The sequence below is a fragment of the Meriones unguiculatus genome, chromosome 3 (genome assembly GCF_030254825.1).
Source record: "Meriones unguiculatus strain TT.TT164.6M chromosome 3, Bangor_MerUng_6.1, whole genome shotgun sequence".
In the NCBI taxonomy this organism is placed as follows: domain Eukaryota; kingdom Metazoa; phylum Chordata; class Mammalia; order Rodentia; family Muridae; genus Meriones; species Meriones unguiculatus.
In genome coordinates this window covers 137,882,183-138,026,025 of record NC_083351.1, presented here as the reverse complement: position 1 = coordinate 138,026,025, position 143,843 = coordinate 137,882,183, and the positions used below count along the sequence as shown (strand labels likewise).

The following is a 143,843-nucleotide window of genomic DNA, read 5'->3' as shown; positions in this document are numbered from 1 at the left end:
GATTTCTATTCATCCAGCGAGAGCATGTGCTCTCAAAGGCGCAAACTGAAAGCATGTGAGGAAAACAACCAAACGTGAAAATTACAAGCTGAGGCTATTGCAGGACTCTTGGCCGTGGGTTATTTTCTGTCCTTTTTCTACCAACACGCAGACAATGAACAGGTTCCAGCTCCGGGCCAGAGTGAGAGAGGCGTCTCGGGCAGCTATTGGGAAGCTTTTTCCCATCGACACAGGGACGTGAAAGAGTGCACCTGCTTCTTGTGTTTTCTGGGGATGTTGGTGGCCCATAGAACAGAGCACCTTTTTGCTCTGTCTTCATCCCAGGACCTGTGTGACCTGGACATGGTCTGCTCTACGCCTCTAGCAAGTCCCACGGTCCCGGCTGGACTCAAATCATGATCGCCCTATATCTGCCTGCCAAGTTCTGGGATTACAGGTGTGCATACCTGTGCCAGGATTCATCAAGAGCCTATGGACTGTGCTGGCTACATCCTTGGTACCGCATGGCTGTGGGCCAGCAGCACTGTCATTACATGGGAGCTTGTGAGTGAGTGAAAACAGAAATACAAAAGAAGGGCTACGAGTCCTTCGAGGTATGGCGGAGGGGAAAGTTTATTTACATAAAAACAGCATGTAGCCAGAGTCAGGGATATCATATGGGGAGCGTCCAGAGTGGACAGGACCCTGAGCCTTGTGAGGCGATGGGGGAGGGAAGGGGAGAGAGGGAGCCATGTGCAGCAGCCAGAGGGCAAGGGTACAAAAACTCAGGTAACCAGTGGTTGAATTACATTGACTAGAGCAGCTCAGCCCCCAGGCAGGAGAGCTCAAGGTAGGGAGCTGGACACACCAGCCTAGAGGACCCTGTCATAGGTGGGGGCTGAGGGGTGCTGGGAGAACCTGGCCCTAGATTCACTTTGATATGTTAAATAGGAACTGCAGCCAACAGCCCCAGGGTCTGAGACTCAACTGTAAGGAAGGCAGAAAGGAAGCTCTCCAGGCCCAGCAGCTGGAGTCTGTTGGTGATCCCGGGGCATTCATTTTAAGCAGCCCCAGCTTAGCCAAGCAAGGAGACACACCTGAGCCGTGGAAGGAAGGCCTATATCCAGGCACCCAGCCTGGGCTCGACCAGACAGAGCCGCTTCCTGCGGGACGGGTCATTACCACGGCTTCTTACACAGAAAACCAGCTGCCTCTTCCAGCCAAAACCTAACACCCGCTTAAGTCTGGGCACCTGCTGCTGCCTTTGTCTTCCTCTCAACTCTCACAAAAAGAACGGAAATCGGAACCATTCATTGTCCTAGCGGCTTCGGGAGGGTTTTGATTCATTCATCTTCACAGGCAATCCAGCTGGTGGCTTCTGCTATTATTAACTGTCTTACAATTAGTCTTCTGAGATGCAAGAAGAGAAGTAATTTAAGGTCACAGTGCCAATGCCAAAGTCCCCCCCCCCTCAGGGGTGTCTGAGCTCCACAGGACCCAGGCTCATTCCAGGCTGGCAGTTCCTGGGAGACTGTAGTTTTGGAGGTTTCCAGTATTCTGAGCTCCAGAGCAAACTGTCCTTCCATTAAAATGTCAGGTTACAACTTTCTTACTTTGACTCCTTCAGCTCAATTCCAGTGCTCAACTCTTTCTCAAAAATCTCTAGGAAAACCCTAAGAAAGAGGCAGGAAAGGTGTAACGATTCGTTCCCACCAAGATGCTCCTGCTACTCATGCCCAGGGAATTCTGGACACTTCCCACCTGCCCCCACACCTCTGCACCCCTCTCCCACCCCACCCCTCCCCTCCCCCCACTCCACCTAGAGCACCAAGGGAGTCAGCTGTTTCCTGCCCAACCCAAGAGGCTGGGTGAGTCATCGCTTTCCCTGCTGGAGCCAAGGCGTGGCTCCTGGGGCTGCAGTGTCCCCACCCCAAATTCTCAGACTAGCCTGTGAGGGTTGGCGAGCCGGCGTACGCTTTCAATCTCATGAATTAAAAACGAGCCCACTGAAAGCCGGAAGGTGCCCACTAGCGGACTTGAAGCTAGCCGCTGCCTCTCAGGAGACCCGGCTCAGCCTGGAGGATGCCGGCTTTCCGGGCCTCGCCCTCCGGTGACCGGAAAGGCACGTGAGGGGAGCCAGATGTCAGCACCGGCCCTGCTTGCTACCGCCTGTGTGTGGCACCACCTTTTTCGGAGCCAATAGGAAGTGACCCCAAGGGCGTCTTCTGGCTCCTGCCCTCCGGCGCTCTGCCTGTTTGAAACGGCAGACACTAAAATCTGCAGCAGCTGCACTCCTAAATGTCTCATCCCCGTCCTGGGCACGGCCAGCAAAGGGCTCACGTGCACAGGTGCTCTATAGGTGCGCAGTCAGAACATAAAAGTGAGTGCGGCGGTAACTGTCGCTGAGCTCTCAGGGAGTTCCCTGGCACTTTGTAGCACCCCGCTCCTTCAGTCCGATTAGAGTTCAGGGAGTGACGGCTTCCGCCACTACGGTTTAGGAAGGCTGGGGACGGGCAGGGCCGGCTGGTCGCCTCCAGGCGCTGCAGGTGAAATTCGGTCTCCCTTAATGCACGCTAAGCTTTTCTGTCTGGACTGAGCAAAGATCAAAGAAGGAGCCTTGGCCGGCCAGGCTGATTTAGTCCATCTGGAGGAGAAACTTCCCAGAGTCGTCCCTGGGGAGGCCGGGCCTCTGGTCCACACGGGCTCCTGTGAGCCTCACAGAGAACCTGGGGAGGAAGGAGCCGGGGTGGAACCCAAAAACAGGAATCACAGCCGCTTTGGGGTGGACCCTGGCCAGGGCTGGCCTTCCTGGCATCCGCCCCGTCAGGGCCCAGCACAGGCAGAGGCACTTAACATAAACGTTTGCCAATGCCATCACCCTCGCGGAGGCGAAGGGAAGCATTTCAGGGAGGAGACCATTACATCATGCTCACATTCTCCTGGCTCCGGGTTGGGCCTTGCTCTTTATTATCAGGAGACATTCGGCACACACCCACGTTTAGCTTTTCCACCAAGCCAGTGAGGGGGAATAAATGGTTCTTTCTGTCTCCACAGGCCGCTCGCTGGTCCTTACATGGCCTCCCGAAAGAGAGGCTTTTGAGAGGCTTTGTGTTTATTGGAACACTGCACTCCCTCCTGAGCGTCACTGCCATCAGCTCAGAGCACGGATGAACGCCTGTAAGTGAGGTCCCAGTCAGGGTCAACCTGGAACGTCCAGTTCAGAAAGGAACCACGCTTGTTTATAGTGGCTTCTGGGGGAGTCCCTCCCATTTCCAAGATACTCTGCAGCCCAGGCTGCCTCAAACTGGCTGAGGGGGAGGATGACCTTAAACTTCTGATACCCACCCCTGCAGTGCTGAGTTTAGGCCACCGCGCAGTTTAGGTCTGGGCAGCGCTGAGGACTGAACCCGGATGTAGAGCATGCCAGGGAAGCTCGGCCAGTGGAGCTGGAGTTCAGCCTGGAGCTTCGGGGCGCCTCAGCCCAAGCACCCAGCTTTGCCTGTAAGGATGTAACAGCAGCACTTCCCGTGTGCTTCATGAGGCTCCGGCCGCGCCTCCAGGACCAACTCCGGAGCCACGAGGGAGCCCGTTCTGAGTTTCAGTTCCAAATCCATCGCCCGCTGGTGGGGTGGGATCGGCTGATGGGTTTGCTCAGAAGATTTGTCCTCACCTGGCATAGGGTGTACCCTGACGATCTCACGAGAAGGTGGAGACAAAAGGATTGTGAGCTCAAGGCTGAGCTGGGTTCCACAAAAAGACAATCAAAAACCAAACCAAGTACATAAATGTGTGTGTGAGTGTGTGTGTATATAGCTTGTATGTGAGTGAGTGTGTTCCTGGGGCCTCAGATTACTGATTTAGAAAATAAAGATGATCCTTGCATTTATTTCAAAAGCTGGGAGGATTGTAGGAGATCTTGGGCCAGAAGTGAGGCTCCCGATCAGTCGCTGATGGCAGCGGGAATTACAGCGTACAGTAACACCCTAAGCTTGCAAGCCTCCTGCCAGTGACAAGCAGGGCTCATTTATCTTTGCCTGGTCCCCACCCCCACCCCCGCTGCTGTCCAGAGCTTAATGAGGCTGAGGAGGTATCACTGAATGAATGAATGAATGAATGAATGAATGCATGGGCCTAGCAGTTCAAGACGCCGCTGGAGCTGCAGAGCTGGTCTGCAGATGCCAAGAGACGAAAGGCAAGACACAGGCTGCAGCATGGGTGCGACGGCAGAAGCAGAGGAAGCACAGTGCCTCCACTTCTGTGTCCTGCCATGGAATGGCTCCTGGGGGAGACCAGCCCCACCACCAGTGATGTGGTTGAGGCAGGAGAGTGAGATAGATAATACACATGTGTTGCCTTGAGTCACTGAGTTCCTGTTCTTTGTCAGGGTAGTAATAGACACAAACACACAGGCTCTAAACGGCAGAGCCAAGCCCCACCCTTTCCACGCCCCTCTCCTCTTGCCCACCACCTTAGGCAACTGTGCTGGTTTCTCCTGCTGCTTGAGGGCGGCTCAGAGTTCCCTGAGCTCCCAGAGAGGTGCTGGGCCCATCTCTGAGGTCAGGATGCCCAGCTGCTACATCGTTATCTTTCCGTCTGTCATACCCAGCGGGAAGCTTTGAGGCCAAGGCACTAGGGTTGCCAAGGGAAACAGAGATGCCCTTCAGTGAACCATGACTCTCAGCTTGGAAATACAGTTTCAGTATGTCCCAAATATTGCATGAGATGAAACGATTACAAATGTTGCCTTCCTTCCTTCCTTCCTTCCTTCCTTCCTTCCTTCCTTCTTTCCTTCCCTCTCTCTCTCTCTCTCTCTCTCTCTCTCTCTAGTCTGGCAGTCCTCTGAGGAAGAGACATTAAAACACAGAGTTTTCTAGGGCAAGTAAGACTTACAGGAACGCAGTAAGTGGTGACCTAGATCTGTCCCCCTCTCTGGGACCAGTGCCCTTTTGTTCCTGCCACAGTCAAATCTGATATCAAGAAAGGCTCTCGTGTCTGTCAGATGCTTGCACTTCAGCGGGAATTGCTCTCTGTAGGCTGTGGCCGCATCCTTAAAGCTATATCCCAGTATGGGATTAAAGCGTGCGTCCCTCCTCTAAAGAAAGGTTGGCACCGCCGAGCCGGCGGGCCATACGTCCTCTCTGTATTCCGTCACCTCTCAGGATCTACAGTGTGCATCTGAAAGCTTTCTTCCTAGTTGAGACGCGTGTGTTTGTGTGTGTGTGTGTGTGTGTGTGTGTGTGCACGCACACAGAGGCTGGAAAAGGGATCAGGTAGTCAGATATCTTGGAGATGGAATTACAGGCAGTTGTGAGCTGCTTGAGGCAGGTTTAGGGAACCAAACGGGGCTCCTCTGCTTTTTGCCGTGTTTTTACCATGATGTGCTGCGCTGTCACAGGCCCAAAGTAATAGCCAAGTGACTGTGCGCTGAAACCTTGAACCAAATGAACCTTTCCTCTTTTTAAGTTGATGTACTTCAGGAGTTCTGTCACAATAACAGAACATAGGACATAGGGGTTAGGCAAAGACGTGGGCTTTAGAGTGGCACAGCCTTGTCTTGAGCCTGGCTTTGCTGCTCTCTGCTCTGTGACCTGGAGTAAGTTACTATGTCTCCAAGCATTTCTTCTCACACTGTCTTCAGAACCATCACGAGGACTGAAATGAGGGTAGACGTGCAGAGTGCTGGTGCACAGGCGACGTTTGGAAGACGGTAGTTTTCATCTTCGTCTTGCTCAGATGCGGCAGCGAGGGTCCTCGACCTGGCGCCCTCTATGGGTAGCTGCCTGATCTGCAGGCAGAATGTGAGGCCGGAGGCTGTGCCCTGCTAAGAAGTCTGTAGCAGCCATCTATTAGACAAGCTCGGGAGCGCGACACTACAGAGACCACCCCCGCCGTGCCTCACACTAACTCCTCCGACAGTCAACAGCCCCGCGAGCTGACGCCACGCCACCTGCCCACGGCTCTTCCGTGGCGCTCGCCTAGCTATCCCATGCAGAGCAGATCTTTGACCTCCATCATTGGGTTGTAGAGACCTTCCTGTCACTGGCCTCACCTGACGGGAGCTGGTATATCTATCCCTTAAACAGACAAATAACGAAATCCTGTCTGGACTAGAGAGACGGCTCAGCAGGTTAGAGGTGTCCTGCATTCAGACCCCAGTTAGTTGGCTCACAACCACCTGTGACTCCAGCTCCAGGGGATCTGACACCCTCTCCTGGCTTCCACGTGTGTGGCCACATGGCACACACTCATACACATAAAGAAATAACAAATTAAATCTTAAAAAGAAAGAGACCATTGAGTTAGAATTCCTCTATTCCTCTGAGTCTTGCAGCTGACCCAGCAGCCAGCCAGCAGGGAGCCCAGCTCAGGGTAGACCAAAGACGACAGAACTCTGAACCCCCGTAAGGTGACTCTCCTGTCATTAAAGCATGCTTCGTGCAGTGAAGGTGAACCTCAGGACTAGCAGTTTGGAAGCTATGTGCTTAAGAACATTCTTTTTCTAGAACGTTCCCTTGGTGTCTCAGGGAAGTCCCATGCAAACCCTCATGCAGTTCTCTCTCTCTCTCTCTCTCTCTGTCTCTGTCTCTGTCTCTCTCTCTCTCACTCTATGTGTGTGTGTATCCGGTTTCCCTTGAAAACAGATGCCAAAGAGGAAAAGAAAGAAAGAAAAAGTCCTGGCATGACTTTGAGGGACGATTCTTTGTATTAATCCCGAAGGCCAAAGAGAAAAGCTGGCAGCTTGGCAGAAAGATGAGCATGTACTGGACGGTGTGTGATCAGAGAACCCTCAAAGTGGAGGCCGCCCCTCTCTTGAGGGGGAGGGGGCTGGGTGGAGATGCGGCCCCTGTACCAGGGGGCTGTAAAGCCGACAGGAGGCAAGCTTGGGCTGTTTGGATCCAGGCCTCTGCCTCCTGGGTGGGATCAGGCTGCTTCCTCAAGAAGACACCCATTCCCACGCCCATGGCCCACTTTTGAAATGACTTAGCCCTGGCAGCAGGAGCCAGATGTGCCATAAATTGCTCTGTGACTCATACTACTCATCTCTGTTTTGACGACACCAAGATCCTTGGAACTTAAACTTATGTTTTATAGAAAATGTCACCGTAAATGCAAGATCTCCTTCATTTATGGCCCCCACCCCCAAAGGCCATTTGTGGCCAGGGAAAGAAGCAAATCCATTTGTGCTCAGGAACAAAATCAAAGTTTCAAGGCTTCAGCCATCTGGTCAACCACGTGCCTCTGTCTCCTCTGCAAAAGGCAATCATGACCTCGCCCACTTCCCAGGTCTTGGGATGATTCGGTGTGTTGGAAAGTTCTAGAACTGCACTGTAGGCAGGGGGCTCTCAGGTTCCAGCCTGAGCTACACAGTGGGCTCATATCTTAGAGGTGGTGGGGTGGGAGTGGGTGAGCTGGAGATATAGCTCATTAGTTAAAAGTCCTTATTGGTTTTGCAGAGGACCAAATTTTGGTTCCCAGCATCCAATCTCCATCCCACTGTCTCCTCTGCAAGTGGCTATAATGACCTCAACCACTTCCTGGGTTCTTGGGATGAGCCAGTGAGTTGGAAAGTTCTGGTACCATGTCTTGTAACTCCAGCTCCAGGGAATCCAACACTTTCTCCTGGCCTCCTTGGGCACACACACACACACACACACACACACACACACACACACACACAGAGTGTTAGTTAGTTTTATATGGCCTAAACAAAAAAGCATGACCAAGGTAACATATAAAAGAAAACCTTTAATTTGGGGCTTGAAGTTGGGGAGTTGGAGCAGGTGACCACCGGGGCCAGGAGCATGGCAGCACTCACAGGCATGGCACTGGAGCAGTAGCTACAGCCTGAGCCACAGCATGAGTCAGAGAGAGCTACCTGGGCACGGCATGAGCTTCTGAAACCTCAAAGCCCACCCTCAGTGACACCCCTCCTTCAGCAAGGCTACACCTCCCAATCCTTCCCAAATTAGTTCCACTAACTAGGGACCATGCATTCAAATATTTGGGCCTAGGGGGGGGCATCCTCACTCAAATCGACATACATATACCCAAACAAAAATGAAAGAAAATAAAAGGAAATTCTACAATATTAAAATAGATGCCCTGGACTTACAGTAGTCCTGCTTAGAACTTTTGACTTTACAATGCTTTATCCATTATTTTCCACTTTACTATAGCACTGAGTAAATGACATCAGATTTGCCAATCCTTGACTGTAGAATTGGCCTTGTGCTAGGTGCTTTTGCTTCACTGTATCCTAATATAGGAACCATTCTGGGCAAATTGAGTAAGGCCAGGATGATTAGCTATGGCGTTTGCTAGGTTTTCTGTGTGTCATGAGTTTTTAATTTGTATTATTTGACTTAGTGAGATTATTAGGCTCAGCCTTTGGAGAATTAAGCCTGTCTGTTTAGTATGATTCCACTAAAGAGAGGTTTTTTTATCAATCTTATGCTTGAGTGACCCCAGGAGCTTGTGTGGTCCCAATGGGCAGTGAATGGACCTCCTGCCCAGAATTCATTTTCTATTAAGCTATTATGGGGTGGAGGGGGAGGGCTGTGGATCAGAGAACCTGACCTCTGAGACACAATTGTTGGCACAGTGTGGGCATGAGATGAAGCTAGGCATGTGGAGTTCTTCCTGGATGTTAGATTTGAGTGATAGAAAAGGCCCCTTTGAGTGGGAGAAATCTCTGACTATGTTGCCTGCTTTTTGATCACTTCCCCCTGACGGGACTTCCCTACCAGGCCATGGGGGAGGAAGATGAACTCAGTCCTCCTGTGAATAGAAGAGCTGGGGTGTCTGGGTAGGGGGGCTCCCCTATTCTGAGGACTAGGGGAGAGGAGATGGGAAAGGGCAGGTGGAACTGGGAGGAGAAGAAGGAGGGTCCAATGACTGAGATATAAAATGAATTCATTAGTAAGAAAAATAAAAAAAAAATAAAGGCCCCCTTATTCCTGGGACCATACGCTGACAAATTCACAACTAATTTAAATGGGTTGGACTCAGATTTTTATCACTGGCAACCAAAAATTCAAGTTAAGATGTTAATCCTTTCATTTCCTTGTACTCATATCTTCTTACAGCATACCAAATTCTCCTCTTAAGAAAACCATTTTGAAACAATTATAAATGCCTAGAAAGTTGCAAAGGCGTGATAAGAGAGTGAGCAAACCTTTGACCCAGTTCCCACAACGGATACGTATTTTGTAACTATAACACAATGCCCATCCCCAAAGATTAAGGTTGGACGATGTGTCCTTACATGCATGTGTTTCTATGTCATCCTACCCCATGTGTGTGGTAGTTGGCATCATCACAATCAAAATACAGAGCTACAGAGGCAGGTGTGGGGGTACACACCCATAAGCCCAGGAGGCTGAGGCAGGACCCTCTTTTTGAGGTTAGCCTGGGCTACATAGTAAGGAAACCCCCCCCATCTTTAGACAGAAACGATACAAATACTTAACAATCACGTTGCCACAAAGTGTCCCTGGCACTGCCTTTCACAGTGTGCAGCTAATAATCCAAGCATGCAAACTTTCTACAAGCCTCAACCCCTTCACAGCCCCCTGCATTTTCCATGACCAAATGACTATCTTAAATGCTTCCTTTCTACATCAGTCCTTGTTAATAATTTTGTTTCAGCTATTGAACAGTTTAAAAATTCTAAAAAAGAGCCAGGCACGGTGGTGGTGCATGCCTGTAATCCTAGCACCGGGGGAGGCAGAGGCAGAAGGATCTCTCTGAGTCTAAGGCCAGCCTGGTCTACAGAGTGAGTCCAGGACGGCCAGGGCCACACACAGAGAAACCCTGTCTCTAAAAACCAACATAGATAGATAGATAGATAGATAGATAGATAGATAGATAGATAGATAGACAAACCTGAGTTTTTAAAAATTAGAAAAGACAGAAAGTCTTTAACAATTTAAAGGTAGCAAAATGTTTTTGAAATTCCTTGAGCGAGCTGGTGATGCAGGTTAGGGGTAGGTACTTGCCCGCCACGTGCTGGGCCCAGGGTTCGATCCCTAGAACAGCAACAATGCTTCTAACATGAAATCATAGAGCAATACTTGAAAACTATGAATTCCATGACTCCTGATGAGAACACTACTGCTTTTCAAATTGACTTTCTCTTTTTTTGGATGAAGTATGCCTTTTCTCTTGTTGCTTTAGATTTTTTTCCTTCAGACTTAACCTTTAGAACTTTAAAATTTGGTCCAGATTTCTGTGAATTCTTCTATTTAAGATTTTCTCAGCTTCCTTAGTGTACAGATTTGTGTTGTTTGCCAAATGTCAATGATTCTTTTTTTTTTTAAAATACCTCCTGGTGTGTGTGTGTGTGTGTGTGTGTGTGTGTGTGTGTGTAGGCATGTGAGTGCCACAGCATGCGTGTGGAGATCAGAGACAACCGCAGGTGTCTGTTTGAGACAAGGTCTCTTGTTCACCACCATTTATAGCAGGCTGGCTTCCTCAGAGCTCCTGGCTGCCCTCCCGCCCCCTTCCATCTTCCCGTAAGAGCGCTGGGGTTGACAGGCATCCTATCTTCAGGGTCTTCCTGTCAGATCTGGAGGTTAACTAAGAACCTGGCAACAGCCTTCAGCGTCGGCCGGGCGATGAGACCTTTGTCCAACAACTCTAAATGAAGTGAACCAGTCCAGGCACTGAGCTTCTATTTGTTAGCTATGGTGTCTAGTGGGGGGGGGGTATCTTTGCCCTGTTACAGGGTAACTCCATTCTCTCTCCCTCCGTTCTCTTTCTCTCCCTTCCTCCCTTTCCCTCTCTCATCCTCCCTCTCCCTTCTTCCCTCTCCCTCTCTCTTTCTCCCTCTCTCTCTCTCTGCTTTGCCCATCAGGAGCTGGCTCGGCACGGCTCACCCCAGGATGCACACCACTGTGCTCCTGCCGTGAGAACAGACCAGGCCTCTGGAACTGTAGGCAAGCTTTTAAATTACATGAAAAGGTTTTTTTTTTTTTCTAAGTAAGAATCGCCTTGTTCATGGTGGGTGTCTCTTAGAAGTAGAACAGTGACTAAGACAGTTGCAGAGAGAGCTCTGCTAGCATTCACAACACTTCAGAAGTATATAACGCCATCTCTAAAGCACAGGCAGATTTTTAAATAGTCTAGACAGGAGATGAAACATTACCAGCTGCCATTGAAAGTGGTAGAGAGGGAAAGCAGTTACGGAACGGAAAGTTACTCATGATGTGTAGATGTTTCAGGTTGTTAGCGTGGCCATGCTTGGAGCATCTGGGCTGTGCTCAGTGCGATTGCAGAGACTTGACTGAACAGCCTTCCCTGAATGTAGGGGGCTCCCGAATGTTTGAAGGAGACTCTGAAGTCAGGCCCAGAGAGAGAACTTGGCAGGTAAAGGGCTCCTCTGCTGAGCCTGATAATCTCAGCCAGATCCACAGTACCCATGTGATGGGAGGGGGAGTAATCTCAGCCAGATCCACAGGACCCATGTGATGGGAGGGGGAGAGCTGACTCTCACAAGTTTCCTCTGACACGTGCAGATGACCCCCCACAATCTATGTCAATAACTCTGTTGATATATTGATATGCATCTGTATCGATCATTATAGATACTGACATGGAGGTCTAGAGAGATAGATATGAAAGGTGAACCTGTCTTAAGAACAGGAGAAAAGCTAGGGATGTTACCCTAAGCGGCAGTGGCAGAGCATGTGTGTGCTGGGCCCACAGCCCTGGGTAAGCAGGTTTTAAACATTAACAGTGATTCTCTGCAGAAAGAGCTGCAGGGCAGCCTGGACAGAGCTGGAGAGATGGAGATGCGCAGCCCTTAAGGGCCAGGCTGGCCACCAAAACTCCCATGGCAGTTCAGACTTCTGATGCTTGGTGGTTCGCTACACATTCACTAATGTTAAGGATACTTAGCTTGAGGAGGAGAGATATGTCTGTACGTTTTCCTCTTCCCTCCTGCAGTCAGGTCCTCTTCGTTCTTTCCCTTTCTGCCGCTCTCAGGCAAGGAGGGTGACGAGGCAGCGTGGCCTCCAGCGTGAGTATCAGCTCCTTCTACGGCAGGGGACTGCAGCCTCCACCTGTGAGCCGAGCGAACCCTTCGTCCCTCACACTGTTCCTTACAGAAACAGGAGAAGCGACTGAGCTAGGACCTGCGCTCAGGTGCCCAGAAGCCACAGGAAACTGGACATGGTGGTGCGCAGCCGTGATCTCTGCCCTCCTAGAGGAAGGGGGGGTGAAGATGGGAGAACCCCTCCAAACACACACTATTTCCCAGGAAGCTCTCCACCAGCCCAGGAGCAATGCAGACGAGAATACTGACCAGATTTTCCAAAAAAGTTATTCCTGGAGGGCCCTAGGGCACTTCTAGGGTTAGAGAGCATGAAATCACAGTGTTGCCAGCCTGGAGCGCAGTCTCAGTCTGGACTCAGCCCCGGCTGGACACTCCCAATCAGGTCTTTGAAATCCGTTAGTTCTCAGGGAAGCCTCCTGTCATCTGAAGAAGCGGCTGCTTCATTCCTCTGGCTGTTTTACTGTGTTGTTTTTACCGCGTTGTTTAAGCACCGGTCACTATCCCAGTGCCTCCCTGCTTCCTTGGTCGGTTAGGGGTGTCCTCACTGCGGTGGGGACACCACGAGAAGACACCTGCTCATCTGCTTGCCTGCTCCGAGCCTGTGCTCTCCACACTTGGGAACGTCACAGTGCCTGAACGCCTGCACTCCCTGGGCCTGTGCTGAGGGCCGCAGTGAGGGTGAGAGTAGACGAGCTGTTAAACTCAGGGCAAGGAGCAATGGGCCCAGTGTGAGAAGCTGGACCTAAGGAAAGGGAGAGTCTAGACATAAGCACTGCAATTCTGAAACTCCAATCCAGGTAGCTAAAGAGATCCATCTGCTCCAGTTTTGCGAGGTAGTGGAACACGCCAGCCTGTCCCCTCCAAATCCAGCCAGCGCAGATTCCTTCTCCATGGGCTTCTGCGCGCCCATGAGGACTCCCTGATAGACAAGAAGGATTGTTTCTGTTTGGTGTTTTGGCTCCTCCTGGAGTCTGATGCCCCTGCCCTGATCCTCATCGATTTATGAGACTGTCGCGCCACGCTCTCCCACACCGCATAGGCACACTTCCACAGTATGCCCAACGCCTCGGGGGAAGAATGCCATAACTTTATTTAACGCCTGAAACGGAAATCGCAATGCGGGAGCAAAGCAAACCTCAGCACTAGAGACCAGTTCTACAGCCTGAGGTGTCCAGCTGGCTACTTATGTCCTTAACCCTTAGGCTCCCTGGAATGAGGCCGTTCCTTTCCCTGAGCAGGGACCACAGTCCTTAACCTCCCCTTCAGCATGAGGGGCTACCTGCTTTTCTGCTACGGGGCAGAGAAAAGTGAGAAATAACAGGCCCAAACCAAAGGTTACTCTGTGCTTCTGCGCAGCAGGTAGACAGACATTTTCACCAATAACACACTTCCCTGAAATGGCTCACATGAGACATTTATTGACAACCACGCCGATTAAGCCAATTAAAATTTTAAGTCCTTTTTACTGATGGCCAGACCAAGAAGAGCGAGCTCACACCCCCGAAAAGCCTCTTGGTCCACAAGCTCAGGGGACCGAGCTGTAAAAGGCAGAGACCAGAATTTGTATCAGAGTTAGATGAGGGCAGAGAAACTTTGAAATGTTCGCCCCTGGCAAAGCGTGGAAACTGCTTTAGATACAATATGCCAATTATTTTTCACTTATGCCATTTCTCATTATTTTCTTTACTGTAATCATTTTGGTTCATACATCTGGACCGTGCACACATGCATGCGCCATTCCTTGTAAGAACTCCAATAGTTTCAGAGAAAGCCCAGTGCAAATATACACTCATAGCACTAAGCTCAGAAAGTGTTTCTATCCTGGACTTTGGTGGCCCCTCTCTTTCTGCAGTTTTCCAGCCCCGGCAACATCAGGATCACGTGGCACCCTCCGGTGAAGATGACAGGTTTCTAGAAAAGGCCTGAGCTGAACCCAGGAGAGGAAGGGCAGGTCCAGCCTGGGGGGACTGCAGGTGAGAGTAGGTGCACGCAGAAAGCACCCTACACACCATCACTCGGTGGCCGTCACACGGTGGCCGTCACAGGAGAGACATCACGCAGACATTCTCGAGGTGCTGACCCGGGGGATCTGGGCCATCAGTAGGAAATAACTTTGAGGGAGCGTGCTTTCTCACGCCCAGGGCACCCCCAGAACCACTGTTGCACAGACGGCAGTGTCAGCACTGTGGCTCTCAGCGGCCACACGTGGGTTTGGAGGTTCTGATGTGTAGACAGCGGCCAAGGTGGAGGCCCTGTCCACAGAGGCTGCCGAAGGGCCGGGGCGGAGCTTGAGTTGTGCAAGCCCTGGGGGTGAGTCGCTGCCACTCGGCACTCTCGGGAGCTCCGAGTGAGTAGATTAAGAAGCCGGGCAGGCTAAGCGACTCAAGCGAGAATACACAGGTTGGACCCCGAGTCTCTCACGGAAGGCTGGTGCCATGGCCTGCACTGACCTCGCAGGCTAGAGGGCGGGGTGAGTTCCCGGCCCCCACATGGTGGCTCACAACCATCTACAGTGGAATCTGCTGCCCTCTTCTGGTGCATAGGCACACACGCAGGCAGAATGCCGTATAAATAACAAATAAATAAATAGATAAATCTTTAAAAAAAAAAAACAAGGTGGGCACACACACACCCATTCTGCACACGGTGCACACCCTCGATACATGAGACCAAGGATGAAGGAAATTCCCCGAGACCTCCCAGGAGGAGGCACAGACACACATACACACATACACACACGCCCTGCCCACTCGAGGAGCAGGTGTGAGCAGGAACTCAGGGGTCTCCCTGGGAGCATTAGCAGGAGAAAGGGCAGCGGAGCAGATGGGGCCAGCTCTGCTCCCAGGCGTAAGTGTGCTTCTCGTCATGTGGTCGGGGCTAATCTTCTGGCAGGAAATAGCAAGCTCCTGTCCCCCGGGTCACCATTCCCGAGACGCTGGCTTCCTGTCAGACAGGCAGTGTGCCACAGGTAGATGTGGGAGAGGTTTGGAGAGATTTGCACATCTTCCTGTTTCTGCCGGGATCAGGTGCAAGGCCATGGCAGGTGACAGGGGTTCAGTGTCCAGCGTCCCTTCTCCAGACTTTCAGGGACTGTCTTGTGCTCACTATTTGTTATCTGATAGTTTCACACTACCTAGGGCTGTTTTCCCGAGACTTGATCTGTCTTCATTGAATTGTTTGATTCCTCTAGATAGCGTATGACGTGTCTCGGTCACAACTGTCCCCAGAGTCCCCCTCCCCCTTCCACGCGTGTCCCTCCCCCATCCCAGCTGGACGCACCAATTGGCTTGAGTGTGTGCAGCGACGGAGCTGCTGGGAGTCCCCGAAGGGCGGCTGCCACTGTTTCCTGGCACAGTCCCTCAGCTCTCACACCAGCTTACACCCCAGCCCTCACACCCCAGCCCCCACACCCCAGGCCTCACACCCCAGCCTCACACCCCAGCCTCACACCCCAGCCCCCACACCCCAGCCCTCACACCCAGCTCTCATACCCAGCTTACACCCCAGCCCTCACACCCCAGGCCTCACACCCCAGCCCCACACCCCAGGCCTCACACCTCAGCCTCACACCCCAGCCTCACACCCCAGCCCCCACACCCCAGCCTCACACCCCAGCCCCCACACCCCAGGCCTCACACCCCAGCCCTCACACCCAGCTCTCATACCCAGCTTACACCCCAGCCCTCACACCCCAGGCCTCACACCCAGCTCTCACACCCCAGCCCTCATACCCTAGCCCTCACACCCAGCTCTCATACCCAGCTTACACCCCAGCCTCACACCCCAGCTCTTACCCACACAGCTTACACCCCAGCCTCACACCCCCACCTCACACCCCAGCCCTCACACCCCAGGCCTCACACCCAGCTTACACCCCAGCTCTCACACCCCAGCCTCACACCTCAGCCCTCACACCCCAGCCTCACACCCCAGCCCTCATACCCCAACTCTTCCCTTCCCTCAGCTGTGTGCAGGCTGGTGTAAGCATCTCACTAAGGTCACCCCAGCTCAGTCCTCTGCCCGGCGTGAGTCTCCGCCGTGGCTGGAACCGTGGCGAAACGAAGCTTCTCCGGCCACAGGTGTGAGCAGCTGTAGTGTGCAGGTGTGAACTGCCTTTATGACGTCTGTTTACTTGTTGGGGGGGTGTGAGGGGGACAGAGGAGTGGCTGTTGAATTCGAGTCTCCTGGGAGATAGAACCACACTTAGGGACGGGTTAGACACAGGGACATGCACACCCCCTGGCACGGGCGGGCGGTGAGAACTTGGGGGGATGGAAGCCGACTCCTTTCTTTCTGACTCCCGTTTCCCTGCTTCCACACCCGTTCCCACCAGCGTCTCCACCACGCCGCCCCAGTCCGCTGCTCACTAGTGAGTGCCCTTCCGTGTGCTTTTCTGCACGCGTACACATACGGGTGACGTTTGACAAACATGGTGGTCCTAGGCTCGCTGCTGTGAGTGAGCTCTGCTCTACCCCCTAACTCCTCTAGCCACCCTCGCAAGAAGCCGCTGCTCTGGACAGGAGGGCGCCAACCCCTCTGCCCGGGGCCCTGGCTTCTCCGTGACCCAGGTCCTGACCTTGGGGGGGGGTGTCAGCCTGTGCCTCCGGCCTCCGTGGGAGGCCAGTGTGGACCCCGGGGGTTGTGCTCCGCACTGGCAGACCTGTGGCGCCTCCAGGCCTGCCGTCACCTGCCTGTCACACGGCACAGGCAGCAAGCCACTGTGCAGCCACCTGACCGGCCTCGGGCACAGACCTGGGCGCCTGAGCTGTGTCCCCACCGGCTCGCTCCGGGGTTGTGTGTCACTCTGTCTGCGTTGGCATGTCCCGCCACCAGTGGCCTTCTAGTACGAGACAGCGTAGTTCCAAAACCTGTGGTGGATGGAAACTCAGTGGAAAGGCATGTGGGAGGGGGAAACAGACAGGCAGGAGACGGGGGTGAAGGTCCTAGTCTGAGTGTGCCCGAAGCACCTGCTGCTGATGGAAAGGTCACAGATAGCTTCTGGCTCCGTACCGTTAATAGACACTAACAAAGTTATGAAGAGAGGAGCAAGCAGAAGCCCATGTTCCCGAGGAGGCGCTGAACCTTCCAGGTGGGTTTGGGGACTATCTGGTGGAGGAGCAGAAGGTTAAGCTGCATAGACGTGTTTCAGGCAGGTGAGCCTCCTGCTATGGCAATGCCCAAGCTGTAGCTGTAAGCGCCCGGCCTGCTGGGAGACAGACACCCTCCAGGGAAGCGGCTTCAGCTGTGAGCTGAGCGCCACCCTTTACGACTCCTCCAAATGCCTGTGTGTGAGGAGGAGGTGCTAGGGAGGAAGGAGAGGCCATTGTGGGTGTGTCCTTGAGGGACTGTGGAGGCTCCAGGCCGCTCTGCTGTCTCCTTTACGCTCTGGCCCTGGGGTGAAAGAGTTTGCCGTGTGCCACCATCTCGGTGTGCTGCCTTGCCACAGCACAGAGCAACAGGGGGCTGGCTACCCTCTCTCCTGCTTGGTTCTCCTTCCTCCCACCGCCCTCTCTTTCTTCCTGCTTTCCTCTTCTCTGTGTTTCTGTTTTAGAAAAAGCAGGTGCTCGCTCTGGAGGCCACCAGCTGTGGCAACCCTCCGCCTCTGCCTCCAGAGTGCTGGGATGGCAGTGTGTGCCGTTAGACACGGCCAGTTCTGTTAAGAGGCCCAGTAGCCACGAACAGCCAACCACACAAGCGTTCTGGAAATAGTTCCTAATGCTGCACGCCCTCCCGAGGAGGCCGGTCTGCTTGGGGGACCCTTTCTGGGAAAACAGCCTGTGGCAGGCGGCACCCGCCGGCCGTGAAGACGTGAGCCTATGACTTCCTGGCCCTTTGCTCGCTTGGAGACAATCTGAAGTTACATGTGTCTAGCAATCCTGGGGCCAGAAAAAGAACAACAAACAAACAAACAAACAAAAAATGGATGACAGATTTTCAAACTCTAAAGCAGGCCCCAGTTGGTGCAGTGAGCAGAGTCCCCACGCTTCGGCGGAGGAAGGGATGGTAGAAAATGAGGGGAGGAGAAAGGTATCAGTCCACTTAACTAATTAACCGGTTCTGCTTTTAATGTCCTGTGTAGGGGGGTGTTTTGCCTGCATGTGTGTTTGTGGGTGTACCACATGTGTGCCTGGCCTCATGGTGGCCACAAGAGGGCATCAGATCCTCTGGGACTACAGTAAGGGAGCCACCATGTGGGGGCTGGGGTTTGAACCTGGGACCCCTGGAAGAGCAGCCAGTGCTCTTAACCCCTGAGCCATCTCTCCAGCCCTATTGCTAAAATGTTTTACATGCTTATGAAGTGCTGGACGCTGCTGGACACTTACTCGAGGCATCCTGGACGTGAGGCGAGCCACCGGCTGCCCTCTCAGGCCTGTCCGGGTCCCTTAAATAGACCCTTCATTTCTTGCTCTCCAGAGGAAGGATGTGTGTGCTGCTCTCAGGAAGAGCAGCTGAGGTGGCAGGTCAGGGTCACTGCAGCTCACACCGAGAAGTCTATGACCCATGCAGAGCCCGGGCTGTGGATGAGCTGGAGAGATCAGCCTTAGCAGCTCGGGGGGCGGAGGAGGTCCGAACCATCTGAGCACGGGGCCTGGGCACGCCAGGAACTCACGGCTCACACAACGTCTGCCTTCTGGGTTCGTATGTGTGTCCGCATGTGCGGGATGGCCGGGGTGTCTCTGGACACTGGGGCGAGGGTGCTGGTGTGGTGCCCGGGGGTGTTGTCTGCTCATCTTGCCCAGGGCAGCAAGGCAGAGTAACTGGCTGACAGCCACTCCCCAGACAGGGCCCAGGAGGGTGACCCCGAGGGGAGAGGCCGGCACTGTAGAGCAGCTGAGCAGAATGCACGGGAGACGGGCAGTCTCGGCTGTACGCTCTCGCTGGTCCTGCACTAGTGTTTGGCAGTAGCAAAGCCCTTTCAAGCACGTCGTCAGGGAACTTCACTTTTTTATTTTTATTTTTTCGATTATTATTTATTTATTTTATTATTATTTGTTTGTTTAATAATTTCTTTAATTTTATTTTTAAGTGCTTTGGTGGGAAGGTGTCAGACCACCTGGAACTGGAGTTACAGATAGATGTGAGCTGCCATGTGGGTGCTGGGAATTGAACTTGGGTCCTTTGGAAGAGCAGACAGCGCTCTTAACCACTGAGCCATCTCTCCAGCTCCCTATTTATTTATTTATTTATTTATCTATTTTAATTTCTGTATTCTTAGTGAGTTTTTCTTTTTCTTTTTAGAAAGGTTCTCAGTAAGTTGTCCATACTTGCTTTAGACTTGCTATGTAGTCCAAGCTGGTCTCTGTTACTCTCCTGCCTCAGACACCCAGTGTTAACATTATAGGTGTGAACCCCCATACTCAGCACTGCACACTCTATCTTCTCCTCTGGAGAAAGTGGCCTTGTAGATCCTGCCAAGAGCTCTGCCGCTGAGCTCCACCCCAGACTCGTTCTAATTCCGTCGCTCACTTGCTAACTGACCATGAAACCAGACCACCACCGTGGAGTGATCTGGACAGCTGTGGTGAGGATCCGACCACATCCCCCAAATGCGCCTTCCTCATCTTCCCTCGGCACCGTCACGCTGGCTCAGTCTGGGCCTTCAACAGGTCTGCTGAGAGTCTGTGGTAAGCATCACCCTTAGGGAATGAAATGTCTTAGGAAGTTTTAGGTTTGCGGTGCGGACAGACAGGAGACACGGCGGAGATGGTGCGGGCGAGGAGGCAGGCTGGTGCTGGCTCAGGCTGTGTGAGGGGTGTGAGCAGCTATGTGGCTGGCTCCGGTGAGTGCGCATGAGCCAGAGAGGAGAGCTCCAAGCAGGCGGTGATAAAAACACTCAGAGGCCCCACTGCGGAGCAGCTGCACAGTCCTAGGCCCCGGGGCCTCCTGGTGACGTCAGTGCAGGGAGCAGTTGCCTAGCCACACCTCTCTGCGCGGCCCTTCCCTGGAGAGGGGCCAGACCTCAGGAGCCAAGAGCTAACCAGGGCTAAAAGCTATCTGCGCTTGTCAATAGAGCGGGAGCCTGACAGTCATAGCAGACGGAAGCGGGCGGGAGCAGGGAGCTCGTGTTCCTGTAGAAGCTCGTGGGCTGGAAAGAGGGGAAAAGGGGCCACAGGACCCGGACGCAGTGGCAGGTGGCTTCTGGTTCTGGGTTTAGCACTGTGATTATTTCAAGAGTAAACAAATATTTTGCTCTGGAGAAATTTCTTGAGTTTCTTTTCCTTTTTGTTTTTTTCAAGGCTTTGTAGCCCAGGCTGGCCTCTAACTCTGAGATCCACCTGCCTCTGCCTCCCAAGAGCTGGAACTTAAGGCACATACCACCACCTGGCTCAAGTTTCTCATTCACAGAAACGAGCACATGACACACAGAGCTGTAAACACCGGCACGACGCAGACAGGAGAGGAAAGGTGTGACTGTCCCAAAAGTCAAAGGGAAAGTCATTGGTTGGGCGCTTTCCGGAGCCAGAGGAAAATGTCACGTGGGGTGGTCGGCAGCGTCTCTGCTGAGCGAGGAAGCTGGTGTGCGCTTAACGGAATGGGGTGCCAGAAGAGAAAGCAGCCGGAAGCAAGGAGGGGCAGGGGTTTGCCCTCGCCTCCTTTCAGGAAGGCAGGAGACAGGCTTGAGGAGCTGGGACCAGGCATCCGCACGTGACCCGTGCTGTCTGTGTGAATCCCCCTCTGATAAATGGGTCAGAATGTGAAACAAGAGTGACCCAGGAAGGGCCCAGCGAGATGGTTCAGCGCTGCAGGTGCCAAGCCTGGCAGAACTGATTTGCTCTTCTCTCCTCACCCATGGGAACTGTGCCCCCCATCGCACCCCCAGGCCTCCCCTGGATAATTTCCGATTTCTACACCCAGTGCCAGCTTTGAGGGCTTCCAAGCTTACACAACTCTGCAACCAGACTTGGCCTCAGTATCCCTTAGATGACAGGTCCAAAACGAGATCTTTTAATTACTGCCAGCGAGCAGGTAAATGGAGGCTCCCTACATTCTAGTTTTTTCTCTTTTTTGCTTGACGCCTTCTGACCGTGCTCTCCCAAGAGTTTCAAATGTACACCTACAAGAAATTTTCTCCTCAACCCGCTTGACTTTGTCTTCTGCTCACGTGTTCCAGTGTCCTGCCAGGTGTTTCCTGCCTCCACGACATTGTCAAAGCAGCTACCCACAGTGCTCCAGTCTAACCTCACAGATCGTGCCAGGCTGGACCTGCACTTTCCCTCCCAGCCACGGATGTTCTCACAGACCCTGGACAGCGTCAGGACAGGCTGCTCCTCCTGGACCTGGTCAGCACTTCAGCCTTTTGGCCTCCCTATGGCTGCCCCAGGGCTTTATTGCTACATCTGAGGTTCAGGGAGCTTGGCTTCACAGTGGACATTCAGGAAACATTTATTTGAAAGGGGAAGCTAAAGAGGGAGAAGAACGTATCTGGCCGCTTGTCCCAGGATCGAACTGTCTGCGTTCTTCCTGAGCACAGCCCGTTAGCTGCCGCGGGAGCTTTTGCAGCCGATGATCCTGACGGTTTCGGTTGTCGAAGAGGCCAGCTGTGCAGCTGTGGAAAAGTGTAACAGGGAGTTCTAGCTCCGTCCTGGAGCGTCCATCCTCATCCTCACCCTCGATGCTCAGAGCGTCTGTCTGTCCTCATCCTCGATGCCCAGAGCGTCTGTCCATCCTCACCCTCGATGCCCAGAGCTTCTCATCCGCCCTCGAGGTCTCTTGGCATCCACTCCAGCAGGCCTTTGTCCTGTTGTGGATGGAATACTGATTTCCAAAGATGGCACAATCAACAGCCGCTGGATCTGGACACCAAATGGTTCCTGTCAGTTTGCACGACAGTGTCAGTGTGCAGCTGTGAAGATGGCTCTTCAGGATGGAGAGAGAGGGGGGATTCCGCAGAAGGCCGGCAGCCAGGGGCCTCTCCCCTCCTTGCCCCCTCGCATTGCTGTGCCTGCAGCTGCCATAGAGCCGTTACCGGTCCCTGTGTGACCCTCTCTCGGCTCTGCCCAGCTGACACACGACTGTGTCACACTGTGTCACAGCTGCGCTCTGTCTCCGGCTTTGTCACCCGAGCTCTCCCCACACGGCTTCCATCTGTGTGAACTGTTACTCGTTTCACTTCCCCGAGCAAAGTTTTGGCCAACGCCCACCTAACCACAGGGTATAACCTCAACAAAGCATCTTTCCCTTTACAGTTTGTGTGTGTGTGTGTGTGTGTGTGTGTGCGCGCGCTCGCTCACGTGCTCTGCGCTCAAGGGAAAAGTTGCAGAGGGTCCGTTCTCCCCTTCCACCGTGGGCAAACTTACATCATCGGCTGTGGCAGCCACAGTCTTTCCGAGCTGAGCCCTCCTTGAACGCCCCCGGGACTCCTGAGCTTGGCACACGAAGCCCCCAGACGGCTGTTGTCTTCCTGCGCCCTCGTGGTGTGGTTCCCTTCCTCATGCCTTTCCTCAATTGCTTTCCATCTGGGCCCTCTGCCCCCACAGTACGTGGACACAACTTCACTCGGGAACCTCCCGCTCCAGAGAGTGGGGAACCTCCCGCTCTGGAGAGGGTGCTGGCCGTCTCTTAAAGGTGTGAGCTACTTTGTTCATCCTGATTTGAAGTTCTTAGAGCCTGGCGTTTAGATGAGACAGTATTTAGTTGTTGGGCGAATTAAAAACTCTAAGTTAAGAATTTCACAATACTTTAACTTAAAAAATAAGTAACGCTTGTAAAAAGTGGCACCCAACCTTCCATACTGTTTTTTGCCGCTCGGCAGATCCCTACACAAATACTTAATGTTCCCTTCCTTCCTTCCTTCCTTCCTTCCTTCCTTCCTTCCTTCTCTCTCTCTCTTTCTCTCTGTGTAGCCCCGGCTGTCCTGAACTCGCTCTGTAGACCGGGCTGGCCTTGAACTCACAGAGATCTTCCTGCCTCTGCCTCCCGAGTGCTGGGATCACACTCGTGTGTCTCCTCATCTGGCTGATGTTCTCAAAATTTCAATGTACACCATTCTGTCACTTGACACATTTTATTGTTATAAAATATGTTCAGGGCTGGCGAGATGGCTCATATGTTAGGACATTGGCTGATCTCCCCGAGGATCAGGGTTTGATTCCCAGCAATTACTCCGTAGCTCACAACCGTTTATGACTCTAGTTCTAGGGCATCTGGTGCCCTCTTCTGGCCGGCGGGGGCATTGCACCCATGTGGTGCACAGACACTATATTCAGGTAAAACACCCCACACAAAACACAGTTTTAAAAAAATCTGTAAAACCCTAGTGTTTTAAAGTAAAATGTACCTCACTGCTGTTTGTGGACACTGACGGCACTTGCTATGAATAGAAATAAAATAAGTTAAGCAATATGAAAAGCTGCTTATTCCACACACTTACAACCCTGTTCTCCAGTGCGGAAGAGAAGTGATGGTCAGACCATAAAGCTTTCTCAGGGGCCGCAATGTGCCCCGAAGGCGGAGGGCTGGGCTTTGTAAACTCGGACCAATCGTTCTGATTTATGTTCTCACACAATTACACATAATTTGCTCTTGATATTTATTAACCAAAGGACTGCGAAGACTTTGCTCAATAAACTTCAGTTAAGAGAGAAGTCTGAACTGATTTGCTAGAACTTGTGCATCTGTCAAACTATCTAATAACAGCGAGATGATAGAGAAATATTCCTGACTTATTCCTGAGTCTTCCAGCGGGGTTGAAAACATGGCTTCTTTTTCTTCTCCTTCTCCTTCTTTAAGTAGGGTCTTTCTATGCGGCTTTGGCTAGTCTGCTATGTTACTAGGGCTGGCCTCAACCTCAGAGATCCCCCTACCTTTGCCTCTCTTGAGTGCTGGGATTTAAGGTGTGGCCCACCAGAGACACAGACCCGAAGTGTTTTTAAAATTAAGCTCTCTGCCATTAGTTTTCTTTTAACTTTAAATTTTCTCAGTGAGGCTTTCGGTGGAGACTTCCAGATCAGCTTGCTCATCTGACCACAGGAATCAAGCAAACGGCAGGTAAGAAGTGACCGCCTTCGCCTGTGTTAGGGATGTGTTAGTCTGTTATGAATGGCGTTCGCTTTGCCTCAGCTGGAAACGCCACTTTGTGGGAATGGGGTCAGGCAGCTGGCGAGCAGGTGTGTATTCGGGGGTGCTAATGTGGCTGTGGGAGAGTGAAGGCTCTGAGGAATGGCTGTCTCCTGATTTGGGTGAGCACCAGGAAAACCAACTGACCTCAGTGCCGGGAGATGAGGAACATCAGTTTTGCAAAAACCAACAGATTTGTTCACTTACACCATTTTACTAAATTTGCAAACGCCTCTTGGTGTCTCGGCCTCTGAGGCTTCCCCGTCCTGGCCCTGTGCCCTGGGCTGAAACTCGGACAGAACAAACCCTTGTGACAAGCCCTGGTCCTGGCTGTGCCTGGCTGTGACCGCTGGGCTACCCTACCAGTTCACTGGGACCTGGGTACGCCGTGTCACACACTCATGCTGGTGAAGGTTGACGGGGCAGAAAGGCTGGCTTGGCTCCGCCCCGGCCTGTCTGTCCGCTGTTGTGAGGATGTGAGCACTCGCTCTCACAGGACAGGGCTAGAGGCCACCGCTCGGAGCCAGCCCCGGCCGGGCACCTCGGAGGGCGAAGATGTCATGGCTGGAGAGCGGGCACCGACAGCTGCAGGGCCCACCCATGCCCTGCCAGGCGCCGGCACTGGACTCCTCCTCCGAGCATGCTCACCCTGATGACAGGCGGGCACCCTCCTGGAGAAGGGGCTGGGCGCTGGAGCTCAGCGGCCTTCGGCTCCTACTGACTCCAGGCTGAGGCTCTGGGCTCACTCAGCCGGCCCTGCCCTCTGTGGCCAGCGGCCTGTGCTCCCTGGGTCACACCCGGCCTTAGGGAGGCAGCGGGGGGCGCACGCCGTGGCGCCTCTCCGGATCCGAGGGTCTCCTCTCCCGCATGTGCTCTGAGTTATTCAGCAGGGTGTGGCGTTGTGATGAGCAGCGCTTGACACACGCGGGGCCATTTGAGAACTCACACCAGGGCACGCCTGGACAGGGCCAGGACCTGCCCTCTGGCGGATGTCTCCTTGAGCAGGGACAGATTGCACCCACCTCCCATCCCCCCCCCTTTGATTTTTACAAAGCAGAGTCCTGTCATGTAGCCCAGGCTGGCCAGGGTCACTGTGTAGCCCAGGCTGGCTCCTGCTCTTGCCCTCCTGCCGGAGGTCTCCAAGGGCTGGGCTGGCAGGGATCTGCGGGTGGCTTCCAGCCTCCAGGCCTTAAACACTGGGCCTAAAGCATCCCCTCACAAGGTAGCGTTCTGAGACAGTGTGCCTGTGCTGCGCTCGGGCCCGCCCCCTGCACTGTGCTCGCGGAAGCGGCCTGCAGAGCCCGGGTGCGCGTCCTGCACTCGGCAGCCCCGCATCGCACTCCCCGGCCGCCAGGGGGCAGCGCGGCGCCCCTGATGGTCCCGGTGACCGGCGTGATGGCTCACGGCGTGTCCCACCCCAGCCTCCGCCCCCGTGCTCACCCCGCTCACCCTGCTCACCCCCGCTGCTCTGCTTGCCTCTGGCTGGAGCGGAGCCCGGGGACTCTGACTTTAGGCTTCTCTGCGCTGCTGACAAGTGAAGAGGCGTGTTCGCTCCGATGTGGGGTGTCCAAGGACCAGAGGACTGCCCAGGGCCCAGAGGGTGCCCAGCCAGAGCACCGCCTTTCCACAGCTGAGCTACCGCATTTCCTTCCGATTCCATGATTTCACGGTGTGCATGAATGCTCTGCCTGAACGCGTGTACGTAACACGTGTGTGCGCTCTGCATGTGTGTAACACCTGTATGTGCTCTGTGCGTATGTAACACGTGTGCGTGCTCCGTATGTGTGCTCCTCGTGAGTGCCCGTTGGATCCCGTAGTTCCTGTGTGAGTGTGTGATTGTCAGGAACTGAACCTGAGTTTTCTGCAGCCTAAACACGTGCTCTTAATCGCTGAGCCATTTCTCCAGCTCTGAGTGTGTGTGTGTGTGTGTGTATTGCACAGAAGTGCATGTAGTGGGGGGGAGGCAGAGGCCTCAGATGTCCTGAAGGTGTGGTCAGGAGCGAGTGTGAGCGGGTGTGAGCACCAGACCACAGCCACGTCCCACGCGCAGCCCAGGCCCGCAGAGCCGCCCTGTGCCTGCGGAGGAGGCTCACGGGCTCGTCTCACGGGGGCCAGCGTGTGTGCTGGTGAGTGTGCTGGTGTATGCGGCTCCTCCTGGTTGTGCGTCTGTGGACACCCAGCCCAGGCAGCGGGACCCCAGCGAGCGGGAAGTCAGGGCAGAACCTTGACATCCGTGAGCTGAATCCGACGGGTGTGTCCTCGGGAGCACCGGATGGCTGGTGAGAGCAGGGAGAGGTCACTCTGCTCACAGCCACCGCGCCCATCAACCACGGCCAAACACGCGAAGTTCACCCTCGTCACCGTTTTTAATAGTGTCGCGGCCCTGCGCGTTGCTCTAGGACAGGAGCTCGGAGTACTGAACTCGAACCCGTGGCCTGGATTCTCCCCCACCGCCCCGGGCGCGGTCCACCTCCCTCTCCGGAGATGGCCGCTCTCGATAACGTGTGTGACTGTCCCTTTCACTCGCTGTGACACCTTCAGGGTTGCTCCGGGCGACAGTCCCGGGGCCGAGAGGCTGAGCGCGTGTGTCGACACTGCTCTTGCTCTGTGGGGGGCGCCCGCCTGCTCACACTAACAGGTGTGCACAGAGACCTTGGCAATTCCGCCCCTTCCAGCCGGGGGGCGATGGCGTGCCGGGGCGCCGCCGCTCCTCTATGGCTGGGGGACAAAGCGCCCGCGCCACCCCTCCAGGCCGGCCGCCCTCGGGTCTGTCTCCGTCCCCGCCCCCCTGGCCCCAGCCCGGAGCACCCTGCGGGCGCGCGGGACGGAGGCCTCCGCCCCCCAGGACCTGCCGGATCCACCGGGTCCTCCTGGGGAAAGACTCCATCCTGTGGACGCGGAAACTCCACCGTTAGGGTCCCTGTGGGGCGCACGCAGTGTGTGGGGCCGGGGCCAGCGCGCCGGGGCGGGGCGGGCCGCGAGGGTCCTCTCCACGCTCAGCTCCTGGTCCCGAACCAGGTCCCGGGTGGAGCTGGGAGCTGGCCGCGCCACCCAGCAGGCAGGCCGGCCTCCTCCAGGGCCGCCCGCCTCTCCAGCGCCGGGCTCAGCCCTGCGCGTGGCGCTGGGGACTCGAACTCGGGTCCTCGCACTTGCGGAGCAGGCGTCCTGCCGGGTCCCTTCGCGGCTACGCTGTTTCCGTAGAGAGAGAGAAGGGGGGCTCACGCCCGAGCGAGCCTCTGAGCAGCTCAGCCCCGGAGCCACACTCCCGCAGAGATGGGAAGGCCGTCTCCCGCGGAGCCCTCGCCGGTCACGGAGGCTGCTGTCCCGTTCGGCCTCGGGAAGGCGCCCACCGTGGTGGCGCAGCGCCCGGGGCCACGCGTGACTGTCCCCCTTGCCGGCCAGCTCCTCCCCACCCCGCCCGCAACGCGCTGAGAGGCTGCGGGAGCACGGCGCCGCCGGGATGGCCGCGGCCCCGGAGCGAAGCGCTGGAATTTCTCCGCTTGAAAGAACAAGGGGGACGCAGGGCCTACCCCGAGGCGGGCACGGCTGCAGGGGTGCAGCTGCAGTTCAGGCCGCTTCCTCCTGTGTGTGTGTGTGTGTGTGTGTGTGTGTGTGTGTGTCTGTGTGTCTGTGTGTGTGTGTGTGTGTCTGTGTGTGTCTGTGTCTGTGTGTCTGTGTGTGTTTGTGTGTGTGTGTCTGTGTGTGTGTGTGTGTCTGTGTGTGTGTGTGTGTCTGTGTGTGTGTCTGTGTCTGTGTGTGTCTGTGTCTGTGTGTGTCTGTGTGTGTGTGTGTGTCTGTGTGTGTGTGTGTGCGCGCGCGCGCATGTGCAGCCTCCTCAGCGTGGGTGGCTCTTCTTGAGAGGCAGGGCACAGCCAGCCAGGACTCCTTCTGCTCGTTGGTTCTCCATCACTTCCCTACTTGAAAGACCTGGCTAGCAGGCACTCTCTCAGCCGGTTTCTTCTGGTGCACAGTGCTGGGGACACACGAAAGCCTTGCCTTAGGCACTCAGCTTCTCAGGAGAAGCCGCCGCTAGTTTCTGTCTGGTTAGCTGTTGGCACAGACCGCTCTCGTGTAGTTTTCACTGACAGTTCTCAGCCGCCTGACCCAGAGCCCCACTGTGGCTGTTTTAAGGAGGTTCTGCTGGGTACCTGTGAACAATTATAGCTTTGGCCGCTGGTGACTGAAATCAGCCTCCAGGACGAGCAGCTTCCCTGCAGGGCTGGACATTCCAGCCACGCGGTTCGTAACTAGCCTTGTTTGTGCATGATGTTCCGGTTCGTCTGTTAAACTTTTTGTGTTCCTGTGTGCAAGCATGCGTGCCTGGGCGCAAACACAAGCGCTGATATTTGTTCTGTGATTTCTGCCTTTCTTTCTTCTCTGTTTGTTTGAGACAACATCTTTATTATGTAGACCAGGCTGGCCTCTGACTCACAGGTCCGGCCTCTGCCTCCTTAAAGGACTGCGCCCACACTCCTGTGCTTCTCTTTTTCTCGTTATCATTTTGTTACGCTTTCTTCTTATCAGTAGAGCATCGTGCTCTGCAGTCCAGACTGGCTTGCCTCCTGCTCTCAAGCGCTGGGATTACAAGCATACCCAGAACAGCCTGACTGGCCCTTCCTTCCCTCCCACCTTTCTTTCCTTCTCCTCTGTGGTTTGTGTGCACACTTCAGCCCGCACATGGGTGTCGGAGGGCAACCTTGAGTATCTGGCCTCACCTCACCCTCCACCTTGTTTGAGGCAGGTCTCTCTTTTGCACACACCATGCTAGATGGTCCAGAAGCCTCCTGGGTCGCCTCTGCCAGCAGGAGGTCACCACATCTGGCTCATGCTGGGATGAGGATCCCAGCCCAGGTGCTCACAGGTCCGTGCCAAGCACTTTGCCACACAGCAGTCTTGCTAGCTTGCATCTGGCATTAAAAAAAATTTTTTTTTGTGTGTGTGTGGTTTAAAACAAACAAACATTGATTTCTTCTGGAAACAGTTCTATTAAGTCGTGTCTTTGAAGGGAATCTTGTTTCCTTTAAGCTTTGACATTTATTGGAATGAGGTTTTAAAAATATTCTGTCATTTCATTTCAGTAGTATTTGCAGTCCTGTGTCCTCTACCGCCCCTAATGCCGCTAAACTGTGTTTTCTTTTTCGGTCTGGCCATCACTTTATCAACATTACCCATCTACTTAAGGAGGCGGCATCCAGTCTCTGTCTCTCCCGCTGCTGTGTCAGGCTCTCTTGCAGGCTCCTGCCTTGGGTTCTTGTCCTGATGACATGATGGCATCCAAGCTGGAAGATGGTTAGCTCTGTGTCAACTTGACGCAAGCTAGCGTCCTTTGAGAGGAGGAAGCCTCAACTAAGAAGATGTCTCCATAACAGGCTGTAGGCAAGCCTGGAGGGCATTTCCTCATTAGTGATTGGTGGGGGAGGGCCAGCTGGAATGGCCCACCTCCGCCCATGACAGGTGCTACCTCCCCTGGGCTGTGGTCCTGGGTGCTAGAAGAAAGCAGCTGAGCAAGCCATGAGGAGCAAGGCAGTGAGCAGCCCCCTCCATGGCCTCCGCACCAGCTCCTGCCTCCAGGCTCCTGCCCTGCCTGGGTTCCTGTCCTGACTCCTCCAGTGATGGGCTGTGAGGTGGAGGGCGAGTCTAATAAGCCCTTTCTCCACCATGTTGTCTACAGCAATAGAAAGAAAGGCCGTCTTCCTGATGGAAGTCTCCCTCTGATGGTGAAGGCTCCTCTCCCTCAGCTGTTCTTTCCTGACATCGATTCCGATCTTCATGCATCTGGTACTCTGGACTTCTCGACTTTAGCACCGTCCAGACAGAGGACACTGTGTCCTCATATCCCGGAAGGACAGAGGACAAGAGTAAGGGAGTGGACAAACTGTAAATTGTCCATTGCAAAGGTCTTCCTCAGTCCCATCGAGATCCGGGACGCAGGCCTTTCCAGCCTGGTTGCTTTTTGTTTGCCTGTTTTGTTTTTTTGAGACAGCTTCTCTGTGTAGCCCTGGCTGTCCTGGAACTCACTCTGTAGACCAGGCTGGCCTTGAACTCACAGAGATCCACCTGCCTCTGCCTCCCTAGTGCTGCAATCACAGACGTGTGCCACCACCGCTGGCCTGGCCTGGTCGTGCTAAAGGCCCCCCCTTAAAAGCCAACAGCGATGTGTTTTTTCCTTTTTGTATGACTGAGGATTTTGACTTTCTAACTGGATTACTTCAAAATATTTGTTTTTAGCTTCGTGTCTCTGTGCGGTGGGGCCGGATGTGGCTCCACACGTGAGGGTGGCTGCTCAGGTCCGGGTCCCCGGGAGCAGGGGTGATGGTGAGCCACCCGACATGGGTGCTGAGAACCACCCCGGCTTCTCGAGAGAGCAGCAAGCACTGCCGAAGCACCTCTCTACCTCTGCTTGCACTATTGAGATACACTTCTACGACAGGGAGAGCACTGACGTGAAGGAAGCAGAGCTACTTCATCTGCGTCACATCAGAGTTCTAGGCAGAAATTCCTCCAATTAAAGTTCTGCCATGTCGGGCCTGTGAGCCAGCCCTCAGGAGGAGGTGCCTGCTTCCACGGCTGAAGGGCCAGGGCCCATCACCCGCCTGCGGTAGTTGTTCTCACACTCATGATGTGGCTTGCGCTCAGGTACAGACAAAGACAAATTCACCACTAAAGAAGAAGTTCTACCGTCAGAAAGTCTGTAACAGGAGTGGACCGACGACGCATTCATGGAGCTATCGGGGAGGTGAGCAGGGTGGCGCCGCGGTTGGAGCCGCTTCACATTGGAGGAGGGACCGTGAGAACTCAGGGAGCAAACACCAGGATGGTTGGGGACATTTGTGAAGGCTGGGGTGGGATGGCAGAGTGTGCCAGGCCGTTGAGGCCACAGAGGGCAACGCGAAGACAGAATGGCAGCCAGCAGCAGCCGGAAGGCACAGTCTGTTGCTGTGAGACTGCAGTGACCTGGATTTCACCCCAGTGCAAGGAACGTGCCCTACACCTAGGGCTTCTTCCAGCGCTGACAGGATGCACTCTCGCCAGGGGGCCCAGCCTGGCATCCAGACATAACACTGCCAACCCAAAGCTCATACAGGTGGCACCAGCACGTCACCAACAATCTGCAAGCCACCACCATTCCGTGCTGCGCCCGCACGGTTCCCTGGGCTGGGCTGCGGTCTGGGAGCACTGCCCCCGTGTAAAGTCACGTGCCTGGAGCCTTGTCATGTATGTGGTCACAGTCACAGCTGCCAGTGTGCTGAACAGTCCGGTCAGCTCCTGCCACGCAAGCATGAGGACCTGTGATCGAGTCTCTGGCACCTACATACAACCTGGGGGAGCACCAGTGATACTCTAATGTCGGAGGGCCGCTCCAGTCCCTGAGCTTCGCTCCCAGCCAATCCGAGAGTTCTGGGTCAACCAGAGGCCCTGTCTGCAAGCTCTTCTCGGATCTGCACACACATGCTATGACACACACACGCAAATGTAATTAACAGCAGTAGGACGATGATAAAAATACTGGAGGACATTGAACTCTGGACCCCACATGCATGTGTACATCCCACATACATGTATACACCTCCACATACATGCACACCTCCACATACATGTATACACCTCCACATACATGCACACCCCACATACATGCAAACACCCCACATACATGCGCACACCCCACATCCATGCACACCCCACATACATGCGCACACCCCACATACATGCACACCCCCACATACATGCACACCTCCACATACATGTATACACCTCCACATACATGCACACCCCCACATACATGCAAACACCCCACATACATGCGCACACCCCACATACATGCACACCCCCACATACATGCGCACACCCCACATCCATGCGCACACCCCACATCCATGCGCACACCCCACATCCATGCACACACCCCACATCCATGTATCACCCCACATCCATGTACACAACTCCACATGTGTGCACAGACAGCTCCACATCCCCACTCCCACAAACGCACACATTACTATGGACACATGTACCCTCACCCCCCCCCCACATGCACACTCACACATGAAAAGCAGGGTTGCCTTCCCCGACACAAACGCTCCTACTCTTAGAGGCCAGGCTCTCCCCTAACTGAAAACCCTTGGGTACATGATTGTTGCCTCATTCCCACTTCCCGACTGTGTACACGGCCGTTCCTCAGCCTCCGCTGGTGCCCAGTGCAGGGCCCTCCAGGACGTAGGCGGCACAGAGCCTGCCTGTCCTTGCATCGACAGCAGCACCGACACAGAGGACACACTTGCGGACTGACGGGCTGTTTGTCCAGGCCTGTGATGCTGTTGTTTTCCAACTTAAAACCAACAACCAACTGAAAGCAGACCCCACAGGCCTCTCCCGACGGGGAGCTGGGAAGAAGGCTCCATCCTTCCCTCTGAAGTATAAGTGAAAAGCTAGTGTCTGTGAGGCAGCTGGGGTTTCTGTTTCTGTGCGTGAGCCGGACCATAGCTTAAATGGTGACCTCTATGGTTACCAAGGAAATTGCATCCGTCTAACCACACAGGTGTAGACCAACGCTGGCCCCTGGAGCGTGGCAGGCGTGAGCTCAGGCCTAGGCCTGCCAGCCGCTGTGACCTCTCCTCACTTTTTCTTCCTGTTTGAGCTGCTGTTTTGTGCTGTGTCCTTTATTTCACGCTATTACATCGTAGCAAAAGCGCTGCAAATATAGTTTAGGGGTTCCCCCAAACTACACTCCTGAAGGTCTTTTTAAAATGTGCATTTGCTTGTTCCCTGCACCTCTGCTGTACCGCCACAGAGAGGACACCGCACGGGCATTCATCTGCCAACTGCTGCCCCTCACCTCTCCAGCCAGGCCCCACTTCCTGCTCCAGAGCACGCAGGGACAGCAGGGACAGCGGGCCTGAGGACCTCAGCCTCGCCTGTCCTGTCCGCAGTGCAGGCTTGAGAAAGGCCAGGTTAAGTTCAGTGCCCTGACCAGATGCTGGGGACACAGCAGGCTGGTGGTCACAGACCTTCCCTCTCCTCAGAGGCTGGTGGACAGACCCTCCCTCTCCTCACAGATGCTGGTGGACAGACCTTCCCTCTCCGTACAAATGCTGGGAACCAGTTCTTCACGCCAGCGTCTACTCCTTTGAGGCAGGGGCTTCTCTTGGAGGTGAAATGGACTCAAAGCCAGCTTGGCACCCCGGCTCCCTTACACCCTCACGCCTTGCTGTCACTCTCCGCCTTTAACCACTAAGACTCAGTGTGTGACCCCAGCCCAGCCCTCCAACTCCCACCAGTCTGTACGTCTGCCAAGATTCCACCCTGACGCGGATGTGCAACAGCCCAATCCCCAGGACCCTCCTCCACCCACAGCGCTGTCCCCGCGCTCACCTGCTCAGGGACACATCTTGAACTGAGTCTGCGAGGGGGCCGGGGGGCCCTCGATGGTGTTCCTCGGAAAGGCCCACCCTGTCTTCACCGTCTCTGGTTGCCAGCCAGTGAGCTGGGAGCTCTGGTCTCTCCATCCCCCCACCAACCCCCAGCCCCCAATGAGTCATGTCACCACCTGGTCCTTCCTGCCCTCAGGTCACTCTTAACCCTTTCTTCTCATGTGTAGCTTTTTTTCTTTTTTTTGAGACAGGGTCCATCTACACAGCCCTGGCTGTCCTAGAACTCATTGTACACCAGGCTGTCCTTGCACTCAAGAGATCTACCTGCCTCTGCTGGGATCACAGCCCACTTTTAACAGGTCCCTCTGAAAATATAACAGACCTAGCCACTTCCCAATGCCCCTTGGATGGCTGTGGTTAGCACCAGCAGGAGCTCCCCTCAAGTCCAGCCTGGAAACCAAGGCAGGGCAGGGCTCTTCCACACAGGCTCTCTGCTCCATCACCAGCATCCTCTGCGGCACACAGGGCTTCAGCAATGCCCTGGCCCAGCCTTTTTCTTTCCTTTGCTTCCCGTTAGGCACACCACATTTTAGATCTTATTTATTCTCCCACCTCCATGAAATTAGAAATCAAGGCCAGGGATTTCTTCCGCTGTTGTAGGCACAATCATGTCAAAATAATCACTGAGAACATGAACTCGACGCTCCCTTCCCCGTGTCTAGGCAAGGGCCCCCTCCTCCAACTACAGAGAGTCACACCAAGTTGTAGGGTTGAAAATAAAAGGCAAAGACCACTGCGCGTTAGTTTGTCAACATGTAATGCCCTGGGTTTATTTTGTGAGATTCTATCACAATGTTTCCAGGCGGGATTAAAAACCTTAAGGATAGCGTATGCCATTGGACTGGGCACTCAGACTCGGTACTGGCAAAGCGCTGTAGTAGCCTGCTAAGTACCGTCCTCTTCACAGAAGAGAGGTCAAATATTTCCAAAGGAAGGCACCCGATATTTGTGGTTCTGGCCTCGCAGCCTTCTGGAGAAGCTTAAAAGGAAAAAGCTGGCTGGCTGTTTTACAAACTGGAATGACGATACACGGACAGCAATTACCGCATTCTTCCCCCATATCCTTTCTGTAAGAACAAGTAAAGAATGAAGTCTTTAAACGATTCCACAATAAAAAAGTACATCTCTTGTGCTAAAAAAAGGGCAAGACAACATAAACTCCAGTTGTAAGGACTCCGTTTGCGTACTTGATTTAACACTTTTTGGTGTGGAAGGAAATGGGGCTGTTTGCAGGGCAGCAACATGACATTAGTGCTTTAAGTACCAGGGCCGCCCAGGCTTGCAGGCGGGCGGGGACGGGAGGATTCAAGAGACTTCATTTTTAGCTTGTTGCGCGTCCTGATGCTAGTAGACCAGGAAGAGCCGCATTGAACAGTACATTCCCCGTTTTAAAAAACTGATGCCTTTTTTTTTTTTGTAAAATTCTGTATGTATGTCACCATTTTTTTTTTTTCACATGATACACAGAAAACTCAAGGACCCAGAGGGAACCAAGTTATGTTATACCATTTACAAAATACCAAGGAGTCCACAGCTACCTAACACATTTACTACAGCACAGGAACCATGGGGGTACAGTGTACAAACCTGTAAACACGGCACAATAAATAGACAGCAGGTTCCGCACCATGCACATGATGTGATGACACCAGCTACACAACCTCACAGCTCACACTCTGTTGCAGTTCCCCCCTCCCCCCGCCCAAGTGCAAAGCATCACAAATGAACAGTTCTGTATTCAAGTAACATATATACAAGGGTATTACAAATATGCAGTACTATACAGATAATTGCGGTAGTCTTAATTTACAGATGTTGATTTTTCCTATTAACAATAAGAAAGAGAAGTTGAAGCATGAGAGATGCGCAGTGCTGCCGAGTCCCCACAGCTGCCATGGAAACGCACGTGTGATTCCTTCCTCCCTGCGTTCCAACGCCTCTGCTGCATAGCACCTGACCGTGTCCCCAGGCCGCAGTCGGCTCCCGGAGCTACGTCACCTCCATTGCTACTGTGTTGTCTGCGATGTTGTTCAATGCTGGCTTTTCTGAGTCATGATTTTCCCTGTAGGGATACAGGCTCAGTTACTTAACCAATACAGACCATCCTTCCCGACATGCCTTAGCTCTCGTTAGCGACAGGAAGAAACCTGACGTATGGGGCAATGGAATAAAGAGGAGCATGAACTTCTGCAACCATGGAAAACAGCCAAGCAGTAATCAGGTGAACCGGGTGTCAAAAGTCAAGTCCATGCCAACTGTAGTGTCAAAATCCTGGACAGGAACTCAAGTGACCCAGAGACCCACACACTAAACACCAAAGCTTCTCAAGCTCTGAACAGCACAGCTGCAGCTGCCGTCCATACCCAACTTCTTGCATTTATTCACTTAGTGTGTACATGCACACACACACACGTATGCTCACGAGAGTATCTCACAGCATCTCCTGACTTCTGGGGAGTCGGTTCTTCCGTCACGTAGGTTCTGGGGATCAAACTTAGCTTGTCAGGCTTGGTGGCGGGCCCTCTACTCACCAAGCCATTTGGTGGCCCTGAGCCTTCCTTATCCTGTTTTGGTGTGTGCATGAGCTCACGGAGGCCCGAGGACATGATGGCACCTTTCCTGTCATTCGCCACATTATTTTGAGATATGGATTCTCACTAAACCTGAAGATCAGCGTCAGCTAGGCTGGCAGGGAACTTTAGGGATCTACGTGCCCCGTTCCCCTGACAATGGAGGGCTCACAAGCACTCACACTATATGTAGCTGCTGCTGCTTCTTTTTTGTCTGTTTTCAAAATAGGGTTTCTCTGTGGAGCCCTGGCTGTCCTGGAACTCACTCTGTAGACCAGGCTGGCCTCAAACTCAGAGCTCCACCTGCCTCTGCCTCCTGAGCGCTGGGTTTAGAGTGTGTGCCACGGCCACAGGCTCCAGGAGCTTCATAAAGAATGCGGGTGCTGGGCAGCTGAGCATGGCTGCTTGGGCTTGTCCTGGCAAGCACAGCATCGCCTTCCTCGGCCCAACTCCTTCCACAGCATTACGCAATCATGTGTGTCTGTCAGAGGATGTAGCTCTCCACCATGGGGAGAACAATGGATGGAACTCAGGATGTCAGGCTGGATGGCAAGGTCCTCCCCCCCCAATCCCAAAGCTGTCCTTAGAAATTTAACACAGAAACTAAAATTCATGTCAGGACTTTAAATCTGGGTCCCACTGAAATCACCAAGTGAGACAGACGCAGGACTGGCAATCAGAACAGCGGGTTCTAGAGGCCTGCTCTTAGGAGACAGGGACATGAGAAGCCCATAGACTGCAAATGTCCCCTCGTCTGTACAATTCTACAGCAATGAAAGCCATGACTGGTTTCAGGGGAGGAGGGAACTACGCCCACTGATCAACCATGAGCAGACCAACAGCACTGCTGGTTCCGAGCCGATGAATGCAGACAGGGGCCTGTGGCGTGCAAAGTCTAGGCTACAAAAGCACTCTTCCCCAAGCACTCAGCTGTGCACTGAAGATGCGCACAGCTGGCCTAACGAGCTGCGGGTGAGGCCTGCCCTCCTGGTGAGGCCTGCCCTCCTGTTTCTACGGAACTGCTAAGCCCCTCGGAAAACCGAGTTAGCAGTTAACCACAAACACTACCTCAACAACTGACATTTCTGCCTTGCCCACTCCAACTTCTGATGCCCCCTTCCTTCATCCAAGCGAACGTTACTCTGGGTGGGATCATATAAAACACAGAATTCCCTTGGTGTGAAAAGATTTCTCTGTTTTGAAATGACAGTGACTGTCCATACAATGAACGGGACTACATACACTGCTGTGATCTGTCCTGAATGTCTTTCAGCTAGTACCTGCACTGTTTGAACATTTGTGCTCGTAGTTTTCAGCTTATTTCTTGCTAATCTGAATAATGCAGGTCTTTGTTCCCCTTTTCCTAGTACTTTGTAGTAGGATTTTAATTATAGTTAACAGAGAGTTAAATTAACAGTTAATTAGAGTTAACATAGAGCTACAACCAAAAAAAAAAAAAAAAAAGCTAAACTATCTACTGAAATTCATGAAAGTGAGTAAACAGAGAAAGCAATGGCTTGATTAAATGTTACCAGGGCTGGGCATCATTTCTATTATCTATCTACCTACCTACCTATAATTTATACAGTATTCTGCCTGCATGTACACCTGCAGGCCAGAAGAGGGCATTGGATTTCACTATAGATGGCTGTGAGCCACCACACTGTGGCTGGGAATTGGACTCAGGACCTCTGGAGGAACAGCCAGCGCTCTTAATCTCTGAGCCAGCTCTCCAGCCCGTAAAGACTTTGTATGTATGTACGTATGTACGTATATATATATATGTAGATATGTATGCACACAATGTTCTGTATGCCTGCATAGCTGTATGCCAGAAGATCTCATTATAGACGGCTGTGAGCCACCATGTGGTTGCTGGGAATTGAACTCAGGACCTCTGGAAGAGCAGCCAGTGCTCTGAGCCATCTCTCCAGCCCATCATTTCCACTGTTAAGAGTAGCTAGCAGATAAGTGAGGGAAGGCTTACTACTCTGCTCCCACAGTAAGCCACAGATGAACTCATGCAAAAGAAAACTCCTACCCAAAGCTGGAGAGGAGCAAGAACATTCGAAGTTACTGCTTCACAGAAAGAGAAGCAACACTGACAAGCTCAGTGAGTGGCAGGCTCAGTCAAGACTGAATTCAACTCACAGTGACTTCCAATATCCACTTCTTCCCTCTTGACTAGACAACGGGTTCTTAGCCATGTATTTTCAAATGTAGAAGGAAGAGGAGACAAACTTGGACCACCCCAGACGGCCCAAGGCAGGCGCTTTCCATTTCAAACACGTTAAGGTCAGCGTGACTACTCCGTGACTACTCACCTTGGAACTGAGTCTACCGAGGATGAAGAGGGGACCTTGGAGACTTGACAGTTTGCTGCGGCAGCCAGCTTTAAGGCAGATGACGGAACAGCACTTAAAGTCCTAGGTATATGTCGTGCATTTATTGGGGCGATAGAGTTTACAGTGGGGACCGACGAGGGTACAGTTAGTCGAATGCTGTTCCCAAACAGAACCTGAGTAGTTGCGGAACTGGCAGCAGTGACTTGATGACTCAGCGCGCTGTGGGAACCTGCAGTCTGTGTGATATTGGAAGGCTGTAACAGAGGCGAGCCTGCTGTCGATGCACTCGTATGTACAAGCGCTGTCGGCGTCGTGCTACCGAGGTGTAAGCCCTTGTATACTCCTGGGGAGAGAAGGAGAGCACATAAACACTGCATGCCGTGGCCAGGTCACAGTGCGCAAACACGCAGGCACGGAAAATAACCGGGCCACGCAGATGTCCTTCTTCTCACCTGAGGCTGGAAGGACGCCGTTCACCCCGATCCCAAGCACCACGTCCTCCTTCATCTTGAATCCCATCAGCTGCTCTGACGTCATCAAAGCAGAAGCAGCAAACTGCGCACTAGCAGAATCCAAAGTTTTAGAAACAAAACCCTGAAAGAAAAAAAAAAAAAAGCCATCAGTGTAATGGCTTGAACAGTATTAGTCCAGGTATGCCAAAATCAGGTTCAATAGTTTGAAATGCAAACCACTGGAATCTTATTCTATCTCACAGGCCAAAATCTGAAGGTAAAACTTAAAGGTTTTTACATTTTGATCTTACTATGGTAATACAGAATATTTACAAAGCAATTCAGAATACGCCTGCCAGCACAGAATGCAACAACAGCAAAAACTCCCAATTGAAAGGTTAGAAATACATTTCTTGGGCTGTTCTGTGCTGGACACATTCATTTAACCTGTACCTACCTACTGTCTCTCTGTTAGTCACGCTCACTGCTCAACCCAGCCACCACCCACTCCAGGGCATATAGTAAGACAATCATCCCTCAGTAAAAGAGGAAGGAAGACATGGTGTCATAATTTAATTCAAAAGTTAAAAGGCCTCTTGAATCTTCAAAAACGAAAGTTCTCAGCCCTTTAGTCCCATATCTAAGTATACAGCAATCATTTCCCCGCTTTAAGAGTGGTCTTGCTTTGGTTTAATTCTGGGCCCTGAGTGTCAGCCGCACGGGGCTGTAGGCTGGGGACAGGGTGTCAGAGCGCCGTCAGGGTGCAGCAACTCGATAGCCAAGGGAACTGTGTCTGAGTTACTTGTCCACTGGGCAGCGGGGCACGGCGTCACACTCACTGGAGCGGTCTTTCTAAACCTGTACAGTCAGGCCGAAGCCGCTGTAGAGAGGCAAGTCTGCTGGTTAGGTACAAGGTTGTGACAACCCTGGCAGGTGAGCTCTGGCGGGAGACAGCAGGGTGAGCAGGAGACACCTAAGCCTCACCTGTGGCGCGGTGCTGCAGGAGTTGCTATCTGCTTGCTGCTGCTGCGTTTGCGCAAGCTGCTGCTGCTGCATGAGGGCCAGTTGCTGCTGGTGCTGCTGGTATTGCTCGGCTGTAAACGCTGGACATAAAACAAGGGGGTGGGCGGTTGACAATGGTGCATGGACACCAGGCACCACAACACAACAGTCCAGCCAAGAAAAAGACGTTTTTGTGCAAAATCAAAGCATCTGGGTAGACATGACTTTGCTAGAGGCCACCTCCAGAGGTCAACCCCAGCATCTCCCCTATATTTAACAGAAGTGGCTTCAACTTAAGAAAAAGGAAAACGGAGCACCCTGAATTAAACACAGGAGACTGACTTCTAAAGTGGTGGCACTGCTGGACAGCACAGAGAGTGCCCGCGGCCTCTCAGTCCGCAGCTTGCAGATGACCTTTGCTTGGAGCAGGAGGGAAACCCGTTACCAGCATTCCACTTTTATTCTTCCCACATCCATGCCAAGGCCTGGGCCTTCCCACAGCACCGTGCACAAACACTAATGTCTACACAGCTTCTTATTTTAGTTATTACAAACTTTCCTCTACACAAAGGTAAATCTGATAGTTTATAACTTAGACAAGAGAACTCATCCTTCAAGTTTAACAGGAAGAAAAGAAGCTCCAAGGTTACGGTTAATGAGTTTTCCCCACCCAGTTAACCCACCTGGACAAAATCCAGTCAATAAGAACGGAGTAATGCTGATTACTGTACACAGTCATGTCTGAGGAAAGACACTGTGCTATGCTACTTATGTGTGTCTATGGAGAGCTCAGTTCTAAAAAAGACAAACAAAAAAATGTTCATTTATTACCCCCAAAAGCGTGTGCAGCTTTAAAAAGGAAACCTGTTTCTTAATTCTTTTCTTTCTGTCAGTTTAAAAAAAAAAAAAAAAGGGAAGCGGGGAGAAAAAAGAAAAGCAAGGGCACCACAAACACCTGACTGAAAAGGCTTTTTAAAGAAACCTTTTCTGTCTCAGTAGGAGTTACCGTAAGTTACAAAAACAAAGCTCAGCACATAGCCCCAGGTACCAACCAGGGCACCGGCTGCTTACCCAGAGTCCCTTCAGCTCAAGCCTGCCGTTTTCAAAACACCCACCCATCTGTCATGAGGGGCTTTTTTAGTTGAACTATCACCACCCCATCACGTTTTCTGGTTTTCACCTGTAATTAGGATGGATCCCCAATACCTCCAGGATCCCATTCCTGCCTGGTACCAAGAGGCATGACAGGCAACACTTCTTCTTGGGCGCGGAAGCCCTGTTAGGCATCTACACACGTTCCTGGGGTCATGAGACACATGGGCAAGGAGTGCTTCTCCTCTCGAGCCCCTTATTTTGTGTTACAGCTCCACGTTACTGGCATCATGGTGCATTTTCCCACTCTGGGGATGTTCCCTAAACACCGACAGAAGTAACTTCCTGCCAGGAACACACTCACTCACATGTAACTGAACCGAGTTGGGTCAAAACCACGAAAAACCTACAGAAATGAATGCTACCTGGTATGAAGGGTCACAGTTAACATAACAATCATTTCCATAAAAACAACTGTTTACAAACCTTAACGTACTTATGTATCAGATTTTTTTAAACAAATGTGTTTGAAAGTTATTCTTTAATATCCTAGAAGTAAATTGCTGCCTCAGCCTTTAGTTTTTCAGTAGAGAATATTCAGTAATTTTTAAAAAAGAAAGAAACAAAGAAAAGAAAAAGGAGTATTTCTAGATGGGTCAGGCCATTACATACTCAGAAAAACAGTAATTCAGCACTCACTCAAGCCCTCCTCTACGAGTGAAAGCAAACAGGAACGTTCAGAAACAGCAATGCCTTTCCCTGAACAAATTCTTTGGTGTATCTTTGAGGACATTTATGTTTTAGTTAAACACTTAGTGGTGATTAGCTGGGAATGAGCTTTCAAATACTTTTGCCCTAGTTAAACCAACCCCCTCACTCGCGATGCTGCGGTGTGGCAGCCTCCTTTTTTACGTCTGCCTCCGGCCAGTGCGCAGAGATAAAGGTGCAGGCTTCAGTGCAGCCGGCCACTTGGCGCTGGAGCTCCTAGATGGTGCTGGGCTGTCTAGCTGTAACATCTGGTCTGGATGTTTCTGGTAAATGATCTGTGATTAACAGAGCAACAGAGAGGCCGGCAGTGGAGTGATAAGAGCCCATCATAAACCATGTCTTCAAAGAGCAGGCCACCTTCTGTGGTGCAGCATCTTCAGTTAAATGTGACAAGGATCAAATGAGGTGGCTGCCAAGGTCCTCTCGGCTCCTTCTCAGAAATAAAATTCCAAATAAAATGTGACTTTATATGAAGATAAGTAGTAAATGTGGATAATTAAAATGTGAACTGATTTTATATTCTTTTTTTCTCGGAGATTGCAGAAGCATTCAAGGTCACTGATCCAGTGTATCTCTAAGGTCTAACCAAGTCCTCCATGAGACCATACTTCCTAAAACTCTAGGACGGAACTGGGCATCCTGGTGGAAAGTTTCCAGCTACACATCTACTTCAGATCAAGTGTAGCAGTCAGATTTAATTCACAAATGGTGGGCAAAACCAAGCAAGCAAATGCAGAGGAAGAGCGGCTCTGTGGTCAGGTGAGGCCCTTGGCACCCACCTTCCTCCTGTGACCTCACACGGGGAGGAAGGCTGAGGTCCTGGAGATGCCCAGTGCAAGGAAAGCGAATACCACCAGTCAGTGACACGTCAAATTCCAAACACAAAAGAAAAGGAAACAAAAGAGAACAGCTCTGGATTTGATATTGTAAAGATACAAAAGCCAGGAGGGCCCCTGTGGGAGCTTGGACAAGGAAGTGGGCCTATCTTGGGAGGACAGGGGATGGTGTAGAGACAACACAGCACATTCCCACGAGAAAACAAGTCTGAACGGAGGAGGCTGCTCTGGCCATGTATGGATCAACTTTCGAGCAAGTGCCTTCAACGTAGAATAACTTGATCTGTTCTATCTCCTCTTTTCAGAAATACTAAGGCAGATGTCAGAAACCACCCCGTTTTCAGTAATCTCTATCTACTTCTCCGCCAACTTTAAGCTTGGTGAAACGCTGTGTTCCAGGACCTGAAACAGGCATAGCCCTGTACCGCAGCAAACTAACTGAGGTACTCAAAGGGGACGGGTGGGAAGGGACACAGCTATCAGCAAGAAATAACCATTTCAAAATACAGTCTGGATTACTTAAAGGCATTTACATGTCACTAAAAACAAAAGCCACAAATTTGTTTTAAAATATACGCTCAAATCAGAAGTTTCTAATTCTAACAGGCCGAACCAAAAAGGCAATTAAAACTAAAAGCTGGGGATATGGCTCAGTGGTAGAGTACTCTCCTAGTATGCAGAGCCAATCCCCAGCCCCATGAAACAGGAGAGAGAGAGAAAGAGAGAAAGAGAGAGAGAGAAGGAAGGAAGGGAGGGAGGGAGGGAGGAAGGACGGGAGGGAGGGAGGGAGGGAGGGAGGGAGGGAGGGAGGAAATGAAAGTGAAATGGTCTAGTTACTGAAGTAGGATCCTTGCACCAAGGAGATGAAATTAAAGGTGTCCCTAAGCCCTTCTCAGCCACCTAAAAAGCTCAACTTAAAAACCAAGGTGTGTTGCAATTCAAGCGAGGGTGAGCCGTGTCAGATCTGGGGTGCCCCTGGCTGTGACTTCAGTGTGGCCTTTTTGCTAGCCCAGGGCTCTTCTGGCCATGATGGCCCTTGCAACACCTACATACAGCTGCGGAGCTCACGGCGCACCTCACACAGGTGTTGCGGGGAAAGCCTACCTTCCAGAAGATTCTGGATTAGAAAACATTCTAATTCTATCCATATAAGTTCAGTCACAAAAATAAAGCAGACTGTTACCGATGGTGTGATTTTAGAAAAACGACTTACAATGATGCCGATTTCAACTTCAGTGGAAGTTACGCTCTTAAGTACTCGGCTCGTCACTGTTGCAGTTTAGTCTTTCTGTATCATCTACTCACTCATACGCATCCCCTTTTCCCATCTCTGTGTGTGTATGCTCGTGTCTCTCTTCTTTCTCTCTGAGAGATATAGAGAGTGTGCATGGGTGTACCAGGAAGACAAAGAACAACTTGTGGGAGTGGATGCTCTCTGTCATGTGGCTTCTGGAGACAGAATCAAGATGGCAAGTTTGGCAGTAAGTAGCCTTTCCCTACTGAGCTAGGCCCTGGAATAGTCTCACCTAATTATGGTACTTGGATAGCCATCCAATCTCAGATGCAAAAAATAGATGCCTAACTACTGAGCAATCACTGTAAATGAGCTAGTATAGATTAATAAAAGCCTAGAAAACGATTTGGCAACAGTTCAATTCATGAATTAACTAAGGATCATTAAAAAGAACCAATGTCTCCCTGAGTAGGCTGAGCCCTAGAAATGTTAAAGCCTGCTCCCAAGCTCCCCCTTCTGTCACACAGAACAAAGGGAATAGAGAAACCACAGACACCTCCTTGGAGGCTACCCAACACTCTACTCAGGATGCCTGTGGTTGCACAGACCAGGAAGCAAGCAGAAGGAACCTGGGCCGTGAGAGTAGCTGTACAACTGGGCATTCTTAAAAAAAAAAAAAAAAAAAAAAAAAAAAAAGACTAGACTCCCACACTCACTTAGAATTTTCTGTTAAAAACATGTAAGGAACTCACTGATAACTATTCAGAAAAGGAGCCTGGTGGGTGCGGTGCATGGCTTTAGGTACCGAGGCATCGTCTGAGTCAGCTGAACACCAGAAAGCATTAAATCTGAAGCCATGTGTATGGCCCATGCAGCAGCGAGCACTGGCTCCTCGGTGATGGAGGGCTGAGCCAGCACAGCTGAGATCTAGCTGCAGACACTTTTGGCTAGACACTCACAAGACCCTTCCATGTAACACGTCAGTAGGTGTATATTTTCTTTTCTGTCTTCGGGGCTGTTAACTGAACTCTCTTATGTTAAACACGCATGTGACATCATTTACAGAGCCACAGAGATCTTGTCAACATCCACAAATCTGAAAGCAAAGTGTGGCCTATGGTGGCGTGCGGACATTCACTCTCTGGGCACACACAAAAACAAATACAGCATTTAAAAAGCCCCATTGTCAAAAAAAGATCAAGCAGAAAGGTTACTCAGTTATCAAAGGTTTTACCAGCTAACTTTTGCTAATGTTTACCTTTTAATGATATCTGTAAGCCATGCCGACTGGCAGGCACAGCGTATGACATTAACAGGCTGCACCAGGATCTGGACGGAGGCCTGCTGTGCACATCAGTGTCTCCACTCTGGGAGTGAGTCGATGTGGGTGAGAGGACGTGACTATTTTCTCCATAAAGTGTCAACAACTTTACGCCTCTTAGAGACATTTTCGGGAACCTATTACAATTTCACACTCTTATATCCCCCACCCTCATGCTCATTTAAGCCGCCAACCCATCGGCTCTGCAGCCTGATGTTAAAGACCAGAAAGATAGAAAAAGTCACCGAAGGTAGTGGGATTATAATCAGTTAAGTTCCAGAAACTACACATTTTCCAATTGATTCTCAAGTTTGGTCAGCTCAAAGAATCACCTTTTTTCTTTTCTTTTTTTAGAACTAACAAGTAATTAGTTTATGTGGATTTTCTGAAGGCCTCTGAAGATGACAGCAAATTCTCACACTTACAATTACCCTTAGGTTACACTTTGTAACCTAAATAGGTAATTAGGGAAGTAATCCTCTTTTTACAAATCTGTATTAAAACCACCCTTAAAGCGCTTTAAGAACATAATTTAAAAACATTAAAGCCAGGCATGGTGGCTTTAACGTCAACACTCAGGAGGCAGAGCCAGGCAGATCTCTGTGAGGCTGAAGCCAGCCTGCCCTAAGAAGTCATTTCAAGATAGCCAGAACTAGACAGTGAGACCCTGTCTCCAAACAACCTCCCCAAAGCCCCCAAATGCCTTTATTCACAGGCGAGGACCAGAAGACAACCTGAATGGGTCGGCTTCTCCCTGTCTACCGTGAGGTCTTGGCATCTGAACTCAGATTGTCAGGGTTGGTACGGAGCATTTTTACCCGCTGAGCCACCTTGACAGTGAACTTTATAATTTATACAACTCAGAGAATGTGGACTTGAATGATTTAAAAAACAAAGTCAAGGGTACTGTATTATTTTCCACATTTTAGTCACACCACACAACGAAGTTAGTATTATCTTCGTTTTAAAACTTTTTTTTTTCCAAAATATTAAAATTCAGCTTCTCTCGTATTTATTCTGAATGGCTGTGTCATTTGTGTGTAACTACTGGCTACTGGCCTCTAAATGTAAGTAGACCAGATCAGGTGTTCAAGTACACACCACTGACAACTCAGGCTCCCTTTTCTTTTCTTATGACTTGAAAACTGAATTGCTGAGCCTTGTGTTCCTGGGCTGCCTCAAGGTAGCCAGAAGCACATACGTGGCAACACACTGCCTCTTGCTGGCCGTGGAAAGCTACAGACACAAACCCACACGGCACAAACACTACTGAGTGGGGTCCGGCATCTACCTGTGCGTGTAACCCCCCAGCAGGATGGAGCCCCCCACGTCCCGGTACGTACCACAGTGTGTCGAGCCACTGTTACTTTTACTCTGCGTGGAGGTACTGCACGTGTGGGTCCCCGGCTGTGCTGCTCCTGCCCGACTTATATTCCTATGTGACCTTCTACTGGAGAGTTCATCACTGTCACTGTCATGTAGGGGTGGTGTCCGAGGCCTAAAGTGGCGCCATCTACATGATTTGATGTCCACTAGAATCTGACTGAGGTCTTTAGAGCAGCATCTGTCCGAGGTACTGGTTTCTGAGGTATTGGCAAACTGACTGACTGGAGAAGGCTGTGGTGAGGAAAGCATGTCCAAGTCCAGGCGGTGAAGGACGCTGTCGTGCTCCGAGTGCGCTCTGTCCAGCAGGACCCTGCACAAGGAGCAGACACCAGACGTTACACCTCACGATTCCCCTTCTTCCCCGAACGCCCTACAGCCGAGGACACTATGCTGGGTATTTAAACGCTCGGAAGTTCACCGCTGCAGCACTTGGCTTTTACACCGTGTGTGCACGCCACAGGGCGCACCGCACAGCATGCATGCAGAGGTCAGAGGGCAATTCTCTAGAGTCGGTTCTCTGCTTCCACCACGTAATTCCTGGGGGCAGAACTCGGGCTGTCACCTTGGTGGCAAATGCCTCTTCCCACTGAGCTACCTTGCTGGTTGGCTCCGGTTCTTTTAGCCTCAAATCTCAAAGTTGGATAAAAGTTCTTTTTTTCAAACGGTCTTTCAACCAAAACATATTCTGGGCTCTGCAGCTCCTTCTCTCCATGCATGACGGTATTCTATGTCAGACCCAAGAACTGAGCCTGACAGAGGCCATGAGTAGAAAAGTTAAGCAGTCTTTGCAGAAGTTGATGTGAGGTTTTCCCAAAATTCAGTGACTTTTTTTTGTAGCTTCCTGAACCAATCCTGAATGTGTAAACACAATTTACACGTGTCCTTTCTTAGGAGTCTACCCTGTGATAACTCAGCTGAGGTGCTAAGAAGCTTGGGGAGACAAGAACCCACATAGGGACCATCGGAGCTACGCAGTGGGTGAGCCGGGGGAGGCTGCAGGGGGGCATGTGGAGACACCGCGTGAGCACAGCTGAGCCGCGAGCCTGTCCACTCTGGCTGATGCCACTGTCTAAGAGCATGCCGGTGCAAGGGGAGCGGAGGCCAGTTACCTTCCACCACGCCCAACCCGTCTCCGTGCAAATCCAAGACACCTCTGGGGCACAGTGAGAGTTGTTAAGCAGTATCTGTAGCGCACATCTCCCAGTCCTCCATCTTTAGCGCTAGTCCAGGGCCAGTTGCCAGTTTGGTCTAAATGAGGCTAAAAATAAGAAACAACAAAAAAATCCAAATTATTGTTTTTTGTCAGTCAGTCTGTTGCTTGTTGCTTACAAAGAAAGTCTGACACTTACAGCGTAGTACTGACAGCCCGCTTTCCTACGGAAAGCGAAAGGGCCATCAGGATCATTCTCTTCCTCAGCTTCCGAAGAGCCAGACAAAACCTTGAAGAAAGCAACGAGAGATCAGCCGCGTGGGCTCGTACAACCCCCCTGCGTGTGCAGAGCTGGGCCCTGCTTACCTGGGACAGGGGCTCTTCATCGGAGCTGGGGAAGTCGTACTGGTTTAAGTCTTTAGCACTGAAGACTGGCAGTGCGGCGGGGCCCGGCTGCTGGGGAGCCGCAGACGGTGGTAAGACTTTGGGCTTCTTTTCATACTTGCGCTTCGGCCGAATGAGGTCAGCCTTATCCTGCTGTAACGCAGACACAAATCAGTTACATACTGGAAGCCTCCCGGTATGTTCTCCCACTTACAGCTTCCATTAGTAACTTTAGTTCATTACTAATGGGGGAACCAAGGGCGCCAACTATTAAAAAAGTTCGGGTTTTCCTCCCTGGCACTCCTCCCACCCTCAGAGGGTCATTCTCCGCATTCTCAGTTTTCCCTAAGAAGCTACATTTGCTCTATTCAAAACAGAACACTTGTGTGTATGTGTGAATGTGCAGGTGCCTTCAAAAGCCAGATGCCTGCAACTGCAAGTCCAGGTAGTGGCAAGCCGTCAGATGTAGGTGCTGGCAACTCAACCCAGGTCCTCTGCAAGAACAGTGAGAGCTCTTCACCGCCCACGTTTCTCTCCAGTGGACAACAAGACAATTTAAATGAAAACCAATAAAAAATGTTTGAGATGACAAGACTATTCCACTGATTTGTTTTAACTTGGAGGAATGTAAGGTAAACCAGATTAAGTGCATGCCTTGTGTTAGAACATACAGAATGAAAAGCATGTTGTATAATTAGAATCAGAGCTAAATCCTGAAATACAAAAATCAAGGTAAGATTTCTGAAGTGATCTGTAAGGCCACGTACTTCACATTGGTGGACAACAGACTTCAATATTAAAACAACAGAAAAAATCCCGTTAAAATTTTTGTGCATATGCAGGACTAGAAATTGTGTGAATAAAGAAATATTTTGGAGCATGACCTTTAACCTTTTTTCTGGCAGGGGTGGATGGGTGGTGGTGTTTCACTGTGTAAACCAGACTGTCTAAGCTCAGAATCTGCTAGCCTTGGCCTCTGCCGGGTCATCAGCCACCGTCTGTGATTATCAAAGAGCGATTCTCTTCACCTGACTGAAACCCTGCACTCTTAAGTCAACATGTAAGATGGTCCGGGCAGCTCTCTAAATGACGGGGAGAGTCTAGGCTGCAGAAACCACCACTCCAGAGGATATGCTAAATTACACATTCGGGTCTGAAAGTGTGTCACCAAATTAAAACATGCAGAAACGTGATAGTCAACACAGCAGGTGAGATACCAAAACCAACAGCAGAGCAACCAACTTCCTGAACTGAAATAGAGTAGCAAGTGAGAGTTAATGATACATTAGGTCAGGTGGGTATGAGATACTTTTCCTCCTGAGGTGCATTTTCCAAAAGGCACACTGACTGCCCTTTTAATTCCCTGTACTCCTTCTCTTCATCACGAATTGTGGGTTATCTGGTGAAGACATTCCCACTTCTACAACTCCACTATGTCACCATTACCATGCTCCTTAGTCACCTGACATACCCATGCACAGATGTATCACAGAACACTACACCAGGAAGTCCAAGTTCTCTCCAACTTGGCCACACTACCGACCCCATCAACATTTCATAGCCCCTCTCAGCAACACCTTCACCACACAGAAGAAAAGCCTCCCTTGTAAGGAAGCAGGACGAAACACGACAAGCTGCTTTCTTTAGTGTCCACACGCCTTGGTTGTAGAGTGATGATCTTTCCTGTTTACCCCAGGCACGGTTACAAAGTTTTACTCACCTTACTGACCTTGAACTCCTTCACGTCCATGGTGTCCTGGTGCTTGAACTGACCGCTGTTAGTGGTGGGCATGATGGGGAAGGCATACGTGGGCTTTGAGGGCTGCCTCTGTGCCATGACCTCAGACATGACCTCCCCACTGTAGTCACCTAGGCTGTACCTGAGACGAGAGAGGAAACACTAAGCTGTGCACTGTGACAGGGCTCCAGCACCGCAGCTGTTAGCTGCGTGCCTGTTGTGGCGGGAGAACAGCATGAAGAGCCACCTCTTTTCTCAGACATGCAGCCTAGGCTGGCTTTCAATGTGCTAAGGACTCAATGGCGATCTTGAACACCTATGGGCGGTCTGCCTGCAAGCGCGCCTGTCACCATGTGTGTGCCTCTCCCTTGAGGCCAGAGAGGACACTGCACCTCCTGGAACTAGACTTACAGAGGTTGTGAGATGTCATGTCGGTGCTGGGAATCAAACCCAGACCTTTGCTGGAGCACCCTGTGAGCCATCTTTAAGTCCTCACTGTGAACTCTTGGTCCTCCTGTCTGCACCACTTCCTACAGGCATCAGCCACCCATGGGTCCTCTGGTGCTGCCTCACAACCAGATGGCCCACCGACAGGCAGGCTGACAGACCGAGCCTTGTAGCCTTATCTCGGCACAAAGTGACTGACGGGGGGGCTAACCCCAAGGCTGAAATGCCTCAAGTAGTGCCAAGGAGCATCTTGTCATTAGGACTGTCTGTGCTATAAACTTTTTTTTCTGAAAGAATCACAAAAAACTTAAGTAACTTCTTTGGGTGGGTGGGTGAGGCAGGAAAGTAGGAACCGAGAAGCAGGCCCCGAGACCCGAGCCTTTACTCTGTGCCTCACCCAGAGGTCAGCTGAGTGTTAACCATTCACGCACATCTGCTGCTGAGGTGCAGCTCAGTAAGATGCTTGCCTAGAGTGTGGGAGGCTCTGGTGTCGTCTCTAGTACACCCCCCACAGCCCCACAAAACAGCCCAAATAAACGAGTACCACACACACACACACTCTGCCTCACACAGCCACAAACACCTCAAAGAGAACAAAAGAGCACCTCAACAGAAAACCCATGTTGTTTCTACCCCTAATCACTTTTTGGAAAACAAGACAAAATTGTGTACAATGTTACAGCCTTTCATCACAGTCTCTATTACTTAAACTGTTCCTGTAGTTACAGGAGTTAGAACACTCTGTGAGCTTCACCTCTTCTCCATGATCTCCAGCGTCAGGTGCAGCAGCTCCCGTTTGCTCTTCTCTCGTCTCTTTATCATCTCCAGGATGGTCACAGCCCGACTGAGGTCCCGACGCAGCTTAAGCATCTTCTCATAGGAGGCCTCATCATTTTTGCGGTTCTGAAAATATAAAGTTGCTTGCTTAATGTCACAAAGCACTTCTACCCAGCTACTGTAAGGACGTGTGCATCTGCAGAGTTATGGCTAAGAGACACAGGAAGGGAACACAGACCACCGAGATAGCAATCCTGTACCTGATTTTTAGTGAATCAATATCAATACACATTAAGACCACCATGAAAACTCTAAAGGTCAACATACTTTAATGTTTTCCAGTGTAATTAAAAAAAATGTTATGTGTGGGTATGCACAGTGTCCATGGGCCAGAAGGGGCATTGGACCCTTAGGAGCAAGAGTGTCATCACAGGCATTTATGAGTTCTGTGACAGGGGTACAGGAGTTGCAGCACTGTGCCCTGGCGGAGAAAAAAGTGCTCTGGACCACTGGGCAACCGCTCTGCTATAATTATAAGAAATGCTATACAAAGTACAGAATTAAGTCGCAATATTAAGGTATTAACTATAATTTTTCTTAAAAATTAAAAACCCACTCACTTTCCGAGTCTGCATTTTTTCAGTTCGTCTTCTGAAAGCCACATAAGGGTCGTTTGTGCTGGAGCCGTCTCGCTTTTCCTGCTTCACTGACGGGATGAGTGACGGCCCTCGGCACGTCTTCCTCTTCTTAATCCAGTATTCATAGACTTCTCTAATTAACTCGTCATCTTCTTTCAGCAGGAGTTTGGCTTCCTGCAGACTGACTGGCTGAATGTAAAGCCATCATGTCACTTTCATCAAACACAGTGCAAGGACTCAACCATTCGTCACGCTTCAGTCAGTGCAGTCAAGCCAACCCCAGGATTGACAGTATGCTTCCTTACACAAGGTCTCCTTCCTCCCAGGCTAACCTTGGACTGGCTGCATAGCTGAGGATAACCTTCAACTTCTGATCCCTTCTAAGTACTGGGATCAAGACAGGTGCACACCAGCACCTGTTTACAGGGCGCTGGGGAGCAAGCCCAGCTAGGTAGGCACTGTGCTTACTGAGCCACACTTCCAGCCTTTGAGTGTGCAATCGTTACAGTAATCCCAAATCAAATGTCACAGGTCACATTGCTTGCGGTATCTCATGACTTTAGGACTTGATATTAGTCACCTCCTAATTACTCACCGATATACAAATGCAAGCTGAAGAGATTTTTTTGCTTGTTTTTGCTTAGAAGACAGGGTGTCTTATTATGTAGCCTGGGCTGGCCTTGAACACAGAGATCCACCCACCTGCCTCTGCCTTCCAAGTGCTGGGAAAAGGTGTGTCATCATGTCCCTCTAGTTTATTATTTTTATCTCTATACATGGCTGGGGTAACTGAGGCACAAAAAAATCCAAACATATTGCTCAAAATTATACAGGTTAATATTAGGCAGACGTGAACTCTCGTGTTTATTTAATGCTAGAGTCTGCTGCCTCTGCCCTCCTCACTACCGCACCGTTCCACACACTGCAGGAATTTACGCGCAGCACACAAACACACAGAAATGAAGTTACCTGCTGACCACTGCCTTTTTCTAGCCGGTCAATCATCTCCTCAAACTGCAACGGGCAGATGTCCATCTTCTTCTTTAGTTTGTTCACAAACACTTCATCTTCAGAGTCCAGGTCGTAGTCAGGCTGCTCGGCGTCCAAACTGAAAGCTGGCAGAGGAAGCACAGGCAATTGTTCACTGCGTGCTCCAGCAGCAGAGGCCCCCCCGAAGCCTGCACAAGCAAGGCCTGCTGTCCTAACAAACGAAAGTGTCAAGACCCCAGCCTCAGTCACACACACTCAAGGCTTACTACCGTGTTTTCTATACTGAAAGCCAAGACTGTAGAGAAAAGCTATAGAAAGACAGTAAACAGAATGCCCTACTCACTCCTTACGTAAGATTCTGCTAGATTATTTAAACTATTTTACAAATCAGTTAACTATTTTCCCAAAAGATTAAGGAAGACAGTAGCAGTAATGGTGACAGTTCCATGCATCGTTCACTGTCACTGTGCCAGAGACGTGGTTTGCTACTTATATATTCGGCAAGAACTGCCACTACAGCTTCAAAAGTCATGCAACGGCTTACAAAAACCAGGGAGGACAAAGTTAGAAAAAATTAAAGAACTTGATAGCAAAACTCTTCGATTTGTCTTTCCTTTGGTTTATTAGCTTCTGACTCTGGAAATCCAATGCCTACAATGGTGAGGCCTTCTTTCTCTTTTAACCCAGTCTCCCTAATGGTGGCGTTCCTATGACCCAGTAGTATACCAAGTTCCACATCACATGGCATGCTGTAGCTTATGGCTTGAGGCCTTTGTATTAAGCACCTTTTAGCTACTAAGCAGGTAAATGCCAACTTAGTCTTTTCAAAATCTGGCTTGACACCAGTCTTTTAAAGTCCTTTGCCTACCATTCATCCAGTAAGTGTTTCCTAAGCGTTTCTGTTTCAGAAACTAAATCCTCAACAGAAAAATGGGCTGTGAATATATGTGTGTGTGTGTGTGTGTGTGTGTACACATATAACATTCTGCATAAATTAGAGGCATTTCAAGCAATCCTAAAATCTTATGGTACACAGCTTTAGAAAAAAATCTGGACTGAATATTTCCCTCTCTTTGCACTGTTTTGGTGGTTTTTTTTTTTTTTTTTGTTTCTTTGTTTTGTTTTTTACATTTTAGTTGTTAAGCATGTGTGCCCCTACTAAGAAGAGATTGTCTGTGAAGGAAGGCCACTGTCTTGTCTTTGCACCTCCAAGTGTTCTGAGAGAGAGCAGCAGGTCCCTTCTGTGCAGCCGCTGTCTGCAGCACTCATCTGACAAAGATTTTATCACTATGCAAACTTACTTACGGGAGGAAAACCACCAACACAACGCCCAGTAATTTGTAAGGAACACTCACTGGGTGCCCAGGAGCTGCTATCCTTGTTTTAGAAGGCTCCGTAAGTATCTGCAGAATTAAATGCATTGTTCAACTGTCTGTCTTCACTGACTTGTTTTAATTAAAAGTGCGGTGGAAAGTGGTAAGTGGGTATTCAGACTTCAGTCTCTAGGTATTGGCACCTCTGTACCCCAGACTTTCCTGTCACTTCCCCATAAGCAAGCAGGCTTTGGAGACCCTTACATGACAAAGGCAGAATGCATCTGATTCTCTCCGCTTCTAACCAAATTAATCCAGACCTATGCTTCTTCCTTGCCATTTTGATTAAACTTATACTAATTGAGCAAAATTTAAACTTCAGGCTTTGCCATATTAGCTGCACACCAAGCGTTAACCACCCAAAGGTGCCTAATGATAAGGGCTGTTTTAGAAAGCACAAATTAGAAGACATATCTATCATTCCAGAAGGTTCTATTCAAGAGGGCTGACAGGATCACCCAGCAGGCCAAACTAACAGGCCAGTGCTGATGTTCTGCCTTCTGAGGCCTGAAGTGTATTAGGATCTCATCTGTCCAGCACTCACTAAAAAGCTCCACTGGGAAACACGGCTTTTCTTTGGTGTGAACCACATGAGAAGTCACCATCATGGGTCTAATCATAATCATCCCTGAGAATGAAAGCAGCTTGCCCGGCGCCACTGTGGGACCAGACAGGGTTCCTGCCAGGTCACCAGTGCCACTAGCAGGGCCTCTGACCTTCTGGTCTTCCTTCTGACAGTGCCAACACAGGTCACCCTGAACGGTCCAGCTGGCCTAGAGCCCGAGGGCCCCTCATCCGTGGGTGTGGGTTGGGATTACCACTGCATCCCTTCATGCCTTGCTCTAAAGAATTCTGTCAGCAGCACAGATTGGTGGCCCAGGACTCAGGAAGCTGAGCCAGCATGCTCTAAGTTTGAGGCCAGCCTGAGTGCTACAGTAAACCTTTCCAACAGCAACAAAGTTTTGTCAATTAAAACGAAATCCGGCTTGCTAACTGCAGCTAATTAACTACCACAGTGGATCTTAGCACCATTAAAAAAGCCAACACACACACACACACACACACACACACACACACACACACACAACTAAAAAAATGAGACAGCTCAGCAAGAGCCCAGAACCCCCTTTTGGCCTCTGTGGCCATCAGCCATGCATGCTATGCACAAACAAACGTATGAAACACACACAGACTAAAAATACATAAACTTTTCAAAAGAAAACAGAAACAAAATCACCACCACCACACTGCGGGTGTAGTTCACCGGTCCACACTTGCCTCACACATGTAAGGACCTGGGTTTGATCTTCAAAACCACAAGAACTAAAACACAGAAAAGGAAAGCTTTAATATTGTATGTTACACATAGAAACACTGTTACAACATGAAACTAAGAAGGAGGAGCACAGTCCCACAGAAACTCCGATCCTGATCAGTTACTTTAACAGAGACACGGACAGTCAGCAGTCCCTCCCTCATGTGGGCATATGGTCTCCAGTGATAATTTAATCCCTTCTCCATTCAACTTCACATATTGTTTTTATTGTATACTTCAGCAACTTGAGGCTCACAGACTGGTTTCTCAATGTCCCATTTAATTCCTTCAGAGATCAGCTGATTACAGGTGAGAGCAAAGATAAGAAGAATTTCTGTTCTCACTGTCCAGTAACAGGGATGAAACACAGATAGATGCTTGTGTTAACATCCACAACTCAAACCAACTGGGCACGAGCGGGTTGCCCAGGACTCCAGATGATGCTGTGTGAAGCGGGAACAGTAACCCTGGAGGAAAGGCACACTTTCCAGGGCTGAGGATCATCTTCTCAGTCTGGTTTTGACTTGAGTGTGCTATTTACTGTGGGTGCAAGCACTGACAACCTGGCCTTAGGTCTCAAAGTCAACATGAGCTGGTGGCGACATTACTGTCCTCTTTAACCTCTTTACTCTTTCAGAATGTACTCAACTAGAGTGAATGGAGACCCTGCACTGGAAACCCCGTGACATGTTCACACGCACAGCTCTGTGATGGATGTCCCGGGCTCTCTCAGTCACAGAGCCAGGCCCTGGACCATGCTGCAGGTAGATATGGAGACAGGGAGAGAAACCCTGTAGTGTGCATTCCTTCAGAATCTGGGCATAAAGACAGAGTTCTGGGAAACAATGAAACATGAGTTTGACTGTGGGTCCTGGGGCTCAAACATAGGTCATGAATCTTTGAAACAAGCACCTTAACTCAACGAGCCATCTTGCTGGTCTACCATTCCTTTTTTTTTTTTTTAAGACAAAGTTCATTCTATGCTATGCAGCCTAGGCTGATATCTTCCTACTTTGGCCTCCCAAATGCTGCTAGAGAGACATGGATCATGCCCAGGATAAAACCAAAACTCCTCCAAAAACCTCCTCCAAACCAAAAATCCCCTTTCCTTTGAAAGTCTAAACTACTGCACGTTGTAAAATAAAAACATTTGGGGAATACCTGATATAGAAATACAAACCTTTATTTATATTTGTAAAAATTTTAGGTTTTATCATCTATTTCCATGTGTACCTACAGCTGTGTAAGCCAGTGCCACACATGTACACACCTGTTTTTGTTTTTTTTTTTTTTTTTTTTCACTTTCTAAGTCACCAGAGAGTAAATGACTATAATGGCTCTGGCCAAGACAATGATTTTTTTTCTGCAGCCTGTACTCCAGTTTTGTCAACTCGCCTGATAGTTTTCAATGACTCTCTACAGGATCAGGTGTCAGTCTAGCTGTTGTATGTTGCAGTTCTTGCTGAGATTATGCTGAGATTCTGATAGGCTCTTAGAGCTGTCCGCCCTCCTAAGCTCATGCTCCCCCTCCTCTAGCACACTCCTCGCTGGACTGGGCAGGTGGCAGAAGCACTTGCTTCAGTGTACACATTGGATTCAGTCCCTGGTTGTAATAGACCAAACCAAACACTCTTCACTTTTAAAAATCTGATTTGTTCCTCTAGCTAAATAGATTATATGTGCTCCTGACTAGAATAGGATGACTGTTTTAGTTCTCAGAATATCATCACAATATTTATCCGTTCCTCATCACAGATAATCACATTTTATTACATTTTGTTGCACACACCCATGAATGCAGGTAACAATGCACACACGGAGGCCAGGAAACCTTAAAGGAGCTGGTTCTCTTTTCACAACTCAGGCCCAAGGAATGGACTCAGCATGGGCAGGTGATGCCTCTTGGGCTCCATCTGGTAATTCTGATTTATCATGTCAAGATGTTGCCCAAATGATTCCATAGATCTGATTTCTTTCCCTCTTCTTTGTGTAATAAGCAGCGTAGAGGGAAGGGCTTAAAATTCCTCAAGTACCCTACTCCTCACCAAACGTTCTTCAGGCCAACAGACACTAGTGATCCTTATGGTAGCGTCTTGACTGAGCATGGTGGCCACTCCTCGCCATGCCATAAGCTCTGGCATCTAACTGGAAGCATGGGCTGCTCGCCACCATGCTGAGTTCACAGTCCCACCGTCCCAATGCTGTATATTTACTACTCCACTTCAGATGCTCCTGGCCATCTTGTCCCTCTCCTGCTTAATTAAGCCTGGGGTCAGCCACTTTCCTGAGGACACAGGTATGTGGTATGCTTACTGCTATAGCCTATTATTGCTTTTTGATCCCTTGGATCAGGAAAAACAGGGCAATACTGAGTGAGACAGTTTAGAAGCGCGAGAGAAGGGAGCTGAAGACAGTAGGGTTTTGATGTTTGTTCTTGCAGAACTCTAAGTAGGACTAAGAGAAAATAATGACTTTTGTCCCCAAGCAATGTAAAGATAAAAATAGAGGTAGAATTTCCCAACCTAATGTTTGATGAAATAACACTCACTGACAGATTTATAAACTAACATAAGATTACCATCACCTACAATACACAGTAGTACCATTTAGGGGCTAGGGAGAGGCATACATTCTAAAACACAATTGATCACGCCTTTTCTTAAGGCATAGTTTACCCTAAAAAAACTATTAAAGAATCAGTCAGGGCAGCATCACTCCCACTCCCATGTCAAGCTGCACCCCAGCACCACAGAGCCAGGGCTGTACAAACACTGAGGTAGTGGTATAGAAACAGACTGTTAGAGCAACGCAGCAGAATGGAGCACAGAGAACAAACCACACTCCTCCAAACACAGGAGCTTAACATAAAAACTCCTAAGGTATACACTGATGAGAAGGCAGCCTCTTTATCAAGTCAGAGCATTCACCTTGCAAAAAATATTCTACATGAATTAAGGACTTAATTAGACCTGATACTCTGACGCCGTCAAAGAGAAATGTTCCGAGTTGCAGGCACAGGCCCAGAGCTTCTCAACTGGACTCCAGGTGTGGAGGCTGTTCTTAGCTGTTACTTGACTACATCTGGAATTAACTAAAACCCAAATGGCTGTGCACATCTGTAGGACATATTTTTCTTAACTGAATCACTTGAAGTGGGTCTTCCCACTTCTAATCTGCATCTCTACACTGGGACGAAGGGCAAGGAAGAATGAAACTCTCTGCTTGCTCTCGCTAGGAGGTCCCTTCGCTGGCTTTAGAGCTTACACTGCATACCCGTGTCTATGCTCCACTGCTGAGATAAACATTCAGCAGCAGAGGGACAACTAGGAAAACCGTGACCTGTCCACAGTGGAACCTTCCAGCCACAGAACAAAGCTGGGTCTTCTGTGAGAAAGTGGACGTGACTGCAGACGATCGTTTTAAGCAAATTCAGTCAGCTCAGATAGGCAAATGTTGCATTTGTGGGTCCTAAGCTTTACAGATACATAAAATCAGGGATTTACACATGACACGAAAGCAAAAGCAAGACTGTCTAGGGAACAAAGGGGACCAAAGCAGACGAAACCAGGATGATGCTTAATATGCTTAAAACACATTTACAGGAGAACAGTGTCATGTAAGCTTGTATGACAAAACGAGAACAGAAAGATTCCAAAATGACTAGGGTAGCTGCAGGCGCTTCCTCTAAAGCTGCCCTATGTATGCTTACGTTCATGTGTGCAATCTGTGCCATGGGCAGTGCGTGTAAGGACCATTTCTCAGAAGTCTTCTCTCTCTTCCCCGAGGGAGTGCAGTTACCCAACCCAGGCTGTCAGGCTTACGTGGCTTGTACAGCAAGCACTTTCACCCAGGGGGCGTGCACGCAGGCACACACACACGCTCACAGTTCCTAAAGAATCACATACACATTATGTATACATATAACTGTGTGTGCATGTATGTATAAGTACTAAGGGGGTTCCTAAGAATTCAAGGCAATGTGTTCTTCACAAACAAATTATGAAGTTGGCTACCAGAGTCAAGGGTTCATTTTCCATTTGAAAAAATTACACTGTATTTGACGGCTGTTTTTGGTTGCCAACTTTGATTACATCTGGAATTAACCAAAACCAAAGCAGCTGGGGACAGCTGTGACTGATTTTTCTTAATAAAAATCACCTGAAGCAAAGATCCATTTTTAATCTGGGCACCGTCTGCTTAGATGAAGGACATGGAAGAAGAAAGTCCTTTTTTGGCCCACTTGACCTCAACTCTTGCTGAGTCCATCCTCCACTGGCATTAGAGCCCACGTCTTCAGGATTTCGGCAGACTTTGAAGCCCGGCTGAGACACCCATCTGATGGACTGAACAACTATTTGATGCTTAAACACTAAACAATTACATTTTCTTCATTTATCATAGTCCACTAAAACTATTATTAACTGTTTTAAGAATTAATTATGAATGTTATTCAGTCTCTCCCACAAAACACAAAAAGACGCAACATTCCCCAGTGTTTTTTCACACCTATACTAATGATACCTAAATCGGTTAGAAAGATGATGAGTAACAAGATGTTACGTATACGTCTCAGGAACACAGATGCCAAGTCCTGCAAACACCCCACCCAACAATGTGCTGGGAGACACATCACAGGCAACTGAAGTGTGGTGAGGGTGGAAGGCCAGCTGAGTATTTGAAAATCAACCAGTTTAACCTACTACATTAGCAGGTTGTGTTGGCTAGAGTTTTGTCCACCTAACACAAGTTATACTTTATGGGAAAAGAAACCTTAACTGAGAAAAACTTTCACTGTACTGGCCAGATGGCAGCTTTGTGGTGCATTTTCTTGATTACTGACCAACGTGGGTGGTGGACCCTGAGCAGCTAGGACTGCGGCTGTCAGAAGGCAGGCTGCTCCTGGCCTGACCCCTGTGTTTTGCTCAGCCTGTTTCTTACCACTCAGGACTTATTCTCAGACTTAACCGAGACATTAAGGATTATAGTTAGCCATAACAACCAAGGCAGTGGTGCTGTACTGAGAGAAATATAAAGTCAACGGGACAGAATGGAGAACAGACCCAACAGGGCAATGTGGTACATGCTTGTAATCCCCGCACAAACGAGGCCAACTAGGAGGCCACACTTGGCCTCAATGTGAGAGCCCGAGGCTTGAGGGGTGGCTCAGGAGTTAAGAGCACTGGCTGTTCTTCCTGAGGACCCAAGTCCAATTCCCAGCATCCACATGGCAGCTCAACACTATCTGTAACTCCAGTTCCAAGGGATCTAACACCTTCACACAGACACATGTTGGCAAAACACCAATGCAAATAAAATAAAAAAAATAAATTCTTTAGCTGGGCTTGGTGGCACATTCCTGTAATCCCAGCACTTGGGGAGGCAGAGGCAGGAGGATCTCTGTGAGTTTGAGGTCAGCCTCGTCTACAAAAGGAGTCCAGGACAGCCAAAAACCAGAGAAACTCTGTCTCGAAAAACCAAAAAGAAAAATAAAAGAAAAAAGTGAGACCCTGCCATAAACACAGAAGCCCCGCAGAATATGCTCAATTAATTTTTGAACATTAAGTAAAGAGTAACTCAACTGGAGAGATCATTTGTAATAATGGTGCCAGACAGACTGGCATACAAAGAAAAACAAACAAACAAAAAAACAAACAAACAAAAAAACCAAACTTTTTTTAAACCTCAACTTCATGATTCCTATAAAAATTAACTCAAAATGGGTGGGTCATGGACTTACATGTAAAACTGCCCAGTTTCCAGGACAGAGCAGAGACTGATCTGAAGGCCAGGTTCAGATCAAGGCGTCTCAGAGCAGAAGCTACGTAGGAGCACTGGGAACTTGGACCTAATCCAAACTAGGAACTTCTGTGTGGAAAACACACGACAAAGTAGGAGGAAATACTCACACCATGTACCTCATATGTTCTTAAGCCTAGAAAATGTTTTTATTGCCTACCAGGAGTCAACAGTAAAACAATCCATTAGAAAATGGGTAAAAGATGTGTGATTAGTCCCTGAAAAAAAAAAAAAAAGGCAAATAAAGCACAAAATGATTGCTTGTCTCTCTGGGAAGTGCAAAGTAAGATGAGGTAATAGAGCTCTTACAGTAACTCCAACGCAGAACTACTGACCCATATGTTGCAGAGTAGGGAACTAGAGCCTGCACATCAGCTCATCTGGAAACATGGCACCTGTCGTCCCAACTACAAATGGATGACTCAGACACTAGCCAACTTGAATACTGAACCCAGAGAGATTTAACGTGTACACCAATGTTGTGGTGGACCTATTTGTACCAGCCTCAATCCAGAAGCTACCCAAATGTCCTCCAAAGGGTTAGTGACCAATGCATGTGGCACATATATACTGTGGGTGACTATTTGGCCAAGATGGCGAACAGCTTGACTTCTGAGCCATTCATCTATTCAGGTGTTGGCTTAACACCCTTTCTTGGCAAGAGGGCTTTTCTAATAAACATTCTTCAGATGTTAGTCAGCACAATCTAAACCCGACTTCTTCTTCACTCATCTTGTATGACGCTTACTGAGAAATTGGCTTTAATTGGTTCTTGAGTCACTACCTCGTTAATGGTTGGCTTACCTTTCCAACTGTTTGTTTTTAAAAGTTGCCAACAACCTGCGGCTAGGTAAGGAAAGTCACGGTAATAATGCAGGACATCCCATCGTAAACCTGTAAGCTCTCAGTTCATCAGCACCAAGTGGGTCTTTTGAGCAATCATTTCTAGTTCACCATCAAGTAAAATGACTCAATTTCAAAACAGAACACTGACACTTAAAACACTAGCAGCTTGTAGCACAGGTCCGAGGCTGGCTAACTACACGAAAGAGCTTGGGCTTGTTATCTGTTATCACCAGTAAAATGTAGCTGCCTTCACACCACAACACATCAAAGATAAAGGTATTTGTGACAGAGAATGCCTCACGTACCCCGTACCCTTCCCAGGAAAAGCCGACTCCTGACTCAAAAGTCACGTTCTTGAGGCTGTTCCAAACAGAGTGACATGTGTTTCCACTGTGAGGCCTATTAAGATCCTACTTGTCTGAATGAGCCTACGGTGGAACTACAGAACTGTTCAGACAAATGCCACCTGCTTAGAAGGCACTTATCTCAAATACCATTTTTTTTTGACACAGGATCCACGATGACCTCAGACTCACAGTGCAGCTGAGGATGACTGGAATTCCTGATCCTTCTATACATTAGACTGCATACGTTAGAGTGACAGGTGTGTACCGCTGTGCCCAGTTTATGCAACACAGGGCTTTGTGGCATACTCAGCAAGACTCACAAACACCATGCTGAAGTAGAAGACAGGCCCTGCTAACCCAGGCCACGGTGGCAAGTTGCCCCGGAAGAGGGAGCACCCACAGAGCACTCACCCTGCAGGTGGATGAGCTGCTTTGGCATCCGGAACTCCCCAGGGTACACGGACTCATAGTAAGCGATGTTACTCTCCGCCTCGGGGACTGGAATCACCATATTATCCCGCTTCTCGCCGTACACCTGCTGTGCAGAGATAGCCCGCTGGAGATGGTGCTCCTAAAAACACGAAAGCACAAAGTGTAAGCTTAGGATGCAGTCATCAGAATGTCCAGCCACACAGAAGTTTCTGCTCACTTTTTCAAATGGAGGAATTCTGGGAGACCCAACAGCACAGCCGGCCTAACATTTTTTTTGATACAGGGACTCATTATGTAGACCAAGGTGGTCTCAAATTCCCAAAGATCTATCTGATTCTGCCTCTGAGGGTCAGGACCAAAGAATATGTAAGAACACTTTAAGCAGAGATATCATTTCCTCAAAAGGTAATGTTTGCCAGAGACGAGAATCCGACTAACAGCGTAAAAGCTTAGTTTGCAGATGACACCTGAAGACAGTAATTTTTTTTAATTTAATTTTTATTTGTTTACATTTAGAAATATACAGGATAGGTATCAACTAGGAGGAAAATCACCATCAAAATGCCAATGCCATTTTGCCACAGGAGGAATGGGAAAATGGAACGAATGAGAATGAGAAGAAGCATTCAGCCCACCTCCCGGTGGCCGGGTTACACAATGCCAGCATTCAGATGTCTGATTGGTTATGCACTAACTTTCAACTGAAGAGAACCAAGACTTGTTTAGTGTAAGAACTTCTGCATTAAGCGATCGCAGCAACTTTAGTATTTTCTTTTAGGCACTGAGTGAAACTCTTGAATGCAACTAACCAACTATGTTTTACCAGTAAGCCATTCTGGGCTAGGGGGCATGAGTTTAACGCAGAACTGGCAAACGGGGCAGGGATAACTACGTTTCTGGCTTTTAGTCTACCTGCCACTGTTAAGGTGACAGCCGAGGGAGGCACAAAGAGCACAGGCGGTTACACTTCAGTGAGAATCTCGACGGTCTTTTGCGACCTACATGTAGAGTCTAATACTAATGTGAACGAGACTGTGCTGGTTGAGGCACTTACACGCGCATGTAAGTCACCAATACAGGCGGTCCTAGAGCAGTGCCATACTGCTGTTAGAACCCACACACTCTGGAACTGACAGCCAGCAACGTGCTTCACCTGGGAGACAGACCTGACTGGTTCTCACACACAGTCACGCCCACAGCAGCTGTCCCAATCACGTGCCGCCAGCATCAGGTTTCCAAAAGAGAACAGATTCTAGGAAAGTCGGTAAATCTTTGGAAAAGCGCCATCGCTTCTGTAGATCCAGGACAAAGCTTTCTCTCAGGCTGAGGACAGCAGACTGCAGGAGGCCAGTCCTGAAGAAGACAGCGCTGTCCCAGGCTCCAGGAAAGCACCGCGTGGCACCACGTGGGTGACAAAGTGCTGAAGGGACCGCAAGGGCTCCCCACACCGCACTGAGTGGAATCTAGAGCTCAGGTTAGAATGGCCCAGCAGGATGTCATCTGCTTGGTGACATTTTGGAAGGTGAAGGGAGGCAGGACTGCAGTGGTGACTCCAGTCCCAGATGTTGACTTTATCTGTGATTGGGGACAGTGTCCCACGGCTCTGCGCCGTCCTTCTCTACCCACGTCACCTCTCCACTCCTAAAGGCACAGCCGGAAGCCTGCCTGTGCACCTGGGGAGCTACCTCAGAGCCCCCAAAGCATGCTTTCACCACAGATTTGGAGCACTTGGTCCTTCTAGCTCAGACTAAGCGAGGAGGGTGGAGGAGGAGCCTGCACAGTGCCACGAATACCATTATTTACGGATGTAAGCCTGAGTCCAATTCCTCCACCTTACACACAAGGACTCCACGGACCCACTGCTCAGTTATGGCTGTCAACTGCAGCGTCAGAGGCTGTGACAGACAGCACCACACCACACCACTAACCCTTGGTGCTCCACAGACACCAGCACCCACTTCTCCATTTACACCCAGCCCCACATACTGAGAGCGCCGCACACAGTGTAGGCCAGAGATTTTCATCTGGAGCGAGCGACTGGAGCAGAAACCCCTGTGAAAACTGCTTGGCTGGCAGAAATGACAGAGTGAGCCTGAAGTACTTACTCTCCCTCCAAGTCTTCAAGCGCTGGACAGAGGCATGGCTGCAGGTGTCTTCTGGACTACAGGAATGCGCATTATTTCTGCCTGTGACTGGCACTACTTCAGAAACCAGGATGGAAACCAGAGCTCAACTTACCACACATAAACAGCAGACTATGCGTAAGAAACATTGTATGGTTCAAATTTCCTGTTCACATGGCTCTATGAACTTAAAGCCTCCTTCACGTGACCTATAAAGATCCTTCCACCGACAGGCAGGAATTATTATCTTCCTCATAAAGAACACACTCAAAAGCCCAATCCTTTGTTCCAAATACTCTGAATTTCCAAAGTCCTTTCTGGACATATAGTAAGAATGGGGATGGAAGCTCATGTCCTGGACTCAGGCTGCTTGGATTAGAGCCAACTCCAACATTCAACAGTTTGTGATTCCTGGCAAGTCTTCCAGGCAGTTGGAGCTGAGGGGTGGGGGAGGGGGAGCGGGAGCACAAGACAGTGCCTTTACAGAATTGGTTAGAATGTAAGTAAGATAAATGCGAGGCTGAAAGTCTTAGTGTTAACAGGTGTGCAAAATATGCTTTGGTTTAGTTATTTACCAGAGCTTACCAGAAAGCTCTCTCACACACACAAATTCCCACGTGAAAACCATTCTAGCTTCATGAAGAAGCTCATTAAGAATGCAAATATTCTCCCAGACACTTTCTACACAACAGAGTCTAACGACATGCTTTGGGTCACTTGATACATGCTGGAGAACATTCTACATGGACACTATTCGCTTCAATAGACACTCTAGGCTTCATTGTACAAGTCAAGTTCACGATCATTTTACAATACAAACTGATGGCAGATGACAAACGTGGGAACACTGTGAATGCACAAACTTTCTCCTTAAACGGTTCAAAACAAATCATCACCTTGTGCTATGCACAGGTATTTTTTGGACCTGGGACAGCAACTACAGACAACTGCAATGTGTTCAAGTGCTCTCCACATCTATCAACATTCCCTAGGGCAATGCGACTCAGGACCCCGGCCCTTCTGATCGGAGACAGAGTCTCACCATGTAGCCCAGGATGAACTCAAACTCAGAGGCTCTGCTCCTGCCTCAGCCTTCTAAGTACTAGTTTCAAACACATGCTGTCACCTGGCTCACTATCTCTTCAAACGCACATACACCACAAAACTTCAGTCATCTCATATTTATTATTTTCTTTACAAGTTATTGGAAAGCTCCCTTAACTGTTGCTTTGCTCAGCTCTGAAAGGGCTGCTTCCTTTTTTACATTAAAGAAATGAGTCTCGTGGAATAATCTTACAAACTTCTGCTATAGTTTTATCTCCCTTTTTATGTATAGAAAGTTCTAGAACTCAAACTTACAGGCCACTTTACAGTTTGTCACACTTGATCTCAGAGAAGGTGCACAGGTAAAAACTATGAGGCATAAACAAATACTTTCCTACCTGGCATTTGTGAGCCCTGAACAGGATTCCTAAGACTTCCAAACAGATAAGGTGGACGGGTGCCCAGAGAAGGAGAGATGGAAGACAAGCAAGCAAAACAAAATGGCCAGCGAGACATCATGAACGGGCAGTTGCCGGGAACGTCTTTCAGCTCACTCAGTGCTTGAAAATCTTCATAAATTCTCCTTTTAAACAACTGGGATGTAGCTCAGCGTGGAACACATGCCCAACACACACAATTCTCCAGGACCACAAAACAAACAGGATACCCCCCACCCCCGGGGCCTTAGAGACTGCAGTGCATTTGCTGTTGGTCTCCTCCAGCAGAGTATGGGGGCCATGAATGTAGGGGTGTTTTCTGCTTTGTCTGCCTCTAGGCAGAGAATCAGACCTAGCACACTATAAACACTCAGTAAACATTAAAAATTGCACTAGTTATTTAAGGTCCACAGATGACTCTGGTTTCAAACAGACTTCATAAAAAACCAAGATAATTTCATAAAAGCAAACAAACATATTTTGCTTTGAAAATTCAATGCTCAAGAGAATGGCTTAAAAAATTATTGAAGGATGGTGTTGCAGGATATGATAAAGCAATTTAACATTTAAATTTTTCCAAAAGAAATAAACAGAAGTTAAGATTTTCCACTAAACTCAAAATATAGTTCTGAAATTCTATTTCTAGATTTTAAAATTATAAAAGCAGTTTTCTTACTTTAAATTATGAAGTATTTGCTGCTGTAATACTAAAAGTGGGCACCAGGCATGTTCAGGTGGCCTGAGAGTCTGTGGCCAAGGAAGGATGTTTTACAGCATTGCTGGAAGACTCTAGCTCCCAACCCAATGGAGAAGCAGTTCTCATTCGACCAACAGGAAGTCTGGCCAGAATGAACAGCTCAGCAAGAGCACCTCCTGGTAGCCATCTCACCTCTTATCAACACTGTGTGGTCTGTGGCCAGGAACTCCCCTTTGTTTCTGAGACCTGCAGAAACTGGGAAGACACCTTACAGGCTAAGCCGCTGGAATATCCGAGCCCACCAACACAGCCATCTTCAGTCAGAGAATTCACTGCTTTCTCACTGCACTGGCTTTTGTTGTCCTTCTTCCCAAAACATCTTGTCTTTTGACTTAACTGCAGATGGTTTCTTTACAAAACAACCAGGGCTGAAATTCCTAACACGTTCAAAAGCAAAAAAGCTTCATCTCATCCCTTCCCCCCTTAGCCGTGGGCTGTTCACACTTCGCGTTTCAAGTCCTGCAGCTCAGGGTGAAGCTCAGCAGCAGGAGGACAAGAGTCAAACTTACTTTTCGGAAAGTCACGATCTAATCAGAACAAGTCCAAAGCCACTTTCCTTCCTTTTCTGGTTAGAAACTGTCCCCAACTCTTTCTATGATGGTGGCAAGCCTACATTTTGATTTCTGCTTACATTTCCAAAGAGGACCAGACCAACCTCTGTCTGGCCATGTACACTCGCCCTCCGTTCTCTCTTGACTTTATCCCATGATCCTGCCTCACGCAGGCAGGCCTGAGGCCACTGTCAGATGTCACTCCTCCCCACACCCTTCCCCCAGCTCCAAACTGGCCCAACTCTTAGAGGTTGTCTTGTCCGCTCTGTCCAGAAGCTGTTCAGTATTTCCCACCTCAAAGGTAGAGCTGTGAGCCAGCAGACACACTGTGCCCTCCTGTTGTGCAGTGGTTTTTCTGGGACAGCATGAAATGTGTCCACGCCTCTGTTGCTTGGGGTGTGTATGTTACCCGCCCTTCCAGCCCAGTCCAGCACTTCCCACCCAGATCTGGTCAGCATCGCACACAGGAGTTCTAGCAAGGCCAGATGTGAGACTCCCTGTCTTTAAGCCGCTCACACCCCTCCAGTTTACACTGCACCTGTTTTTTTGGAGGTCTGCCACCATTTTCATGCAGCACCATTACAGAGAAACAGGCAGAGGTAATTTTAACCTCCTGACAGAGCATCGGAGAGAAGTTTGAGGCCAGCCAGGGCAATACTAACTAGTCTAGCATCATATTCACCTCAGCGAGGCAGAATCAGAAGAGCTCCCAATAATGAACTGATGCCCCCAAACCTCCTATGCCACACGAGGCACGGCAGGGCAGGTGCGGGCCGCGCGACCCCTGTACCTGGGATGTGGAACAGGAAGAGCAAAAGTTTAAGGCCAGCCCTTGCCAGAGAGATCCTGCCTCTGCGACGGACACACACACACACACAGCCAATGCTAAACCTCCCCTCAAAAAACCAAACAAAACCCAAACAAACCAAACAAAGGACAGAAATACTTAAGAGTAAAGAGCCAGGATGTAATAAATGGTCTGTCAAGATAAAGGAGAAGGCTCAAGGAAAGAGGGTAGCAGAGAAAACAAGAGCGCAAATGGAACAAATGTAAAGCAGTTACATCTGGGTTCACGGTAGAGTTCTCTGTAGTATTCCTTGCGCGGTACACACGTGTGTGTGTAAGCATGTGTACCCACATGCGCTCCTGTGGCAGGTTTCCATGTTACTCCCACCTTGTTCATGTGAGACAAGGCTTCTCACTGAGCATGGATCCTATAGGCACGGCTACACTGGCTGGCCGGCAAGCTCTGGGATCCTCTTGCCTCTGCACTCTCAGCGCTGTGTTAAAATGTGGGCTGTAAGCCCCAGGTCTCCCTCCCCACCTCCTCAGCTGGGCTACAAGCACTCACACCCTGGTGGCCCTTCCCTTTTCATGTGGGCTCGCTGAAGGTAGCCCTCCAGCCACTTTACTGCTGAGCTATCTCCTCAGCCTCTGCACCAGTCCTCTTCTTACAACAGTCATTGTTAAAAGAGCAAAAAGCCAAAACCGAAACAAAGAAGCCAAGCAGACTCATAGTAGGAATGGCTCTCTCTCTCTCTCCTCTCCATTGGGCTCTGTGTCACACAGCTACACAGCTTACAAGGGCAGACAGCACTGGAGCACAAAGACAGGAGGCGGTTTTAAACAGGGTTGACAAGGTAAGTTGCTTAGTCATGGAACACATTTGTTGCACTGACCCACCTAGAATAAGTGGCCACCTGGAGTTCTGGAGGGGGTGATTCTAAACCTCTACACGGTCTCTGACTAGTTAGTTCTGAGGCACTGTCCAGGCAGGACCCTGCACACCAACAATCTCAGCAAATGCAGTCTGGGAGGAAGGATGGAGAGTCCTCACAGGTGCCACATTCTGCCCCTGACGCCCAGCCTGTAAGCACTTCCTATGTCTTCCTTATTTATGTGACCATTATTAGTGTTTCATGAGGCCCAACTCACAGGAGTAAATGTATAAGCTTCAAAACAACTATAATGCTAAGCTGTGGTATGATAAAATCATTCTCTTCCACAACAGAATCACCTATTTTGGGAAACTCTTACAGTTCCACGTACTGCTAAATTTAAAATGAGCAATTTTCTATGAAGTCCACCTCTTTATTTTTACCTTTTAAAGGGGGGGGGGGGCTCTATTTTGACTGTAGATACTCCAAGGTTGGCCCACATTCTATGGAAAAAGATAACAGGCTGGCAAACCACACCTGGGGTTTGCACACACCCCTGGAGCACAGCCTCAGCCTTGGTGGGTCACTGAGAACTGCCTATGGCTGCTTTTGCCCCACAGCAGAGCCGAGCAATTTCTGAAGAGTGGAAAGCCTGCCAAGGCAAGTATCCACTGTCCAATCCTTCACAAGCAATTTCCAGACCTTTGACACACGCCCGTGTAAATGTTGACATGCAGTGGTCAGTAACAGCAAGACCTCCTATTACTCGGAGAAATGACAGAAGAGCAAAACATAGCTTACTAGGTACAGGGTATGTCTTCAGAGGACACACCACATACTCCATCGTTGCTTCCAGGGCTGGTACCGCGCACAGCCACTTTACAGAAGGCACTGCTCAGGAAGCTTATGTCACCTGCCCACAGCGGGAGGGGGGGGACCTGGACTGTGGTCTTCTCTTTCTCCCTCATGGCTGAGTTCAGGTTGGCTGCCACTGTTACAGCTTTGAGCAGCTGAAGGTGTAACAGCCACAGGATCAGCAAAAGCTCCAGTGTCTTGGGAAAGCAGTGGATTCCCTCCTTCATTCACCTGCCGCCCATCAGCATGCACCTGTACTTCCTGCTGACTCCATTCTGCAAGCCCTGAACACAGGGAAGGTGACGTGACTTCAGCAAGCACTGTCAAATCTCACCGAGTCTAAAACCAAAATTAACGGCCACCAGTCCACGCAGCCTTCTCCCCACACTCAGCATCACCGTCACGTGCTGATAATGTGGCCGGTGTGCTGGGGTGGCACGTCAGCAGGAGTGGCTGCCCCCATGGCTGCTCACTCTTCCCTCTGAGGCAGTCTTTCACGGACAGCAGAGCGCAGACTGAGCTAGACTGGCTGTGAGGTCTGGAATCTGTCTCCAGCTCCCATGCACACCAGTGTCATCACGGTGGCTTTTACACGAGGGCCGGGGATGTGAGCTAACCCTCATGCGTGTACAGCGCGCCCTTTACCTACTGAGCTATCTCGAAGGCCATGATTTATTATTATGGAATGTACTCAGGAATAGGAATTTCCCTACAGGAAGAGAATTGGCTTTTAGTTAAAAGGAAATTGTGAAGGAGTTCACTTGCCTTTAGAATTAAGTAGAAAATCAATTTTTACTGTTATAAAAGAAACAAATTATTCACCATTCAGAGAGAAGACTTGTGTGAGGAACAAATTTGGTGGAAACAAAGGGTCAAATTTGATTACGTGTGACGTATAATGAGTAAGTTTATCGTGTGTTCTCTCCTGGTGAATGTTACAGACAGGACCGGCTACTGTCCCATCTGCTCTCTCCCGTGTGTGAGCCAGCTGAGAGTAAATGTGCACAGATGCCGGACGCGGCCACCTAAGGAAACCGGGGCAGTGTAACATGGCCTGGATGAAAAAGTGACAGTTCTGCAGAGTTACTATTTTTTTCAGACTGAAACTAAAAATAACTGTCCATAATTTTCTTCCTTAATGACACCCAGTTCCTTGGCTTCCGCAAAATCTTGTTCTTCCAGAGTCCCCCGGGATGCGTGAACAGCGGCATCTTCCCACGGCAGCTGGTTTAACAGGTCTGGCCATCTCAGAAATCCCGTGTTCTTCATTTGCTCAAAGTTACTGAACCTTTATTGACCCTAACTGAACACAGAAGAAATACGTGATGATTTCACATTGCTAGTTAGCTTAGTATGTGGCACAAGCAGCTGTCTGTTTTTAGTGGCATATGAAAATCAGTTCTGACTCTACTAGAGCTTTTCAACAGTCAAGAGGAAGGCATGTGAAAGGCAACATAAGAAAGTGGACTCAACTCCAGCGTGCCCTCTTCTAATTCTGAATTGTGTTCTTTAACCCTCGGCCTCTCACGTGTCTGTGTGTGCACGTGAACGTGTGAGCATGTGGGGCCAGAGCAAGGTGTCCAGTGTCTTCCAACACTTTCTGCCTTAGCCCTCAACAGAAGCTGCCAACTGGCTAGGCTAGCCGGCCAGCAGGTCCCAGCCTCGGCCCCTACAACATGGGTTACAGGCTGTGCAGTCATGCCGGCTTAACAATATAATCAGGTATTTCCCATTATAAGGGCAAAAGTGCACTGGAAGATAAGAGACCCAGCACTTCAAAATCAATTTAATGTCTGTTTTCTTACTGGGTAAGGGCTGAAAATACTACCTAACTCTAAGAATTCTAAGAAGCTGTGCCTACAAAGCCTTGCTGCTGCACATTATTCTAGTGGTCAAATTATAATACAGAATGAAGTATTTGTAGAAATGCTTACTGTAACTATAAATATAGCACACAAGGCCTTAGGTTCAATCCCCAAAACCCTCCCAAACAAACAATAAAACAAAACTCAGCAACATCTACATTTTTGAGGAAAGACTTATTCTCGTTCACTGTTCCCACTTAATTTTTACTGGCCCACTGTTACCTCTGACGAGCATCAGATCCACTGACACACTAAGAATGCTACACACACCGAAAAGCACACAGACTCTGGTTCTTCTCAAACAGTGAGGGCTCTACACACTTTGGAACACAAAAGGAAAAAGTCACATGGGATTTTGTTCTCATGGCTACCAATCAAAATCACCACTGCAATTAATTTCAAACACTACTTACGTCACACACAACGGAGGTGAAAACTTTCTAACTTTGCATGCAACCTGAAATAAATCGAGTCAACTCTTTCCACGAAAACAGACAAAAATGAATTAACAACCTTAATATGGGGAGGAAGGGAAAACTTTTTTTTTTTTAAGAATTTTAAACTTCAACATAACTGCAGCGACTCCAGGCCTGACCTAACTCATTACATCACCCCTTTATTTACACGCACAGCCACAGACAGCATATTTCTTCTTGTAAAAGTCTCTGGTTCGTATAGAAAGTAAATACAGCTCAGACAGCATTTAAGACAGACCTCTTCTTTCAAAGATGTTGAGTAAACCATGCTAAATTTTGGAACCTAGAAATTTCATTAAATTTGTTGAGAATGATAGGCTAGTTCTACTTTTTAAAACAACAGAAAAGTAGCCACAATCTCATTCCAGAGACACAAACTGTAACAGACAGTGCCAAACAGTTTTTTTTTTTACTTCTTAAAGTCTATAAATGGTAAGTTAACACATCAATAATAGATGCTGGCAGAGGGGTGGTGTTAAAACATCTGTTCAATTAGGGAGTTTGTTCAGTCTATAAATTTTAATCACAAAACAGCTTCTAAGCAAGAAAATGGTATTCTCTATTTTAAAACCTAATCAAACCATGGCCAGAATGCAAACCGTCTTTTCAACAGAAGGAAGGCTAGATTACTAATTGTGAAGAGCTATAAAACACAGCCATCTTAAGAGACACCTCTACTGCCAGGCATGGGGCACATGCCTTTAGTCCCAGCACTTGGGAGGCAGAGGCAGGCCAGTTCTAGAAATCCCAGTTCTAGTTCAAGGCCAGCCTGCTCTACAAAGCAAGTTCCAGAACAGCTAAGGCCCCTCAGAGGAACCCTGTGTTGAAAACCAAACCAAACCAAAACAAAAAAGATGCACCTCCAATCTGTTCACAAAGGTTCGCTGAGCTGGGCGTGGTGGTGTACACCGTTAAACCTCAGCGAGTGGAAGTCACCCTGGTTGACACAGAACTTCCAGAACAGATAAGGACACACAGAGAGACCCTGTCTCAAAATAAGATAAACAAAAGGCTCTCTGAGTACAGGAGGACAGTCAGCAGACTGCCCCAAATGCAAGGCACTGTCAGATACATTTTATCTTGTCCAGCCAGTAAAACAGGGACAGCCCAGCCGCTTCTAGGAGGACTAAACTTTCTCAGGAATTCTCAGTCAAAGCGACACCCCGTCTGGAACAGATTTTATAAAGCACTCTTTCCAGCGTGACCACACTTGAAATGACCATTACTGCAGCAGCCTGGGTCCCGGTTCAGCTGTGGTGATCCAAAATGGGACAAGAGCAAAGGTGCCCTTCTGAGATTATTGTAGCCCGGGATGTCGGGGCAGTTAGCACAGACATCCCAGGACTGACCTACACCTGTCCTAACAACAAATGGGGTGGGCGGGGTGCTGAAAACAAAATCTGAAGCAACGATTAAAACCAAAATAGACGCCATGGACTTGAAAGCCAGGAAGTGAGAAAACGACAATACATAACATGGTGAAAATTGCTTATAACAGCCAGGCAAAGGGAGGCAGAGACAGGCAAATCTTTTTGAGTTTGATCTACTTTTTGAGTCCAGGACAGCCGAGGCTACACAGAGAAACCCTGTCTCGAATAAAAAAGAAAAAAATAATCAAAAAACAAACAAAGAAAAAAAAATCACTTATAACAACTTGAAAAGACCAACACTGTACTTTAACTAAACCTGCAGATGCAGGGAATTTTAAAAAAAGTAAAAAAACAAGTGTATTGGTTGTTCTGTTTGCCATTACACAAAAAGGAAGACAGACAGACAGGCAGACACAGGCATGCACACGCGTGCGCGTGCACACACACAGGAGAGGTACAATGGCAGATAAACAAAGCCATCGGGAACAGTTTTTAGAAGACACATCTGGACAAGAACACTGGCTGGCACACTTAGCAGAAGGAAACACAGTGGAAGTCAACCATGAGGCAGCGAAGCACAAAGCTGAAGTGCCAACAAATAAGTGAACAGATGTCAAGAGGCCTGCTGTCTCTGCCTGGCCGAAGGAGGAGTTCTCTAAGCTAGAGCATCGTCAGCCCAGGCTGAGAAAAACGAAAGCAAAGGGGAACCTCTCCAGGTCAACACGAAGGGCATAGCGGGTACAGAGCAGGTGCCTCCCAGCACGGGTGGGCTGGAGCCCGAAGAACACGCATGGCCTGTGGATTTGTGCAGCACTCCCTCTCCTCATGTGGGGTGTTTATTGTCCTGCTTCTGTCATCCCGACTGACCTCTCAGGGAGAGAGGGAGGAGAGGAGAGGAAGGTAACAGTTTCCATTCCTACGGAGAGCAAGAGGCACCACATCCAGACCTTGGCAACCTACAGAAAGAATACATCTGTCATCTGGAAATCCAGACTCGGCGTCTTTTGTGGCCATAACTGGGACGTTCAGGTAAGTTATATGTTGTAGAGAAGTTCCTTCTCCAAAAGGGAGCTAAATCTTGGATTAGTCAAAGGGGAAGATCTGTTAGTAGTGCTATCTCCCAAATATTTACGCCTCTTTAAGACTTAACTATTGGCTGCTCTATGACCAGAGCATTTAACAGCTGACCATACACTCATCTTGCCAAGCTGTTCCTTTCACTAAGGTCACTTTTGGGATTGAGGCCACTCTGCTAGCCTGCACCCCAGAGTGAGGTTACAAAGAACAGATGCCACGTCAACCAAGCCAATGCAGTGATTTATAGAACTGTTGCAAAGGGAGCAGGATGGGGAAAGGTTCTCTTCTTCCAGCTTGGCCTTCCCTCTTCCTACGATTGAAGTCAGAGCCACACCCATGGACCTCTATTGTAAGTGACAAGCATGTGGTGATGCAGCCTAATGGTTAAGAAACTTGCCCCTTCACAGCAATCCCATGGTAAAACCACTGTCTTGCCATAATTCTAAAGTGCCTTCGGATAGACTGGCTAGAAGTGTGCAAATAAATTAACCAACCTAGCCACAAACATTAAAAGCCAATGCTAATGGTGCTTGGGGCTCAGAATCTTTCTGTAAAAGACTATTAACCAACTTCATAAAACAGAAGCTTCAGCAGCGATTGCTACAACTTCTCACAACAGACAACTAAGGAAGTGACCTCGCTGGGACCCGAAGGATCCTGCGGGATCAGTGAGTTTTCAGTAGGGGAGAGGAGAATGGGAATAAACAAGTGCTGATCTTGCTGCTGAAGGGAACTGAAGGCTCCAGAAGAAGTGAAAGCAACACACCAGGTGACACAGAGCCCACAGCATCTGTCCTGGTCCGCCTTTCTACTGTGAGGAAACACTAGAACCAAGAGCAAGCTGGGGAGGAAAGGGTCTCCACCTCACAGTCCCTCACCAGAGGAGTCAGTACAGGACCTCAGACAGGGCGGGAGCCTGGAGGCAGGAGCTGATGCAGAGGCATGAGGTTGCTGCTCATTGGCCTGCTCCTAGGACTTGTTCAGTCTGATTTTTTCTTTAACCCAGGACCACAGTCCAAGGATGGTCCCATGTACAGTGTGGTCTGGGCCCTCACCCATTAAGACAATGCTTTGTAGCTAGCTAGATATTATGGAGGCATTTTCTCAATTGAGGTTCCTCCTTTCAGAGATCTCTAGCTTTGTGTCAAGCTGACATAAAACTAGACAGCACAGCTCCACACACCCCTTCAAAAACAGTTTTTTTTTTCTTTTCCAACCTTCAAAGAACTGATTTATAAATACCAAAGAAGGAGCAACTGGAATTTTGGGAGGCTCAGCTAGGAACTAAATCTGCATGAGACACAGTCCCCTAAACTAGGAAAGGAACATAGCAATGCCAACAACATCATTAAAATAAAAAAAGTATTTGTATAATTTGTATGTTGTGTGCGTGTGCGCATGGTTGTGCATGTGGATGCCATAAGACAACTCTGTGAAGTCCAGTGTCTCCTTCCAATTTTGCATGGGTTCTGGGGATTGCCCTCAGGCCATCAGGCATTTGTGGCAAGTGCTTTTACTTGCTCTAACATTAAAACATTTACAAAATTACTTTAGACTCAGGGCATTCTCAGTGTTTGTCAGCCAGCTGCACTTATCCATTGAAATTCTTAATGTCTGCCCAGACTTCCCTCTCCCAGGGACTCAGCACATCTGAGCATGTAAACTGCATAAAGGGGCAACTAACACCAGTCCATTTAGCTGGATAAGAGAGAGACAGAATTCATGTAAAGACATCTCTAATAAGGCCTAGCAATTCTTTAATAAAATTGGGTATGGTGCCATGTGCCTGCAATTCTAGCACTTAGGAGGCCGAGACCAAAGACTTCACAGCCAGCCTGGGCTAGTCAGAGCCTGTTTACAAACAACAACAACAAGCTACAGGAAAAACACACCAAGAAACATGTATTTATGGACTTGATTCTTTAATGTTTCCTGGTACACAGAAGAAAAAAATTCTACTGTTCTATTTTATTGCAAATATATTACAAGGAAAACTTCACAAAAGGGAGAGCATTCTATGGAACCCTGAGGTGAGCATGTCACTGCCACAGGAGATGGGACTGCAGAGAGAAGGGAGAATCTGCCATCAACCTTCACTTTCTGACCTGAGATAGAAACTACTGCAGAAAAGTCTTAAGTCAAGACAAAGAATCAAATTTGAGAATACATGCTTTATTCTATTTCTCTTTGCTTCAAACGGTAAACAAGATGACCTTTCAGGAACTTTTGAGTCGGCTCATTTTCATTACACCTGAGTGGCGACCTAACTGCTGCAAACTTTTTTGGGAACTTAAACTTAATGGGAACTTAAAAAGTCTCCTCACACGGTCTAATTTATCAAATGAATTTTAAGCCTCACGAGGCTTAAAATGTTCGCAGATACCACAGTATTAAGCTGACACATAGCACGGAACTTCACAGAGCACACTTCAGCAAGGCTTACGACACTCTCAGGCTTACTGTTTTGGTTCACTGCAATTTCTAATGTCCTTTATTTAACCCGTATCTTCAACTCTACGTCTAAATTAGTCTTACTCCCAAAACACAAATGCTGAGTGTCATTTAAGATATGCCTAAGTTTTCCCAGAACTATTTTTCTCCCTTCTGAGACAGAATTTCTCTGTATTATAGCCTTCGGCTGACCCAGAACTCACATTGTAGACCAGGCTGGCCTCTGCCTGCCAAGTGCTGGGTTTAAAGGCGCGCACCACCATAACTGGCTACCAGAACTATTTAAACAGTTCAAGAAACATGTTACCTTATATTAAGTTTTATATATTAAGTTTTTATATTTGATGCTTTCTGCCATCAAAGGGTTTAGAAAGGTAAGCAACTATTTATGTGACTTTGCTCTCTAGTGTTCAGGAGCTATGACATTTAGAAACTGTGAGACAGTTTTCACTTAAGCTGAGAGCAAAAAGGGTTTAGTGAGATGACTGGGAAGGGGGACATTACTGTCCAGTGGGTAGAGGGCCTGTGGAGGCTAGCCTTCAAGACTAACCTGAGACACAACTGCTTCTTGTTGTTCAAAATCCTGGCTGATATGAGTAGCAAAGCAAAAGTGACCCTACGCCACTTACAGGATTAGGTAGCCAAAGACAGCTTTGGTGTGCTCTTAAGTCTCTCTCCTGGGTCCTATGCTGAGTTAGTTGTACAAGTAGCCAGTGGAGGCCTGGGTGATGATGAAGGGCCAGAACAGGAGTCTGGGAGCAGTCTGCAAATAATCAGTGTTGGCAACCCTGAAAGACTTTTGTGAACTGAGTCAGAACTGCCAGGAAAGTGACCCCCGAGCCCTCTCAAATGATGAGATTATAAATGTTTGATGTTTTAAGCTGCTAAATTTGGGGCAGTTGCATGGTAACAGATAAAAGTAAATGATTCTTGCTGCCCTAACAAATAACTAAATACCAACCAGGCGCACTATCGCTCGCCTGTGATCCTAGCACTCTGGGAGGCAGAGGCAGGAGGATTGCTGTGAGGTCAGCTTTGTCTAAAAAGTAAAAACAAAACCAACCAAAACAACCCTCCCCCTCCCCCCCAAAACAAAACAAAACAAAACAAAAAAAAAAAACAAACAAAAAAACCCAAAGCTCACTAAATCCCAGAATAGCTTTGGCACTGGCCCACTGATTAAGCTGTGCAGACGTGGGCACGAAACAAAGGCATACACCTCAAGCAAGGGCAGAGATCTTACTCTCTTGCCTTTACACATGGGAGAAGTAGAAGATTTACCTAGTGAACTGGGTTAGAACTAGGGAGACTTCCTGAACCAAAGCTAGAATTTTTTCTGTTATACGTAATAATAAACAGGAACATGTGAATCACGGGCTCTTAAAACAAGAACCAGGCTGATGGTTTTGAAAAAACTACAGCACCTCCTTATAAATAGAGCAAACATTTGGAAATGGATGCTAAGCTCCACCCCACCCCCAACAAACCAAAACCAAAACCAAAACCAAAACCAAAACCAAAACCAAAAAACCACCTCAGGTGCTGCCGGAAACCCTGGTCCAAATGGCCCACGGAGTTCCATCTTTCTTTGACAGGGCCTTAGTCGGGATTAGGCCCGATACCCTGGCACCACAGCTGCGGGCTGAGGCCACACAGGCAGGTCTCGCCTGGTTGTGTAAAATCTCAGCGCTCAGCAGCATCAGAAGGGTTGAGCGGTAGCAGCTCTCTAAAGGGAAGATGCAGAAGCTTACTCTTGGAAGGCAGGCGTTAGGTGCCGATGGCGCACACCTCGGCACCAGCGCTTGGCTGACAGAAGCACGGACAGGAGTCCAAGGCCATCCCAGACCACAGCCAGTTCATGGTGAGCCTACGCTAACGGACACCTTCTCAAGTCAAACCAAACAAGTAATCTATACAAATGGTTTCAACTAGTAAAACTCAATATAATTTGAAGAAGACTCAAAAAGTTTTTAAAAAAGTATCATACATGTAGAAACACTGTCTTTTGAACTGCAAGAGACAAGAGATAGTGGGAATCAGAGACCCTTAGAAGCTAAATGTTGGCAGAAAGCAAGCCATGGGACTTGGTTGAACACGTGGCTCACTAGTATATGTTGCAGGAGGCAGGTAACAATCGACTTCTTTATTTCCAGCTCTCTAGGTCAAGAGTTATGCTCACGAAACTGAAGCCGGGAGCTCTATCCGGCAACTGTCCGCCGTACTGGCACTGACTCTACTCACGCTGCAGTGGGGTGAGCCTTGGGCGCTTTGGGCGGGGACGCATCAGAATAATCTGCAGATGGAAGTTTGTGAAGCCCCCAGCGATGTCTCTCGGTCCCAGCCAAACCTTCTTACTTTCTGCCTAGGTAGCTCCATGACCACAAGCTTAGTAACAGTAGATACAGTCTGAAATCAGATCCTGAGAGTATGGCTGTTCTCCAACACTTTCACTTCGGGGGAAGCGAGGTGCCATGTTGAAAGGACAGCTACTCTAAGGCTCCAGGCCAGCAGCACGAAGACAAACCACTTCTAGATCTCCATCACTCGGTCTCAGAAAGTAGTGGTTTACGCTGCCAAACCCGGGAGCCGTCTGTTCTAGAAAGCGCTGGTACAGGTTCAAAGGGCTTCTTCCCTTAGGCCCTCCCTCTCTCGGAAGCTCTTTCTCTACCGGCAAACAAAGTGACAAACACACCAACAGAAAAGGACGGCAGCTATAGCAAAGGAGCAGAGTGAAGGTGACAAGCAGGGCACCAGTCAGAGGTTCTGAGATTTAATGCATCAAGCCACATACTTACGTCTAAGGCAAAGAGCCCCTCTCTCCTCAACCTTTCAGACAACTAGTAACTCTTTCATAATGCACTTATGCACCTAAGACACCCCAGGGGACACTGAGCACAGCAGGAAAACAATTTATCTGAATGGACTTTCTTGTCCAGTGAGCAGTGCTTCTGAACACACTATGTCACACTAAGTCATAAATACAACCAGACTTGTAAAAAACCAAAACCCAATATTAAAGCACTATACAAGCAATAATCCTCTTTGTGATTTAAAGCTGTGACATTTTAAACCTACTGAACAGTTCTGTACTTCAAGGATGAAAACCAAAAGAAGTGAACATGATCTTGAGACCTTACACAGAAGTACTACAATGAAGTGATGATAATGCCTGCAGAGGGTATGAGCAAATCCCAAACCTGTATACTAACAGCACTTTACATACTAGCTGCATTCCTGGAAAAGGCAGCTATCTTAAAACTAGACACACACACAGCAAAAAGGAGCTCACAGAGAATCACAGAACACAATAATTCACATGACATTTTGTCTGCTGGAGTGGTCTGTGGGGCTATTTCTGTACTGTGAGATGCATGAAGGCCACCTCCGAATAACTGCAACAATATCCCAGTAACTGTGACAGCTGAAAAGTAGCCTTCAGAACTTGTAGAAAGACCCCAAGTAGGAAAATAGTTAAATCCGCTAAGAAACAATGTAGAGCGTGAAGGAGAGGTCTCAAGACATTCCACCACCCATAAAGTCCGCTTCTGAGTACCGAAACAGCCACGCCACACAAAACCTCTCGTGCAAGATTTTATGAGACACGGTGGTGCACATCTGTAATCAACTCTCAGGAGGCAGTGGCAACAGGATCGCTGCACATCTGAGGCCAGACAGTCTACACAGCAAGACCCATGCCTCCTCTCAGAAGCACACTTGGCAACTGTGCATGAGGTGTGATGGCCACCTCTCCAGGTTCAAGGCTCTGAGAGCATATGCCCAGTGGAGCCACCCACCCTTCCTCAGGCTCCCAGCCCGACTGTAGCAGGCCACTTACAACTCTAGTGGGGCTGGATAAACCATTATTGCAGACTAGAGAGACAGGGTGACTCTGGTTCATCCTGTGTTCTAATCTCAACAGCAGCTGCTGTGACCGAGCCTTCCGCTTTCCCTGACGTCTCCAGCTGTCTCCAGTGTCCCCATCAGTGCTCATGTGGCTGTCCTTTTCCTGTCACACTCACCTTCATTTCCACAGCTAACCCACACCATGCTCTTTGGCCGTTGTCCTAGAGCTGCCATATGCTTTGGTCAGCCAGAGCTCACTGCCTTCCTAACGCCACGGCCTGCTATCGTTCTTAAAGAGTGTCCACTCCTACAATCACGCAACACCATGACTCTCACAGCATCTCTACCCCAGAGAGCCTGCTCTCACCAACAGTCGGATCTCTAGAGTCTAAACTCTGGCATCCTGTTCTTTACTCTCCTGACCTGGCTCCTTTCCCCTGGTTACGCACTCCTATGCTTGACACAGTCCGCTTCCATGCAGCCTTCATTCCAGAAGCCCCAGTTATTCTCTGCTATTCATTAGCTCCCTCTTCCTTTGCTTACGTGGTTAGAGCCCATGGCTCAGCATCACAACCTGCTTTACAAGCACTTGTGCTTTCATCATTCCTCACATCCTCTTCTGTACTTTCCAGGCAAACTTCAACCTCAGACAAACCCTACTGCCTACATTTTGTGCCAAAACCAACACTCACAAACTTTGCCTTCCAGCAGAGCCATCACTCTAGCACCTCTCCCGGAAGCCACCTTCCCTTACACCCAGGGCCCTCTTCACAAGTGACACCTCATTCCATGTCACGAGAAACAGATTAGGGTGGCCTCATCCTCATCACCAACTCTACTAACTAAGCTTCCAGAGCAGCAGCCTGCCTGCCTTCCATAAAAGAGGGGGTACTCCTTCTCTAAGTAGTAACCGTTGCCCCATCAAACACATCCTAGAGAGTTCGAGAAGACAGGCTCACCTCTTTAAATGAAGCCACTGTGACCTAACTGGAGTAATTGCTGTTATTCATACCTTTAAGTGCCTCTATCATGAGATGACTGAAAGAGCCACATTTTTCTGCTCTTTGAAAAAATTTTTTTCAAAATTTTTTTTCCTTTTTTCTGATTTTTTTATTTTTCTTTCTTAGGGCCTTGCTATGTAGCCTTTCCTGGCCTTGAACATGTTACATAGTCCATGCTGATCTCAAACTCAAAGTGATCCTCCTGCCTCAGCTTCAGTTGTTAAAAATTACAGGTGTGCCTCACCAAGCCGAGCCACATCCTGGTGATTTGAGCTGAATGGCAAATGGTGAGTTTTATGGTGCAGGATATCTGAGCTAGCTTCCAACAGTGTGGTCTGTTCCAGAACACAGCTGTTTTAACCTCAGGTTCACCTGAGCCTCGTGTTCATCTTTGCAAGCCCAGAACGTTCACTTAGAACAAGACTGGTGATCAGTCTCCAGAACACTTTTCTAGACTGGTGTCCTTTGTGCCCAGGTTGGGTAACACTCCTGCCCTGTGTTTTTAGAACTGTCCTTCCTCCCACAGAATTGAATGTTCCTCGTCAGCTTAGGCCAGCTTCAGGAAAGCTCAACAGTGATGTGCAGTCTTTGTACATCACTCAAACTCTGAATGAATTCTGTCTCTTCACACTGCAAACAGAATCCTCAAAGCAATCTGAGGCTTTCTTCATCTCCTTTGCCTCAGGAGTTAGGACTTTGTAACACATTTTTAGAAATCATCTGCAGAGCTGCCAGTTTCTACCCTGATTTTTTTCTGCCTTTCATAGCAAAGGTATTTATTATTCCAAAGCATCTCCTGTACTTGCTATGTTCCCCCTTACCTAACAATAAACATTCCTTTCTATCGCGTCAGTGGAACAAGCTGACAGCACAAAGCCAACCATGTAAACTTTCCCACAGTCTTGCTGGCCGCTCGAACAGTCCTTCCTGAGTCGCAGGCCATAACTTCAAATACCAACCATATGCTAAAGTCTATTAACGAAGTGGTGCTATTAGTTACAATTTCTGTTGCTTTCACAAAACGAGAGAAAGGCAACCCAAGAATGGAAAGGCTCATTTTTGCCTCACAGTTTAAGGGGACATAGACCATCATGGTGGGGGGTGGCTGGAGGGTCCTGTCACAGTTGCTGTTACAAGATGTAGAACAAGGAAGACAAGTCAACTGGAAGTGAGACACGGAGGGTTATTTCAAGACTGGATTCCCAGCAGCTCACTTCCTCAAGTTAGGTCCCACCTCACAAAGGTTCCATACACCCAACAGCTTCATCCACTGGAGTTCTAGAGTCTTAAATAAATAAGCCCACGGGGACATTCCCTTCCCAGCCTATAACAACTGTCTTCTCATGGCTTTCAAACCATTCACTTTCAATTGCTTCCTGCACTACCGTGCCATGTACCCAATTAAAGTTAGATTAAGAGGTTTTTCAGCCAGGCCTGCACTGTGCACACCTGTAATCCCAGTACTTAGGGAGGCAGAGGCAGGCGGATCTCTACGAGTTCGAGACCAGCCTGGTCTACAAAGCACGTCCAGGACAGCCGAGGCTACACAGAGAAAGCCGTCTCAAAAAAACAAAACAAACGAACAAACAACCACTAAAACAAAAAACACCACAAAAAAAAAAAAAAACCTGTCTTCCACCTGGAATTCTGCATTTTTAAAATCTCACTGCCACTTAAGAATCGGGTTAAAAGTTTACTTTTCTACCTTATCATCCAGTCATTTAATTAAATACTGACACTTACTACAATGCCAGACACAGTTCAGACTCTAGAAACACACCCATGTGCAAATGAAACAGATTTCCCAGTCTCGTAAGGCCCACGGGCTGGAATCTTAAGACACACAGAACACCCTTGTGAGGTCAGTGCTGCATCCACAGGACTCAGTAATTTTCCAGAGAATGCAACATTTGCTACTTAAACGGACTTAGCTGTGTTTTCTGTCTGCACAATGCCTTTCACCTCAAGTATCTCTAAGACAAACAAATTTTTGCTTTACACTTCAAAACTACAATAAACACATAGATATTAACCTCAGACATCCTTTACTGATAAAACACGATTAGAAACTGTGATTACAGAATTCTGGCTCTAACCCCAAATTCTCACAACAATCAACACACACTGGCAATTTCATCCATTTATTTCCTACACATCCTTCAGAACTTGGCTTTAAACCAGAGCCTAAACTTGAGCTAGGACTAAAACAGAACCAGTTACCCACGAAGCTGGACTACCTTCTTTGTAAACGATGAAGGACACCATTAAGTAATTCAAGACTTAATTCAGTAAGCTATGTGACCCTGCACACGTGAAGCTGAAGCAAGCTTTTAAAGCGAACCCTGCACTGTTCAAGAATCAGGTCTGTACTCATCAAGGCTGCAACCCAGACAGGCTGCCAGACCTCAAGGCCAGAGAGGCTGTCCTCTGTTTCAACACAGCAGCAGCCAAGCCACTGCTGGGTGAAGTTTCCCTACTGCAGCTCACGGTGCAGAGCTGGGCAGCCACTGCGTTTAAACAGCCTAACGGCCCAGTCACGCATCAGCGTGAGCTCTAGGAACGTTAGCAAAGACTTGAGACTGCGAACTTGCAGAACAGCAGCAACAGGACAGCACTGAAGGAAGCAGAGGCAGGCAGATCTGATTTCCAAGCCAGCCTGGTCTGCAGAAAGAAACTGTGTCCTAACATAAAAACAAACTTCAAAAGCTGGTCTCCGAAAGAGACAGCCAGAGCTGTTATTCAGAGAAATCAACAACCAACCAACCAACCAACCAACCAAAACCAAAACAAGCCTTACATAATCAAATAAAGGCCATTCTGTTTTTAATAGAACCCTGGTATAATATTTAATCCTTCCCGAGACAAGCTTTTACAAAGTCTTTTATCCCTTGTTTTTTTTTTCTTTCTATTTTTAAACAGTACTTTTAACTAAGTTCTAGTAATGAAAGGAAAATGTAATTTGGTAAAAAATTTTATTGCTCGTCACAAACAACCCACAGAATTCCTTTAGAAACATAAGCCATCCATTTTTACTGTAACTTCTTTAAAAAATGAAACTGAGATATAAACTAACCCCAATATCAAACAGCGTATCAAAATGGAAGCAGAACTTAATCCGAGCCGCACTCAGGGTTAGCAGCCTCACTGCCTCCGGGCTGATCTCAGTGGTGGAGAGCTGAGAGAGCACTCCTACCCAACATGGTCCCAAATAAACATACAAAAAGCTCACCGAGACAACCAGGCATGCAAGTTTTCCATGGGTCCCTTCTATAGTTTTTTCTTTGGTCTCTTTCTGGTTTGCCTACTCATGTTTTTCAATTATTTTCCCTTTTTTAGATTTATTTTAAAAATAACTACCGTATTGAGACAAAAGAAAGTTTCTACTGAAATTTCAAGAATGTATGAGCTTTCTCCCTCAAAAAACACTTCGAAATTTTTTATCCGCTTCTGGAGGGAATTCAGCAACTTCCAGAAGCTGTGTACTCTCTGACCCCGGCTCAGAAGCTGGCGCTCTCTTCAGGTGTGGGGTCGCACCCCTATCATCGAGGCATCGGGAAGCAGACTTGAGTATCAAAGGTCACAACAAGCCTCAGCCACCAGACAATTATCTCAAGCCAGTAGAACAACGATAAAAGAAACTTTTCCCGAAAATTAAACTTTATTTTCCCAAACATCTTTGTGAGTAGATCCTTTACTACCCGATATAATATGGCCAAATTTTCTCAATTCCTTCCTAATCCAACCATCTGTAGTTTTTAAATTCTGCTTCTGTGACAACATGTATTTTGCTTCACTTGCAAGGCTGTTGACAGAATAGAAAAATGGGCTGAATTTTGGAGTTTTAGACACAGGAGATAAACCTGGCTTAACGTATTAAGGGCAAAACAAAACACCCCCCAAAAGAGCTTTCTTTCAAAATCAGAGTTTCAAGCTGATCATTTAAACTGTCAAGTTTATTTTTATGAATCTGAAAAACTAGCTCTCATAAAGAATTTTAAGTGTAGAGCTTTTAAAATTAGGAATGTTTGCTACCTTAAACATCTTTTAGAAAAAAAAAAAAATAAAGCTGCCTATAAATCTTTTACTTGGGTGTGGTAACACTGTATCAGACCAGAATGAAGGCAAGCCAAGGCAGGATTTCTAACTTTCTAGTTAGACTCCTATAAATCCAGAGTTGGATTATGATAACTAGATTCTATTCTTTCAGTCTCAAGTGACCACATGGCTAATATCAATGTAGTGTCATTTTATCCCAATTACTTCAAATATCTCACCCAGCCCAATCTATCCAGGAAACAGGCTGTCTCCATGCCTTACCAATGATGGCCCATTCTCCTATTCCCTGCCCCCAAAAGTAAAAGTGGCTCGGATTTGCCAAACACCACTTTAAGAACTAGTTAAGATCTGCAAATGTTTCTGTACAAGAAGACTGTGAAGTTCCAATGTTGATCACTTTCCTCAACTGTAACAAACCCATCCAGTAGTTACTCCCTTTGGAAAGGTCCCTTTCAGTTGTAAGTAAAGCTGTCAAACTGTTAAGATCTCCTAGCTAATGAAATTACACAATCAAGAGGTGCTAAATGATGGGACACTCACCCCTCACTTGTTTTCCAAACTTGACTTTTTTTTTAATTACCCCCCCCCAACATTCACTTTTCTCACCAAGTGACTAGTCTTTTCCTTCTCCAGGCTTTGAAATTAAGGGTGACTCTAAAAACAAAATTCTTATCAACTGTTACTTTTTGACTTAGCAAGGTGCTACTTATTACACTGTACCAACTGAAACATTGAATCCCCAACACTTACATTTTAATCACTTCAAGCACTACAATCCTTATTTTTCAGTTCTACAATGAAAGCTTTTAAATGGAAAAGTAACAATTTGCTTTTTTTATCCCTAGGGAAAAAAAAAGGTGTATAGGTATATGTGTGTGTCTTCATTTACTTAAACTTGTTTCTCTCTCTCTCTCTTTTTTGTGAGAGGGGTTCTCTGTGTACCCTTAGCTGTTCTGTGCTCACTTTGTAGACCAAGCTGGCCTTGAACTTGCAGAGACCTGACTGCCTCTGCCTCCCAAGTGCTGGGATCACAGGGGTGCACCACCATGCCTGGCTTTAAACTTGTTTAAAAAAAAAATTAGGCCAACATATTCATCTTTTTTTTAAGGTATTAGGGATAGGGGCCCAGGGCCTTCCACTAGTCCTTTGCTTTTGTATTCATTTTGCTAGGGTCTTTGTAATTCCCCGGGCTGGCTTCAGCCTTCTGAGCGCAGATCTGCGCTTCCAGGCCTGGTCCAGTTTTATTACTGAGGCCAGCAAGCAGGAGTGCACTGAGAAGTCAGCCTCCCAGCGCTAACAGGTTTCTACGCTGGCTTTGGTGGCTTACACCTAATCCCAGCACCCACCAGGCTAAGGAAGGGGGACAGTGTATCTGAAGCAAGCCTGGGCTACACAGCTAGACTGAACCACAAGAAATACAATAAAGGAACAAGTACATCCTTGCATGCCACACTTCAGTTCCACAGATGTAATTTCTTCAATTCTGAAATGCTTTCATAGAAAGCAGTGGGTAAGAACTAGTCTATCTACATCTGTTGTCTAATTAGAATCCTATAAACCCATGAAGTTGGATTATGATAAGATCCTATTTCTAACAGTCTCAAGATGGGGACTAAATAAAGAAGATATCTTCCCTTTAAACTAGACAGTCAATTCAGGACCTGAGGCGGCATAGCCCGTGCCTGCAGACGAACTCCGCCTCAACTCTTTTTGTAAGTACGGAAGGTTAACTTCAAATTCCATCATGTTTAGTGCTTTCCAATACTTTACAACACACTACTTTCAATACTGTGACTCACAGAGCCTGTTACTAGCAGCTTGACATACAGGATTGTGGGGCAGTTTGTTTCCAGAGGATTTTAAGTTTCTTTACTAAGAAATCTATGACTCACTCATAGAACAATTTTGATTAGTTGGGACTTGAAAAATTCTAAACAGATGATGGAAAAACAAATCCCCATATCTAAAAAAGCTGGAACTTCACCCGCTAAAACCCAGTGACAGCCACTGCACACCACCAAAACTGCTACCGTGAAAAACAAACAAAAATCTGTGATTGTTAATATGCACGGACAGACCCGTCAGTTGCGCTCAGCTCTCAGATAAGCAAGACTTAACTCAGTTTCTAAACTGTACTGTTGTGGGTCTTGCTTAGTTAACGATTCCCACCTTAGGCACAACTAGAGCTATAAATTCATTCCTCAAGCAGGGTAACACCGGCACCCCAACTTCAAGGCAGTTATCTGTAAAACTTACACTGAGAAACAAAAAATAAAACAGAAAGACAAGATTCTGCAGTCACAAGTACTTTAATAATAAAAAAAAAACCAAACCACTGAGTTTAAAAATAAACAAATGTCACCATTCTACTCTAGGTTGATACAAGTCCAAATCACGAGCCCGGCTCAGACAACAAGGTGCTAAGGGTCGGCAGGCTAGCCCGCACATCTCAGCTACTCCACACACTTCGCACTCCGCTGTCAAGCGAGACAGACTCAAGACAGACTCTCCACTGCAGAGCAACGTTTGCCTGTCCAAACGATTCCACTTGACGAGGTTAAACAACCCAAGCAGTTTGAAGAGTTTTATTTTGAAAAACGTTACAGAGAATGGAAAATTCTTACAGCACCAACAGAAGTATTACAGAACAATTTTCCACAACAAAACTGGAGCACACCAGTCCACGGGAATCCTCGACTTCCTCCAACTGTCAACACTGCACCCTGTATGGCTGGCCCCGGAACCCAACGTCTGCAAGTCCTTAGAATCAGAGGTCATCAAGTTAGAGTGTTAACGATCTGGGGGAAACGAGAGGAAGATGCTATTACGTCTGTGTCTGCGGCCGACGACCCCAGCAAGGTACAGGCGTCGGCTAGAGTCAGTCACCTTACTGCCAGGACGTCTGCGGAAAGCGCTCAACTTTAGCTCGGCCCCTCGGCGCGGACTCGCGCGGCGGGCGGGCCTAACTTACAGACCGCCGCCAAGTTGCAGGCTTCCGGACGGCTACCCACTGCCAACCAATCTGCAACACCGTCTCAACGATCGGGAAGCAGGAGCCTGCTTTACGATCCGCCGGAGCAGCGGCCCTGCGCGGGGAGTCTCTCCTCTGCGAGCGGGGCGCCCCGGCTCTCCCTCCCTCCCCCGGCGGCTCCACGTGCGGCCCGCGCCGCGCCCGCCCGTCCGCCCGCCCGCGGGGAAGCGCGCCCCCGGCCGAGCCCGCAGCCGGCGCCTGGCCGCCGCGGCCCCGCAGCGCCACCCAGCGGCCCTCTGAGGGGCGCGCAGGCGCGGCCCGCTCCCGGCTCGCGCTCCCCCCCCCCCCCGCCCGCTTCCCTCTCCATCCGGATGCGCAAGGCCCAACCCAAGAGCGGAGAGCACAAAATGGCTGCCGGCGGCTCCGTCACGTGACCCCTTTGTGCCTTTCGGGCCCCCGAACTCCGCGGGCCCCGGGTACCGGCGGCCGCGGACGGCGGGAGGCCCTCGGGGGGGAGGGGGGGGCGGCGGCGGGCCGCGGCCGAGCGCCGGGGGAGGCGGGGGCCCGGGCCGGCCGGCCGCCGGGAGGCGGCGGCGCCGGGAAGATGGCGGCCATTTTGTGTGGGTCTGCTGCTCCGCCGCCGCCGCCGCCGCCGCCGCGGGCAGCCGAGGGCGCGGGCCCGGCGGCGGCTCGGCCGGGGAGTTAGCACGTACCGACTCCTCTTCCTTCTCCATCCCGGTGGGCATCTGCGGCACGGCCCGGTTGATCGAGGCGTACTCGTGCAGGTCGGGCAGGTCCTCGCAGCGGAAGACCGGCAGCGGCTTCGAGGCGTCCAGCGCCCGCGCCCGGAACGACAGTTTACTCATCTCAGGCGCAGCAGATCCCTCTCCGCTCTGGGGAAACGGCCCCGGCCAGCGGGATCATGGAGGACCGGCGCCCCGGCCTCCACTCGCCTGCCGCGGCCGGGGACTTGGGGGCGGAGCGCCGAGCCCGCCGTGCGGGCCCCGACAGCAGCCGGGAGGGTGGGAGGCCGTGCCGCGCCGCGCCTCGCTCACTCCTCTCCTCAGTACGCCATGGCCAACATGGCGGACATTAAAACTCCACGGTGCGCTCTTCAGCCAACCCCAGCCATTCCCCACACTGCATCGCGCAGCGGCGCGGGCGCGCGCGGGGGGAGCGCGGGCTCGAGCGGGCGCCGGCGCCGCGCCACGGAGCGCGCGTCCCGCCAACCCCCGGCCCGCCGGCTCCCCGCGCCCCGCCGCCGCGCCCCGAGGGCCCAGGGCGGCCGAGCGGGCGGCGGGGCGGGCAGCCGGCTCCCGGGCGGGCGGCGGCGGGGGAGCCGGGCCGGGCGCGGGCACCTGCCGCCGCGGGCCGGCGGGCGCGCAGACGGCGCCGCCGAACTCCGGCACGCCAAAGTTTGGACGCGGCTCTCAACAGGTTCAAGTCCCCGGGCAGGGGCCCACCGGGGCCCGCCGCAGAGCCTGCTCGCGCGTGCGGCCCCGGGGCGCGCTCCCCCGGCCCTCGGTCTCCCGCACCCTTGCAGCGTAATTGAAACAAGCGGAATAATTACCGCTAATTGTAACAATCTTCGCTGAAACATTTTAAACACAGTTTCCAAATCCCACAGACAGCCCTGCGCTGCCGGGCGGCTCCCGAATCTCTGCTGGGGGGTTGGGGGGGGGTGAGAAACGTCCCCCGGGCCACACTCGCGCCATCTGTTCCCCGGGAAACTTCGTGAGGCCGAAGACATGTGGCTGTCCAGCGGCCACACCAGAAGTGGGAGACTGGAAGTTAATTTATTAAGAAGGGGGCGTCGATAAGACCGCTGGCATCTGGTCTGCAGTTCGCACGAAGAGCAGTGCCCAGATAGCTCTTCCCGGGGAGGTCTTTTATAAACTGGAAAGACTGTTAGGATGGATTTTAAAAGTCTGGCGGCAAAATTTCAAATGTTCATCAAGATTTGAAAAACGTGTAATAAGTCTGCTTTCCTCCCCGAGGGCTGCGTAGTAAACATAATCGCTATTCTTAAATGCAGGGTTTGATATGAACTCTTAATTAGTTTAGAGTACACAGGCAAACTCTCTCTCACGTTAGTTTCTGTGTTACATTAATTACCCCCTTCGTCCCACAAGAGCACGCCTCGCCACACTGGCGCAGGGCGAGCGGGCTGCAGACGGCAGCTCCAGGCTACCCTAGAGCTCCACTGCGCGGCTCGTCGCCGGGGCGCCGCACTTCTCACCTGCCGCCCTCCACCCCAGCCTTCGCTGACGCCTCTCCCAAGGACTCGGGGTGAATGCCAGTGCACCCCAGGGCCAGGCTCTGCTGAAGTGTTCACAAAGTTTGGGAGATGATAGCCTGGTGAGATTATGCAGATAAGCGTGCGTTAGGGAAGGGGAGGAGGGAAGGAGAGGTCGCCAGAGCCCTGGGAGATTATATGACATTCCAGCAACCAGAACAACTGCCAGATGCCCCACGGAACATAGGCAGGCTCAAGAGTTTGGGAAACGTTGGCTGAACATTACAGCGGCAGTCCTCTGGCTGTGATGAGGTTACTGACAGCCCTGGTGGGAGGATTTAGAGTTGGGGGACTGAAGATTTTAGAGGACCAAATAGTGTTTGCGGCCAACGAAAAGATCTTTTGATCTTGGAACGACAGCCTCCCAGGTAGGGGGCGTGGCAGCATGCCCTAGGCCGGCTCCCTGCAGGGACAGGCATCACAGCCTAAGGACATGTTTCCACATCCTCCAGTGGCAGTAATGACACTGCAGAAATAAACTGTTTTAAATCTTCCTCCCCGACAGACTCAGATCTGCTTGTCAATCAGAGTGTTCTTGTTCAAACAGCACACCTGCTAAGCACCCATTTTGGAGTCAAGTTCTCCATTCACATCCTAGTACCCTGGAATCAACTCTCAGGCCCTTCTAGGCTTCTCAGGATGGGGCTCCACTCCTCTGAGGGGCAGGACAGAGTAATAAAGGCTCACATCTAATTTTTCTCAGTTTTATGAGGAAAACCCTTCACTGTCACTATCTCTTCCAGTTTTTCCTTAAACCTCTTTCTTTTTCTAAGTATCCCCAACAAAAGATACACGAAATTCTCAACGGTACAAAAATGTATAGTAGCACTATATGCTGAATACACTTACTTTTTCTCAAATGGAAACATGTTTGTAGTTGAAAATGGCTATAATTCATCACAAATACATACTGAACAAAGAGGTGATAACAGTCTCTCTCTGTAGGGGATACAATGAGGGAGCAGTGAACCAAGCAAGGGAGCACAGCAGGATGTGGGGGAGAGGACTCGGGTTCCAGCACCCAGGAGGCCAAAGGAGAGTAGGACTGCGACCAGCTTGGACTATATAGGAGACCCTGACCTAAAAACCAAGCAGGCGAGACACACACACACACACGACTTTATTTCACATGCATACAGACTTCCCCCCCCACACACGTGGGTATGGCAGCAGACAAGTTGGCCAAACATAAGATGACAGCATGGGTTCTGGTTCTGAGAAATGCCACGGGGGAATGAAATAGTGGAGGAAAGAAAGGTATTTGTGGAGGAGCTGAGCTGTATCAAGACGGAGGAGTGGCTGCCAGCACGAAGGAAAATGGAGAATTATTTAGCAGGGGGCTCCCACAACAATCCTGATACCAAACTAGCAAGGATGGCACATACCTTTGATCCCAGCCTCGTCTACAGAGTGATCCCTAGGATAGCCAGAACTGCTACCTGGAACCCTGTCTTAAAAACCAAAGAGAGGGAGGGGGAGAGAAAGAAAAGTACAGAGATGTAGCTCTGGAGTATAGGTGCCCTTGCTGTTTGTTCTGAGACAGGGTCTTGCTATGTAATCTAGGCTGGCCTGGAACTCAATCCTGCTTCTGCCTCTTGAGTGCCGGGATGCTGGTGCTGAGTTGACCCGTTGTGTTGTGTGTGTCCAACGCCTCCCCCCCCCCCCAAAGATGCAAGCAGGATGAGCAGCCATAAAAAGCAGAAGGAGGTATGGTAGGGGCAGAGAGCTAGCTGGGTCAAGGACTTTGTTCTTTCAGAAGGGGGAGAGAAATGGACATGTCTGTACTAAAAGCAAAGGCTGGCACAGTCGGATCAACCTCAGGAGAAGCTTACTCATACAACATGAAGGCAAGAACGAGGAGTAATACAGTTAAAGTCCTGGACAGAAGGACAGGATTAAATATCCTAACAGCAGCTTAGTGGAGTCCAGCTTCCCCATGCCTGCAATCACTTAGTAAACACTAAATCTTTTATTCAGAGCAAAACAGTGCTAGAGAAATGAGAAGACACAACAGGTATGACCCCTTAGACGAAGATGCTGCTGTTGTTCTTAATTGGGGAAAATTGTTTTCTTCTTCTTTAAAACACAGGGTTTCTCTCTGTGGCCCCTGGCTGTACTGAGACCTGCCTGCCTCTGCCACCAGAGTGCTGGGAGTAAAGGTGTGTGCCACCACTGCCTGGCTGGGAAATAGCATCTTCAGGTACGAGTGGATTAAATGAGAATGCTGGTACTGAGCAAGAGCAGCAGTGTGAATGAACATGTTTTTGCCTACGGCAATAATTGCCCTTAACATGTTGTATTTTATTTTCATAATAAGCCACGGAAGAAATGACAGGAAAAAATTCTTCCAACGTAACACTTAAAATATAGACTGGGTCCCTTTTATGATTTTTTTTTGCCTAGAAAATGCTAGAAAGGATATGTTACCATTTGTATTACAATGTATTTAATAGAGTATCCCAGAAATCATAGCTGATGCTGAATTCTCTATATTGTGATTTATACTTATAATTAAAAAAAAACCTCATATAGGATACTTTACTGTATAAAGTATATATTCTAAAGTTATAGAAAATCTACTTACCACCTAAAAGATTTTCCCAACATTTAGAATTTCCATCCTCTAAGGGGGGCTGGCTGAGTTTGAAGGTCTCCAGGCATGTCCCTCTAGCTCCTACAAGTCAGTTTGGGTTTTGTTTTGTTTTTGTTTTTTGCTTACCCTGTAGGCAGGTAATTGAGACTTCTGGGTGGTATTTTAATGGAGAGTCTACCCTTTATAGCTGGAGAAGTGGTGGAAAGCCCAAGTTGGAAACCACTGAAACTTGAGCTTGAATAGCAAAGACTTAGTGTTTAACAGAGAAACCAGATTTTTTTTTCTTTCTTTTTTTTTTTAAGTTTTGTATTATTTACTTTACATCCCAAGGGTGCCCCCTCCCTCCCCAGAATTCTTTTCTAAGTCGTGCTTAAGACTAAATCATAGTCTAAGTCATGAAGATCTAGGTGGCCAGAGGAATAAAATTCCATCTTGGAAAAAATATATAAAAGACATAATTAATCTGTCTGTGTTCAAAATACTTGGCAGAGTGTCTCCCAAATGAATTGTGTAGGGCTGGACAGATGGCTCAGGTTAGGAGCACTGGCTGTCCTTCCAAATGTCCTGAGTTCAACTTCCAGCAACCTCATGGTGGCTCAAACAAACCGTGTTAATTACTGCCGACACACTCAGCCCGCTCAGGTATGCTCATGAGACTTGGAGTCCAGGAAGGAAGAAGAGTCTGAGCAGGAGGCAGAGTGTGAGCGGCCTCGGGTGTGTGTGTGCCTTACAATTTTGAGTAGAGCGGACCCAGAACCTGTGCGCTGTTTCCAGGGCAGGCACTGTGGGCCAGCACGAGTGCCCAGGAGGGCAGGGGGGGAGACGGGAAGGAACAAAAGGCTCCCGGGGAAGCATCGACCAAAGCGAGTGCTCAGACAGGTGGGGGGAGTGAGGGCACAGGGACGCCCAGCTGCTGTCCTACCCATCCCGGTACTGTCTCCTCAGCAAACAAGCTGCCTTGGCCGGAATGCAGCGCTGCTCATCCCAGCGCCCGCTTTCACGGATGCTTTGAGCGACACATGCTCTCTGCGCCCAGTCCCTTCCGCAGGGAAGAGGATGTGGTGACTCCAAACCTGCCCAGTAAGGTTGCAGGTGCCAGAGCCCAGAGAAGGAGCCTAGCAGAGGTGCAGGAATGTCAAGGGCGCAGCCAGCAGAGGGAAAAGAGTGGGAGAGAACACAAGAGGGGGTGTTGGGAAACACTTGGAGACACGCTGAGCTCATCAGGAGAGCAAATGGGGAGGTCACGGGAGCATGGCATCGTTGTTTGTTTGTGGTTGTTTTGTTTTTAGGATGCTTAGTGCAGACAGGCTGATAAGTTGGTGCGCTGGAGCAACACGGCCTGTGGTAGCCGCATGTGGCAGTCATTCACATGGAGGGCCAACGCCACGCAAGATCTCAGGTCATTTCCAAGTGCCCTCCCGGGATGACTTTCTTACACGCTTATTTCTTTTTCTACCGTTGGAAGGGGGGCAGTGGCGAGGCCCACGTGTACGGTCAGAGGAACACTTGTGTCGGAACTCTGTCAGATGGCTCCCGGGCACTGAAATCAGGCTGTCAGGCTGGGCACCATCGCACTGGCCCTGCCCACAACTACACCTCTGTAGTGTCTTGCGGCTATGGTGTGAATGTGAAATGTTCCTCACAGGCTCATGTACTTGAACAAGGGGCCCGGCCACTGGTGCTACTTGGGGTACTGTAGAACCTTCAGCTGTGGGGTGTGGCTGGCCACACAGGCTTCAGGGCCAGGCCCTGAGGACTCTACCCTAGCCTTGCTCCCACTGTGGCTCCTGCTTCTCAACAGTTACCAAAGCTCCAGTACCAGAAATTCAGCTGCGTCTTCCCCAAGACTGACTTTTCCCTTTCAGCTGCTCCTTTCCTCGCTCTTTTGTCTAGTAACAGGGAAAGCTAACTAATTCATTCGCCGCCAAAGGAATCACCTTGAAGCTAAGTATCTGCTCTGGTGGAGGCCCTAGCCCAAGGCTCTCGGTGTTCGCCCTCTCGACACCCTGCATGAAAAGGATCCATTCCACACATGCTTTTCAGAATTTCCTCCCGTAGGGCTCAAAGACACAGCAGCTACTGCACCAAATACCTGTCTGTCTCCAGGGCTTATTGGCAGGGGCAGAACTCACATCCAGATCTGATTTCCTGAGAACCAAGTTTCCCAAACACAAGACACAAAAGCCCCAATCCAAACAAGACAAGCAGTGCTGTGCTGACAACCTAGTATGTTGAAAGGTGATTCTCCGATTGACTCTCTCACAAGGTTAACACTTCCATGTTTTCACTTCTGCCAGTCTTTTTGGGTTTGCTTTGTTAGTTTTTGGTTTTACTTTTTCCTTCGCTTGTTTTACACTGACACACTACCGTTTTGTTATTGGAAACAGATATTGCTACTATCTGTTTCATGGCCTTTGTATCTTTGTAATCTGAGGATGTTCCTTTATCACTAAATATCATTTTAAAAGTATCTTATGTTTCAGGCAGGGTCTCATGGTGTAGCCCAAGCTGACCTCAAACCTGCTCCCTTCAGCCTTCTATCCTATGTTCAGCCTGATAGTATGTGCCATAGTTTCTTAATTTTATTATGTTAAGCATTAGCCTCTCAACGGATCCTTCCTGTCCACTGACTCTTGTTGACTATAAAGAACACACATCAGACCAGGCATGGTGGTGCACCCCGTTAATCCCAGCACTCGGGAAGCAGAGGCAGGAGGATCTCTGTCAGTCTGAGGCAGCTTGGGCTACATAGCGAATTTTAAGACAGAATGACTGTACAGAGAGACCAAATCTCAACAAAAAAAATCAAACAGAAAGACATATGTAATCCTAATGGACCACTTATGATAAAAAAATGATTTTAAAAAGTCATGGTTTGAGACAGAAGAGAATGAATGTCTTTGGTTCTTTGAATAGTGATGATTCATGTCTATAAAAATTAAAGCGGACAAACTGAGCTTCATCTGAGCAGCCAGGGGAAAAAAACTTGACCTTAAATCCTATCGCTTCTTTCCAGGTATTATTTGGCATTTTCCAAAAGTATGTTTTTTAACACATGAGTTCAGATTCTGAGATAAGAGCTACACAGTGATATGGAAACAGTGGGGTCTGTGTGTAGCTCCACGGGAGAACACTTGCCAAGCATGCTAAAGTCCTTGCATTCCACTGAAAACATAAATAAATAAATGAGTCACAAACTAAGCCTGGATAATACTACAAATTATATCTTGCCTGTTAAAAAGTTGTGGGTTGGTGAGGTATAGGCTCAGAGGCACCCTGAAGAGGCACCGGGATGCTTAGTACAGCGCATCTCAAATGTATCTGAATACACCTATAGCACACTTTAGCAAATTCTAGTCATGACAACTCAAAGAAGCAAAATTTCCAACCATATCATGCACCTAATTCTGGATGCCTGACACCCAAACTTTGAAAAAGCTCGAAGATCTACATAGCCACAAAGTATTCTATTTATTATCATATTGGTTAAGAAGATTTTGTGTTTGTTTTTAACTATGTGGGTGTGTGTACATGAGCACAGCTGCCCTTGAGGCCGGAGGAACGTGTAGACCCCTGCAGCTGGGGTCAGAGGTGGCTATGAGGCACACACATAGAAGTGGGAGCGGAACTGAGGTCCCCCTCAGGAATGGCGGGTGTTCCTAACTGCAGAGCACCTCTCCTGTGCCATTAAGATTTTTATCCTGATAGAAAAAATACTAAGCAAGACATTTAAACAAAGACCTGGACAGAATTCCTATAGAAACTGGAGCAGAGCAGATTGCTACACTCCACAATATTTTTGGTGCCTAAAACTTTATATCTAAAGAAGTCCAGCTTTATTTAATCCTCAAAATTTCTCACAGTGATCCTGGAAATTGCTTTACTCTAAGCCCTTACAACTGTTCTTTCCCATTTAGAAAGCTAAGAATAATAAACCTATCAGTGAGGACACCTATTAGGAAGGGCGCTCTAAGAATTTGATGAAATACTTCATGCAAAAGGAGTGCCTGAAGCACTCACCCCTTCTGAGGCTCCTTCTGTTCACTGTGTTGAACAGGCTGGCTATATAGCTCTGGCTGGCTTCAAACCTGTGATCCTCCTACCTCAGCCTTCCCAACGCTGCGACTATGGGTGTGCGTCACCTCGCCCTCTTCCACAGGACCCGTTTGTAAAGAATATCTGTACTATAATTATTTGACTTTCCGAGTCCTTGTGGTTGCCAGGGAGCCGAACCTGGCAGGCACACACCCTATCCCCAGCTCACACCCACAACTCTGCAGTTTACTTTCTGCTTGCTCGGCAAGAAAGGTAACGCTGTCTGTGAGGGTCTCGACTCATCCTCAACCCAAACCCCTTGTGATGCTTCCAGAACCAGCAGAGAGCAGAGCATCTGCACAGTCGACAGGAGGCGATCTGTTCTGGTTTCTTCCCATTCGGCAGATGCGCACCGCTCAGGCGAGCGAGGCTTGGACGAGGAACAAGCCCTGCTCTGCTCACCTCACTGCCACAGGCTCAACCATCACCCAAAAGGTTCTCCACTGTCGGCTCCAGTGCCTACGGCCCAAAGCTGCCAAGGCAAGAGCTGAGCGGAGAAAACTCCCCAGGGTAGCAGGGCCTCTTGACACAGCCAGAGACCCTAGGTAGGTAATCACGGTCAGAACACCCCCGGGGACCGGGAGGAATGGCAGCCTCCTGGGTTGAAGCTCTGCACCCCCGCCCAGCATCTGCTCCTCCTTCAACACTAACTGTCCCCGAGAAGCTTCTGTGTAGAACCCGTGTCTCCAGGACAGCCCTGCTCAGAGGCCGGGGTTAGACTCGACCTCACCAATAACTGGTAAACACTCAGGTGTGTGAGGGGGATTTGTTGTAAAAGCAAGCTCTCTCTCTCCTCCCCTCTGCTTCCTGACACACATGAGAGAGCAAATGAGCTCCATCACAGGCTCACGACCACGGTGCACACGACACACGGCACCCGGGCCGACTGAGTCAAGTAACCATGGGCTGAAACCTCAAACCGTGAGCCAAACTAGGTCTTTCCTGTTGATCTTCTCGGCCACAAGCCTTGACCCTCAGCTGACTGACACAGTGGTAGCACAGAAACAATCAATTTCTCGGTGGTCTGACCTCACACGGACGGTGGGAGGAATGATCGCTCGGCCTCTCTCCTCTTAGGCAATTATCCAGAACAAGTGACAGAGTGCAGTGGGAACACTCCCCAAAAACTCCAAGTGCCTTATGGATGAGTAGATTCAGTGTCACCCCGGCCAGCTAGGAAGGAAGGCTGCGCCTGCTCAACGTGCAAACTTAACCCCAGATTTAGTCCCTAGGGAAGGCTCCTTTACCCGCTTTCACAGGAAATCCTCCAACTTTACTTATTTTAAGACCCCCCTCCTTTAATTTATCTTGCCATAGTTCATCACTGGGCATTGGAGAATGTCTAAATCAGGCTCAATTTTACATAAATGCTGGCCTGGATTTATATCAACCATTCAGCTATTCAGTCCCTTCCCTTGAAGAAAACTGTAAAGCCTAGATCATTGCAAATTAAGTCTGTCTGTCTGTCTCTCTGTCTGTCTCACTCTCTTTCTCTGGCTTACTCTCTCACTGTCTCTCTCACTCTCTCTCTGTCTCACTTTGTCTGACTCTCTCATTCTGTCTGTCTCACTCTCTCATTCTTTCTGTGTGTATGTCTCACTCTGTCTCTCTCTCTGTGTCTCACTCTGTCTCTCTCCTCCCTCCCTCCTTCTCCATCCCGTCCCTGAGGATGGAACCCAGGGCTCTGTGCTTGCTGGGCATTCTGGGTCTCCAGTAAGAGTTAACTCCTCTTATTCAAGGCAACATTAATGCACACACACACACTTTTCTGTGTGTGTGCATTTGGGGAAACACCATGCTTGCACCTCCCCTTTCTAGCTTCCCTTGTCTGAACACAACTCTTTGTTTCTTAAGTTGTTTCAACATCCATGCTTTTTCAGATAATTTAAAGTTCACAGTCTATTAGAAGAATCACGGTTCTTAAACATTAGTTGTGAACAGACTGTACAATTGTCTTTCCTAAAATTATTCTCGGTGGGAATAAAAATAATTTTATGTAAGTATACAAGAAGAGGGCTGGAGAAATGGCTGAGAGATTGAGCACACTGGCTGCTCTCCAGAGGACCAACGATTGGTACATTGATGGGCATGTGAGTGAAGGCTTCGCTGTAGAGGTGAACCCCCTCCTCCTCGCTGAGCTTCCTGGCAGAGGTAAGCGCTCAGCTCCAGCCTCCTCACCTGTCACGGTGTCATGCCTCGCCACAGCCTAGGGACAACTGGGTCAGCTTCCACTCCCAGCACCCATGAGGGGGAGCTGAAAACTGCCCAAAACGCCAACCGAGGGACCAGACGCCCTCTTCTGGCCTCTGCAGGCACTACATCAATGAGGTGTACAGGCAAAGTACCCACACAAAGAAAATCATGTAAAGAGCATGACTTCATAATACTTTCCCCTCCTGCTGTTTCCAGCCACGTGATACTTTTAGAATCGACACTTGAGAGTGAGCTAAGATTGAATCCATAACGATCTGGCTCACGGGCATCTTGTTTGAGAGGCTCCGCTCCTCCTCTGCCAGTCGTGAGATCTCCTCCCTCTCCCTGTGCGTGGGAGCCAAACCTCAAGCCTCATTCTTGCCACACTAATGCTCTCGCACTGAGCTACAATCACCCCTAGTCTGATTCTGACCTCCGTCTCCTGGGCCCCTCGATCCTCAGCTCTGAAAGGGGTGAGTTCTCAATGATGCTTCTTCACTTTTATGATTATCGCTGTTTTCCCACAGTTGATAGAAAAAATGATATGAGAAATTAAACACAGAGAAAGCTAAGCAGACGAATACCCCCTGAGAAGCCATGCTCGTGTGTTTTTCTTCTAACCTTTGTGTTTACACCTGATTCAAATATTTTTAATAAAACCTCCAACTCAAAAAGAGAGAGAAAAAGCTAACAAAGTTCAGAGGTCAGGTAGTGGCACACCCTTTAATTCCAGCACTTGGAGGCAGAGGCAGGAGCTTCACCCCGGAACTCACACAGGGGTGAAGAAGAGCCCCAGATCCACTGGGTGCTTGCTCTCTGACCTTGAGGGAGGAGGGCACAAACACCCACCCACCACACGATCACAATGAGTAAAAAAATTAAAAAGCTTTTGGGACGAGGTTGGTAATGACACTGTGCCTTCAGCATTTCCTGAGAGCATGTATATCAATGCGGTGCCCAAAGATTACTTAGAGCTGTAAGAGTAAGTAAGTAAAACTGGAAGAGATGCTCCTGAGCCGGGAATTCCAATGGACGGAATCAAGGGAGCGACGGTGTTCTAGGAGTTCCTAACCCTGACGGTAAGCAGGGGTTTTTATTTATTCTTGTCTCCAGCCCTGGGTATCAAAGGCAGGGTTCTCTTGCATGCTAAGTACCCATCCTGCCCCACAAAAAGGCTCACTGGATGCAGCTCTGTGCTAAGTGTGATCAAATGTGATCCAAGCAACTGGAAAACACTTCGTTAGAACAGGAAAGAAGGGTGACAGATTAACAGGAAGAGAAAGGCAGAGAAGTCATAACAAGGGCTTACACGGAAGGGACTTGGAAAATTGTCTGGGGAGGAAAAAAAATCTGCAACTAGTGTGTTATTCTTCCTGAAAGGGATAGAGGATCTTCTAGTAACAGGTTTAGAAATAATTAACACAATCGTGTCATTTAGGAACTAAACAACAGTGACAGTAAGACTTCATTGTTTAACAATCTCAAGTGCTATATGTACAAAGGATCAATTTCAGTCTGTGCAGAGAAGGTTGACTATGTTCTATAGAACTATGTTTTCATGATCTTATTTTGTTTAGCAAGCCTTACCCTGTGCCAGCTTTGTACTATAAATCATGGGAGAGAACAAAGAAAAGGATGTTTTTACCCTGGTCAGGGTATTTTCTCTTCACATAAACAGGGAGCATTATTTTATATCCTACTTGAAAGGTATAGTTTGTTATTTTTAAGCTTCCTGATTGCAAAATTACTTATTGAAATAAACTCAACGGGTAACAGTTCATAAATTTACAAAGCAATCTATTTATAGCTAGCTCAGCCCAAAAGTCTATTTGCTGTTTCCGGTTTTCCTCAGGAAAGTTGGAAGTCAATATTCAACAACCATAGAATAATTAATTTGGCCTTTTAAAGAGTTAAGTTTGAGGCACAGCAATACACACGGAGAGCAATCTATACAATAAATAGGCTCAAATACGGAAGCAAGGTGCTACCTGCGCCACACACAGGCAGGGTGCTGAGACTCACGGAGGACAGCAGAGGGAAGAAAGCTATGCCAGCAGAGGGGGCGGGCAGAGAGGGACTGAGAGCTCAGGTGGGGCTAACTCACTGCAGTGCAGACGGTGGTGAACTGCAGCCCACAAAGAAGGTGTCTGAGAGGAAGGGGAGGTGGCTCCGGTCTACAGGCCCCTGTTGGCCACGCCTGACAGACAGCCTGACTCCTGGAACCCACAGGGTGGGTGGAGACTCCCCTGCAGGCTGTCCTCTGACTTCCACAGGCACAATCCTGTGTGTGGCCAAACAGGTACACCCGCGTGTGCTCACATGTGCTCACACAAACAGGTGTCAAATGACCCTTCAGGCTGTGTGAGGCACTACCAGTCTTACGGGTGACAGAACTAACCATTCAGACATTTTAAAAGTTAGCCCAGGGTGAATTTCAGCAGCAGTATTCAAGGAAATCTACTGCAGACAATTTTAAATTTGAATAGTATGAAAAGTTTCATTAAAGTCCAAACAAACAAACAAACAAGGCAGGCATGACTGTGACTGTAGTCTAGGAGGACAGAGGACATCTGAGACTGAGGCCAGCCTGGGGTACTAAAGTGCTGGCTGCACAAAACAGACAAAAATAACCCCCAGACGTCGGCCAGTTACAAGTTTGAGATTTTAAATTCCATGTATTTGGTGCATAAAGTGCACACTAAAATTTAAAACTGAGTGATTTGTTTTGCGACAGGGTCTCAGGTAACTGAGGCCGGCGTTGTGCCTCTGCTGGGGTCAGCGCAACGGCCCACACCTGGCTCAATTCACGCTCAGCTACAGCTTTGCTCGCAGGAGCTGACAGTGGCGGCTGGGAAATGGAGGTGGCTGCTGGGAACCGGAAGGTCTGGGCCTGCAGTCCGCCACTCAGCAGCTGAGGGTGCAGCATCCTCCTGAGGGCCTGATGACGACCCGGCCCCGGCAGCAGGCGGCTCACAGGCACCTGTAGCTCCAGGGGTGCCCTCTTGTCGCCTCTAACACCTGCCCCCACACGTGCACACCCCCAACCACACACACGTACACACAAAAAGACAGTAAAATCCGTTTGAAAAGGCAAAATCTTAGATCACGTATGCGTGCTTCACATAAATGTGACGCTCTGCACACGCACTGAACCTCTTCTGTCCCCTACAGGAGGCCATTCCACCGTCAGCCCATCACATTCACGCTACTGTTTTTCTGCCTGTTAATTTCTGTTCATCCTGGGAAAAAGAATAGTGGGATTAACATCAGTGGCTAGACGTGTAAACCCACAGGGGCCAGAAGTGTGATGTCCTGTCAATTTTTTGATGCCCTCGAGCTGCCCCTGCTGCCCCAGGCCCATGTTTGCTAAAGCATGTCTCCTCCTCTCAGCCTTCCAGCCTCTTCCCTCTCCCCTCAAGCCCAGCACAGGCTGCGGCAGCTCTCCTTTCAACGGCAGTGGGGATGTGAGTGCACATGGGTGGGGGGGTTGCTCCCTGTGCCCACCATTCTGTGGTCAACATTTGGGTGGGTCCAGGGGCACCGAGTTGGACATGCCCAGCCTGAGGCTCCAAGCACCAACTCTGCCTCAGCTGTGTTCACGGTCTTCACTGGCACGCCTTGTCCCCTTGTCCCCTTGTCAACCTCTGCAGACACAAGCCCACCCCCTGCCAGGTGGAAGCCGCCTTCTCTCCAGAGAAAGCCACCCACCCATTCCCAAACCCTGCCCGCTGCTTCCTCCTTAATTCTCAGCAGGGCTTTTGTTTGGTTGAATGTGATGAAGTTCAGTAAATGTCTGCTTTATAGTGAAAAGGAGGTAATACAGCAACTCTTGCGAAGTCCGTTTCCCTCACCGGTGTGTGTTTATTTGTGTCTCTGTGTGTGTGGTGCTTGCACCTGAGTCTGTGCACATGAGTACCCACACACGCACATGCAGAGGCCAGAGCAGTGTGCTGGTGTGTCCCTCTGTCCCTCTGCACTTTACTGACAGGGTCTCTGAACAGCATGCTCTCAGGACCACGGTGCCCACCCCAACACTGTGGCCACAGAAGAGGCATGCGCAGCCTCTTCCATGAGTGTCGGGGATTCGAACCCAGGTGCCATGGTAACAGAGCACCTGTTCTCACACTGAACCCTCTCCCCGGCCCCTCCCCAACTTCTCCACCTTCATCCATGTGTGTGAGCGAGGCATGGTGGGGTGGGGGCCGGGCTCACAGGTAACCGAGCACTCCAGCCTGAGCCGAGCTCCCAGACACGTGCCCTTCGCACACCCACTCTCCTGGGGTCAGCTCTCATGCCCCCCTGTGGGGTTAAAGGCTGGCTGTCACGGTGGTGCTGTGGGGGTGCAGCCCAGGGGGGTTCTCACAAGGGGAGGTGGGGCCACCCAGTGAGCGGGTGTGCTGTGCCCCAGGATTCCGAGGCTAACGCCTGGCACCCCACAACAGAGCAGAACTCACGCCCAGCCAGTGACTATGCTAACCACCTCGGGGACCTTGTTTCAGGGGTCACAGCACGCAGGCCAGGGCCAGTCACGGGGCGCTCCAAACACACGGGCTCACCGTTCTCTCTGCCAGCGTGCGGTGGCAGCACAGCCATGTCAGGAAGCCCAGGTGGCAGGGGCGCAGGTCAGAGCCCAGGAGAGAACAGCGAGGGGCACGACTCATTTGCACACCAGCCTCGAGGGGGAATGGAGGGCCGAGTCGGCGGTTCTGCATTGCGCTGTTAAGACGGGCGCTCTGGGAACACTCGGACGAAGCCCGTGAGATGCCCTGAATGTGCCACACACGCAGGCTGGCTGCTCCACAGCGAGAAGGGGAAGCCGTGGCCTCCTGGCGTGTCTGATTGCCGAGGCGTAGGTGTAAAAGGCTACTCGCTCTGCATTTGTTTAAAGATTGGGAAATGTGTATTCCAAATATCTGCCAGCTGAGGGAGTCACTTGTGCAAGGACCATGAAATTCTAATCCACACCAAGCATGGTGGCTCACGGAGTCAGGAAGGTCACAGGCTCGAGGGCAGGCTGGGCAGCACAGTGAGGACGTGCCTCAAAATAAAATTTCAGAGCGACTGTAATCTTCTTTAAGAACAGGTAAGGGCAGGTCAATATGTAGGCGCCTGGACTAGCTTCTTCTAAGTTGAAACACTCAGCAGAGCCCAGAAAGCCCAGGATGAGAACCCAGCCGCCTGGTAACTAAAATCTGTTTCTCTAACTCCAGCAAGCCTGGAAGTCACGGGGAGGCAACAGGCAGGACTGTGGTGAGGGTGTAAGTGATCCTCTGACAGCTGGGCACACCGCAAGCCAGGACTCAGCGTGCACAGGACAAAGTGCAGAGCGCACTTTCTCAAACAGGGGCTTACGTGGCTGGCCTTGAACTCACTATGAAGCCCAGCTAGTTCTGTGTTCCACCTCCCGCCCCTGCTCTCTTTCTGAAAGGAACTGCTGGCCGAGAACTCTGGAGGGAGGGAGGGAGAGGCCAGCCCTCTACACTCGCCCTAAGTCAGTAAGTAGCACTGACACACTCAGGGTCCCCGGAGGCGGGCCATATTTATAGGTTACACGTCTTAAGTGTGGAAGGCCTTTGTAAGCTCTCCCTGAGAACGGAGGATGGCCGCTGGCTCTGCCAGCTGACGTCTGTGGAAGGTTTGTGGCCTCGGCGTCAGCTCCCGGTTTCCTCCGTGCAGCTGTCTCTCTTTGGCTCGCCCTGCCCTCCCAGGAGAAGCGCCAGCTTTGGGGAAGGAGATGAGGGCCGCACCACTGGCGCCTCACACACTGCCCCAGAGCGCTGGCCTCCCGGCCTGTTCCACTGGTGGTTTGCTCGTGTGTGTGTGTGTGTGTGTGTGTGTGTGTGTGTGTTTCAGTGTTTTGGGACAGGGCCTCTCTGTAGCTGCCCTAAAACCCGCTGTGTGGACCAAGCCAGCCTCGAACTCACAAAGCTCACAGCCACTGAAGGTAACCCCCACAAGCAAGTGTGCTCCAGGAATTGGTGACCCTACCTACCTCGTCCTCAGCACCCGGGGATCGGAAATCGGGGATCGGAAGCTGCTGAGGAGGCCACGCCCGGTTCCAGCCACGCCTGCCCGGCCTGGGGCGCAACCTGGGCATTTTGTTTGCACGTTTCTAGGCGAACCCGTGTCTGCCGAGGGCCGGGAATGTGGCCCAGATACAGTGAGCCTGCTGAGCACGCTCGGGGCTCTGGCTTCGGTCCTCAGCACCGCGGCGCACAGGTGGATGAGCACACGCGCATGCGCATGCAGCACCGAGCCGCACCAGGATGAGGGCCTCAGTCTGCGGGAGCTTCTGGGGCATCGGGAGTATCTTACAGTCTGTGCTGCCTGCTTGGCCTGCAGACGGTGTGATGGAGAAATCAGAACCTCCGCTTTTAAACTGACTCAAATGTGTACATAGGTGCCACGTGGCAAGTGGGTTAGTTCCCTGGAACACACAACCCTTGAGGTTTACGTCATTTTAAGGAGCCGAGTCTATGACTTAGCAGAGTCTATGACTTAATGGCTACTAAATGATTCTTTGTTTTAAAAGTCTCTATTACATCTATATGTTTAGTGTGCGCGTGCATGTGAGCTTGTGTGTATGTGTGTGTACCCATAGGCACCATGCCCTGCATGGGGAAGTCAGGGGACACTTCCAGGGAGTCGGCTTTCTCCTCCTGCTGCGGGAGTCCTGGGACCATTAGCCAGCCCCTTCAGCTGGCGAGGCAGCTCAGTGCCCCCAGGCTTCCAGACTCGAGGCCACAGCAGTCACTCCTCTGTGCATCTTCACCCCATTTTCCTGCCGTGTACTCCAGCTGAATGGAAGGACACACTGAAGGTCACGCTGGCTTCTGAGGACAGTGAGGACTGACTCAGCTTCTCCCACCTCACATCCAGGTAGGAAAAAACCAGCAAAGGTCTTCAGGAGTAAGTGTTCTTAAGTCTGGCAGAGTGCCAGTGGAGAAGCGGGGTGACTGGCCTCTAGGAAGTCCGCTTTATGCCTGGCGTTGCACAGAGCTTTCCAACCCGGCGCTGCGACCTCTGCCTCGGAGGATGAGTTTCCAGTGATCGTGGGCACAGCCCGAGTCCAGGGGCTAACAGGCCCTGGCAATGACAGCACCCCTTTCTCTCGTCCCATCAATGAATGGCTTGTTCACGGCGGGTGGGGCACAGAGGAACTGCCCCCTGCCACAACTTCCTGCTGAGTAAGACCAAACTGTGTTCCCCTGACTTCCAAACGGCTCGTGCACTGTGGGCCGTTCTGAGGTTCCAAAAGTCCATATTGTTTCACTCAACAGAGCTGGAGAGAGCAAGAATGGACGTCTCAAGCTTCGCTGCCATCTAGACCAGGGTGCTTCCTGCTGCCACCTTCAGAGCCGCCACAAGCATGCGAGTAGCCACCGACCCCACCCGAGCCCTGACCGCCTGTGTCCGTGAGGCCGTCCTGCCCACCCAGAGAGCCCCACCCGCTGTACCTGCCGCTTACTAAGTGATGTTATGTGACCCATCTTTGGAGGTCCAGTCAAATATCACGGCATATAGCCTGCTATGTTCTCCCAGGGTGAGCCCCAAAGAGCATTCAGGCCTCCTGGGACTGGCTAAAAGAGCATGTTCTCATAGGACGCCCCAGACTTCCTGAAGCCAGAACCACGGGGTGCACCCAGCACTCTGTTCTCAAGTCACTCGGACGGTTCTGGTGCTAAAGTCTGACACCACTGACCTAAAGGACTGTAAATCCTCCCCAAAAGGTCCCCCAAGGAAAGGCTTCCTTAGAACCTGACGTCGCAAGTGACTAAGCCATTTATTATTATTATTATTATATTGCTATGATGATGATGTCTGTGTACATGCCAGGTGTATGTGTGAGCAGAGGCCTGAGAACAGCTTTCAGGACCTGGTTTTCTTCCACCACTCGGGTTCTGGGCCTGGAACACAGGTCATTAAGCCTGTTTGCCAAGCATCTTTATCTGACGAAGCATTTTTAACCAAATCTGGCCTTGCATGTTGTATAATAGAACATTGTCATTGTCCTATCAGGACCTAATTTTATGAGTGGGGAAATGCACTACCTTAACAAGGCTTCTTCGCTTTTTGAATGCAAAGTTTAACATTCGTAGAAATCAGCTCCGGAAAGAACCTTGTCACACGTGCTCCGTGATGTTATGCGAGGGTGCCTCAAGCAAACTCAGCATGGACCACGACAAAAGCAGGGCCGGAGAGATTGCTCACAGCTAAGAGCCGTTGGCCCACAAGCCTGAACCGAATCAGGTTCCAAAACCCCAGGTGGGAAGGGAGAACCGGCTCCCAGAAGTTGCCTGACCTCCAGGAGCACACACCAGAAATCACAAACACACACAGTAATAGTAACAAACAAACAAATAAATAAAATGTGAAAGGAGATTTCAGGTGTATATGACTCTGAAATGAGGACCACTCCTCCCACAGTGACCATCTGTTATGAAATAATGAATGCATCCAGCAGGGAACGAATGCAGCTATACTAAACACTGTGCATGGAAATACGCCAGTTCACAAATCGCAAATGCACACGTAATCCACCGTGCAGCGGTGAAGAGGAGGTATTCTGTAAGCTCTGATCCCAGAACTCCAGTCCTAGCCGAGTGCTGCTGTTGTTACTGCCCTTTTAAAATGACTTCGTATTTGTCTGTGTGTGTCTGCACTTGTTTGCATACCCCTTGTATGTGGAGGTGACCATGGAAGCCAATAGAGGGTGCCGGACCTCCTGGAATGGGACTTACAGGTGGCTGTGAGCTGCCCGTGGGTGCTGGGAATCCAACCCAGGTCCTCTGGAAGAGCAGCCAGTGCTCTTCCCCACTGAGCCAGCTCTCCAGCCCTGGTTGTTCCCTTTTAAGATAGCTCACTAGTGATAGCTCTTCTGGTCCCTAGGAAGACATGACATTCACACTCCATCACACCAGAATGTACACACACAGAGACAAGCTAATGGTGCTGAATCCTGGACCTGCCGTGTGCATCCCCTGTTCCGAGCACTCATCTCTAACCCCCCCACCCCTGGGCCATTTCAACCCCTTGCCAGTGCCAGGGTGAAGTAAGGCGTGTGCAACGGCCTCCTCATTTTGAAAACTGTGTGCTTAGGCTCCGGTGTGCGCGTCTCAGCAGCCATCTTGGTATCACATCAAAAGAGAAAAGCCCCAAGGAAGGTTCATAAAACTGATTATCTAGCAAGTCAAACAAACAAACAAACAAACAAACAAACGATTAACATACCCAGCTAGTATGAGCTACGTGGTTCAAACAACAACAAAATAATTTTGTTACCTTAAAACATCTAAAGCAACTCCTTTCTTCAATTCGACTGTGTAGAAATAACATTAATTTGACTTTCCTGCTCTATCCTTCCTTAGTAGGTAAACATTAGTGTGATGTCTAATGTATTAACTTCATAAATATTTGTTTTTGTGAGTAAAATTTCTGCTACATATGTCATTAGAAATCGCTGCGGACGATTCTAAAACAAGAATGTATATTAAACAGAGCAGATGAGGCATGACCAGTTCAGCTGACGAGCTAGCACACATGTGGAAAGCCAGGCCTGGCGCCATGGGCTGTAATCTCAGTGGAAATGGGGCAGAGACAGATGGATTCCTGGGGCTTTCTTGCCAGCCTAGCATAACTGGTGAACGCCGGGACCCAGTGAGAGGCCTGACTCAAATATTTTATTTATTTACATATTTGTTTGTTTGTTTGTTTGGTTTTTTTGAGACAGGGTTCCTCTGTGTAGCCTTGGCTGTCCTGGACTTGCTCTGTAGACTAGGCTGACCTTGAACTCACAGAGATCTGCCTGCCTCTGCCTCCATGAGTGCTGGGATCACAGGTGTGCGCCACCACGCCCAGTGTGACTAAAAATTTTAAAATTGCTTCTAATATAGTCTTTGGTTACTCCTTTTATTTGTCTGTATTACTGTAAAGGTTGATAATGAACATGATGATGTTTAACTCAGAGCTATGTAAGTAAAATGTACAAAATATATTTATTATAAAAAATTATATATTATCTTTTTGTTGCTGCTGTCTTTTGTTTTGGGCTCTCTCCCGTCCCCCTTTCCCTCCCTCACCCCATTTCTTGAGAGACAATCTCCTGTAGCTCAGGGTAGCCTTGAAGTCCTGGGGCTTGTGCCACACGCCACAGCTTAACAATTTTTAAAAAGTCAACACGTAGGATGCTGGGTTGAATGCTGACCATCAATACAAACACGCAAGCAGGCAAACAAATGGGGCTCAGAGACCCACCCCAGCCTCAGCCCGCCAGGGGCCCCTCCCAAGCACTTTCTCATGTCTCTAAGTCAATGCTGGATTTCTTGCTTTGCAAGGGAAACATGAGTCAGGTGGCTACCTAGTTCTGTAGAATCTCTTTGTGCTACAGCTGAAACATGAAGGCCACCAACCCCTCCCCAACCTAGCTGTGAGTATCCGGTGCCCACACTGTTGGCAGATCCACATAAACAGTCAAAATTTAAACGTTTTCCCACCTCCAGAAATTACACATGGTCAGTGGCTCCAAACAGGAATACCCCACCCCGAGGCCTCAGATTTAAAACATTATTAGAGCATGAAGCCATGCTGGACTTTGAGGTACTCAAGAGAAGAACTCGGTACTTTCTTTCTCATTACTGTCATCCAGCATCTTGTCCTACAGATAGAGAGGAAAGCCCCAATCAACCCCCCTGTAAAATTAGTGCTGCACATAGCAAGCATAAGATAAACATGTGTTTATCTTTTCAAGAATGAAATATTTTGTTGTTTTTCTGTTTGTTGTTTTGTTTTTGTTTTTTTCTTTGAGACAGGGTTTCTCTGTGTAAAAACAGCCCTGTCTGTCCTGGACTGGACTTGTAGACCAAGCTGGCCTTGAACTTAGGAAGATCCACCTGCCTCTGCTCTCTGAGTGCTGGGATCACAGGTGTGCATCCCCATAGCCAGCAAAAATGAAATCTTTTTTCTGCCTTACTTTCTGTTTGGAGTCTTCGTTTGAGGGTCATTGCAGAAAGATGAAAAATAAGTCAGAACACGATACACCCATTTTCTGTATTGTTTTTCTTTCCTTGGCAAAAGCATGCCAGGAACAGCAGATCACCTTTGGAGAGTATCTGCAATGTGTCCAAGAAACAGCAGAGAAGTGGCAAATACGTGCAAGAAGGGCAAAGACTGTAGCATTCAAAACGTTCAGCTTCAGATCTTAGTGAAGCGGTAAATATTCTTCCCTTTAGGAGAGTTCCGCATGCTAAGGAAGCCTGGCCCTGAGTGTCAGCACAGCATCTTACCTCTAAGCCTCCAGATGCTTTTGCCCTTGATAGACTGGGCCTACCATTGCCTGGTCTGTTTGTTTGTTTTTTTTTGAGACAGGGTTTCTCTGTGTAGCCCTGGCTGTCCTGGACTTGTTTTGTAGACCAGGCTGGCCTTGAACTCACAATAGAGATCCTCCTGCCTCGGCCTCCCTGAGTGCTGGGGGTTAAAGGCGTGTGCCACCACACCCAGCTCTACCATTACCCATTACCTAATGGGTTTGGCTAATCTGAAATATCCTCAATACTTACAAATACCAACGACAACATAGTAATGAATTAGGAAGCGATATTGGTTCAGTACATGACGTCTGAATAAAAATTTCACTTTATTCTTATTATTGAGGATTCAAAATTCATTTTTTTTCCTGAGGTGTATTGTTTAGACTCTAGCTGAAAGACTGTCCCTATCTTCTGTAGCCTTCCTTCCTGCTGCAACCTGTTTCCTGACCATTTCACTGTTCATTAATCTCTCCCTCCACAAGAGGGATAGGACACACACACACACACACACACACACACACACAGTATTTTAATAGTCAATTTTGCTACTTGCTACTACTATCTCTGATAAAACGAGATGCAAAACAAGTATCAATTTGACTGAAAAGATAAAGCAGAATTTTGAAAAAAATAATTTTTGATTACCCATGACCAAGCAATTGCTGCCATGAAAAAAATGAATTAGTTCTCTACATGGTAAATTTTATAAAGGATTTTTTTAATGATCAAAAGAAAAATATGGTGTTATAATTCTAAGCATGACCACACCAAACTCATGGACTAAACGTCTATGAGATGTTATCAATTAAAGAATTAATTCCCAGGGAATCAAGAGCTAAAACGAAGCACCAGGTACATTTTAAAATGGAGACTAATAAAAAACAGGGAATCATTTTACCTCATAGATGTAAAGCCCTTCACTTACACAGTGATGGGAAGGTCACACACAGAACAGTTTGCAACAGAAACGTCTGCCAGTGATTTTCAAAAGTAACGACTGAACTCTAATGGTTACTTCATAATCAATGATGTAATAGTCAGGAGAACAAAGAGGATTGCATAGCTACGGATGGACTTCCCAGTGCAGTTTGCTCCAACAAGGGCGACAGTAGACAAACACCGAGATTCCAGAAATTAAAATGAAAAATTACTGCATTATGGAGGACAGAATATTTCAGCAATAAATGTGCTGGAAGGCATATTTTATTCAGCTGATCAACTTCAGAGAGCTAAAGCCTCCAGCACAAGCAGGTCAGACAATATTTATACCTGCAATATTTCATTCCATACATAATCTATACCTTCCCGACCACGCTGGAAGCCGCATTTACACTTTACAAAGAAAGAAAACGAAACGTGCCAGCGAGCACTTCCGAGCCTTCCGAGTGTGGTATAAACAAAATATCGGCGCTGGGCTTGATTATTCGGAAGTTCAAGGCAAGAGACAAACCGATTCTGGGAAATGCTATTTCTACTCATTTTCACACATTCTTGTACTCCAGACCGTTAAAGGATTAGTGAGAAGGGCATTTACGCCTCTCAGAGTAAATAAAGACACTGAACTCCTCACACTGTCACTCTCTGAAGACATAACCCATTAATCACATCATCCAGGCCCTGGTTCGCTTGTCTTAATTTTATTTGGCAAATACCACGTTTCAAGGTCTAATTACTGATCCCTCCGCTTTCTTTCTGAACTGAGAGCACCCCCATTACCTTCACAAACAACTAAGATGTTTACACAGACCAGTAAAACCGATGTCATAGTGTGACATATTTTTGTTCCTGGCAGGCTTTGGGCCTAAATCCCACAGTCTCTAATCAGATAACTCTCAAGAACAAAGATGTACCCGTCCTCAGATGTGTGCACATCAGTATTTTTAACTTAAAAAGTACGTGAGCAATATTCTTAAAAAACCATCTTGTTCCAAAAATGAAAATGAAAATGTTTGCTCCTGTTAAAACAAGGCTTCTATAAATTCAAGGGCCACTCAAAAGAAAGCAGACACGACAAGCTCCTAGAAATCCTCAAGACAGACTCAGAAGACGGATTTGAGAAATCCCTTGATTCAAAATAAAATTCAACTTTTACAGTGTCCAAGAAACTAATACTCAAATGTTCTGTTACACTGAAAGGGTACCAACAGGCATGGTTTTGTAAAATAAGAGAAATATACATATAGAATGCAGATGAAGAGAGACCCGGTAAACAAGAGCTAATATTAAAGAATCTGACAGACATAATAAATCAGCTCAGATCAAACACAACTGCCAACTGCATGCTTGTCCACAATGTCGCCTGGATTGGATGTGACGACATGCCTGCTCTCACCACGGTGCACAGGCCACATGAAAACGCTTAAATGACACAGCTGGCCAAACGGAACTTTCTTTATGAAAATTAAAGAATAATAGATAAAATCTTGCCCCACCTTTTTTCTTCCTTTTTTCTTTTAGTAAAACTGACAAATTGTGGAGGAGGACTACAGCGCCACCAACACAGATCAATGCAGAACAAAAAAAAAAAAAAAAAAAAAAATCTCCCACCGTGTGCAAAAAGAAGAAAACTAAAAAAAAAAAAAAAAGAAGAAGAAGAAGAAGCCAAAAATTCCAAAATGTCTCCCAAATGTACCTTTCTGGAGGAAACATAGGAAGGCTCTGCAGGGATGAATCGACAAAGAGCTTTAAAGAAATCTCATCTTAGCCACAAGTTAGAACCGCTCGGCAATGAAAGCCCCACTATTGAGCAACAGCCATAACTTAAACCAGGGTACGTCAATCTCCACCTTCCTCACGGCAGAGCCGCTCTCTAGTTTGTATTCAAGAACTCCATCAAGGGAGCCACAATGGGTCTGTTAAAAAGGACAAAAACCAAAATAACAAAAATCAAAAAACAAAACAAAACAAAAAACAACAACAACAACAAAAACTACAACGGTAGTTTGCGTGGTGGTAATTTACTCTGGGCAAATCAGGCAGCAGACAATCTTTATAAAGAGGATGTGTACATATTTGGCACCAGCAACATTGCTGGCACACACAAAAAAAGTCCATCTTGAGGCATCTGAGTTCCCCTGTAGTTCACAGCAATTGAAGTCTGATTTTCGTTATATACGTTTATCTTTAACAATGAAGAGGAAAACTCATTTTTTTTTCCCCTTTTGGTAAAAAAAAAAAAAAAAAAATAACCAGACTAAATTAGGTGGAACGTGCAGAGACCGAAGCCAGAGGAATACACACAGACTGGCTTCGTGAGGAGAAGCACAATGAAAAAAATCTCCCTGATCCGGTGCCCCTTTCAAAGATGCCATGCCAAGAATGTTTAAAATTATAAACTTACCATCCGCGGGGGCAAAGCAGCAGCCAGCTCTCGGGAGAAAATTGTCACAATACAGGCTGGGGACCGGGCTGTCCAGAAAAGGCAGCCCCCGGGCCGCGCACGGATCTCCAAACATCCTCAAAACCTCTGGTAAATCAAAAGTGAGACTTTCCTCCATGGAGGGCGGCGGAGCGGGGCGGGCAGCCGCAGGATCCGAGGGCGTTCGGGGACTGGAGCAGGCTGGAGGCTGCGGAGCGGGCGGCGGCGGGAGGCTGGGGGTTAACAACTCGGCGCTGGCGGGCGGGCGGCCGCGCGGGCGGGCGCGCCGATTGGCCGGCGGCCGGGCGGGAGGGCGCGCCGATTGGCCGGCGGCCGGGCGGCCGGGCGCGCCGATTGGCTGGCGGCCTCCCAGCTCGTCCCTCGCTCCCGCCTCCCGCAGCTCGGAAAGAATGCTCGGCTGTGCCATTTTCCAGCGGGCTCGGGAGAGCGCCGCCGCCCGGGCCGAGCTGGGGCTCGGGATGGAGGGCCGAGCACAACAATGGCAGCGGCCGCGTCCTGCCAGCGCCCGGGCACGCCCTTGCGCGGGGGGCTCCGCGCGAGACGGCGTCGGGGGTGGGGGGAGGCTGGGTGCGGACGCGGCCATTTGGAGAGGATGCTCGCGCGGGGGTGCCCTCGCCCCGGGGGCCTCCCGCAGCCCCGGGCAGCGCGGTGCCCGCCTCGGTGGCATCCCCGACGCCAGCCGAAACCGTAGGCGGCTCCCCCGCCCCTCCCCACGCGGCTCCCGAACCCCTTCGTGGCCGGCCCCGCCTCACACACAAAATGGCTGAGGTGCCCAGCATTTTGGATCCTTCCACCTCCAGGAAGCGGGAGGGGGCCGGGAGCGGCACAGCCCTGGGGGGGGGGTGACACCCTTGATGTGCGCCCCGGGCCGCCCTTTGCTGGGCCCCGCGGTGACATCGCTGGGGTGTTGTTGTTGTTGTTGTTTGTTGTTTTCTTTTAATCGGCTTGAAAAGAACATCCTCAGGGATTTCCTTGACTGTAACGTGAACTTGGGCTTTACATATTTATAAGGCCTTTCACCTGTCTTGGCAGGCTTTCAGATTGAGTGGGCTGGGAAACTTGATTCTAGTTGGGAGCTGAGTGGCCTCGTTGCCAACAGGCTCTTCTAATAGAGACAGTCTGGAAATGAGACGTAAAAATAATAATAATAAAAAAATGTTAGAGGAACCTAACGCTTGTGATTGCACACGCAAAGTCCCGGAAGTCGGCTAATATCAGTGTTTCAAATGCTTAGGTGTGTGAACTGAACGCATTCACCATACAGTTGATTCCCTGCCAGCCAAATTCTAATGAGCCGAGGATGGAAGAAGATACTAAAGGATGAAAAAGGGGATGGAGGATTGCCTGCGTTCTTCAAGACCCCCTCCCAACACACTCACACACACACACACACACACACACACACACAAGTCTGGTATACTTGCATAGTATTTAGTAGGTAGCGACCTTAGAAAAGGATACCTAGGGTTACTGTATCAGTCATTGTGGACAACAGGAGTGTGAGAACGGCAGGACAGTTAGAATGGAGGGCCTGCCTCAGTAAACCGGGGCAGGGCCGCCTTTAAATAGACGAGGCAGACTCCCTCTCCAGCCTCTGCATTTCCCACTGTTCCACAGTCGACTGAAGTAGGTGGCTGGGATAGGCCTAGATTCACAAATGTTTATCCGGCAGACAAGGTAAGAAAACGACAGAACAGGAACACGTATGGACCAATGCAGTTAGGTCCTTTTTTGCTCACATAGGCCTGAGCACTTTGTAAGGTATGCATCCTTTTTAAAGTATTTCATACTTTCCGATGAAGTAGTTTGCTTTCCAGTGTTGGAAGCCATATTCATGGGATACACAAATAGTTTTTTTCCCCCTGAGTGTGCAAAGGCAAAGTGTAGAAAAGTTCTAAGAGGAGAATAAGTTTGAGGCTGTTGGTTACAGTTCTTGAGAACGGAGCATTTGCAGTGCACAGCGATTGCTCACAGGTAATAGTGAATAAGCAGAGGCTTATCTCCCATTTCATGGAACTTACAACCCAGAGGCAAGACAGACAAGTAGCAAGCTAACAAGCACAGGACTGAAAATGGCACCTGCTCTCTACCAAGCAGAGCATGGCTAAGGCACGCCCAGAGGAAGGCAGATGGCATCCGATTTGGCCAGAGGTGCAGTTAAGATTGGTACTAGGATGACTAGGTGTGTAAGTAGTTGTACCCTGGAACTCTGTGTGTGAGCAGTGAGTGAGACAGTGACTGAGGCGGCACACACGGAGGTTTTGATGGCGGTAAACCCCACAGAAATGGGTGAAACAGTGAATAAAACCAGGATGCGGATTTCCAGTTCACACAGCTACATCACGGAGATTTGCTTTTCATCCACGTAGTGAGAGCCAGTGATGATGGCTTAGCTAATTATAAATATGAACAAGACACAAAGCATATCACACTAGTAACATTTTCAAAAAGTAGCAATACAGACAACTGACCGCCTTGATTTCCTGTGCCCATCTGTGCTTTGCTTGTCTCCTTAAGCAGCTCTGGCCTAGCTTGCTTTAGTGCTTTAAAATTCTTATTTTTTATTTTTTTTCTCTTAAAAATCAGGTGCAGGGGCACATGCCTTTTATCCCAGCTCTCAGGAGGCAGAGGCAGGCAGATCTCAAAGGCCAGCCTGGTCTACAGAGCAAGTTCTGTGACAGCCAGGGCTACAGAGAGAAACCTTGTCTGGAAAACAAAACAAAACAAAAAAATTCTTACTCAGTTGAAAAAAATCAATCTTCTGTTGTTATAACTGATGCTAAACATTGTTGAAGCTAGAATTTAGAATAGCTAATTAAAATAAATTTTTTTCAATTTGATATTTGGCTTTTAGCAAACCAAATTTCTGTCCATGAGCAGAAACAGCACGTTTAACTCCTTAAACCTACAACCTTCATTGTTCTATCAAATCAGTGACATGGTCCCTCAGTGCTCCGAGGAACCAGCATCTTCAGAGACTTCCAACTGTGAGCCAGTTGGTATGTTACCTCATAGAACTGAGGAATAAAGAAAGATAAGTTTGAATGCAATTTTTTTTTCATTCTTAAGAGATATAGCAATTGTTTTCTCCTAGTCGTTTCCTACTGTGTCTGCAGTCAGCTACACACGGCCCGCTGCAATGAGTGGGGTAAATAGGACAAGCAGCCCGCAGTAGTTCAGGTCAGTTTTCCCCACTACATCCGGGACTGTACCTTAAAGCTAGGCTTGTCAAGGATTTGGAGAGGGATCATGCATTTGTAGATCCTAGCCTCTCTCCGGTTATTCAGAAAAAGCTGTTCAGCAGCCATAGCCCTGAGGAGCCCGGACAGCTCCAGATTGGAAGTATCCAGATTTGTGGTCCCAGTGAACAGCAGTATTACTTTTTGTGTTATCACCCCCTGATGGTTCCCATGTTTCTGCCGTAAGAACAGCAAAGTCACACTTCCTGAAAACTTATTTTCAAGCAATACCTGATTTTTTTCCCCCAAGTGTTCTGCCGTCTTTAGCTGAGATTTAAGAGTGTTGACTTGAGAATGCATTGTCTCGTGGGATTTAGATGCATTTATTCACTGTTAAATTTGCTCATGGCAAGTTTAATCATTGGAGAGAAAGGGGCATATTCAAGAGACATCATTGGAGCAGTTTGTGAACCCTGGTGCAGTCAAGATCAGTCCCTGACTGATCAATGTCCCTCCTGTTCATAAAATTCAACTTTTTGTTGGGCTCATTAACCCAAACCAGTGTTGTATGACACAGTTTTCACCAAAGGAGCGTAGCTGAAATTGTCGGGTATGATTCACGAGTCAAGTAAAGAGCGCTGACTAGACGCTTAAGCTCCAGGATACATGACCTCCATCGTGGCTTCCCTCCATCGGTGACTGATACTCAATAGCCTTAAAAGTCCTCCGGCATGGTGGCTGGCTCCGTCTCTACTAAGCGCGTGCTGTGATTGCTTCAGACATGCCACTGGACAGGCATCCCTCAGGTGAAACAGTCAACCTGGAGCTCCATCAACAGCCTTGTTCGCCAGGGTGCTCGGAATGCAAGGGTTAAGCGTGGTCAGCAGGGACCTTGGATCCACAGCTCTGGTAAGCTTTGGGTGCCTGCCCAGCGTAACTCAGTCACAGTAGAAGCCAAAGCCATAAATCCACAATTGGAGCCCTCCCCCAACCAAACACACAGCCCTGTCAGAATTCTGGGTAAAGCTGCTCTACCACTTCAGCTTTGTCTTTTTTATTTTTCAGATGATTCGTAGCGCTTTTCTTCTTTTCCACACTGTTGGAGGTTGGTCTAATGCTAGATACTGGCCCTGAAGATCTGGTTACTGCCTGCCGAAATACCCATCCTTGTTTGTGTAAACCTAAGACATACCTGACTGGTTGATTAAACAGCCTATGGCTGGGCAGGGCAGAATGGGATAGGCGTGGCTAGGGTTCCCTGGGATTTGGAGGAGAATGACGGAGAAACAGATGGACAAGAAGAAAGGAAGAAGGAGGGCGCCACAATGAGTTAGCCTGGAGAAAAAACAAACAAACAAACAAACAAACAAACAAAAAACACGTGGGTCAGGAGGAAGGACTCCAATAATGGTGTGAAAAGCCCAAATGAAGTATACAAGCAAGTACCATGGGGTTATGGATGGAGGGTAGATCAGATGAGGAAGATTAAGGCGGATGGCATTGGATGGGGCTGGGAAATGGATGGTGAGGTTACTCAGACAGTGTAGGTGAAACACCTGCCCAGCCCAAGGTAAATAAGGCAGTTATAACTCTAACAGGTGTCTGTGTCTTATTATTTGTGATAGTGGGAGAGATGATACCGCCGTGGTAAAGATAGGGCATATAATAAAAATTATATAGCCCAACAGCCATTATTAATTTGCAGCAACATGACACGCGTAACCAAGTGTTTATTTTCTTGTATTTAAATTATTATTCTTTGTTTTTTAACACCCCCAACCCCGTCCTATACTCACCTAATTTTGTTCAAGCATTTTTTCTTTTTCCTTTTAGGACAATGTTTTCTCGTTTTCGTTTTTGCCTTTCTGTCTCCTCCCTGACACATAAACATGTTTAGCAGTATTTTGACTTTACTTTATTGGCTTACAAAATCCTCGCATGTTTTTATTTTATTCCCTTTCATAAATGTATTCAAGTTTATTCTGAACTTTGTCACTGTTGGCGCCTTTTGTCCCCTCGGAGTCCTCACTCTCTCTTTTCCTCTAAAGCATTCTTCTCTACCTGCTGCTTATTTCCTCTCTATTTAGCATCCCTCTTTCCTCTGCTAGCCTATCTCATTTCATTTTCCGTTTACACAATTACCCTAAAGAATTTGTAATGTCCTAGCGTATTCCATGCTGGTCTTGTGATTTTTAGTTCTGTGACTCTGGTGATAGAATCATGGGCTGTCATTGGTTTTAGGTACCTTTCTGTATCTTAGAGGCTCTGATGTTGCTGAGTGGTGTTGGGGATCGAGGCGTCAAGACTAGGTTGCGCAGTAAGAAGCCCCTCCCCCCATAACACGCTGTAGGAATGACTTCTCTGAGAAATGCTCATTGATTGTAGCTTGCCTTTCCAAATCAAACTTTCACCCAGGCTGCAACTAATTTAATAATGTTCTTTGAGATCATTTATAGCTATTTATTTATAATAATTATATAACAATTTATAACGTTATATATAATTATTTATAACATTATGCTTACATATTGTATAGATAGTCTGTTTAGAATTAACTGGCCTTATACCTGGAATGGTGATGCACACCTTTAATCCCAGTACGCAGAAGGCAGAAGCAGGAGCATCTCTTTTGAAATCAAGGCCAGACTAGTCTGCAAAGCAAGATCCAGGACAGCTAAGAGTAAATAAAGCAACCCTATATCAAAAAACAAAAACAAAAGCAAACAAAAAATAATTAGTCTTTAAGAAAAACAGTATAAATAATCTTACTCCCCAGTATACCAATATAGCATATTTCCTTTTCTTTTTCATAACCCATGATGACCCTGAATGCGGTCCAGGACCCAGGCTCATTTGCTGAAAGCAGCAAGGCACTGAAACCAAAATCCCCCACAAAGCAAATTGACGGCGGCATGTGGGCAAGTGCTGATAACATCTAATGCTTTGTGTACAGCCCTGAGTCAACAGGGTTAGAAAATTCCCGTGTGAGGCTCCTGCAAAAGACTGATTAAGACAAAAGTTCCTCACTCTTTTTTCAATGTCATATTTGCTGTGCTGTTCAATAAATATAGAGAATAGCCTTTGTTTGAACAATCAAATCAGAAATCTTCAGAACAAATCAGGCTCCCTCTTGGGTAAACAACATAACAAATCTATGCTGTTACAACGAGAGAGTCTTTCCAGGGAAATCTATAGCTCTGAGTGCTTCGATTAAGAAGTCAGAGAGGCCAGGCACAGCAGGGTATGCCTCAGTTCCAGCACCAGAGAGTCAAAGGCACGAGGATGTCTGTCAGCTGGAGGCCAGGAGGCCAGCAGGCCAGCGTGATCTACATACAGAGTTCCAGGATGGCCAGGGCTATATAGGCTTAGAAAGAGAGAGAGAGGAAAGAAAAAGAGGGAAAGAAAGAAAGAGAAAGAAAAAGAAGGAAGGAAGGAGGGAAGGAGGAAGGAAGGAAGGAAGGAAGGAAGGAAGGAAGGAAAAAAGGAAGGAAGGAAGGAAGGAAGGAAGGAAGGAAGGAAAGAAAGAAGGAAGAAGGAAGGAAATCAGAGAGGTCTCCAATAAATAACCTAATGATGGACCTCAAGGCCCTGAAAAATGAAGAACAAATCAAACCCCAAATCAAAAGACAGGAAGAGAAGTAAGTCATATCAGGACAGGAATTAATGAGATGGAAAGAAACAAATAAATAACAAAAACAATTAGAATAATCATTGAAACAAAGAATTGTCTTTGAAAAGATAAACAAGATTGGCAAATCATTAACTACACAGAAGAAAGAGAAGACCTAAACAAATAAAATTAACATTGAAAAAGAAGCCATTACAACAGATACTAATGGAATTCAGAAAAGTCTTTTTTAAGGTCTTACCTTAAAAATATTAACTAAGCTGAAAAATCTAAAAGGAATGAATGAATTTGAGATGTGCATGAGCTATCAAATTAAATCAAAATAAGACAAACATGAATTAAACAGAGCTATAACAAGTAGTGAAACTGAAGCAGTAATTTTTAAATCTCCCAATTAAAAAAGTCCAGGCCCAGATTATTTCACCAGTGGATTTTTGCCACACCTTCTTAAGCAATGGTTCCTAAATATTCCATAAAGGAGAAAATTAAGAAACATTACCAAACTCTTTTCATGAAACTAGCGTTAATCTGGTACCAAAAGCAGGAAAAAAATTGCCAAAAAAAAAAAAGAAAGAAAGGTAAAGAGGAAGACAATTACAAAATAATTTTTCTGATGAAGATAGATTCAAGTTATTTCAGCAAAATTCTTGCCAATTGAATTAATAATACACCAAAAAGATCATTCACTATGATGTAGCTCAATACACATAATCAAAAGTGTTATGAATTACATAAATGGTCACAAAGACAGCAATCACATGATCATTTTGATAGATCTAAAACACGATTTTGATAAAATTTTTATGCTAAAATTCTCGAGAAATTTGAAACAGAGCATACATCAACATGATAAAGTCTATATATGACAAACCTACATCCAACAGAATATTAAATGGGGAAACCAGCATTTTTTGCTAAACTCAGGAACAAGATGTGGGTGTTTACTTTCTTCATTTTTATTTATGATAGAACTGGAAGTCTTAGCAAGATCAATAAGACGAGAGAAAGGGTACAAATAGGATAGGAGCATGATACGATATTATTTTTATGTGAGACTCTAAATCCACCAGAAAAATCTCTATAGTTGGTAAACACTTTTAACAAAGTGGCAGGATATAAGATCAACAATCGGAAATCAGTAGCCTTTCATATGTACCAATGACAAACATATGTAAGAAGGAAACCAGGGAAAATAATTCCATGCACAATTGCCTCAAAAATAAAACCCTTGAAACAAAGTTAAGCAAGGCTGTGAAAGACTTCTGTAATGAAAACAAAACACTGAAGAAAGAAACAAACAGAGACAGTAACTGGAGGATGGAAAGACCTCCCACACCCATCACAAGAACCAAAAAAATGACAAAATTCAAAATATCTATCAAAAGCAATACCCAGGTTCAATGAAATCTTGATAAAAATTCCAGTGATACTTTTCATGAATACAAAAAAAATCTTAAAATTCAAATGGAATTGATAGCCAGAGAAATCTTGAACACAAACAATACTGTTGGAAGTATTATTACCAAGTTCAAATTATACTACAGAAGCATGGTAGAGAAACCTGCACAGGGTTGGCTAAAGTACAGAAACATAGACCAATGACAGACATAGAATTGAGGGCAATTGCATGCAATTGCAGCCCCCCCTCTTTTTTTCATAAAAACACACATTGGGGAAAGAGAGAGCATGTTCACCAACCCTGAGAAACTGGATAGCTACACATGGAAGAATGAAGTTCGAGCCTTATCCCCCACGCAGTACAAAACTCACCTCCACATGGATCAAAGGCAATGACTTAAGATCTGTAATTCTGAAAGTACAACGGCAAAAAGTAAAACACTTGAAGACGGAGGCATGGAAAAAGACTTGAGTTCAGCAATGAGGATTTGAGAGCGCATGGAATGAAAGAGGATTTTGTACAGCAATCAGGTGAAGAGGCAAACCTACAGAATAGTTGAAAACAGTTGCTAACTGTACATCTGACATAAGATTAGTAGAATTTACAAAGAACTCAGGAAACTAAATGTCAAGAAAACAAATGACTAAATCAAAAAGGACTACAGTGACGTGAACAGAGGGTTCTCAAAAGAAGAGCTATAAATGGCTAACACATATTTTTAAAGGTATTTGACGTCATTAGCCATCGGAGAAAGCCAAACTTAAGACTGCTTTGAGGTCCCATCTCACCCCAGTCAGAATGGGTATTATCAAGGACACAGACAACAAATGCTGACGTGCCTGTGGGGACAAGGACTCACATCTGGTGGGACCTTGAGTGAGCGTGGCCACTGAGAAAGTCGGCCTGCATGTTTCTCAAAAGTCTGAAACTGTACCCAGCTCTACCACCCTGGACACACAACCCGAGGACGTCATGGCCACCTCCAGAGACACCTGTGTGTCCGTGTTCACGGCTGCTCCACTCACAACAGCGAGGAGACGGCATCAGCTCTGAAGTGTACAACGAGGAACAATAAGAAAAGTGTGCTGCCTACATATAAGGGAATTCTATTAGGCTGAAAGAAAGTGTGAGGTCATAAAATTTTTAGGAAAATGGATGTATGTAGAAAGGATCACACTGTTTTGAGGTAGCCCAGTCCCAGAAAGACAAACACACACTCTCTCATCTGTAGAGCTTAGCTGCAAGTTTTCTCTTTGTGTTTGTAATTTGGAATGTCTGCAGGCATCAGGAAGCTGGAAGGGGATGGTAGGAGAGGATGGGGCGACTCATGGGATTGAAAGTGCAGGGAAGGAGTGCTGGGGTTAAAGCTTTAAGCTGGAGTGGAGAAGGGGTAGGTTACCCACATCTAAGAATGTGCAAAAACAACAACAAGCCTTACAGAGCTGTCCTGGTGTGGTAGTGCATACCTTTAGTCCCAGCACTTGGGAGGCAGAGGCAGGTAGATCTGTGAGTTCAAGTCAGCTCTACAGAGGGAGTTCCAGGCCAGGAACTTGTCCTGTTATGCCCAGATCTTAGGGCCCCCAAAGACCATGAGGAGCCGACCACACATGCAAGAGCAAAGGGCTTCATTTAGGCTTAAGGTTGGTCTCTCTGTTGTCACCAAGACAGTGGATCAGAAAAGAGAGCCCCGAGCAGCTGCATGCAGGGTTTTTATTTGGGGCTTGAACAAGAACCTGGAATTCCCAGCTTAGCAGTTACACGACTGGCTGGCATTCAGCAAGGCCAAGCTTGTTACAGAGTGATTGGCTAACTAACATAACTAGCATTGAGTGAGCTATCTCTAGACCTCAGGAATGCTAGGTCGGTGGCCTGCCCAGCACAGATGCTCTACCCTGAGATAAGATACCTTCCCATTCTTGTGGTTATTCTCAAGCTGCTCCTTGGGTAGGGAATTTTTTTATTTTCTTATTGCTGACATTGGTGACCTATGGCCTAGTTCCTGGGACTGATGACTTGAGGGAGGGGGGAGGGCCTGGTTCTTTCATTCCCTCCTTGAACAGAATACAATTGCAAATTTTTGAGATGGGTCCAAGGGCTGGTATTGAGACTTTTTTAAATGTTAGGCATAAACGTGAAGGGGGCACAAAGCCTGACTAGAAGAGACAGAACTAAGGGCCAATTTTCTGTTATGTCTATTGACATTATAGAAACCCATTCCTTAGGCCAGGGAGCCCCTTTTGATTTAGCATTTCAGCCTGTTAGGTAGGATAAAGGCCAACAAGTTTCTCTTCTGTAGTTTCTTCAAGCTGACATTGGAGCAGAGATACTGGGGACCCAGGAAGGCTGAAAGGCTAGTCAAAAGCTAGGCAACAGGGCACTATCTAATCAGCGATCCAGTTGAAGAGATAGGAAGCTATCACATCAGCTGGTCTGGTGTACTTCAGCTTTCAGCAAGTCCAGATTTTAGCTTGCAGTTCATAGTTGATCCCTGAATGGAGTCTGTCAGCCAGGTGAAAATCTGCTGAGACAAATTCAGACTAGAGATAGAAGTTAAAATTTGTCCAGTAAGGGAAAAACTCAACTCAGGTCCATTTGAGCTATGACATCCAGGTCTTCTGACCTTTTTGATTTCCTGAAACTTATATGAATTTTACAAAAAGAAGTATATTAGTATCACCATCATATTGAGATACATACTTTAGAAAAATCAGTTAACAGGTGTCTACAAGACAGCAGACTCACATCATTAAGACTTAGTAAAAGCTATGGCTTTTGGGTCAGAGATAAACATCTTAGACTGATGTTTTTAGCATGATGAGAAGCACCTTTAAGTCCATTTCCAGAAGACAACCAAAGGGAAATTAAAATCTCAAGCTTGTGACTGGATAATAGGCAGCCAGTGCTCCATCACCTTCTTAGAACTTTATTGATCAATGTCAAAAGTTTGAGCCTTTGAAATCTTGTAACAACATAAGCACAACAATAGCAGAGAGGGGGAGAAATATCAAATATCTCCCATTTTTAATATGTCTTAAATTACTTTCTTATATCATTATAACTTACATTCACATACCTTAAAAAATCATTTAGACCCACAAGTCCTTTACAACTTGCATTTACCAACTTTAAAATACGTATATAGACTCTCCAATCTTCCTTGCATTTACCAACTTTGAAACACCTTAGGCTTTCCTTCATAACTTTCATTTACCAACCTCGGCGCATCTTCCTAGATCCTCAGTTTTTTAGATCCTCACAACTTAAACTTTCATATCCTCAGACCTTACATAAACTTTACATCTTTCTATCCAGTTATTCACCGTAAGACACAGGCAGTTAACATGAAGCCTGTGAGCAAGGCAAACCTCTTTGCCTTTCTAAATAAGAGATCTAGTACCTAGTAGTTCTAACTAGTTAATGAATTAACCAATGAACTAACAGTGGATCTAACTGCTCTTCAGCTGCAGAGCTACCATTAGCTTAGCTTAGCCATCAGTGTGATCAGAGACCTGAGAAAGATAAATTATATGCTAAACACATGTACCAATCAAAATGACAGAGACAACTATTCAGTCCGTCATCTAGGCAGTTGTCCCTGGCTCCTGTGGTCTCATGGCATCATGAGCAGAGGCAGTCTGGCCATCAGGCACAGAAGATGAGAGACTGTTTCTGTAGAAAAGAGAACATGAGAGACTGACCTCACTGCGTCTTCAGCAATGTAAAACGACGACTCTCCAGGTATTCACAGTTTGTCCACAGTTTAAGCTGGCCCTTAGCAGTGGGCTAGTGGTCAGCATACCACAATCCAGGGTCAAAGTCATCTGACATTGTGCCCAAATCTTCTTGGAGACCTTGGGGAGCTACTGCCAGGATTTTGGGACTCTCTGTCATAAAAAGCTTACACATGTTAAAATGCCATATTCCACACATCTCTGACAAGCTTGAGGGCCAGCATATGAGTTACTCCGTGTCTATCTTTAGTTATCTGCCCTAAACTGCATGCTGTAAAACAGAATGCTATAATCTCTAATTTGGCATATTCCTTGGATAAGTATTTTAGGATCATATCTATGTCAAGTAGATCTACACAGGCAAACTTTGTAGTTACCCATCCTAGGCTTAACCTTGAAAACTTAAACAAGAGACTATGTAAAGCTCATTCTTATAACTAACTGCAGTCATTAGCACAACTTTAAATATATTTCTGAACTAAAATCAAAGCAAAACTTTTAATCAAACAGTTCATACAGGACTGGCAATTCTTGCTGATCCTACCATATCATATTAAGACTGAACAACAAAAAGCTTAAAGGACAGAAGTTGCACTTAGCACTAAACCGGGAACTGAACACAGTTAGCAGACCTCAACAAAGATGGAGGTAAAACCATGGCTCCACCCTCTTTATCCCTGAACCAACATGGCTGCCAGCCACGTGTTGTTACAGGCTGAGGCCGGCAACTTAAAACATCAGATGTTGCTGCCTCCCAGGGTATAGTGGAGCATTTCCAGTTTCTGTAGCCAAGTTCTAACATTGTAATCAAGTAGGTTACTACATAATAGAACAGTATAGAACAATTTCACAAGTACTTGAACTATTCTGGCCATACCAAACCCATCAGCCAGAAAGAAACAGCATTAATCTGTTCATTCAGGAACTGGCATCCAGGCACACACTTCACATCAGCCTGTTAATCTGAAGAGATGTTCACCAACCAGGGCTGACTCACACATACAGCATACCAAAAAAATAAAACCTTGAATTTCATTTATATATACATATATGTATATGTATAATCCATAAAACATTATAATACATTATAATTTATTCATAAATTTATAAACCACAAATTATAAATTTATAATCCATAAAGAAAATATAATATATTATAAAATACCTGATAAACTTTAAAATATTTCACACCCTTAAACACATTTTTAAAATAAATCCGTTTTTGCAATATCAAACTAAAGTACCCTTTTTAGGAGTGAAGTCATAAAGCATAACCATAATTTTAAAAGTCAAAACCAAATTTTACCAGTGTAAACAATTCAGTCTTTAAAATCAATACCAATTAAAAATGAGTCTTGTCTTCTTAGTCTAAAAGGAGATAGGATGATAAACAGAATTCATTATGACTAAGAGGTTCTGTAATTTTTTTCTGTCTTACCCCATATCATGTGGCAATTTCAAGATGGCGGAGTTGCATCATATGGCAAGTCACATGGTTGCTATTTAAAAACATCTGTGTTTCTATAGATGCTACAAACACATATGCTCACATATATATGTTCTAAGCAAGAGTTTTAATTTAAACTTTAAACATATCCAATAACTGTTAATCTAACCAAGACATACAGAGCATATTAACCACTTGAGATCAGTCAGACATAAACATGTAATGGCCATACTTAAAACAGACAAAACTTTCCTTACTTTCTCCAGCTGTAATTTCAAGCACTTTGTTACTTGGCAGCCATGTGGCTGGGAGGGGGCACACACTGCAGCCATCCCTTGGCGTGCCTCCTTGCCTTTGCCCTCTCATGCTGACCCTGGAAGAGAAGCAGCTGCTGTCACCATTTTTCCTCCCAGAGGCCAGTCTTGTACGCCTACGGCCATTGCTGCTGGCCTGCCTGCCTTCCCAGCAGGCTCTTTCCCACCCACAGATAAAAGCTAGAGGAGCAGAGCTTGTGGACCATGGCTCAAGCCACCCTGCCAGGGACCTGAGGCTTGTGCTTGAGCTGCCATGAACCTCGGCTTGGTTGGCCTAGAACTAAACTCAAGTTTTACCCATGGTTAAATCAATTTAATAAGACCCATCATAGAACCGACAAGGACAGGACATTCACGAACAGACACAAATGTTCCTGAGGAAGATGTGGTTGACCAGAGAATTGCAGTGGTACCATTTGCTGGATCCAGAACCAAAGAACCAATGTGAGAGCTTCCAGGATCTCCCCAAAACCAAAACCAATGAGAACAGGTTCTCCCAAAGAGATGGCAAGAATGACTTCCACACCTCGGGCAGAGGGATTCACAGCACATCCGCTAATCCCAAGGGCCAGTTCCAACTCTTTTTGTCAAAGGAAACCAAAATTAAGAAAGTAGACACCAGAAACAAGAACAGACACAAAGAAACACAAAACATAAACCAGTATCTCTGAGACACGGACAGACATGGACAGAGTGCTCCCTTACCAGCTGGTGTTCAGTTTAATGTGCCAGAGGTCCTAGGGGGTCCTGGGGATCCTGAATCAGTCCCTAAATGTTGTGCCCAGATCTTAAGGCTCCCAAAGACCACCAGGAGTCAGACCACACTTGCAAGAGCAAAGAGCTTTATTTTGGCTTAAGCTTGGTCTCTCCATCATCACCAACACAGTGGACCAGAGAGGAGAGGCCCAAGCAGCTACATGGCAGGATTTTTTTTTAATTATTGATTTTATTTCATTTTATGTGCATTAGTGTGAACGTGTTAGATCCCTTGGAATTAGGGTTACAGACAGTTATGAGCTGCTTTGTGGATGCTGGGAATTGAACCCAGGTCCTTTGGAAGAGTAGACAGTGCTCTTAACCACTGAGCCATCTCTCCAGCCTCATGGCAGGGTTTTTATTGGGGTTTGAGCAAGAACTTGGAATTCCCAGCTTAGCAGTTACACAATTGGCTGACATTCAGCAAGGGCAAGCTTGTTACAGAGGGATTGGCTAACTAACATAACTAACATTGAGCGAGCTATCTATAGACCTCATTAGGTCAGTGGGCTGCCCAGCACAGATGCCCCACTAAGATAAGATACCAGGTCAGGCCTGGTCCTTTCATTCCCATATGCAGTTCCTGGGGAGGGCTACACAGAGAAACTGTCTTAAAAACAAACAAACAAAACCAAAAACAACAAAGCAAAAACCACACAAGAAAACAAAGCCTTATGGAAACCTACTAGATTTGTGTGTGTGTGTGTGTGTGTGTGTGTGTGTGTGTGTGTATTTCAATGCAGGTACTCTGTACGTGTAGGCAATATCCTAGAAGACATGAGACATTTAATGAAAGTGCTAAGCTTTGGATACCTCCCCACCAGTTACTAGTCAGGGAGGCCTGAAGCACCACAGGGGCACAGGGGTGGGAGGGGAGACACCACACGCACTATTTTCTGCTCCTGCTCTTTGAGGAAGAAAGAGCCTGCTCTTTGAGGAAGAAAGACACAGCACGCTTTGACTGATTGCAGGACACTGGGAAATAGAGCAGAAACCTGGAAACTCCCTCCATGCTTCCCGGCTTTCAGAGTCCCAGAAAGTGCTAGCAGGTTGTCAGGGTAGAAAATGGTACAACTAACACTGACCTGCCAGACAAGATTCGCCTGTGGTACAGTAGTAGCGTGTCCCAAAGGAAACTGCTTTCCCCAGTTCCAAAAGCGATGAGTGGCTGTCTGTGGCCCTGTCAGCACGTGCTGGCCTCCAGGCTCCTCCGCATGGTAAGTGCCGCTTATACAAGCCTCCCTTCAGCCCGCAGGCTGCCCTCACCCAGCGACTCCTTTTCCTCATAACCTTGCTACTTCAGACACTCTTTCTCGGTTTGTCTCTCTGTGCTCTCTCTTTGTATTCCTCTCTCTGCGTTCCTCCCTCTCTCTTCTGCTCCTACTTTCCTCACGGCCAGCTTCAGTCTGCTTCTTTCTCTCTCTGCTCTGGACTCTTCCAGATGCCCCTGGCTGTGCCCTCTCTCCCTCATATCTACAATAGAAGTTTCCCCTCACATACCATGTAGTGGTCATGTTGTCAGTTCATACACCACACTTTGTAACTGGATTTGAGGCCTGCTTACTTGGAGCGATTGCATGTCCGGTACTGTAAACCTGCTCAAAATCCCATGACGTGGGAGGTCATAGGCCCCAGAGGAAAACCTCCCGCCATTGTTTTGCTAAGTGCACATACTGTAAAACTGTCTTCAAAATATTTTAAGTGCATAGATGAATGCCATTTTCAGCTTCAGGCAGAGAAGTTCTTTTTTGCAGAAGTCTCAGCTGATGCAGAGACTTGTAACAGGACACCATGTTGAAAATAGACTGTTGAGTGACTGGCTAAATAGAGCAGATAGGATGGAGATTTTTTGTTTGTTTGATTTTGTTTTTTCCCAAGATAGCAAAAATTTAATAAAAATAAACTTCAGTTTGGAAAATGCGAATTTAAAAAAAAGAACAGAATGTCACGGGGGCTTTAGCGCTTCACCTGGGCGTCAGGCAGAGGTCTCAGGAGCTGTGGTCTAGGGAGAGCTGCTGGGGAGGACTGCAGGCCTCAGGCATGAGCAGCTCAGGTCTTAGCTGGCTAAGGGGTTTGTTGTTGTTGTCGTTCTGTTTGTTTATTTGTTTTCACTTGAAATAGGGTTTCATATAGTCCATGCTGGATTCAAGCTTGCTAGGTAGTCAAGGGTGGCCTTGAACTTCTGTTCTTCCTGCTTCTACTTCCCCAGGGCCAGGTTTATTGTACACTGGAGTCTCAACTCCGCATCCCCACCACCAGGCTGTGGATGCACTTTAAGTTCTGCCTCCAGCCTTGTCAGGAGATATAAACATGGGGCTCTCTGATTTGGCTCATGGATGAGGGGACGGATGGAATATAAGAGTGAGAGGATAAAGAGGAGTGCTGAGAAATGCTATTTCTAGATGTGACGCAGCTGTACACTCAAAAACCCACAGCAGCCGTGGGTTACCTGTCACTCTAGTTAGGACAGTGCAATGGCAGGTAAAGGCACGCACTGCTCAGCCCGTGTCCCACGTGTGACCCCTAGAGCGAGGCACACAGGGAGGGGAGAACAGAATCCATATGTTTCTTACTTGGCTACCACACAAAGATATGGCGTGCAAACGTGCACACACACTGCATACATTCGTACATACACACATGCATACACACATGCCATGCACATTCACTTACATACATGTATACATACACACATGCCATCTGGAGCTTGAAAACAAGGCCAAGCTGGTCAGCATTCCAGCATGGATGGGGAAGAACACACAGGTTCCATTTCTAGCTGAAGAACTACTGCCAGCCGATAGCTGCTGCGGACAGCAAGGCCTTTCCCTGGAGCTATGGCCACAGGAAGATCACCAACTTTTGGTGGATGGCGCCACACCCATGCACATGTGGGCACCACCAATTAGACTGGGTGAGTTATAAAAAAGAAGGAAAAGAGAGAGAAAGATGGGGAGGGGATGGGAGAAGGTCCTGGGAGGGTGTAAGGACGGAGTTAAGGATGGGTATGACCAAGAACATTATATACATTATATATATACATAAAGTTTGAAATTATCAAAGAATAAATTTATAATATTACTTTTAGAAACTCCCAAAAATCAATTTGCAATGAAAAACAACAGAAACTATACAAATACATGGAAACTGAACACCACATGTGTGTAACCAATGAGTCACAGAAGAAATTGGGAGAAAAATTTTCAAAAGTCCCAGAATCCAATGAAAAAGAAAAGACAACTTGCCAGAATTGCTGGAACAAGAAGTTAATGGCTCAGAGCCTTTATGTTAAAAAGCAAATCAGGAAGACAATAAACAACCTAACAAAGCTCCTAGGAGACTGAGGATAGTTCAAACTCAGGAGCAGCAGCTCACAAGAAACAAGAAAGATTAAGGAAGTCAGTGAGGTGAAGACAGAAAGAAGAAGAACTCAATCAAAAAACAGGATTAAGCTGGACATGCCTTTAATCCCAGCCTGGCCTACAAAGGAAGTGCAGGAAAACCAGGGTTACACAGAGAAACCCTGTCTTGAAAAATAAAAACAAACAAACAAACAAACAAAAAGATTAATACCCCTTCCCCCAACCAACTAAGCAAAAGAAAAACAGACCCAAATGAATATAGTTAGGGATGAACTGCCAACCATAATGACCCATTAGGCAGCACTTTAAAAACTTAGGTTCCAAAAGACCAGAAGATGAAAAAATTCCTAGACGTATATGACCTACAAAAATTAAATCAAGAAAATATGAACAACATAGACAGCTCTATTACTGCCAATGAGAATGAAGTAACAGAGAAGTCTGGGGCCAGACAGGCTCATGGATCAATGCTACACAAACTTCCATGAACAGTCAGAGAAGAAACATGACTGAGCTCATTCATGAAGCCAGCCCCACCCTGGTTCCAAAACCAAAGATTCGCAGAGGGAAACAGACAAACAAACAAACAAACAAACAAAAACCCTATAGATTACCCTGAACAATAATACAAAATTTCTCAATAAAAGTCTTGCAAATCAAATTCAAGAATACATTTAGATCACACAGCATGACCAAGCTAGTTTTGTTCCAGAGATCTAGGCAGATCAATATATACTCATCACTAAGTGTGATTCTGAGCTTAGACAGACTTAAGGACAAAACCACAGAACCATCTCAATTGACTCAGAAAGGGCCCCTGACGAAGGTCAACATCTCTCATGATAAAAGCACCAAAGAAATTAGGAACAAAGAGAACATCCTTTAACATGGTAAAGGCTACGTGTGATAAGCCTATAGCAAGCATAGTATGTAATAGAGGAAGAGACAACATTTCCTCCACAGTCTGGAATTGCACTCTCCCAACTTTTACTCCATGTTGTCTCAGGTTGAAGAACAGGTAAGAGAGAATTAAAAAGTATAAGTAGGAAAATAATTCAAATTCTGTTTGTAGATTACACGTTCCTATGATTAAAAGACCCCAACAATTTTAGCCATGTGGTAGGACACAAAACCAACATATGTCAGTAGTTTTCTGTTTAATAATAACGAATTTGCTGTGGGAAAATGCTATTCACAATAGCTTCGTAAACAAAAGAAAGGCTGGGTGGTGGTGGCGCACGCCTTCAATCCCAGCACTTGGAAGAGGCAGGCAGATCTTGGAGTTCCAGCACAGCCAGGACTACACAGAGAAACCCTGTCTTGCAAAACCAAAAACCAACCAATCAACCAACCAACCAACCTAGAGAGAGAGGGAGAGAAGGAGGAAGGAAGGAAGGAAGGAAGGAAGGAAGGAAGGAAGGAAGGAAGGAAGGAAGGAAGGAAGACCTGCAAATTAGTCTAAATCAAAGATGTTAACGAAAGCTTTAGGATACTGAAGACACCAGAAGGAAAGGTTGTGTGCACACGAACAGGCAGAGCCAGTCCTGTGAGAGCGGCTAATGCTAGCAAGAGCTACAAAGGTGAAATGCAGTCCATATCAGGAGTCGATGGCATCCCGCAGAGCTAGAACAGTGCTGAGGAGCACAGGGGGCCAACAACGGAAAGCAATCCCTTAGTCGAGAGAGCAACACTGAAGGAAGGTGTCCCAGCACCCGACCTAAAGGCAATGATGAAGCCACGATGGAAACAGCATAGCAACGGCTCGAGCCCGGATGTGCAGAGCAATGGAGCAGGGAAGGACTCGTCAGTAAATCTATGTAGCTACAGCTGCCTAACTGCAGACAAAGCTGTCAAAAATCCATCGAATGAGAGGCAGCCTCTTTAACAGCCAGTGCTGGGGAAACGGGACACCCACACTTAGAAGAATGAAACTATTTCCTTTTCCTTTTTTTTTCCCTTCACTCTCCAGAATACTCAAAAATGGACCAGGGACTTTAATGCAGTACCTGAAACCTTAAAGTCGCTGGAGGAAAACAGAGGGGAAAGAGTTCAGAGGTCGGCGCTGGCAAGGATCTTCTTTCTCAACAGGACTCGACAGCCCAGGAAGCAAGCCCGGACACCGCTTTAGCTGCGGGCGAGGCCCGGGAGAAGGGAGCTGGCAGACGAGAGGAGTCAAGTCCCGGGCAGAAGCCACTCTGGGCAGAGCCTCTGAGGGTTCAAGGGGTCACGGGCGTCCGACCCTGGGGCAGGCTGCACGGGCCGGCATTTGGGGGCACAACCGAGTCTCCACAGAGGCGCATAAACAAACAACCAAGGTCAGGTGTAGTGAGCAGCCTGAGGTAAATCCGCGCCCACCCGCTGTGCAGCATGAAAACATGACTGAAACAGTTTCGTGTTTCTGAAGAAACTGAGGTCACGAGACCCTTGCTGAATCTCAACGGGAGGGTGCTTCAGGCGCGCGCAGGAGACGAACATCCGCAATGAGTGAAGCACTACAGACGCACAGATCTTCCAGCCCATACATGAAGTAAACGGTGTTCCATGACCAAGACACAAACGGCCCGTAAATGCTTGCAGAGAAAAAGTTCAGCATTCTTAGGAATCCGGAGAATGCAAATAGTCTTTTTTTTTTTTTTTTTTTTTTAAGATTCCGTCTAATACCGGTCAGAATGACTATGAAGGGAATAATGTTGGGAGGATGTGGGAAATGAAGAGCCTCGTCTACTACCCCTGGGAGTGTAATTGCAGCGGCCGCGTGCGGGTTCCTAAAAAAAAACCGAATGTGAAACGGCCACGTGACCCATGCACGCCGCTCTGCGCATGCCTGAGGCAACCTACGGGCCGGCACCGCAGAAATCTCAGTACGTCCGCAATTATAGCTGGGCTGTGCCCGCTAACCAGCCTAGGTATGTGGAAGAGGACCCGGGCGTAAGGCACGCCGGGAAACCTAAGTGCAGAGACAAGAAAGTCTCCCGGTCTCCAGGCGCTTGTTAGACCCGGTGGCGCCCAGACCCGTGCCCGCTGTCCCTGCAGAAGCGTGCGCTCCTCTGTGACACCCTTCCGGGTGTGTGGCTCACGTGTATGGCGGCGTGCGCTCACGCAGGCGTGCGTGGTGCAGGGGTGTGTGTCACGTTCCCTGGCATTCTTACTTCACAGCCACATAGATGCCGGCCTCTGCTGCGCGTGAGCTCCGAATCTACCACGACCTGGCTGTCACTGAAACTTCTCATGCCTGTGTCCTGTGGAATAGTGGATCTGGTTGGAGACGGGTGGACCCAAAGTGATTGAAACACTTTGTGTGTACGTGTGTGTGTGTGTGTGTGTGTGCGTGCGTGTCTTGTAGTGAGACACTGAGACGTGTTATGCCCAGATCGCAAAGACCCCAAAGACCACCAGAAGACCGACTGTGCATGCAAGAACCAAGAGCCTTTATTTTGGGCTCCCCACCATCCAACGCAGTGGATTAGGGAAGGAGCGCTGAGTGGCTGCAAAGCTGGGTTTTTGTTATGGTCTGAGCAAGGCACAGGACTTTCAGTTACATGACTGGTTCCCATTTAGGAGAAGCAAGCTTTTCCTAAACTGACTGGTTGGTGCTGATCTGGGGATGTGGGGACTTCACGGAGTGTCCAAGTAACAGCTGTGCCCAGGTAACAGTGCTAACAGAAAGTGCCCAGGTAACAAGATCATTCTGAGTAGCTAAGCAAAGGTTTCTCACTAACCTTTAATTTGATTGGTCAAGCATGTGGGGACTTTTCAAGGCGGTTACTAGATTATTGTTTCTGATTTTCAGGGAGGTTATTGAGTCATTGTATCTTACTTCCATGGACTATAGTTTCATATCCTGAGGAACAGAAACAGGATCTAAGCAACTGTGGGAACATTACCAGGAAACAGAAAGTCAGGCCTACAGTGTCTTATGAGGCCTGTCATGGCAGCACACCTGCCCTTCATGACACAGGAAGTAGCAGTAACAGGGCCGCGAGGGGAGGTGTTCCAGCTAGGATACACAGAAAAACTCTGTTATTAAGAAAAGAGCGCAGCATAGACTCCCGGCCCTGGCTCCCGCCTGCTTGCCACACTCCTGTGCGGATGAGATGGTGATGAGGAAACCCACACACGGGCCTCACTGCTTCTGTTTCAGCCATGAGTCAAAGAAGAGGTAGAAATGCTGCAGCAACGGAAACGCCGTGCAAAGTGTGACCCTTGGGCAAGGGCAGGAAGGAGCGGAGAAGTCCTGCAAGTTATGAGGCCGTTTCTCTTCATGGAATATGCCTGGTGATGGAGGGTCAGCAGGTACGTCAGGTCTTGGGGGAAAAGAAAGAGTTTACCGTGTTCAGGTCATAACGCGGCTTGGGGTTCTTGCTCCGGTGACAGTGGACACAGGCTGTCTGTCTACTGACGACATTTAGACAGCTGCTTTAAGCCAACTCTATTTTTTTGTCTTGGAGAATAAACTGATGGCGTTAGGTGCTGGTTAGCTGTTGTGCTGGCTGGTTTTGTGTGTCAACTTGACACAAGCTAGAGTTGTCAGAGAGGAAGGAGCCTCAGCTGAGGAAACGCCTCCAGGAGATCCAGCTGCAAGGCACTGTCTCAGTTAGTGATCAGTGCGGGAGGGCCCCGGGTGGGTGGTGCCATTTCTGGGGCTGGTAAACCTTTGAAATCAGGCTGAGCGAGCCGCACACACATCACACACATACACGCATGCATACACATAATGCCACACCCACCCACCCACCCACCCACCCACACACACACACAGATGCACACTCGCCATCAGGAGGCGGTGATCACAGCCCTGGAGCAGAGAAGAGGAGCAGCGCAGCGCCCTTACTCACAGCGAGCATTTCCGCCAGGCTCCCCATGTGCAGGAAAACTGACAGCGCTGCATCCGGGGAGCACGGAGCCCACAGATTACCTGCAGGGAGGCTGCAGCGAAGCAGCATCCGGAACAGCTGCCTGGCCCGGGGGATGACGCACTTTAGATGTAATCACCGAGGGAAGCACTGAGGAGGGGCGGACAACGGAACAGTTAGTTACTAACAGCGTTTAGCTGATGGCAGATCCAGCTTTCGGATTTTCTTGTTGCTCAAGTAAGTATCTTTCTGAAGGACCAATCTCATTCACTGTATTCAGTTTTTTTCCAGTGGTAAACACAGCGTGAGCCACTTGGAAGGCAGGAGCTTGCAGTAGTGAGTTCTCCAACTGCTTACAGACCGTCTCCCCAGCCCCCCACCCCACCCCACCGCCTTCCCCTCTTCCTCTTTCTGCGCTGGCAGACTTTGAGAATGAAGGGTGCTGAGTCAGCAACCGTGGTTTCGTCACGGAATGAGTGATCACGTCATCAACACGATGGCTTCACTTTGGTGAGGTGCAAGGATTTCTTAGGGGGCAGTAGAAAGTTGTCCTTACAATCCTGGATCGCCCGCTTGGTCACACCTGGGTGCCAGTGGAAGGTTCGAGTTGCTGCCTTGCTGGCTGGTCTCCGGACGAGCTCAGCTGTGGGTGAGTGGACCCACACGCGCACGGACAGGAAATGGCTGTGAACACGGGCCCCCTGAAACAGGTGAAAAGCACACGTGTTCTTTCTACGCTCTCCATATACTGTAAGTGACCGTTGGTGGTTCAGAAAGCTGGCGGTGGAGTGACTTCACTGGAAAAATGAAGAAAATTAAAGGCAAAGAGCAAGGAAATTGCGCATGTGTCCGTTTACCTGTCTATCATTACCTCCACAAGCCTGGGAGTTCAGGAAATACCATGAATGCTGGTGAACAAGGAGGACAAAGTCACAAGCAGAATAGCAGAAAAACAGAAACTGTATCTCATGTTTACGTGCTAACAGTGAGATATCTAAAATGACACCAGGGACACCAAATGCCAGCAATAAAGTGTACATAATGGTAAATTTAAACAGCCAGCAAAATCTGAACAGAGAGAAATGTGAGACTTTTTCAAAGAAATAGAGGGAAGTCTAATAGGTGTATCAAGAGGTGCCATGTTCACGACAAAAAGGTTAGTTGGTAACAGTACAAATCTGTCTATACAGTCACTAAAGGTTGTCTTGAAGGTTGGACTCCCCTGTTGCTCCTCTGTAGCTCGTGGGGTGCGAAGGAGAGCAGCTAGATGCTGTCATGTCTCATCTTCACCAGGTTACAGGCACAGTTCAAGGGCACAGGTCTCCCTGGCAGGCAGGCGGAGGCGGCTGGAGCCAGAAGCTGGTCCCATCGCACGTGCAGCCAGGATGCTCACGGTGCTGTGCTCAGCTGGCGGCCTCCCTTCAGTACACTCACGGTGAAGGTTTCCAGACTCAGCTATGGTAAGCAACATAGTCCCTCAAGGCATCCCTTGGGCTAAATGGTCCCTCACAGCTGTGCCGTGAGGCCTATTTCTAGGTGAGTCCAGACCCTACACGGCAGACAGTTAACACAGGACGCTGACATGATGGTTTGCACATACAGTAATCTCTCTACTATGGCTCATCTCTGTAACCCGAACACCCTTCTTCTCTCCGTTTACTCCCTGCCTCCCCTTGCCATTCATTCCTCATTTCATCGCTTACACATTTGTGCCTTCAGCTGTTTAAGACAGCAGCCACAGCCCAAATCCTACAAATTACATTTCCTTCACTCGCATTTGAGGACCACTGTCTTTGAGTCTTGTTGAAGGTGCAAGCAGAGTGTACAGGTGTCGGTTGCCGTAGGAGAGCCACGGGACTGCTGTATACCAGATATCTATTGCTCCACCCCTAAGAGAAGAGCAAACGTAAACCCACTGAGGGACTCAGATAAAATGGGAACAGAGCGGAAACGCCAGGGCGAACAAAAACTGAAGGGCACCCCATCCCAACAGATGCAGAGAACGAAAACCCATCACTTACCTTCCCACTAACTCACAATTCTCAACCCAACCCCAAAAACAATGAAAGGGTTGACATGCAAGAGAAGCTTTCAAAGTCTTATTCGTACAAATGATCAATGATGCTTCAAAAAACGGATGAATTAGGGCTGGAGAGCTGGCTCAGCAGATGGGAGTTGGTGCTGGTCTTGGCAGAGGACAGAGCTGGGTTCCCAGCATCCAAACTGGGGGGACACAACCACCTGCGTCTCTAGCTTCAGGTGATCTAACATCCTCTTGTGGTCTCCAAAGGCATCCAGGTTCAGACAAGCGTGCACACACACACACACACACACACGCACACACACTCGGTAAAACGTCATCAGCTTTCTCTAATCGCCCTCAAAGGCCTGTAAATTGTACGGGGGTGCACGTCACACGCTATAAAGGTCAGCCAGCAGACCTTAGCTTCCTTCCAGGGAGCCCTCTCACTGATTTAAGTGGGCTGTAAAAACAGTGCTACACGCTGCAGAAACAGCTTCGACCGAGCTGAGCTCACTCTCATTCATCCATCGTTCTTTTCTGAGACAGAGGCGCACCGTGGAGCTCTGGCTGTCGCGGAACTCTCTGTGTAGACAGCCCAGTTGGGCTCAGGCTCTCGGAGATCCCGCCCACGAGGACGGGGAGTGAAGCAGCAGCGCCCGAGCAGCTGCCTCTGACTCACGCCGGACTCTCCCCGGAGAAGGTCACATTGATGTGGGAGTCTCTCCAGGGCACAGAGAGCACTGACGGCTATTACCTAGTCACTCGGCTTTTCAGGACTAGCTCTCATCCCAGGGAAGCGTTGCCTGCAGCCGCTCGCGTTCGTGACGGGACCGCACGGTTACCGCGCCCTGAAGGTGACTTCCCTTCGGGTATTCTCACCTGCTGTACCCGTTCCGTCCACACGGTGGCAGTGGCGAGAGCGCTGCAGGCGGCAGGCCTCCTCTCTGGCTCTCCTTCCGGTCCTTCTCCGCGCTGCCTTTCCTTGCTTTCAAAGCGAAGGACTCGACGCCAGCGAGTCCCCAGGAGCGGGGCTGTGTGTCCGTGGGGAGCCCCAACACGTGCACGACCCATGAGCTCACCGGCGTGCTAATCACTGACCCAGATCCTCCGTGTGGATGAGGGGCCCGCCAGGGGGTGGCCGGCCAAGGGCTGCGTTGCAGACTGGGACTGCAGAAAAAGAAAATGTGAGAGAAGAGACGGGACACCAGGGAGAGAGGGAGGTGAGGGACTGCGGAGGAGGCTGGCTGCCCAGGAACACGGGAGGGGAACTTGGGAGCGTGTTGCCTGAGTGTCATTCTGTTGCACTGATAAGCTCTGCGACCATGAGCAAGTCGGGGAAGAAGGAGCTCTGTGCGGGTTCCAGGCCACAGTCCAACACCAAAGAGAGCCGGGACAGGGCTGGCGGCCGGCACAGGTGCGCATGCGCTCCCGGTCTGCACAGAACACGCGCATGCGAGGCAGCATGGACGCCAGGCCACACGGCAGGGGCTTAAGATGGTCTGGGGGAGGCAGGGCTGAGGGCAGGGCTGCGGTTACAGCAAGCGGAACCGAAATCGCCAAGCCGGGCGCTGCCCGTACCCAGACATCCCTGGAAGCAGTGGAACCGGAACACAGTGAACCGTGTGCAGCTGTGCAGCTGGGAAGGGGGAGGGGCGGGAACGTGTGAGAAAAGCCCCGTGTGAAGAGGTGATGGAAAGGTGGCCCTCAGGAAGTGACCTCATACCATTGCCAGTGAGCCGGGGAAGCAGACAGCCAACTGCTCAGAGCCAGCCTGCAGGCGCCTGTCTGAGACCCCGCAGGGAGCGTGGTGGTCCCTTGCCCTCCCTGGACTAGCTCAGGCCTCAAGGAAGACAAGAGTGAAGGCCGTGGTGGTGCCTGGAGACGCAGGCCTCACTCTCGCCTCCCACGCCTCTGGCCATTTTTCTGGAAGGAAGTGGACCTGACCCAGGGCAGCCAGAGCCAAGGCCGCCCTGAGAAGGTAACTTCTCGGAAAGCTCAGCCTTTCTTCCGGTTTTCCCTGCTGTCTGTTTGGCAGCGGAAGGTTCAGGGAAGCTTGCCGTGATAACACCCAGGGAGACTGTTGCACACCTGTGCCCGCTGAAACCCTTGACCTTGATCTCTCCTCGGGGTGAGCAAGATCCTGCCCCAAAGGACCAGAAGGAGCCCTGGAGAGACTCCCACATCAACGCAGACGTGGTGGCAAAGCTGGGGAACCGGCTGGTGCCTTAGCTGTGCTGCCCAGAGCTGAGGCCGATTGAACGAGGCTGTGCCCCACACCTTTAAAGAGGCCTTGGTCTGCCACACTAACTCCAGAGTCGTCTGTGAAAACATAAAAATGTGCTATGTAAGCATAAAATTATGTTGCCGGACGGAAGATATGTTTCCTACGGGAATCAGCTTCCTGGAAGTCACTGGCAAAAAATGCTTCCTCTGGCCATCTAAGCCAAAAAGACATATTCTGACAGTCCCACGCTTACTTGGTTGCAAGATTGGATTGATGAGCTTTTTTGCTGTTTCTCTATGATTCTTAGAACAGCACAATTAACTATCCAAGTAAACACATTTCTAATAGATTACTAGAAGCTTTAGCAAATAAGAGTAGAAGGAAAATAAAATTTTAGGAGAGGTAATAAATCAGATTCAGCATCAGGAATTGCTTGTGGAAAAACCAAACATTGTAGGTAGTAAAGGGACAAGAGTTTTAGGGCTTTCTAAAGAAAATGTTTAATCAGGTTCTGTTAGGATAAATGCTCTGGATGTACACTGCAGTAAAGCTACTACAAAACCATTACCTAACACAGGTATTTATGATGAGGCAGAAAGAAGATAGGCAAACATAGGAGGTCAGAAGGTTTTATTTTATACTATGAGTTTTATGGACAGGCTAGCTGAAGCATCTTATCTCTAAGGAAAGATTGTAAATCCTTAGCAAGACAAACAGGAGGAATTTCCCTCCGGAGGGCAATGACAGCCCTTGGCCTTCCACTCACTAATTAGTAGCAGCAAACTGCATAAACACCACTAGTTTAAGGTTTTGTATTTGCTTTGATTAAAAGCTTTTAGGCCAAGATTTTTGGTAGACACTGCTTCTACCAGGTTACTCTTTCAGTTAAAATGTAAACTTTGTATTGTTGGTAAAAAGTCTGAATGCTCTGGGAAGTATGAGGACTTCAAGATGCTTCTTTATGTAATCACTATGTAAGTGTTAGCTTGACTTCAGTAAATCGCAGTAGATCCAAACCAACACTATTTGGTGTGCGGGTCTCTGTCATTTCGCCTACCTGACTCCCGGCTGGGTCAGCCCACTGCATTGGTGGAAGCGCTTTTTCTCCTTGGAAAGGAGGTTCTGGAGCTCCTGTTGGAGTGCCCAGTAGAGATGTGTCCGGAGTGGAGACACCGAGATGTCTGCTCAGGGACGTTTGTGCCCATGCGTTGCAGGGCGTGTCTGAATACCTGCTGTGTGCTGGTGAGCTAGTCATTCTGAGAGCAGGTAGAGCTTCTGGGCTGTGGATTTCGATTGTCTGCAGGAGTTAGCCTGTCCCCAGACGTGTTTCAGGTGGGGGCTTGGGATGGTGCAGATGCCGCCCCGTCTGGTCTTTTGTAGCTATGCCTACTTCCGCCCTTACTGCAAAGAGGATGGACAAGAAGCGAGCGGGCTGTGCAACAAGAGGGAGGGCTTGGGCTCCAGTGGGGTTGCCAGCGACGCGGGCACAGGCTGGGCGATGCTTGGGGCTCACAGCCCTTCTGGTCTCTAGCACTATTCTGATGTCTAGGCATTGCCCACAGGGTGGGAAGAACTGTGTGGGCAGGGCTCCTGCACGTGGCGATTGGGGGCAAGCATGGGCCCTCAGTGCCCTGTGAGACCCTACCCCCTTCCCAGCCCAAGCCAGGCAGGCCCGCTCAGCTGTTCTCCACCAGAGGCTGAGAAATGGGCACACACAGCTGCTCATGTGGACCTCACTCCCTGCTCACCCACTGCTCTCAAGCGCGTAAGGGCTG

The 143,843-nt window shown here is 48.5% G+C and overlaps 2 protein-coding genes and 1 long non-coding RNA gene across 7 annotated transcripts; 1 reads left to right on the top strand and 2 right to left on the bottom strand.

Annotated features, from left to right (window-relative positions):
* Positions 1-15,231: 15,231 nt before the first annotated feature.
* On the top strand, positions 15,232-16,119 carry LOC132652872 (uncharacterized). Its single transcript, XM_060378808.1, has one exon. The coding sequence runs from the start codon at positions 15,232-15,234 to the stop codon at positions 16,117-16,119; it is 888 nt and encodes a 295-aa protein (XP_060234791.1).
* Positions 16,120-34,259: 18,140 nt separating this feature from the next.
* Positions 34,260-115,359, bottom strand: Epc1 (enhancer of polycomb homolog 1). Of its 5 annotated transcripts, none has more exons than XM_021654858.2 (14): positions 115,117-115,359; positions 62,738-62,897; positions 52,629-52,774; positions 51,642-51,848; positions 50,999-51,147; positions 49,780-49,939; positions 48,042-48,212; positions 47,875-47,964; positions 47,635-47,783; positions 46,483-46,835; positions 39,871-39,989; positions 38,887-39,028; positions 38,414-38,777; positions 34,260-35,581 (listed from the first exon to the last, which is right to left on the bottom strand). In XM_021654858.2, exons 1-14 carry the CDS (start codon positions 115,117-115,119, stop codon positions 35,509-35,511), a joined length of 2,286 nt encoding a protein of 761 aa, XP_021510533.1. In that variant the 5' UTR covers positions 115,120-115,359; the 3' UTR covers positions 34,260-35,508. The 5 variants fall into 5 exon arrangements, with proteins under 5 accessions (XP_021510533.1, XP_060236611.1, XP_060236612.1 ...); XM_060380628.1 differs by lacking the exon at positions 115,117-115,359 and adding an exon at positions 90,007-90,447 and having other exon boundaries at positions 48,042-48,209; XM_060380629.1 differs by lacking the exon at positions 115,117-115,359 and adding an exon at positions 90,007-90,447 and having other exon boundaries at positions 49,789-49,939.
* LOC132653151 (uncharacterized) lies at positions 88,892-89,510 on the bottom strand. The gene is made up of 2 exons (XR_009590888.1): positions 89,209-89,510; positions 88,892-89,120 (listed from the first exon to the last, which is right to left on the bottom strand). It is a non-coding gene; the product is annotated as an uncharacterized LOC132653151 (long non-coding RNA).
* Positions 115,360-143,843: the final 28,484 nt, after the last annotated feature.

Bases quoted from the DNA above. Each gene is read 5' to 3' on its own strand.
- LOC132652872 (XM_060378808.1), top strand. From the start codon at position 15,232: ATGACGTGTCTCGGTCACAACTGTCCCCAGAGTCCCCCTCCCCCTTCC.
- Epc1 (XM_021654857.2), bottom strand. From the start codon at position 90,159: ATGAGTAAACTGTCGTTCCGGGCGCGGGCGCTGGACGCCTCGAAGCCG. The intron at 62,898-90,006 runs GTACGTGCTAAC...TCGTGTTTTTAG, and splicing joins TGGAGAAGGAAGAGGAGTCG to GAGCACCATCTCCAGCGGGC. The intron at 51,849-52,628 runs GTAACTTCATTT...CTTTACATTCAG, and splicing joins AAAAAGGCAGTGGTCAGCAG to CCAGTCAGTCTGCAGGAAGC.